Source organism: Saccopteryx bilineata, chromosome 4 (genome assembly GCF_036850765.1).
Source record: "Saccopteryx bilineata isolate mSacBil1 chromosome 4, mSacBil1_pri_phased_curated, whole genome shotgun sequence".
NCBI lineage: Eukaryota > Metazoa > Chordata > Mammalia > Chiroptera > Emballonuridae > Saccopteryx > Saccopteryx bilineata.
In genome coordinates, this window is record NC_089493.1 from 146,706,025 (window position 1) to 146,827,920 (window position 121,896).

General features: G+C 37.9%; 1 protein-coding gene across 4 annotated transcripts; it reads left to right on the forward strand.

Moving 5' to 3' along the window:
* The first annotated feature begins 59,429 nt into the window (after nt 1-59,429).
* PNPLA8 (patatin like phospholipase domain containing 8) lies at nt 59,430-121,303 on the forward strand. 4 transcript variants are annotated; one of them, XM_066272158.1, is made up of 10 exons: nt 59,433-60,092; nt 69,292-70,437; nt 70,577-70,726; nt 78,866-79,017; nt 83,121-83,215; nt 86,791-86,962; nt 93,245-93,302; nt 95,313-95,507; nt 114,953-115,148; nt 119,312-121,303. In XM_066272158.1, exons 2-10 carry the CDS (start codon nt 69,382-69,384, stop codon nt 119,584-119,586), a joined length of 2,349 nt encoding a protein of 782 aa, XP_066128255.1. In that variant the 5' UTR covers nt 59,433-60,092; nt 69,292-69,381; the 3' UTR covers nt 119,587-121,303. The 4 variants fall into 4 exon arrangements, with proteins under 4 accessions (XP_066128259.1, XP_066128255.1, XP_066128258.1 ...); XM_066272161.1 differs by having other exon boundaries at nt 59,434-60,092; nt 69,426-70,437; XM_066272159.1 differs by lacking the exon at nt 59,433-60,092 and adding an exon at nt 60,107-60,371.
* Nucleotides 121,304-121,896: the final 593 nt, after the last annotated feature.

Here is a 121,896-nt window from a genome sequence, read left to right on the forward strand (position 1 = left end):
GTTGTTGCAATAGTGAAGGAGATTGTTTCCTTAATTTCTCTTTCAGACGGTTTATTGTTGGTGAATAAAAATGCCACTGATTTCTGAACATTAATTTTATATCCTGCTGAATTCATTTAACAGGTCTAATAGTTTTTTGACTGGAACTTTATGGTTTTCTATGTAGAGTATCATGTCATCAACAAATAATGATAGTTTTACTTCTTTTCCAATTTGTATGCCTTTTATTTCTTCTTCTTATCTGATTGCTGTAGCTAAGACTTCCAGACTATGTTGAATAAGAGTGGTGAAAGGGGGTACCCCTGCCTTGTTCCTGATCTCAAGGGGATTATTTTTAATTTTTGCCTATTGACTATGATGTTGGCTGTTGGTTTGGCATAGATGGCCTTTATTATAATCTTGTTTACCTTTTTAAGAACTAGCTCTTGGTTTCATTGATATATGTATTGTTTTTAACCTCTATGTTATTTATTTCCACTCTGATCTTTAGTATTTTCTTCCTTCTACTTCCTCTGAGCTTTATTTGTTGCATATTTTCAGGTTCTTTTAGATTCAAGATTAAGTTGTTTATTTGAGCTTTTTTTTTTTTTTGCTTCTTAAGTTATGCCTTTAATGCTATGAACTTCCCTCTCGGGACTGCTCTTGCTGTGTCCCATCAATTTTGAGGTGTATGTTTATTTTCATTTGTCTCAGAAATTTTTTTTAATTTAATTTTTTTTTAGTTTATTCATTTTTAGAGAGAAGAGAGAGAGGAGAGAGACAGGGGGGAGGAGCTGGAAGCATCAACTCCCATATGTACCGTGACCAGGCAAGCCCAGGGTTTCAAACCGGCGACCTCAGCATTTCCAGGTCGACGCTTTATCCACTGCGCCACCACAGGTCAGGCCCAGAAAAATTTTTATTTATTTCTTCATCTCATTGTTAACTTATTTGTTATTTAATAATGTGCTATTTAGCCTTCATTTGTTTGAATGTTTTTCAGTTTTTTCTATTGTAGCTGATTTCTACTTTCATGCCATCGTAATCCAAGAAGATCCATGATATAATTTCAATCTTCTTAAATTTATTGAGACTTAATTTGTGTCCTAACATGTGGTCTATCCTAGAGAATGTACCATGAGCACTTGAAAACAATGTATATTCTGCTGCTTTGGGTGAAAGGTTCTGACTTTATCAATTAAATCAAGTTGCTCTAGTGTGTCCCTTAATCTTGCTGTTTCTTTGTTAATTTTCTGTCAGGAGAATCTATCCTTGATGTTAGTGGGGTATTAAAACCCCCTACTATTATAGTCTTGCTGTTGATCTCACCCTTTATGTCCATCAAAACATGCTTTATATATTTAGGTGCTCGTATTAGGCACATAAATATTTACAATGGTTACATCCTCTTGTTGGATTGCTCTCTTTATCATTTGGTAGTGACCTTCTTATCCCTTACTCTAGCCTTTGTTTTTTGGGGGTTTTTTTGTTTGTTTGTTTGTTTTCTGAAGTTGGAAATGGGGAGGCAGTCAGACAGACTCCCTCATGTGCCCAACCAGGATCCACGTGGCATGCCCACCAGGGGGCAATGCTCTGCCCATCTGGGCCATTGCTCCATTGCAACCAGAGCCATTCTAGTGCCTGAGGCAGAGGCCATGGAGCCATCCTCAGCGCCCAGGCCAACTTTACTCCAATGGAGCCTTGGCTGCGGGAGAGGAAGAGAGAGATAGAGAGGAAGGAGAGGAGGAAGGGTGGAGAAGCAGATGGGTGCTTCTCCTGTGTGCCCTGGCCAGGAATCAAACCCGGGACTCCTGCACACCAGGCCAGTGCTCTACCACTGAGCCAACTGACCAGGGCAGCTTAGTCTTTGTTTTAAAGTCTATTTTGTCAGATATAAGTATTGCTACTGCAGCTTTTTTTTTTTCATTTTCATTTGCATGAAATACTTTTTTCCATCTCTTCATTTATAGTGTATGTGTATCCTTTGTTCTGAGGTGGGTCTATGATAGGTAATATATGTATGGTTCTTGTTTTCTTATTCATGCAGCTACCTTATGTTTTTTTATTGGAGCATTGAATTCATTTTCATTTAAGGTTATTATTGATATGTATTTATTTATTGCCATCTTATTGTTTAAATCTGCAATCCTCTCAATCTTCTTTTCCTAGATTTTTTTTCCTTTGCTCTTCTTACAGTAGGGCCCTTAACATTTCTTTTTTATTTTATTTTATTTTTTTTTATTTTTCTGAAATTGGAAACGGAAAGGCAGTCAGACAGACTCCCGCATGCACCCAACTGGGATCCACCCAACATGCCCACCAGGGGGCGTTGCTCTGTTGCAACCAGAGCCATTCTAGCACCTGAGGCAGAGGCCATGGAGTGATTCTCAGTGCCCGGGCCAACTTTGCTCCAATGGAGCCTTGGCTGTGGGAAAGGAAGAGAGAGACAGAGAGAAAGGAGAGGGGGAGGAGTGGAGAAGCAGATGGACACTTCTCCTGTGTGTCCTGGCTGGGAATCGAACCCAGGACTCCTGCACGCCAGGTCGACGCTCTACCACTGACCAGGGCCTTAACATTTCTTGCAGTATGTGTTTGGTTGTAATGAATTCCTTGATTTTTTTTTTTTTTTTTTTTTTTTTTTTTTTTTGCTCTGGCAAACTTTTTATTTTTCCTTCAATTTTAAATGCTAGCCTTGCTGGATAAAAAAGTCTTGGTCGTAGGTTCTTGTTTTGCATCACTTTGAATATTTCCCTCCAATCCCTTCTGTCCTCAATTGTTTCTGTTGAGAAGCAAGTTGTCATCTTTATGGGGGCTCCTCTGTAGGTAATTAACTGCTTTTCTCTTATGACCTTTAGTATGCTTTCTTTGTTTCTTAATTTTGGCACTTTAATTATGATGTGTCTTGCTGTAGGCTTCCTTGGGTTCCTCTTTAATGGTACTCTCTGTGCTTCTTGAACTTGTGTTACTTTTTTCTTCATCAATTTAGGAAAGTTTTCATCTATGATTTCTTCAAACAGGTTTTTTATCCTTTGTTCTCTTCAAGAACCCCTATGATTCAGATGTTGTTTCTCTTAATGTTGTCACAGAGCTCTCTTAAAGTTTCCTCAGTCTTTTTGAGTCTCTTTTTGTTTTGCTGCTCTGCTTCCATTTTTTTGTTTATCTTATCTTCTAAATTGCTGATTCAATCCTCTGCTTCATCCAGCCTGCTGTTGATTCCTTCTAATGCAGTCTTCATTTCTGTTATTGTATTTGTCATTTCTGATTGGTTCTTTTTTATAATTTCAATGTCTTTTTTTTATGTTTACTACCTCTTTATTTAGGTGCTTCTTATATCCATCCATTGTTGCTCTAAGATCCTTGAGCATCCTAAAAATCATTTAAAACTCTGCATCTGGTAGTTTGGTTATTCCATCTCATTCAGTTCTTTTTCTGGGGATTTCTCTTGTTGATTCATTTGAGTCACATTTCTCTGTCTGCCCATTTTGTCTGTGTATTAGGTAGCACTGTTTGACTTTGAAATTTTTGTAGTGTTTTTATGAAGAAGAGAGGCTCAGTGGTACTAACTTCCAAGCCACCTGTTTTCCTTGTTCTAGGAATGCTTCTTGAGTGTACTATTTTCCCTCTTGTATGTGAGTATTAAGTGCAGTTGGTTCTTTTGTAGGTACAGTTGTCCCTTCAGGCTGGTTGGCTCTAAGGGTCAACCTTGATCATGTGTATTACACTGTGCATCGTCTGTCCTGTTGGGTATATTTATTCTCCAAAGTGTCTGGTGTCTGCTAGACTTTACTTTTGGGTGTGCTGTTTGTATAGGTAGCTGAGTCTAGGGTTGGTGCTGTCTGCCACCCACTACCTGAAGTATTGGCTTTAGATCTTCTTGGGTTGGTATCAGTTGTTGTTTTAACCCACTGTGGGCTACCTGTTTGTAGCTACTGAACTTTTTTCTATTTGTGTCTGTGTATTCTGTGCCTGGGTAGTGTAGGAGGGGTTGATCTTTGTATAAGGATCAACTTCCTTCCAGTTAGAGATGACAGCAGCTCTGTCAAAGCCCCAAGCTTTTACAGAGGCCCAGGACCCTCCCTTCTTTGCTAAACTCACCTCCGGCTGCACAAGTCCCTCTGGGCTGCCATTTGCTCCCAGGAGCTGGGCAGCCCTCTCTGCATTTCCACTTTTCCTGCCAGTCTCGGTGTGGCTTCTTCTGTGATCCTTGGTTATAGACTCCTCATTCTTTAGTCCAAACTTGCTTTTTCAAGATTATAGTTCTTAAATTAGATTGTAATCCAATTTGGTCCTGGAAGGAGTCAGTTGGAATGTCCACCTACTCCATTGCCCTCTTGAAATCAAAATTTTTTTCAATTAATTAAAGTTTTAATGCATTCTTGTGCAGTAGTTCATGAATGACAAATTCGGGGGGGGGGGACAAACTTCCTTTCTTGGGATTGTAGCAAATGAATCCATCCTCTTGTTCCACAGGCAAAGTCAGTCTGATGCCTGCAACTCTCACTTGGAGAAGATCACAGAGCTCTGGCAAGGGAGTCTTTCTGCTCCTAATCCCCACTTGAACGTGATGACCTCTTTATTTCTCTTTTAGTTTCCCTTGCCTGATAATATATATCAGAAAAAATGTAGCTAAGACAAATGTTGAAGATTTCACTGTATGTTTTCTTCTAGGATTTTTATGGTTTCAAGTCTAACATTTAAGTCCTTAATTCATTTTAAGTTTATTTTTGTGTATGGTGTAAGAAGGTAGTCTAGTTTAATTTACTTATTTATTTTTGCTTATATTTATCCAATTTTCCCAATACCATTTATTAAATGAACTATATTTACCCCATTGTGTATTTTTATCTCCTTTGTCAAAAATTAATTGACTATAAATATGTGGGTTTATTTCTGGGCTCTCTAGTCCTCTAACCTGTTCCATTGATCTGTATGTCTTTATTCATGCCAGTAGCATGCTACTTTAATTACTATGGCTTTGCATGCGGACTTTTCCTGGATGTGGACTTTTCCTGGACTCCTGCTCCCTGTGACAGATCCTACAGACTGAACTGTGGCTGGGTTGCATTTTTCAGGGATTTGACAAGGTGATGGGGCCAACTTGGACTTGGTGAACATGTTAAGGACACTACTCTTTTATGGATTCTTGCTGTATTGGCCAAGAGTTTGCTTAAAGGCTTTTAATCACTGTAAAAAAAATAGAAGGCTGGATAAAGAAAATGGGGCACATATACACCATGGTATACTAGTCAGCTAGAAAAAATGATGACATCGGATCACTTACAGCAGAATGATGGAATCTTGATAACATTATGTGGAGCGAAATAAGCGAATCAGAAAAAAACAAGAACTGCAGGATTCCATACATTGGTGGGACATAAAAGTGAGACTAAAAGACATAGACAGGAGTGTGGTGGTTACGGGGGGTGGGGGGAGGGAAGGAGGGAGGGGGGAGGGGGAGGAGTACAAAGAAAACTGGATAGAGGGTGACGGAGGACGATCTCTCTTTGGGTGATGGGTATGCAACAGAACTAAATGACAAAATAACCTGAAAATGTTTTCTTTGAATATATGTACCCTGATTTATTGATGTCACCCCATTTAAATAAAAATTTATTTATAAAAATTACTATGGCTTTGTAGTGTAGTTTGATATCACGTAGCATAATATCCAACATTATTCTTTTTTCTCAAGATCACTGTTGCTATTCAGGATCTTTTGTGGGTCCACATAAATTTTAGCATTATTTGTTCCAGTTCAGTGAAAAATGCCATTGGTGTCTTGATGTAAATTGTGTTGAATCTGTAGATTGCTTTGTGTAATATGTATATTTTAATGATGTTAAGTCTTTCTATTCATGAATACAGTATATGTTTTCATTTATTTGTATTTTCTTATATTTCTTTCTTCAGTGTCTTATAATTTTCTGAGTACAGGTCTTTTACATCCTTGGTTAAATTTATTTCTACATATTTTATTCTCTTTTAAGCAATTGTAAATGGAATTGGGGTGTTTGTTTGTTTGTTTGTTTCCCTTTCTGATAGTTCATTATTGGTGTATAAAAATACAACTGATTTCTGGATATTTATTTTGTATCTTGCTACTTTGATGAATTCATTTATTCTTTCCAGTAGTTTTTTGGTGAAATTTTTAGGGTTCTCTATATACAGTATCATGTCATCTGCAAATAATTACAGTTTTACTTCTTCCTTTCCAATTTGGATGCCATCTTTTTCTTTTTCTCATCTGATTTCTATAGCTAGGACTTCCAGTATAATGTTGAATAAGAATGGTGAAAGCAGACATCCCTGTTTTGTTCTTGATCTTAAGGGAATAATTTTAGGTTTTACTCACTGAGTATGATGTTAGCTGTGAGTTTGTCATATATGGACTTCATTGTGTTGTATGTTCCTCTGTTTCCACTTTGCTGAAAGTTTTTCTTTGTATCTTCTTTGTTTTTCTTTGTCTCTTGCTATAGCCATTGTTTTAAAATCTGTTTTGTCATATATAAATATTACTACCTCAGCTTTTCTTTCAATTTTATTTGCATGAAATAGCTTTTTCTATTTCTGTACTTGTAGTCTGTGTGTATCTTTTGTTCTTAGGTGAGTTTCTTGTAGAGAGCATGGGTCTTGTTTTCTTATCCATCCAGCCATTTACACTTAAAATGATTATTAATAAGTATGTATTTATTGACATTTTATTCTTTTAACCCTTAAGTAGTGAGTTTTTTTGTTTTTTTATAAATAAATTTTTATTAATTTTAATGGGGTGACATCAATAAATCAGAGTACACATATTCAAAGAAAACATGTCCAGGTTATCTTGTCATTCAATTCTGTTGCATACCCATCACCCAAAGTCAGATTGTCTTCTGTCACCTTCTATCTAGTTTTTTTGTGCCCCTTCCCTTCCCCCTCCCCCTCTCCCTCCTTCCCCCCCCCCCCCCCGCCCCTCATAACCACTACTCTCTTGCCCATGTCTCTTAGTCTCGTTTTTATGTCCTGCCAATGTATGGAATCCTGCAGTTCTTGTTTTTTTCTGATTTACTTATTTCACTCCGTATAATGTTATCAAGATCCCATCATTTTGTTGTAAGTGATCCAATGTCATCATTTCATATACACCGTGGTGTATATGTGCCACATCTTCTTTATCCAGTCTTCTATTTTTTTTACAGTGATTAAAGCCTTTAAGCAAACCCTTGGCCAATACTTGAGTAGTGAGTTTTTTTATGCTTGCTGGCCCCTGAGAATGAGGTTTTATAAAAAATAAAATAAAATTAGTTCCAGTTACAGTTTTATTAACTTAAAATCATGTTTGTTTGAAAATCAATTTATGGAAACAAAAAGAACATACATTTGCCTTTTTTAATGTTGCCTTACACATTTTTAAAATAAAAATTTTTATACAATCATACTCTGGATGGGCAGGAAGCATGAGGATGTACATGATCATTTGTACTAGTATTCAAAGGGTTAATTATATTCTTCTCTTTTTACTTTTTCTTCTTCATCTTCTGAGAGCAGACCCTTTAACATTTTTTGTGATACTTGTTTGGTGACAACAAAGTCTTCTAGCTCTTGTTTGGGCTGCTCATTATTTAAATTTTACTTCAATTTTAAATGATAGCCTACTGGTTGGATGCTCTTGGTTGTAGGACCTTGCTTTTCATCACTTTAAATATTTCATGCCAATCTTTTTTTGCCTGTAATGTTTCTGTTGACATTATTATAGGAGTATTATGACAGTATTATAGGAGCTTCCTTGCAGACAACTCATTATATTTCTTTTGTGGCTTTTAAGATTCTATTGTTGTCTTTAAACTTTTATTATTATGTGTCTTGGTGGGGTCCAAATTGTTTGAGACTCTCTGCACTTCCTGGACTTATGTGTCTTTTTCCTTCACCAATCATTATTTCTTCAAATATGCTTCAATTCCTTGCTCTTTTTCTCCCCCTTCTGATACCCCTAAGATGTGGGTGTTTGTTATGCTTTATCTTGTCAAGTTGTCCTAAAAGTCCCTTAAATAATTCTCATATTCTTAAATTCTTTTTTCTTTTTGCTGCTCTGATTGTGTATTTTCTACTACCTTGTCTTTCAAATTGCTGATTTAATTCTCTGCTGCATTCAACCTACAATTTATTCCTTAGGAGTATCTTCATTTAAGATATTGTAGTCTTTATTTCTGACTGATTTTTTTTACGGCTTCTATGTCCTTTTTCATGCTGTTTAGTATGTTATAACCATTACTTGGAACTCCATCTCTAATGAATTACTTGCCTCCATCTTATTTTGCACTTTTTCTAGAGAGTTCCTCTATTCTGTACTTGGGGCCTGTTCTTTTGACTCCCCATTTTGGCTGCCTCTTTGTGTTTTTGTATGTGTTGTGGGGTGACCTTATGACTAGGTGTTCGGTTAGGTCCAGTGATGCAGTCTTCTTGATCACTTGAGCTGGATGTCCCACTAATCTTTTTTGTGTGGGTTATGTAAGCCCTCTTGTGGTAATTGAGTTTTGATTGCTATTGGCCTATTTGTGCATGAAATCAGCCCTCAAGTTGGCTGACTGTGAGACTCAACCTCAACCATAGCATATGAGCTACTGTGCAAGTGCTGACCACATGAAATGAAATTGGCCTCAGCAGATTTTGAAGCCTAAATAGGTCACCTGTTAGAGATGCTGCTTGTATAGCTTATTAGATCCTGCTCTGATATTGTAGCAGGCCACTGGGTGTGTAGGTTCTGGGCCTCTTGTGAGGGTATTTGGTACAGAGAAGTGTAGGACACTGCTTCTGACTGTCTCTTGGCAACCTGTTTGGAGCTATAAGCAATCCACATTTTGTGGCTGCCTCTGGTAGGCCTCGGTGTGTGTACAGAGGAAAGACTAAACTATGCACCAAGCCAGCTTTTAACAGTAACTCACCAGGAGTACCTCAGCAAAAGTTCCAAGGCACCTTTATGAGATCTTTTTCAGCTTGCTTCTGCCTGCTCACTGCCTATTAGGCTCAATCACTGAATGAACCTCTGGTTCTACTCTTTAGCAGGACACAAGCTCTACAGGGTGGGGCAGGAGGGAAACCAAAGGTTGTGGCTACTGCTTTCCTTCAAGCAAATGTTGCTCAGATGGTAGTGCTCCATCCCAGAAAGATGGGGTCTGTAATATAAAAGAGCACTCAGCACAGAATTTCTGGCAGCTGTTCCCCCTGCTCCATCCCCAGAGCCACCAACCCCAGACTCTTCTCATGCTACTCTAATTCACTTTGCCCTCTGTTACAGGAGCTTAGTGTGAGTGGATGTGAATGAGATTTTGTGCATTTGTCCTTTAAGAAGATTCTTGTGTCTCTAGCAGACTCCCATGTCTTCCTGGTTTACAGAAACTCTGCTGCTTACAGAGTCAGGTGTTCTGTGGGCACTTCTTCCTGGAACTGGTGCTCTGAGCAGAAAATCCCAGCTTGAGGTTGAGACCTTACCTTCTCAGGGAAATCCCTCATGGCTTAGAAACCCCTCTGGAAACTCAGTTGCTGCCTATGATTGCAGGTCCAGTCATTTTAACATTTTCAACCTTCTTACCAGTCTCTATGTGGCTTCTGTGTAAATCCTTGGTTATAAGACTTCTCTTCAGTTAGTGTTCAGTTGGTTATCCTGGGTGAAATAAATCTTTCAAATTTATTTCTAATTTTAGTTTAGTCCTAGGAGGAAGTGAGTGTACTGGTAACTTCCATCTACTCTGCTGCCATCTTGGATCCCCTTCTACTGATTTTTGTCTTCCTCAATTTCTTTCATCAATATCTTAGAGTTTTCAGTGTACAGATCTTTTACATTGTTGATAAATCTATTCTTATGTACATTTTTATATGACTATCAACCATGACTTGCTCACATCACATTGTAGGGACAATTTTACCTCAGTTTAGAAAGTTTGTTCTGCATTTTGATTACCTCAAACCATTTGTCTGGGTGATAATGATTGGCTTACTAGCTACCAAAACACCTCCTTCCCACATGGTAACAAACTTTTGGCATTGTGAGTCTTTGACTGAGAATATAAGAAAGCTTTTTGAAAGCTTTGGTACATTATACTATGGAATACTACTCAGCCATAAGAAATGATGACATTGGATCATTTACAACAACATGGATGGACCTTGATAACATTATACTGAGCAAAATAAGTAAATCAGAAAAAACTAAGAACTATGATTCCATACATAGGTGGAACATAAAAATGAGACTCAGAGACATGGACAAGAGTGTGGGGATTACAGGGTGGGGGGAGGAGAGGGAGGGGATTGGGAAAGGGGAGGGCACAAAGAAAACCAATTAGAAGATGACAGAAGACAATTGAACTTTGGGTGATGGGAATGCAGCATAATCAAATGTCAAAATAATCTAGAGATGTTTTCTCTGAACATATGTACCCTGATTTACCAATGTCACCCCATTAAAATTAATTTTAAAAAAACAGAAGATTTTTCATTTATGCTTTCTTGATGAGATAACATGCTCGCTTGACTCACACATTGTAAATTTTTTGAATTGTGTCACCTCCTGCTATTTGGGAATTTATAAGGTGTATCATAGTTTCTAAATATTTCAATTGCATACAGTCTGCTTTGTCTTCTCTAATGTCTGTGACTCACATATCTAAGCATCAACTAATTTTCCTAGGAAGAACTAATTTTCCTTTCTTTGAGACACATTTTTTCTGCTTTTTTTCCAGGTACTTAAGGTGTTTTTGATTGTTTATTTGTTTATTTAGAATAAATTAACTAAAATTTTGTTTGTTTAATTAATCTGAAGTTAGCTTTCTCCAAGGTTCCATTATTATTATTATCACTATTATTATTATTTTAGTGAGGGCTAGAGAATGAAAGAGAGTCAGGAAGGGAGAGAGATGAGAAGAATCAACTCATAGTTGCAACACTTTAGTTGTTTATTGATTGTTTTCTTATATGTGACTTGATTGGGAGGCTCCAGTGAGTGATAGGATTCAAATAATTTAACAACTGGTTCTCTGCCCTAATAATCTGTTTAAGTGTAAAGAAATGATAAAAATAAAAGCTTGTTTATTATTTCATGAATTTAATACTTAAATAAGAACAGTAAAAGAGGTACACAAAACTAGATTATAAGAAAGAATTTTAAAACAGTAATGAAAAAATATTGAATAATACTTGAAAAAAATAATAAAAACTTTTATTTAAGATATTTTTGGATCAGAGACAAGATGGCACTGGAGTAGGCAGACGTACCAACATCTACCTCCCAGAACCAAAGTGAAATACAAACTAATTTTTGGAACTATCATCTGGAAAAACCAACTTTGGACTAAACTAAGAGGACTCTTCAACGAAGGAACACTGAAGAAGCCACACCGAGACTGGTAGGAAAAGCAGAAACGTGAAGAGGGCTGCTCAGCTCCCTGGAGCGAACAGCAGCAGGGAGAGACTAGCGTGGCGGGAAGTGAGTTTAGCAGAGGGGGAAGGGTCCTGAGCCCCAGGAACAAAGCCCCAGCCTGCAGCCCCAGAGCCCAGAAGAGGCGTAAGGACAGTATTCAGCTGGAAATAAGTTAGGATACTGTTTGTGAGAAAGAGTCTGATTTCTCAGACCCAGGATCCTTCTTAAAGAAACCGCGGCCCTGGCTGGTTAGCTCAGCGGTAGAGCGTCGGCCTAGCGTGCAGAGGACCCAGGTTCGATTCCCAGCCAGGGCACACAGGAGAAGCATCCATTTGCTTCTCCACCCCTCTGCCGCGCTTTCCTCTCTGTCTCTCTCTTCCCCTCCCGCAGCCAAGGCTCCATTGGAGCAAAGATGGCCCGGGCGCTGGGGATGGCTCTGTGGCCTCTGCCCCAGGCGCTAGAGTGGCTCTGGTCGCAACATGGCGACACCCAGGATGGGCAGAGCATCGCCCCCTGGTGGGCAGAGCGTCGCCCCTGGTGGGCGTGCCGGGTGGATCCCGGTCGGGCGCATGCAGGAGTCTGTCTGACTGTCTCTCCCTGTTTCCAGCGTCAGAAAAATGAAAAAAAAAAAAAAAAAGAAACCGCGCAGAACGTCTCTCTCACAAACACTCACCCGGGGCTCCTAGGGATGGAGGGAGAGGGGAGAGGACCAGAGTGACAGGAAGAGAGTATAATCTGGGAGGCACAGGGAGAAACATTTTGGGAGATAGCCACCCTAACCCCTGGGATGAGTCACTCCCCAAAGCTGAAGTGAATATTTATCCCGGAAACAGCAATACCAGCAAAGGGAAGCAGGAGAGCAGCCAAACAAGCTCCCCCGCAGCACTCAGAGCAGAGTTGCATAAAAGGAGGGAGCTTTTGGGTCTACAGCAGTGAGTCATAGGGTCCGAGCTGCAACGCCCCCACCCACGCAGCTGAAGGATCGCCGGAGGGCCAGCGGCAGCGGGAGACAAAAGCGCGGTTCTGCTGGCAGGGGCGGAAGCCGGCTGGCCACCACTGGACTCAGGTGTGAGATCAATCTTGCCCGGCTGGGGGAAGGGGGCAAGCAAAAGCGGTCAAACTCAGCTGCCGGCAGCCAGTAATCCAGCCTGCGGGAGAAGGGCGGGAACCCCGGAAAGGGTGGAGACAAGCCCCGGGACAAGGGCAGAGGAGCACAGCCTTGCTCTGCCCGTGCAACCCAGGCTTGCAGTCTGACTTGGTGGCCGGCTCCTCCCACAGGGGTGGAGCCAAAAGCCCAGGAGAGGTAGAGTTCCACTACTGAGCTGAGCTTGGGCACGCATTCCTTCCCGGTGGTAGAGCCAAGACTAGCAGCCGTTCCTCGAGGGGGCTCCTCCTGCAAGGGCAGGGCAAAAGCCCGGAAATAGGCAGAGACCCTCAGCTGAGCAAAGGTGCTGGCCAGTGCCCTCAGGAAGGAGCATAACTTCACACACGGGGGTGGGGACAAGGCCACCAATGCTTGTAAACTGGAGCGTGTGATCACAGCCACTCCCGTGAAGACAAAATGAGGAGGCAGAGAAATACAACACAAACCAAGAGAAATCCCCAGAAAAGGACCTAAGTGAATCAGATATAACCAAATTACCAGATGCAGAGTTTAAAATAACAATTGTTAGGATGCTCAAAGATATTAGAACAACCAATGATGGCCATTATAAAAACCTAAATAAAGAGATAAAAAATATAAAAAAGGACATTGATATAATAAAAGAGAATCAGTCAGAAATGACAAATACAATATCTGAAATAAAGAATACAATGGAAGGAATTAAAAGCAGGATGGATGAAGCAGAGAATCGAATCAGCAAGTTAGAGGACACGATAAATAAAGGCACGGAAGCAGAGCAGAAAAAAAAAAGAGACTCAAAAAGTCTGAGGAAACTCTAAGAGAGTTCTGTGACAACATGAAGAGAAACAACATCCGCATCATAGGGGTTCCTGAAGAAGAAGAGAAAGAACAAGGGATAGAGACTTTGTTCAAACAAATCATAGCAGAAAACTTCCCCCAATTAAGTCAGGAAAACATTGCACATGTTCAGGAAGCACAGAGAACTCCATTAAGGAGAAACCCAAAGAAACCAACACCAAGACACATCATAATTAAAATACCAAAGCTAAGTATTATGAGAAAATATTAAAAGCTGCTAGAGAAAAAAAGACTATCACCTACAAGGAGCCCCCATAAGGATGACTTCTGACTTCTCAACAGAAACACTTGAGGCCAGAAGGGAATGGCAAAAAATATTCAAAGTAATGCAGAACAAGAACCTACAACCAAGACTATTTTATCCAGCAAGGCTATCATTTAAAATTGAAGGAGAAATAAAAAGCTTTACAGACAAAAAAAAAAAAAAAACTCAAGGAATTCACTGCAACCAAACCAAGGCTGCAAGAAATGCTAAGGGACCTGTTGTAAACAGATCAAAGGAAAAAAAAGAATACAAGAAAAGAGGACTACAGTTTTAAAGAAAAAAAAAAAGGTCAATAAACAATTACATATCAGTAATAACCTTAAATGTTAATGGATTAAATGATCCGATCAAGAGACATACGGTAGCTGCGTGGATAAGAAAACAGGACCCATACATATGCTGTCTACAAGAGACACACCTTAAATCAAAAGATGAACACAGACTGAAGATAAAAGGATGGAAAAAATATTTCATGCAAATGGAAATGAAAAAAAAGCTGGGGTAGCAATACTTATATCAGACAAAATGGACTTTAAAACAAAGACCATAGTTAGAGATAAAGAAGATCACTATATAATGATAAAGGGAGCAATCCAAAAGGAAGATATAACCATTAGAAATATCTACGCACCTAATATAGGAGCACCTAAATGTATAAAGCAGACTTTGATGGACTTAAAGGGTGAGATCAACAGCAATACTATAATAGTAGGGGATTTCAATACCCCATTAACATCATTAGATAGATCCTCAAGAAAGAAAATTAACAAAGAAACAGCAGACTTATTGGAAACACTAGATCAACTCGATTTAATAGATATCTTCAGAACCTTTCACCCTAAAACAGCAGCATATACATTCTTTTCAAGTGCTCATGGTACATCCTCTAGAATAGACAACATGTTAGGCACAAAAGTGGTCTCAACAAATTTAAAAAGATTGAAATCATATCGAGCACTTTCTCTCATCACAATGGCATTAAACTAGAAATCAATCACAATAGAAAAAATGAAAAACATTTAAACACTTGGAAACTAAATAGCATGTTATTAAATAATGAATGGGTTAACATTGAGATCCAAGAAGAAATTAAAGAATTCCTAGAAACAAATGATAATGAGCAAACACCAACTCAAAATGTATGGGACACAGCAAAAGCAGCCCTAAGAGGGAAGTTCATAGCATTACAGGCATACCTCAAGAAGCTAGAAAAAGCTCAAATAAACAACTTAACCCTGCATCTAAAAGAACTAGAAAAAGAACAGCAAGTAAAGCCCAGAGCTAGTAGAAGGAAGAAAATAATAAAGATCAGAGCAGAAATAAATGACATAGAGGCTAAAGAAACAATACAGAGGATCAATGAAACCAGAGCTGGTTCTTTGAAAAGGTAAACAAGATCAATGAACCTTTAACAAGATTCATCAAGAAAAAAAGAGAGAGGACTCAAATAAATAAAATTAAAAACAAGAGTGGAGAAATAACAACTGACACAACAGAAATACAAAATATTATAAGTAAATACTATGAAGAACTGTACGCCAAAAAACTAGACAACCTAGATGAAATGGACAAATTCCTTGAAACATATAGTCTTCCAAAAATTAATCTGGAAGAATCAAAAAACCTAAACAGTCCAATTACAACAAATGAGATTGAAACAGCTATCAAAAAACTCCCAAAAAAAGAAAAGTCCTGGGCCTGATGGCTTCACAAGTGAATTCTAACAAATATTCAAAGAAGAACTAACTCCTATCCTTCTCAAGCTATTTCAAAAAATTCAAGAGGAAGGAAGACTTCCAAACTCCTTTTATGAGGTGAGCATAATTCTGATTCCAAATCCAGGCAAAGACAACACAAAAAAAGAAAATTATAGGCCAATATCCCTGATGAACTTAGATGCAAAAATCCTCAACAAAATATTAGCAAACCGGATCCAGCAATATATGGAAAAAATCATACACCATGCTCAAGTAGGATTTATTCTTGGGAGGCAAGGCTGGTACAATATTCGCAAATCAATCAATGTGATTCATCACATAAACAAAAGAAAGGAGAAAAACCACATGATAATTTCAATAGATGCAAAAAAAAAGCATTTGATAAAGTCCAGCACCCATTCATGATCAAAACTCTCAGCAAAGTAGAAATACAGGGAACATACCTCAACATGATAAAGGCCATCTATGAGAAACCCACAGCCAATATCATACTCAATGGGCAAAAATTAAAAGCAATCCCCTTAAGATCAGGAACAAGGCAGGGGTGCCCCCTTTCACCACTCTTATTCAACCTAGTTATGGAAGTCCTAGCCACAGCAATCAGACAAGAAAAAGAAATAAAAGGCATCCAAATTGGAAAAGAAGAAGTAATACTATCATTATTTGCAGATGATAGGATATTGTACATAGAAAACCCTAAAGTCTCAGTCAAAAAATTACTAGACCTGATAAATGAGTCAGGATATAAAATCAATGCTCAGAAATCAGAGGCATTTTTATACACTAATAATGAACTGTCAGAAAGAGAAATCAAGGAATCAATCCCCTTTACCATTGCACCAAAAAAATAAAGTACCTAGGAATAAATCTAACCAAGGAGATTAAAGACTTGTACTCAAAAAATTATAAAACATTGATAAAAAGAAATCAGGGAAGATACGAATAAGTGGAAGCATATACCGTGCTCATGGTTAGGAAGAATAAACATCATTAAAATGTCTATATTACCCAAAGCAATTTATAAATTCAATGCAATACCGATTAAAATACCAATGACTTACTTCAAAGATATAGAACACATATTCCAAAAATTTATATGGAACCAAAAGAGAACATGAATAGCCTCAGCAATCTTGAAAAGGAAGAATAAAGCAGGAGAGATCACACTTCTGGATATCAAGTTATATTATAAGGCCATTGTACTCAAAACAGCATGGTACTGGCATAAGAACAGGCATATAGATCAATGGAACAGAACAGAGAACCCAGAAATAAACCCACAGCTCTATGGACAACTGATATTTGACAAAGGAGGTAAGGAAATACAATGGAGTAAAGACAGCCTCTTCAACAAATGGTGTTGGGAAAATTGGAGTTACCTGCAAAAAAATGAAACTAGACTACCAACTTACACCACTCACAAAAATAAACTCAAAATGGATAAAAGATTTAAATGTAAGCCATAAAACCATAAGCATCTTAGAAGAAAACATAGGCAATAAGCTCTCTGACATCTCTCAGAGCAATTTATTTGCTGATTTGTCTCCACAAGCAAGTGAAATAAAAGACAGGATAAACAAATGGGACTTTATCAAACTAAAAAGCTTTTGCACAGCTAAAGACAATAAGAACAGAATAAAAAGACAAACTACACAATGGGAAAATATATTTGACATTGCGTCTGATAAGGGGTTAATAACCAAAATTTATAAAGAACTTGTAAAACTTAATACCAGAAAGACAAACAATCCAATCTAAAAATGGGCAAAAGAAATGAATAGACACTTCTCCAAAGAGGACACACAGATGGCCAAAAGACATATGAAAAAATGTTCAACATCACTAATAATTAGAGAAATGCAAATTAAAACCACAATGAGATATCATCTCACACCAGTCAGAATGGCGCTCATCAACAAAACAACACAGAATAAGTGCTGGCGAGGCTGTGGAGAAAAGGGAACCCTCCTGCACTGCTGGTGGGAATGCAGACTAGTTCAGCCACTGTGAAAAACAGTATGGAGATTCCTCAAGAAATTAAAAATCGAACTACCTTTTGACCCAGCTATACCGCGGTTAGGAATATACCCCAAGAACACCATAGCACTGTTTGAAAAGAAGAAATGCACCCCCATGTTTATGGCAGCATTGTTCACAATAGCAAAGATCTGGAAATAGCCCAAGTGTCCGTCAGAGAATGAGTGGATTAAAAAGCTTTGGTATATATATACTATGGAATACTACTCAGCCATAAGAAATGATGACATAGGATCTTTTACAACAACATGGATGGGCCTTGATAACATTATACTGAGCAAAAGAAGTAAATCAGAAAAAACTAAGAACTATATGATTCCATACATAGGTGGGACATAAAGATGAGACTCAAAGACATGGACTACAGGGTTGGGGTTACAGGGTGGGGGCAGGAGAGGGGGATGGTTGGGGGAGGGGAGGGGCACAAAGATCATGGCTTTTCAGCATTTTCTATATTCCCCCTTTAATCTATAGACAGCAAATATTTACTTATGGTGTTTCCACTATAAAGACTGCTGTCTTAGGGACAAATGCTGATGAACTAAATATTTCAGCAGTTCCTCCTTCTTCAAAGACTTATATGTCAACATAGAGCTCCATGTTTCATAGGACATACTCAAGCTCACTCCGTGCTCCCTGGTGCTTTAACACAAAGGAATGCCTTTTTTTTTTTTACTCTTTTCTTTTGTTTTTTGTTTGTTTGTTTTTTGTTGTGTTTTTCTTTTATTTATTTTTTTGTATTTTTCTGAAGATGGAAATGGGGTGGCAGTCAGACAGACTCCCGCATGCACCTGACCGGGATCCACCTGGCATGCCTACTAGGGGGGAATGCTCTGCCCATCTGGGGTGTTGCTCTGTTGCAACAAGAGCCATTCTAACAACTGAGGCAGAGGCCATGGGGCCATCCTTAGTGCCCGGGGTGGCTTTGCTCTGGTGGAGCCCTGGCTGTGGGTGGGGAGGAGAGAAATGGATAGGAGGGAGAGGGGGAGGGGTGGAGAAGTAGATGGGCGCTTCTCCTGTGTGCTCTGGCCCAGGAATCCTGCACACCAGGCCAATGCTCTATGACTGAACCAACCGGCCAGGGCCTAGGAATGCCCTTGTTGATCAAGCTACCCCAAAGAAAATTATATGGAGCAACCATGACAGACTGAGCAAGTCAGTCTCATACTATTCATCACCAGAATGCTGCAGCCCGGTGTAAACAGTTTCAACTTTCTCGGGAAGCAGCACGGCAGATTGGGAAATCCTGTTCAAGGGGTCCTATACTGTCCCCTCATTTGGAGTTAACCCTCAAGGACCCCTATCAGGACAACTTTGGCAGATGGATGTTACTCATATACCTTCATTTGGCAAACAATCGTATGTCCACATTACAGTGGCTTCATATTCCGGATCTATAGTAACCTCTGTCAGAACAGGATAGGCTGCTAAGCATGTTATAGCTCATGGTCTGTATGCATTGTTCTATTATTGAATTTCTTAAACTGGCTTAACTGAAAATGCTCCTGCATATGAAGCAAAAGTATTTACTCTATTTTGTCATGCTTACAATCTTTAAAGTTAAGGTATTATTAAAGTGTACTCAGCAAACATTTTAAAGTCAATTAAAAAAAATAAATTTAAAAGGGGGGAGTCATATTCAGGAACTCCTACGGGTCTACCATATCATGCTTTTTACTTAAAAAAAATTTTTTTTTTACATTTCTTTTGAAGGCTGATGAACAGGAGACACCAAATCTTTTTTGCCTACAAACTACTACCTTCTTTATTAGATCCAGCTAATAACACTGTTTTGTCTTTTTCCAAATAGCTCCAGATATATGGAAAAGATTTATATAGGCAGATGGGGATCCTCAAACCCCTCAGCGAGATCTTCTGAGCATGGCTTTTAAGATACCTAGAGGCAGAAAAAGTCCATTAGAGATCAGGGGAACTACCAGCTTTGAGGATATGCCCTTAAAGGCTCCAACGCCCCAAAGGGGTCTCGAAGGATGCCATCTGGGTCCTGCTTCAATATTGGAAAGGAAGGTCATTGAGCTAAAGCCTGCCAGGCTTACATGCCTCCACTGTGAGGAAACAGGGACACTGGAAGGTAGGCTTCCCCCTCACTCCTCTAAGGGAGGGTTCAGTCTCTTCCAGCCCTGCTCCAGCCACTTATGACCTAACCTTGCCTAGAAAGCTGGGGTTTGCCACTGAAGGCTGAAGGTGCCCAGGGCCATCGGCCCCATCTACGACACTGTGGACGAGCCTAGGGCATTTCTTCCAAGAAGCAGGTAAACTGATCTCATTTGCACAAGGGCCACTAAACTATGTTTTGCCTGAATAGTCAGGTTTTTTATTCTTCCCTCGAAGATCTCTGTTGTGGGTGTTGATAGCCCTATGTTCTGCTGCTTTGCTTAATATATAGTGTTTCCTGTATCCCTCCTACCTCAATGCCCCACTCATATTTCAGGCTGGGACCTACTCCTAATTTAGAGCTCTCTTTTGCTAACTTCTATTATGAATCTACCTTTGCCACCCAGCATAGTGTATCCCAAGGTTCTCTTTATCATGCCACAGTTGCAGAGCTCCAGGGAAAAGCTACCTGGTCTCATCTCTCCAGGCAGAGGAGAACAGAAGCTCCATATCCACGCATGTTGCAAATGGCTTCTCCAGTCTACCTGAATCATTACCAGCTAGAAGCAGTGGTCACTGAGACTTGGACATGAGCTGCAAAGTATAGAATGGTGACAACAATTCCAGTGCCATGCGGACTATTCCTGGATGTGGACTTTTCCTGGACTCCTGCTCCCTGTGACAGATCCTACAGACTGAACTGTGGTTGGGTTGCATTTTTCAGGGATTTGACATGGTGATGGGGCCAACTTGGACTTGGTGAACATGTTAAGGACACTACTCTTTTATGGATTCTTGCTGTATTGGCCAAGAGTTTGCTTAAAGGCTTTTAATCACTGTAAAAAAAAAATAGAGGGCTGGATAAAGAAGATGGGGCACATATATACCATGGTATACTGGTCAGCTAGAAGAGATGATGACATCGGATCACTTGCGGCAGATTGGTGGAATCTTGATAACATTATGCGGAGTGAAATAAGCGAATCAGAAAAAAACAAGAACTGCAGGATTCCATACATTGGTGGGACATAAAAGTGAGACTAAGAGACATGGACAGGAGTGTGGTGGTTACGGGGGGTGGGGGGAGGTAAGTTCAGAAAAATACGGAGGGAAGGGGGAGGTGGAGGGGTACAAAGAAAACTGGATAGAGGGTGACAGAGGATGATCTCTCTTTGGGTGATGGGTATGCAACAGAACTAATGACAAAATAACCTGGAAATGTTTTCTTTGAATATATGTACCCTGATTTATTGATGTCACCCCATTTAAATAAAAATTTATTTATTAAAAAATAAAAAATAGAAAAAATAAATTAAAAAATTTTTTTTAAAAAGATATTTTCAATGACAGCTTGACACCCTGGTTCTTTGGCACTTTTTCTCTTTACGTTATACCATATGTTTGTTTACTGAAGTAACAAATGTGAGGGAATTAAAATGTAGTATTTCCTCAAAGATTTAATGAATTTAATGAAATGAATAAATAAATATTACCAGCATAGTTTTATCAATTTGTTTGGTTGGAAAGAACATTACTACAGGCACTTAGAATATCCTGTTGCTCAGATAAACGTTAAAAAAGAATAAGGAAGATGGCAAGATGGTGATGGAGTAGGCAGACGTACAAACTTCCACCTTTCAGAACCAAAGTAGATTACAACTTAATCTTATGAACAATCATCTAGAGATGAAGACAAGATGGCGCTGGAGTAGGTGGACGTACCAACATCCACCTCCCAGAACCAAAGTGGATTACAGAATAATTTTAAGAACTATCATCTGGAAAAACCAACTTTGGACTAAACTAAGAGGACTCTTCAACCAAGGAACACTGAAGAAGTCACACCGAGACTGGTAGGAAAAGCGGAAATGCGGAGAAGGCTGCCCAGCTCCCCAGAGCAAATGGCAGCCAAAGAGACTCACGTGGCGGGAAGTGAGTTTAGCAGAGAGGGGAGGATCCTGAGCCCCAGGAACACACTCCAGCCTGCAGCCCCAGAGCCCAGAAGAGGCGTAAGGACAGTATTTAGCTGGAAACAAGTCAGGATACTGTTTGTGAGAAAGAGATTGATTTCTCAGACCCAGGATCCTTCTTTTTTTTTATTTTTTTTATTTTTCTGAACTTGAAAATGGGGAGAGACAGTCAGACAGACTCCCACATGCACCCGAACGGGATCCACCTGGCACGCCCACCAGGGGCGACGCTCTGCCCACGAGGAGGTGATGCTCTGCCCATCCGGGGTGTTGCTATGTCGCAACCAGAGCCACTCTAGCACCTGAGGCAGAGGCCACAGAGCCATACCGAGCACCCGGGCCATCTTTGTTCCAATGGAGCCTTGGCTGCAGGAGGGGAAGAGAGACAGAGAGGAAACAGAGGGGGAAGAGTGGAGAAGCAGATGGGCACTTCTTCTGTGTGCCCTGGCCGGGAATTGAACCCAGGACTTCTGTACGCCAGGCTGATGCTCTACTACTGAGCCAACCGGCCGGGGCTTCCAGGATCCTTCTTAAAGGGGCCATGCAAAACACCTCTCTCACAACATCTCACCTGGGGCTCCGGGGGACGGGGAGAAAGGAGAGGACCAGAGTAGCAGGAGGAGAGTGTAATCTAGGAGGCACAGGGAGAAACATTTTGGGAGACAGCCACCCTAACCCCTGGGACGAGTCACTCCCCAAATCTGAAATGAATATTTCTTCCGGAAACAGCAATACCAGTAAGAGAAAGCAGGACATCAGCCAAACAAGCTCTCCTGCAGCACTCAGAGCAGAGTTGCTTAGAAGGAGGGAGCTTTCGGGGCTACATTAGTGAGTGTTAGGGTCTGAGCTGCAGCGCTCGCACCCCACACGGCTGAGGGCTTGCCGGAGGGCAGGCAGCTGCGGGACATGGAGGAGCCATTCTGTCTGCAGGGGCAGAAGCCTGCTAGCTGCCACTGGGCTCACATGTGAGCTCAATCTTGCCCGGCTGGGGAGGAGTTGGTGGGCAAAAGTGGTCAAGCCCAGCTGCTGGCAGCCTGTAATCCAGCCTGCAGGAGAAGGGTGGGAACCCCAGAAGGGGTGGTGACCAGCCCTTGAGCAAGGGCACAGGAGCACAGCCTTGCCCCACCTGCAGAACCTAGGATTGTGACCTGACTTGGGAGCCAGCTTCTCTCATGGGAGTGGAGCTTAAAGCCCAGAACAGGCAGAGTCCCCCTACTGAGCATGGGCACACAGTCCAGCCTGGCCTGTGGAGCCAGAGTTTTCAGCCATCCCATGAGTGGGCTCCTCCTGCAAGGGCAGGGCAAAAGCCCAGAAACAGGCAGAGACCCGCAGCTGAGCAAGGGTGCTGCCACTGAACTCAGGGCTGAGCATAATGCCACCCACGGGGGCAGGGCAAAGGCCAAGGCCACGAAGGCTTGTGCACCCAAGCACGTGATATCAGCCACTCCCGTGATGGACAGGTGGGAACCACAGTAACAGCCCCAGTGGGCAGACACTGGCAACGCCCAAACCCAAAACCTAGGCAGCAACAGAAGAGGGGGTGGCGGGCCTGCAGACAGACCATACCTAAGGAACAGAGGCCATATCCAGTGGACTCCAGTCGCCAAAACCTTCTTAACACAGAGAAAATGCAAAGGCAAGAAAGTGCAACACAAATGAACCAAGAAAAATCCCCAGAAAAGGATCTAAATGAATCAGATATAACCACATTACCAGATGCAGAGTTTAAAATAACGATTGTTAGGATGCTCAAAGATATTAGAACAGCAGATGGTCATTACAAACACCTAAATAAAGAGATGGCAAATATAAAAAAGGACATTAAAATAATAAAAAAGAATCAGTCAGAAATGACAAATACAATATCTGAAATAAAGAATACAATGGAAGGAATTAAAAGCAGGATGGATGAAGCAGAGAATCGAATCAGCGAGTTAGAGAACACGATAAGGGAGCAATCCAAAAGGAAGATATAACCGTTATAAATATCTCACAACTAATATAGGAGCACCTAAATATATAAAGCAAACATTGATGGATTTAAAGGCGAGATCAACAGCAATACTATAATAGTAGAAGATTTCAATACCTGATTAACATCATTAGATAGATCCTCAAAAAAGAAAATTAACAAAGAAACAGCAGATTTAAAGGACATATTAGATCAACTCAATTTAATAGATATCTTTAGAATTTTTCACCCTAAAACAGCAGAATATACATTCTTTACAAGCACTCATGGTATATTCTCTAGAATAAATCACATGTTAGGGCACAAAAGCGGTCTCAAAAAATATAAGAAGATTGAAATCATATTGAGGACTTTCTCTGATCACAATAGCATGAAACTAGAAATCAACCACAATAGAAAAACTGAAAAATACTCAAACACTTGGAAACTAAATAGCATGTTATTAAATAATGAATGGGTAAACAATGAGATCAAAGAAGAAATTAAAAATTTCCTAGAAACAAATGATAATGAGCAAACATCAACTCAAAATGTATGGGACACAGCAATAGCAGCCCTAAGAGGGAAGTTCATATCATTACAGGCATACCTCAAGAAGCTAGAAAAAGCTCAAATAAACAACTTGACCCTACATCTAAAAAACTAGAAAAAGAACAGCAAGTAAAGTCCAGAGCTAGTAGAAGGAAGGAAATAATAAAGATCAGAGCAGAAATAAATGACATAGAGGCTAAAAAAAAATACAGAGGCTCAATGAAACCAGGAGCTGGTTCTTTAAAAAGGTAAACAAGATCGATGAACCTTTAACCAGACTCACCAAAAAAAAAAGAGAAAGGACTCAAATAAATAAAATTAGAAATGAGAGTGGAGAAATCACAACTGACACAACAGAAATACAAAACATGGTAAGAAAATACTATGAAGAACTATATGCCAAAAAACTAGACAACCTAGATGAAATGGACAAATTCCTTGTAACATATAGTCTTCCAAAAATTAATCTGGAAGAATCAGAAAACCTAAACAGACCAATTACAACAAATGAGATTGAAACAGTTATCAAAAAACTCCCAAAAAACAAAAGTCCTGGGCCTGATGGCTTCACAAGTGTATTCTACCAAATATTCAAAGAAGAACTAACTCCTATCCTTCCCAAGCTATTTCAAAAAATTCAAGAGTAGGGAAGACTTCCAAGATCCTCTTATGAGGCAAACATAATTCTGATTCCAAAACCAGGCAAAGACAACACAAAGAAAAAAAATTATAGGCCAATATCCCTGATGAATTTAGATGCAAAAACCCTCCAAAATAGTAGCAAACCGGATCCAGCAATATATGAAAAAAATCATACACCATGATCATGTGGGGTTTATTCTTGGGAGGCAAGGCTGGTACAATATTTGCCAATCAATCAATGTGATTCATCACATAAAAAAAAAGGAAGGAGAAAAACCACATGATAATTTCAATAGGTACAGAAAAAGCATTTGATAAAATCCAGCACCGATTCATGATCAAAACTCTCAGCAAAGTGAGAACACAGGGAACATACCTCAACATGATAAAGGCCATCTATGACACACCCTCAGCCAACATCAGACTCAATGGGCAAAAATCAAAAGCAATCCCCTTAAGATCAGGAACAAGGCAGGGGTGCCCCCTTTCACCACTCTTATTCAACCTAGTTATGGAAGTCCTAGCCACAGCAATCAGACAAGAAAAAGAAATAAAAGGCATCCAAATTGGAAAAGAAGAAGTAAAACTATCATTATTTGCAGATGATATGATATTGTATATAGAAAACCCTAAAGTCACAGTCAAAAAACTACTAGACCTGATAAATGAATTCGGCAATGTGTCAGGATATAAAATCAATGCTCAGAAATCAGAGGCATTTTTATACACTAACAATGAACTGTCAGAAAGAGAAATTAAGGAATCAATCCCCTTTACCATTGCAACCAAAAAAATAAAGTACCTAGGAATAAATTTAACCAGGGAGATTAAAGACTTGTACTCAAAAAATTATAAAACATTGATAAAAGAAATCAGGGAAGATACAAACAAATGGAGGCATATACCGTTCTCATGGTTAGAAAGAATAAAAATCATTAAAATGTCAATATTACCCAAAGCAATTTTAAATTCATTGCAATACCGATTAAAATACCAATGTCTTACTTCAAACATAGAGAACACATATTCCAAAAATTTATATGGAACCAAAAGAGAACACGAATAGCCTCAGCAATCTTGAAAAGAAAGAATAAAGTGGGAGGTATCACACTTCCGGATATCAAGTTATACTACAAGGCCATTGTACTCAAAACAGCATGGTACTGGCATAAGAACAGGCATATAGATCAATGGAACAGAACTGAGAACCCAGAAATTAACCCACACTTTTATGAACTACTGATATTTGACAAAGGAGGTAAGAGCATACATTGGAGTAAAGACAGCCTCTTCAACAAATGGTGTTGGGAAAATTGGACAGCTACCTGCAAAAAAAATGAATCTAGACCACCAATTTACACCATTCACAAAAATAAACTCAAAATGGATAAAAGACTTAAATGTAAGCCATAAAACCATAAGCATCTTAGAAGAAAACATAGGCAGTAAACTCTCTGACATCTCTCACAGCAATATATTTGCTGATTTGTCTCCACAGGCAAGTGAAATAAAAGACAGGATAAAAAAATGGGACTTTATCAAACTAAAAAGCTTCTGCACAGCTAAGGACAATAAGAACAGAATAAAAAGACAAACTACACAATGGGAGAATATATTTGACAATGTGTCCGATAAGGGCTTAATAACCAAAATTTATAAAGAACTTGTAAAACTCAACAGTAGGAAGACAAACAATCTAATTCAAAAATGGGCAAAAGAAATGAATAGACACTTCTCCAAAGAGGACATACAGATGGCCAACAGGTGTATGAAAAAATGCTCAACATCACTAATGATTAGAGAAATGCAAATTAAAACCACAATGAGATATCATCTCACACCAGTCAGAATGGCGCTCATCAACAAAACAACACAGAATAAGTGCTGGCGAGGATGTGGAGAAAAGGGAACCCTCCTGCACTGCTGGTGGGAATGCAGACGGGTCAGCCACTGTGGGAAACAGTATGGAGATTCCTCAAGAAATTAAAAATCGAACTGCCTTTTGACCCAGCTATCCCACTGTTAGGAACATACCCCAAGAACACCATAGCACTGTTGGAAATGAAAAAATGCACCCCCATATTTATGGCAGCATTGTTCACAATAGCAAAGATCTGGAAACAGCCCAAGTGTCCATCAGAGGATGAGTGGATTAAAAAGCTTTGGTACATATATACTATGGAATACTACTCAGCCGTAAGAAATTATGACATCGGATCATTTACAACAACATGAATTAACCTTGATAACATTATACTTAGCAAAATAAATAAATCAGAAAAAACTAAGAACTACAGGATTCCATACATAGGTGGGACATAAAAATGAGACTCAGAGACATGGACAACAGTGTTGGGGTTACAGGGTGGGGGGAGGAGAGGGAGGGTGTTGGGGGCAGGGAGGGGCACAAAGAAAACCAGCAGGAAGGTGACGGAAGACAATTTTATGAATGTCACACCATCAAAATTAATAAAAAAAAAAAAAGAAGGTGTTTCATGGCTAATTCAGGCAGTTAGAAGAATAGTATAAGGATGCTAATTCTGCTTCTCAGGCCACATCCTGCAAAAGGGGCCCCAAGCAAATTGGTGATTTGGCTCCTCTGATTTTGCCCTTTGGATTTAAAAAAAATAGGTCAGGAACGCCCTGAAATGGAACTAACAATACATGAGCATAAATTTAAAGGACTTTTAGATACTTCGAGGTGATGTATCTGTTATTACTAAGCCACACTGGCCTCCTTCCTGGTCCACTCATGCAGCAGCCACAGAATTACAAGGTATAGAGCAGAGTAAATCCCCTCGACAAAGTTCTAGTTCTCTACATTGGGAAGATTAAGAAGGTCATTCTGGAATTTTTAAGCCTTATGTGCTCCCTGGATGGCCAATTAATATGTGAGGTAGAGATGTTTTGAAAAATATGGGAGTGTTGCTTGTCAGTCCTAATGGTTTAGTCAGTACTCACATGCTTGATAGGAGATTTGTGCCCACCAAGGGACTAGGGAAAGAACAGCGAGGAATTATCACCCCCATAGAAGTGGCACCCAATACCAGAAGGTATGGATTAGGATATCAAAATTTAGCATAGTGGCCGTGGTAGCTCCTGCTACCTCAATAATGCATTGTGAAGACCCAATTACTTGGAAATCAGATAATCCTGTATGGGTAGACCAGTGGCCTCTTTCTCAGGAGAAACTTAGGGCAGCTGCTCAATCAGTACAAGAGCAGCTACAGCTTGGGCACATTGTACCATCTAATAGCCCATGGAATACACTTCCATATTTTTATCTTGTTGCCTCCTGGATTATCAAGGGGCAAAGGCGACCCTTACAGTTTATAGGTTTTGAGTCTCAAAATTATTGTTTTTCCTTTTTTCAAAAGATCAACAACAATTGCTCTGGGAAACTTCCACTAAATGGCAAATTGATTCTTACAAATCAATGGACAACTTTTAACTGAAACTGTCAATTTAAAATCAGCTCAAAGTCTAGAATTATATGCCATGATCATGGCTTTTAAGCATTTGCCATATTCCCCCTTTAATCTATATACAGACAGCAAATATTTACTTATGGTGTTTCCACTATAAAGACTGCTGTCTTAGGGACAAATGCTGCTGAACTATTTCAGCAGTTCCTCCTTCTTCAAAGACTTGTATGTCGACATAGAGCTCCATGTTTTATAGGACATACTCGAGCTCACTCCATGCTCCCTGGAGCTTTAGCACAAGGGAATGCCCTTTTTTCTTTTATTTCTTTTTTTATTTTGTTTTATTTTTTATTTTTATTTATTTTTATTTATTTATTATTCTGAAGTTGGAAATGGGGAGGCAGTCAGACAGACTCCCACATGCGCCCGACTTGGATCCACCCGACATGCTTACCAAGGGGGGGATGCTGTGCCCATCTGGGGTGTTGCTCTGTTGCAACCAGAGCCATTCTAGCACCTGAGGCAGAGGCCACAGAGCCATCTTCAGCACCCGGGCCAACTTTGCTCTGATGGAGCCTTGGCTGCGGGAGGGGAAGAGAGAGACAGAGAGGAAGGAGAAGGGGAGGGGTGGAGAAGCAGATGGGCGCTTCTCCTGTGTGCCCTGGCTGGGAATCGAACCCAGGACCCCTGCATGCCAGACCAATGCTCTACCACTGAGCAAACTGGCCAGGGCCTAGGAATGCCCTTGTTGATCAAGCTACCCAAAAGGAAATTATTTGGAGCAACCATGACAGATCGAGCAATTCAGTCTCATACTATTCATCACCAGAACGCTGCAGCCCTGTGTAAACAGTTTCAACTTTCTCAGGAAGCAGCACGGCAGATTGGAAAATCCTGTCCAAAGGGTCCTATGCTACAATCTGCCCCTTCATTTGGAGTTAACCCTCAAGGACCCCTACCAGGACAATTTTGGCAAATGGATGTTACTCATATACCTTCATTTGGCAAACAGTCCTATGTCCACTTTACAGTGGATACATATTTTGGATATATAGTAACCTCTGTCAGAACAGGATAGGCTGCTAAGCATGTTATAGCTCATGGTCTGTATGCATTGTTCTATTATTGGATTTCCTAAACTGGTTAACTGACAATGCTCCTGCATATGGAGCAAAAGCATTTACTGTATTTTGTCAAGCCTTTCGAATTATGTGTATTTCTTACAATCTTTAAAGTCAAGGTATTATTAACGTGTACCCAGCAAATATTTTAAGGTCAATTTAAAAAAATTTAAAAGGGGTGAGTCATATCCTGGAACTCTTACGGGTCTACCATATCATGCTTTTTACTTAAAAAAAATTTTTAAATTCCTTTTGAATGCTGATGAACAAATCTTTTCTCCTGAAAACTACTACCTTCTTTATTAGATCCAGCTAATAACACTGTTTTGTCTTTTTCCAAATAGCTCCAGATATATGAAAAATATTTATATAGGCGGATGGGGATCCTCAAACCCCTCAGTGAGATCTTCTGAGCATGGCTTTTAAGATACCAAGAGGCATAAAAAGCCCAATAGAGATCAGGGGAACTACCAGCTTTTAGAATATGCCCTTAAAGGCTCTGATGCCCCAAAGGGGTCTCATACGATGCCATCTAGGTCCTGCTTCAATATTGGAATGGAAGGTCATTGAGCTAAAGCCTGCCAGGCTTACATGCCTCTGCTAGGAGGAAACAGGGACACTGGAAGATAGGCTTCCCCCTCACTCCTCTAAGGGATGGTTCAGTCTCTTCCAGTCCTGCTCTAGCCACCTATGACCTAACCTTGCCCAGAATGATGGGGTTTGCCACTGAAGGCTGAAGGGGCCCAGGGCAGTTGGCCCCATCTATGACACTGTGGACGAGCCTAGGGTATTTCTTCCAAGAAGCAAGTAACTGATCTCATTTGCACAAGGGCCACTTAACTATGTCTTGCCTGAATAGTCAGGTTTTTTATTCTTCCCGCAAAGATCTCTGTTGTGGGTGTTGATAGTCCTATTTTCTGCTTTGTTTAATATATAGTGTTTCCTTTATTCCCCCTACCTCAATGCCCCACTCATATTTCAGGCTGGGACCTACTCATAATCTAGAGCTCTCTTTCCCCCTTTTGTCAACTTCTATTATGAATCTACCTTTGCCACCCAGCTTAGTGTATCCCAAGGTTCTCTTTACCATGCCACATTCGCAGAGCTCCAGGGAAAAGCAACCTGGTCTCATCTCTCCAGGCAGAGAGGAACAGAAGCTCCATCTCTACACATGCTGCAGATGACTTTTCTAGTCTACCTGAATCATTACCAGCTAGAAGCAGCGGTCATTGGGACTTGGACATGAGCTGCAAAGTATATAATTGAGACAATACCAGTGCCATGCAGACTTTTCCTGGAGATGGACTTGTCCTGGAATCCTGCTCCTAGTGACAGCACCTAACAGACTGAACTGTGGTTGGGTTGCATTTTTCAGGGATTTGGCATGGTGTTGGGGCCAACTTGGAATTGGTGAACATGTTAAGGTCACTACTGTTTTATGGATTCTTGCTGTATTGGACAAGAGTTTGCTTAAAGGCTTTAATCACTGTAAAAAAAAAATAGGAGACTGGATAAAGAAGATGGGGCACATATACTATTCAGCCATAAGAAATGATGACATCGGATCACTTACAACAAAATGGTGGGATCTTGATAACATTATACAGAGTGAAATAAGTAAATCAGAAAAAAACAAGAACTGCAGGATTCCATACATTGGTGGGACATAAAAACGAGACTAAGAGACATGGATAAGAGAGTGTTGGTTACGGGGGGCGGGGAGAGGGAAGAAGGGAGAGGGAGAGGAGGAAGGGGAGGAGCACAAAAGAAACTAGATAGAAGGTGACAGAGGACAATCTGACTTTGGGTGATGGGTATGCAACAGAATTGAATGACAAGATAACCTGGACTTGTTTTCTTTGAATATATGTACCCTGATTTATTGATGTCACCTATTAAAATTAATAAAAATTTATTTATTAAAAAAAAGGAACAATCATCTGTAAAAACCAACTTTGAACAAAACTAAGAGGACTCTTTAACTAGGGATCACTGAAAAGCCACCCTGAGACTGGAAGAAAAAGTGGAAACGTGGAGAGGGCTGCCCAGCTCTAGGGAACAAACTGCAGCCTGGAGGGACTCGTGTGGCGGGAGGTGAGTTTAGCAGAGAGGGGAGGGTCTTGAGCCCCAGCAACAAAGACCTAGCCTGCATAACCAGAGCCTAGAAGAAGCATACAGACAGTATTTAGCTGCAAAACAAGTCAGGATACTGTTTGCGAGAAAAATATATCTCAGACCCATATTCTTCTTAAGGGAACCACACAGAAAACTTCTTTCACAACCACTCACCTGGGGCTCCAGGGGATGGGGAGAGATGAGAGGACTGGAGTAGCAGAAAGAGAATATAATCACAGAGGCACAGGGAGAAACACTTTGAGGGACAGCCACCTTAGCCCCTGGGCTGAGTTACTACCCAAATCTAAAGTGAATATTTTTCCTGGAACCAACAATACCAGCAAAGACAAGCAGGTTACCAGCCAAACAGAAGCTCTCCTGCTTCACTCAGAACAGAGTCACATAGAAGCATGGAGCCATCAGGGATACAGTATTGAGTGCTAAGGTCTAAGTTACATCACCCACACACACACACAGCTGAGTGTTTGCCAGAGGGTGGGTGGCGATGGGACACAGAAGCATCATCTTGTTGGCATGGCTGAAAGCCAGGAGCTGGCTGCGGCTGTGGCCTCGGCGCAAGCACAGACCTGCCCATGGGGGGTGGAAGCTGTGGCTAGCCGCTACTGAGGTCCAACGTGAGCACAGTCCCAATCATGGGGCAGAGCAAAGGTGAGGTTGGCCAAGGTTTGTAGCCCAGGAGCAGGGAACGGTCCAGCCTTCAGTGGCGGGGTGGAGGCAGAAGGCCAGCCAGGGCTTGCAACCCAAACATGTGAATGCATCCCCACCAGTGGGGAGAGGTGCAGACCAGCGCTGGCCAGGGCTTGAAGCCCAGGTGGGTGAACACAGTCCTGCCTGCAGAGGCAAGGCAGAAAATGCAACAGTGGCCCAGCACCAGCAAAGCATGTGCCCAAACGCCCAAGGTGGTGGCAGAGGGGGTGGCAGGTCGCCAGACAGATCACACCTAGGGAACACAGAGGCCACAACCATCAGACTGCTGTGGACACACCCTTTTTATACACAGACAAAATGGGAAGGCAGAGAAATGCAACTGGAATGAACAAGAGAAATCACCAGAAAAAGACTTGAATGAGTCAGAAATAACCAAATTACTAGATGCAGAGTTTAAAATAATGATTGTTAGGATGCTCCAAGATCTTAGAGCAACAATGGATGGACATAACAAGCACCTATATAAAGAGATAGCAAGTATAAAAAAGGGCATTGAAATAATAAGAAACAATTAGTCAGAAATGACAAATACAATATCAGAAATGAAGACCACACTGGAAGGAATTAAAAGCAGGATAGGCCTGACCTGTGGTGGCGCAGTGGATAAAGCATCGACCTGGAATGCTGAGGTTGCCAGTTCGAAACCCTGGGCTTGCCTGGTCAAGGCACATATGGGAGTTGATGCTTCCAGCTCCTCCCCCTTCTCTCTCTCTCTCTCCCTCTCTCTCTCCTCACTAAAATGAATAAATAAATAAATAAATAAATAAATAATAAAATAAAAGCAGAATGGTTGAAGCTGAGGACCGAATCAGCGAATTAGAGGACAAGATAAAGAAAAGGACTGAAGCAGAGCAGCAAAAAGAAAAGAAGCTCAAACAGTCTGAGGAAACTCTAAGAGAGCTCTGTGACAACATGAAGAGAGATAATATTCCCCTCATAGGGGTTCCTGAAGGAGAAGAGAAAGAACAAGGAATAAAGAATCTGATTCAAGAAATCATAGCTAAAAAATTCCCTAAATTGAGGAAGAAAAAAGTCACATAAATTCAAAAAGCACATAGAGTTTCATTAAGGATGAACCCAAAAAGGCCAACACCAAGACACATCATAATTAAAATACAAAAATTAAGTGATGAAGAAAGAATACAAAAAGCTGTAAGAGAAAAGCAGTCTATTACCTACAGAGGAGCCTCCATAAGGATGACACCTGACTTCTCAACACAAACATTAGAGGCCTGAAGGGAATGGCAAGAAATGTTCAAAATAATACAAAACAAGAACCTAAAACCAAGACTTATCTATCCAGCAATGCTATCTTTTAAAATTGAAGGGAAATAAAAAGCTTCCCAGACAAAAATACTCAAGGAATTCATTACAAACAAACCAATGCTGCAAGAAATGTTAAGGGGCCTGTTGTAAACAGAACAAAGGGGGAAATATAGTAAAAGAGAATGTAGATTAAAAGAATAAAATGTCAATAAACAAGAACATATCAATAATAACCTTAAATATAAATGGATTAAATGCTCCAATCAAAAGACATAAGGTAACTGCATGGATAAGAAAACAGGACCCATACATATGCTGTCTACAAGAGACACCCTCAAAAGATGCACATAGACTGAAAGTAAAGGGATGGGAAAAATATTTTATGCAAATGGAAATGAAAATAAAGCTAAGGAAGCAATACTTATATCAGACAAAATAAACTTTAAAAACAAGGTTATATTAAAAGATAAAGAAGGTCACTACATAATGATAAAGGGAGAAATCCAACAGGAAGATATAACCATTATAAATATCTATGCACCTAATATAGGAGCAGCTAAATATATAAAGAACATTTTGATTGGCATAAGGGGCAAGATCAACAGTACTACTATAATAGTAGGGAATTTTAATACCCCACTAACATTACTGGATAGATCCTTAAGAAAGAAAATTAACAAAGAAACAGCAGACATAATGAACAACTAGATAAACTGAATTTAATAGATATCTTCAAAACCTTTTACCCTAAAAGAGCAGAATATTCATTCTTTTAAAGTGTTCATGGTACATTCTCTAGGATAGACCATATGCTAGGACACAAAATGAGTCTTAACAAATTTAAGAAGATTGAAATCATACCAAGTATTTTCTTAGATCACAACAACATGAAACTAGAAATCAACTACAATATAAAAACTGAAAAACACTAAAAGACTTGAAAACTAAATAGCATGGTATTAAATAATGAATAGGTTAACAATGAGTTCAAGGAAGAAATAAAATATTTTTTTAAAACAAATGAAAACAAACATACAACATCTCAAAATTTAAAGGACACAGCAAAAGCACTACAGGCAGACCTTAAGAAGCTAGAGAAAGCTCAAATAAACAATTTAACCCTGTATCTAAAAGAACTAGAAGAAGAACAGCAAGGAAACCCAGAGGAAGTAAAAGGAAGGAAATAATAGAGATCAGAGCAGAAATAAATGATATAGAAGCTACAAAAAAAATAGAGGCACAATAAAACCAAGAGCTGGTTCTTTGAAAAGGTAAACAAAATTGATGAACCTTTAACCAGACTAACCAAGAAAAAAAGAGAAAAAAACAAATAAATAAAATTAGAAATTAAGGAGAAGTAACAACTGACACAGCAGAAATACAAAGGATTGTAAAAAAAAAAATACTATAAAGAACTGTATGCTATAAAATTAGACAACCTAGGTAAAATGGACAAATTTCTCAAAACGTATAATCTTTCAAAAATAAATATAGAAGAATCAGAAAATCTAAACAGACCAATTTCATCAAATGAGATTGAAACAGTTATCAAAAAAAAAAATCTCCCCCCAAAAAAGTCTTGGGTCAGATGGCTTCATCAGCAAATTTTACCAAATATTCAAAGAAAAACTAATTCCTATACTTCTCAGCCTATTTCAAAAAATTCAAGAGGAAGCATAATACTAATTCCAAAACCAGGTAAAGACAATACAAAAAAAAAATCTATATTCTAATATCCCTGATGAACTTAGATGCTAAAATTCTCAACAAAATATTAGCAAACAGGATCCAGTAATACATGAAAAAAATCATACATCATTGTCAGGTGGGATTTATTCTAGGAAGACAAGGCTGGTACAATATCTGCAAATCAATCAAGGTGATTCAACACATAAACAAAAGAAAGGATAAAAATCACATGATAATATCTTAGATGCAGAAAAACATTTGGTAAATTTCAACACCCATTTATGATTAAAACTCTCTGCAAAGTGGGGATACAAGGATCATATTTCAACATGATGAAGGCCGTCTATGACAAACCCAAAGCCAACATCATAATCAATGGGCAAAAATTAAAAGCAATCCTCTTAAGATCAGGAACAAGGCAGAGGTGCCCCCTTTCAGCAAACTTATTCAACATCGTTCTGAAAGTCCTAGCCACAGTTATCAGACAAGAAGAAGGGATAAAAGTCATCCAAATTGGAAAAGAAGAAGTAAAAATATCATTATTAACTGATGACTTAATACTGTACATAGAAAATCCTAAAGTCTCAGTCAAAAATCTACTGAACCTGATAAATGAATTCAGCAAGGTGGCAGGATATAAAAATCAATATTCAGAAATCAGTGTCATTTTTATATACCAACAATGAACTGTCAAAAATAGAAATTAAGAAAACAATTCCCTTCACTATTGCAACAAAACAAATAAAGTACTTAGGAGTAAATTTAACCAAAGAAGTTAAAGACTTATACTCGGAAAATTATAAAACATTCTTAAAGGAAATAAAGGAAGATACAAACAAATGGAAGTATATACTGTGTTCATAGATAGAAAAAGTAAATATCATTGAAATGTTTATATTACCCAAAGCAATCTATAAATTCAATGCGGTTCCTATTAAAATACCAATGACATACTTCAAAGATATAGAACAAATATTTTAAAACTTTATATAAAACCAAAAAAAAAAAAAACCACGAATAGCCTTAGCAATCCTAAAAAAGAAAAATAAAGTGGGAGGTATCACACTTCCTGATATCAAGTTATACTACAGAGCCATCTTACTCAAAACAGCTTGGTACTGGCATTAGAACAGGCATACTGATCAATGGAACAGAATAGAGAACCCAGAAATAAACCCACACCTATTTGGACAATTGATATTTTATAAAGGAGGTAGGAGCATACAATGGTGTAAAGACAGCCTCTTTAACAAATGGTGTGGAAAAACTGGACAGGTACTTGCAAATAAATGAAACTGGGTCACCAACTTACACCATTTACAAAAGTAAGCTCAAAATGTATAAAAGACTTAAATGTAAGTTGTGAAACCATAAACCTTTTGGAAAAAACATAGGCAGTAAAATCTCTGATATCTCTCGTAGCAATATTTTTTGCTGATTTATCTCCACAAGCAAGTGAAATAAAGGACAGGATAAACAAATAGGACTATATTAAATTAAAAGTGTTTTGCACAGCAAAAAGCACCATTAACAAAATAAAAAAACAACTCATACATTGGGAGAATATATTCACCAGTACTTCGTATAAGGGGTTAATAACCAAAATTTATAAAGAACTTATCAAACTGAACACCAGGAAGATAAACAATCCAATCAAAATTGGGCCAAAGAAATGAATGGACACATCTCCAATGAGGACATACAGATGGCCAAAGGGCATATGAAAAAAATGTTAAACATTACTAATTATTAGTGAAATGCAAATTAGAACCACAATGAGATATCAACTCACACCTGTCAGAATGGCGCTTATTAACTAAACAACACATAATAAGTGCTGGAGAGGGTGCGAAAAAAGGGGAACCCTCCTGCACTGCTGATGGGAATAAAAAGTGGTGCAGCCACTATGGAAAAAAGTATGAAAATTTCTCAAAAAATTAAAAATGGAACTGCCTTTTGACCCAGCTATTCCACTTTTAGGAATATATTCTATGAATACCAAATCACCAATTCAAATGAAAAAATGCACCCCCATGTTTATGGCAGCATTGTTTACAATAGCCATGATCTGGAAACAGCCCAAGTGTCTGTCAGTGAATGAGTGGATTAAAAAGCAGTGGTACATATACACAATGGAGTACTACACAGCCATGAGGAAGAAGAAAATCTTACCTTTCGTGACAACGTAGATGGACCTGGAAACTATTATGCTAAGTGAAAGAAGCCAGGCAAAGAAAGAATAATACCATATTCTTCTTCACTCATTTGAGGAATCCAATGAACAATGTGAACTGAGAAATGGGATAGAGGCAGAGGCAGGATCAAAGGGACCAGAGGGAAAGTGGTCAGAGGGAAAGTAGAAGAGAAGATGGGATCAGAGAAGGGAAAGAGATTAATAAAATTACATACACATAACACAGCATTATAGAGAACAGGACAGCAAATCCTGGAGGAAAGGGGGAAAGGCATTGAAAGGAGAGGGTATGGCGGGCCGATGGGGAATAAGGCAGTGGGGGGAGATATATTCAATGGGACACTTGAATCTATGTAAACACAAGTTAAAATCATAAAATTTAAAAAAAGGGTAAGGAGCTCTTAGGGCCTTTTGCTCTGCAAGCAGTGGCTGGGGCAACTTCCCGTCAGCCAATACAGGTTACAAAGTGGATTCCCATGGAGCAAAACCTCAGAGAGCACAATGGAAGTTGTGGGGGCTGGGCTGTGGGCTTGTAAACTGGGCACAAGGAAGAAAAGCCTGTGAATATTAGACCTGCAGAGCACTGAGGCATACTAGACATGCCCAAGGGCCCTTAGAAAGGCACCTGAAAAGCAATCAGCTCCCTGCCCTGCCTGCTTACACTGGCAGCTCTGGTTGAGACAGCCTTACATAGAACTGTGCTGTGAGTGGGGATGGAAGGGGTACTTGGCAGCTCTTAGAGCCTCTTGCTCTGCAAGCAATTGTTGGGGCAACTTCACAGCTGGGTTGCCGGGCTGCTGTCTCAGGAAGGAGAGACATGGAGAGAGGCAATGGGGAAACTGACTCTTCCATTCTCAGAGTCTGCAATCCCTAACAAGCTCCGCCTACCAACAAGACTGAGGCCTAGCTTATATCATTGCCATAGCGACACATCAATTGCAAATCTCTACTCAAGAGTGCCACAGGGGCAAAACCTGTAGTACAGTACCACCTGCTGAAAAGAAAAAGAAAAAAAAAAGAAGATACCTCTCAAAACAAGAAAAAGATTACATTTTCTATAACTTTTTTAAATTTTTTTTGTATTTTTTATATTTTTTTATTTCACTTTGATCATTTATACTTCTTCCATCTTATTCTTTCCTTTTCATTTTGAACTTCATTATCCACAGAAATTACATTTTTTAATCGTATTTTTTTAAAGGATTACATTCCAAAAACCTTAACACTTTTTGATTTTCTTCTTTCTTCTTTTCTCTATGATTTTTTTCTCTCATTTGATCATAATATACAAACAAATTATTTTATTCTGGATTTAAATTTTTTCTTTGTGGCATGTTGTGTGTTTTTTACTTTGTTTTTTATCTCTTTGTCATTCCCTCCCAACTCTAGCTGTCCATTCTATGTAGTTTTTGTTCCACATAACACAATAGAATTCTAACTTTTTCACTGTATTTTTTAAATTTTTAAAAATCATCTCTCATTAGTGTTATTAAAAATACCACTCTCAAATGTCGCTAAGGAAAAAGAAATCAAATATCATGAATACAAAAGATAGGTATGTAGCTGAGATAGATAAGAAAAAACTTTTGGAAAAAATATTTTAATTGCTTGGAAAACTTGGAGTTAAACGACAGAGAATTAAAAATTGAAGCCCTAAAAATACTCAGGGAAATACACAAAAAGGATGGAAAGGCAGTTTAGGGAGCTCAAAAAACAATTCAATGAACAAAAAATATATATCACCAAGGAAATTGAAACTATGAAAATGAATCAGAGATGAAAAACTCAATTCATGAACTTAAAAAAATGAGGGAACAATCTTAGCTAATAGAACAGACCAGACAGAGGAGAGAATTACTGACATAGAAGACGGGCAACTAGAGACACTGCAGAGAGAAGAGAAGAGAGACTCAGAAATTTTTAAAAAATGAGAAAGCCCTACAGAAATTGTCTGATTCCATCAGAAAGAGTAACATAAGAATAATGGTTATATCAGAAGGAGAGAGAAAATGAAATGGAGAACATATTCAAACAAATAATAAATGAGAGGCCCTGGCCGGTTGGCTCAGCGGTAGAGCGTTGGCCTGGCGTGCGGGGGAACCAGGTTCGATTCCCAGCCGGGGCACATAGGAGAGGCGCCCATTTGCTTCTCCACCCCCCTCCTTCCTCTCTGTCTCTCCCTTCCCCTCCTGCAGCCAAGGCTCCATTAGAGCAAAGATGGCCCGAGCGCTGGGGATGGCTCCTTGGCCTCTGCCCCAGGCGCTAGAGTGGCTCTGGTCACAGCAGAGTGACGCCCTGGAGGGGCAGAGCATCGCCCCCTGGTGGGCAGAGCGTCGCCCCCGGTGGGCGTGCCGGGTGGATCCCGGTCGGGTGCATGCGGGAGTCTGTCTGTCTCTCCCCGTTTTCAGCTTCAGAAAAATGCAAAAAAAGTAAAATAAAAAAATAATAATAAATGAGAACTTCCCAAGCCTGTGAAAAGAATTAGGGCCTTGAGTTCAAGAAGCAAACAGAAGACCAAGTTATCTTAACCTAAACAAAACCACTCCAAGGCACATCGTAATGAAATTATCACAAACCAATGACAAAGAAAAAGTCCTCAGGGCAGCCAGGGAAAAGAAGAATACAAAATATAAAGGAAGGCCCATTAGGTTATCATCAGATTTCTCAGCAGAAACTCTACAAGCCAGAAGAGAGTGAACCCCAATATTTAAAGTTCTAAAAAAGAGAAACTTCCAGCCAAGAATACTATATCCATCAAAGCTATCCATCAAATATGAAGGAGAAATAAAAACATTCACAGATACAGAAAAGATGAGGGAATTTATCACCAGAAAACCCCCACTTCAGGAAATACTAAAGTGGGTTATCCAACCAGATACAAAGAACAAAACAAAACAAAACTACAATAAAACCTCCATCAAGATCACAATAAAAATAAGATTAATCTGTGACAACAAAAACAAAAAAAGAGACCAGAGATTAACAGTAGTAAAGGAGGATGGAGTACAGAAGCACTCATGATGTAATGTACTACAATGAATATGATATATATTCTTTCTATTAGTGGTAACCACCCCTGAAAAAAATCACCACAGAAACACATGGCTTAAAAATAGAAGAAAAAGAGAAAAGAGGTATGGAATACAACCAAACAAAAACAAATGATAGAAAAACAAAAGAGAAGAACCAAACAAGGTACAGAGCTATCAGAGAGCAATATATAAAATGGCACTTGAAAACCTTCAAGTGTCAATAATTACACTAAATGTAAATAAATTAAACTCACCAATAAAAAGACACAGAGTAGAAGAACAGATTAAATAAGAAAATCCAACTGTATGCTGCTTCAAGAAATACATCAAAGCTAAAAATGATAAAAATAAATTCAGAGTGAAAGGTTGGAAAACAATTCTACAAGCAAATAATATCCAAAGAAAATCAGGTGTAGCCATACTCATATCTAACAATGCTGACTATAAGACAGCAAAGGTAATCAGAGACAAAGATGGTAATTTCATAATGATAAAGGGGACATTGAATCAAGAAGACATGACACTTCTTAATATATATGTACCAAACCAAGGAGCACCAAAATATGTAAGACATCTACTAACTGACCTAAACATAAAAACCGAGAAAAATACAATCATACTTGGAGACCTCAATACACCGCTGATGGCTCTAGATCATTCATCCAAACAAAAAGTCAATAAAGCAATATCAGCCTTAAACAAAACCCTAGAACAATAGGATATGATAGACATCTACAGGACATTTTATTCCAGAGCACCATAGTATACATTTTTCTCCTGTGTACATGGAAAATTCTCAAGAATTGACCATATATTGGGCCACAAAACTAACATCAACAAATTCAGAAAGATTGAAATTATACCAAGCATATTTTTTTACCACAAAGCCTTGAAACTAGAATTCAACTGCAAAAATGAAGTAAATACACCCACAAAAATGTGGAAATTAAACAACATACTTCTAAAAATGAGTGGGTCAAAGAAATAATAAAAGTAGAGATCAAAAGATATATACACACAAATGAAAATGACAATATGACATACCAGAATCTCTGGGATGCAGCAAAAGCAGTAATAAGAGGGAAGTTCATATCACTACAAGATTATATAAACAAACAAGAGAGCCCAAGTAAACAATTTAACTTCACATCTTAAGGAACTAGAAAAAAAGGAACAATGGCAACCCAAAACCAGCTGAAGAAAGGAAATAATAAAAATTAAAGCAGAAATTAATGAAACAGAACAGAAAAACTATAGAAAAAGTCAATAAAACAAGGAGCTGGTTCTTTGAAAAAATCAACAGAATTGAAAAACACTTGGCAAGACTCACTAAGGAAGAAAGAGAAAAAACTCATATAAACAAAATCCACAATGAAAGAGGAGAAATCACCACAGATATCACAGACATACAAAGAATTATTGTAGAATACTATGAAAAACTATATGCCACCAAATTTAACAATCTAGAAGAAATGAATCAATTCCTAGAACAATACAACCTTCCTAGACTGAGTCAGGAAGAAGTAGATAGCCTAAACCAGTGGTTCTCAACCTGTGGGTCGTGACCCAGGCGGGGGTCGAATGACCAAAACACGGGTTGCCTAAAGCCATTGAAAATACATATTTTATTTAAAAATGTATTGTATAATAAATATGTATTTTCCGATGGCTTTTGGCAACCCCTGTGTTTTGGTCGTTTGACCCCCGCCAGGGTCGCGACCCACAGGTTGAGAACCACTGGCCTAAACAGACCCATAAGCAGGGAGGAAATAGAAACATCTATCAAAAACCTCCCTCCCCCCAGAAAAAGTCTAGGGCCAGATGGCTATACTAGTGAATTCTATCAAACATTCAAAGAAGACTTAGTTCGTATTCTACTCAACATTTTCCAAAAAAATAAGAAAAAGCAATACTTCCAAATAAATTTTATGAGGCCAACATAACCCTCATACCAAAACCTGGTACAAACAACACAAAGAAAGAAAACTACAGACTAATATCTCTAATGAATGCAAATGCTAAAATACTAGCAAATCGAATATAATACATTAAAAAATAGCTCATCATGATCAAGTGAGATTCATTTCACAATCACAAGGATGGTTCAACATACGCAAAACAGTTAACATAATACACCATATCAACAAAACAAAGAACAGAATTCATATGATCCTATCAATAGATGCAGAAAAGGCATTCAATAAAATACAACACAATTTTATGTTTAAAACACTCAACAAAATGGGTATAGAAGGAAAATATCTCAACATAATAAAGGCCTTTTACGACAAACCATCAGCTAACATCATATTAAATGGCATAAAACTGAATGTATAGGACCTATATAATGAAAACTACAAAGCATTGTTAAGGGAAATCGAAAAAGATACAATGAAATGAAAAAAAAATTGTTCTTGGATAGGAAGAATAAATATAGTCAAAATGACTATATTAACCAAAGCGATATACAAATTTAATGCAATTTCCATCAAAATTCCAATGTCATTTTTAAAAGAAATGAGGACTTTCCTCTAAAATCAGGAACAAGATAAGGTTACCCATTCTCTCCACTCTTATTCAACGTAGTGCTGGAATTTCTAGCCAGAGCAATAAAACAAGAGAAAGAAAAAAGAGGCATTCATATTGGGAAAAAAGAAGTAACGGTTTTACTTTTTGCAGATGATATGATCCTGTACATCAAAAACCCCAAAGACTCCTCAAAAAGACTACTAAAAACAATAAACCAATACAGTAAGGTTGCAGGATACAAGATTGATATACAGAAGTCTATTGCCTTCCTATATGCCAACAATAAAACATCAGAAAACGAACTAAAAAAAATAATCCCTTTATTGGTTGTAACAAAAAAATAAAATACCTAGGAAGAAACATAAGAAAGAATGTATAGGACCTATATAATGAAAACTACAAAGCATTTTTAAGGGAAATCGAAAAAGATACAATGAAATGAAAAAAAAAATTGTTCTTGGATAGGAAGAATAAATATAGTCAAAATGACTATATTAACCAAAGCGATATACAAATTTAATGCAATTTCCATCAAAATTCCAATGTCATTTTTAAAAGAAATGGAACAAAAAATCATCAGGTTTATATGGAACTATAAAAACCCCCAAATAGCCAAAGTAATCCTAAGGGGAAAAAAAATGAAGCTGGGGCATTACAATACCTGACTTCAAATAATATTATAAAGCCACGATAATCAAAACAGCATGGTATTGGCAGAAAAATAGACACTCAGACCAATAGAACAGAGTAGAGAGCCAAGAAATAAAACCACATATATATGGTCAAATCATCTCTGATAAAGGGGCCAACAACACACAATGTAGAAAAGAAAACCTCTTCAATAAATGGTGCTCGGAAAACTGGAGAGCCACGTGCAAAAGAATGAAACTTGACCACAGTTTGTACCCTTGTGCTAAAATTAATTCAAAATTGATCAAAGACCTAAATATAATATGTGAAACAATAAATTAAATAGAAGAAAATATATGTACTAAACTCATGGACCTTGGTCATAAGGAGCACTTTATGAATTTGAATCTAAAGGCAGCGAAGTGAAGGCAAAGATAAATGAATGAAACTACATCAGACTAAGAAGCTTTTGCACAGCAAGAGAAACTGACAACAGAACAGACAGCCAACTAAATGGAAGATGATATTTTCAAACAACAGCTCAGATAAAGGCCTAATATCCAAAATATATGAAGAATTCATAAAACTCAAGAACAAACAAGCAAACAATCCAACAAAAAAAAATGGGAAGAGGACATGAACAGACACTTCTCCCAGGAAGAATTACAAATGGCCAACAGATATATAAAAAGATGTTCATCTTCTTTAGCTATTAGAGAAATGCAAATCAAAACTACAATGAGATACCACCTCACATCTGTTAGATTAGCTATTATCAACAAGACAGGTAACAACAAGTGCTGGAGAGGCTGTGGAGAAAAAGGAACCCCCATTCACTATTGGTGGGAATGTAAAGTAGTACAACTATTATGGAAGAAAGTATGGTGGTTCCTCAAAAAACTAAGAATAGAACTGCCATATGACCCAGCAATCCCTCTCCTGGGTATATACCTCCCAAAATCAAAAACATTGGTACGTAAAGATACATGCAGCCCCTTGTTCACTGCAGTATTGTTCACAGTGGCCAAGACATGGAAACAACCAAAAAGCCCTTCAATAGATGACTGGATAAAGAAGATGTGATACATATATACTATGGAATACTACTCAGCCATAAGAAATAATGACATTGGATCATCTACAACAACATGGATGGACCTTGATAACATTATACTGACTGAAATAAGTAAATCAGAAAAAACTGAGAACTGTATGATTTCATACATAGGTGGGACACAAAAATGAGATTCAAGGATATAGACAAGAGTGTGGTGGTTACCAGGGGGAGGGGAGGGCACAAAGAAAACCAAATAGAAGGTGACAGAAGACAATTTGACTTTGGGTGATGGGTATACAACATAATCAAATGTCAAAATAACCTGGAATTGTTTTCTCTGAATCTATGTACCCTAATTAATCAATGTTACCCCGTTAAAATGAATTGTCTAAATAATAATAATAATAAAAACTGTGACCTAATTGTAGATCTTTAGACTGCTTTCTCCCAACAAATTGCTACATACTAAAGGTCTGTTTAGTAAAGTTCCTTTTACATTATATTCCCTTTCACAAAAAACTACCAGACAACTAAAAGGCAAAAAAATAAAAATAAAGAGAAGAAGAAGAAGCAGAAGAAGAAGAAGAAGAAAAAGAAGAGGAGAAATAAAAAGGAGAAGGAGGACGAGGCACAGCTTGAAGAGACAAAGCAAGCACCAGCACCAGACTCAGTTATGGCAGGGATTTTGAAATTATCAGACCACAAATTTAAGTCAACTGTGGCTAATATGCTAAGGACTCTAATGGAAAAGCAGGCAACATGCCAAAACAGATAGGTAATGCAGGAAGAGAGATGGAAATTCTAAGACTACAAAATAAATAATGAAAATCAAAAAACATTTTAACAGAAATAAAGAATGCCTTTGATGGGCTCATTAGTAGAATAAAGATGACTAACCAAAGAATCTCTGGACTTGATGATATGTCAATAGACCCTTCAAAAACTAGAAAGGAAAGAGAAAAAAAGACAGAAAAAAAGAGAACACAATTTCCAAGAACTGTGGGAAAACTATAACTGGTATAACATAAACATAATTGGAATACCAGAGAAGATATATGAATCACAAATAATCATAGAAAAGGGGCTCAAAATCAAATGTCAATAGGGAACTGTAAACTAAAACAATAATGAAACCACTACACACCTATCGGAATGGCCAATATTTGTAACTGACAAGAGCAAATGCTAGTGAGGATGTGGAGAAACAGGAACTCTCACATTGCTGGTGGGAATGCAAATAGTACAGCTACTTCGAAGACAATTTAGCAGTTCCTTAGAAAATTAAACATACTTTCACATATGATCCAGCAACCACACTACTTATTATTTACGCAAAGGAGGGGAAAACTTGTTTCCATACAAAACTTGCACATAAATAGCAGTTTTGTTCATAATTGCCAAAACTTAGAAGCAACCAAGAGATCCTTCATTGGGTGAATGGATAAACAGTGGTACAGCCAGACAATGGAATATTATTTAGCACTAAAAAGAAATGAGCCAGTAAAAAAATCGGTGGAATGCCTGACCAGGCGGTGGCGCAGTGGATAGAGCATCGGACTGGGATGCACAGGACCCAGGTTTGAGACCCCAAGGTCGCGAGCTTGAGCGCAGGCTTATCTGGTTTGAACAAAAGCCCACCAGCTTGAACCCAACCAAGGTCACTGGCTCCAGCAAGGGGTTACTTGGTCTGCTGAAGACCCACGGTCAAGGCACATATGAGAAAGCAATCAATGAACAACTAAGGTGTTGCAACGTGCAATGGAAAACTAATGATTGATGCTTCTCATCTCTCTCCATTCCTGTCTGTCTGTCCCTGTCTATCCCTCTCTCTGACTCACTCCCTGTCTCTGTAAAAAAAAAAAAAAATCAGTGGTTTACCAAGGACTGGGGAGAGAGAGAAATGAATCAGCAGAACATAGATAATTTTTTGGGCAGTGTAAGTATTATGTATACTACTATAATGTTGAATACATGTCATTATACATTTGTCCGAATTTATAGAATGTATAACAGCAAGAGTGAATCCAATGTAAATTATGAACTTGGGGTTTTGGGATCATAATGATGAGTCCAAATGTAGGAGGTTCCTAGATTGTAACCAGTGTATTTGTGGTGGGAGGGTTAATAACTGGGAGAGGTTGTAACGTATTTCCCCATGTATAAGACACACCTTCATTTGGGGGCCCAAAATTTTTTTTTAAAGTATCACATATAGTTAATGAACTCAAGTTTTAATCATCATAAAATTCATACAGCTCCTCATCACTGTCAAAACTCCCATCCTTTAGCTTGTCTACATCTGTGTCTGATGAAGAATCACTGTCTTCATATATTGCCTCGTCCCCAGTTCTATCTATGGCCTTTGAAATGCCACAACCACTGTATAAGACACACCCAGCTTTTAGATCCCAATTTTTTTTAAAAGGGCATGTCCTGCACATGGGGAAATACGGTATATGGGGGGTGAAGTTACGTGAGAACTCTGTACTTTCCATTCAATTTTGTTGTGAACCTAAAATTACTCTAAAAAACAGTCTTCTAAAAAGGGAAAGAAAGAAGAAAAGCATGCTCATTCCTGTCTTATTATAAAGAGGTCAGGAAAATGACAACTAAAAAAAAGCTGTTACCATAGAATATGTACAGTACTTCAATCAGGCAGGGAGCTTAGAAAGAGAAGAGAGGACATCTCAGCAGCTTCTCCCCAATAACAGATAACACATCTCTAGGGAAGAGTAGCCCCCAGTTCTCATCTAATAATGCTTGTTTAAATCCACACAACTCTTATTTCCCTAACAAATTCCTTCCCTGCTGGCTTTGACCTTTCCACCCATATCCATCACCTCAGCTAGCTCCCGGTGCACCTGCTGAAGCTGGGGCAGGCCTTGCAGTGCAGTGTTACTGCAGGAGCCGACCTAACAGACTAACAAGAATTGTGCCAGTTGTCTGATTACTCCACAATTTTGTCTGGAGAAGACTGGACATTTTTCATTTGGGAGAAACAACTACATTTTTTAAAAATTCACTTTGGTCAAAATAACTGATAGGCTTATATACAAACAGAGCAAGTAAATGCCTCAGTCAATTAAAATACTATTTATATAACAACAATTGATGAATTAGACTAGTGTTCTGAAAGCACGATCCACAGATCAGCAGCATCAATACCCAAGGAACTTGTTAGAACTGCAAATTCTTGGCCCCATCCTAAGCCTATTGAAGGGTGGAGCCCAACAACATGCTTTACTAAACCTTTACCAAATTTTTCTTTATTTGTCATTTATTCAATAATTAATACCAAGCAGAAATTACTTTGGCAAGATTTGTTGAATGAATTGATAAGTGAATGAATCAGAACCCATTTTTCCCAGGCCCCTAGGGAGAAAGAAAAACAAAACACAGCTCCTACTTTCCAGAATCTGATCAAGAATTTGATTTGTGCTTTCTCTATTAAGTACACAAAGCACACCATGGTCCTTTTTCTGGGTGCAACAACTGGACTTTTTATTGTTTCTGATAGCAATCCAATCTCTAGACAGTTTCACAAGTAACAGGCTAAGACATATTGATGCCCAATCTCTTGCTTTAGTAATGTTTAGACATTTCTCATTTGTCTGAGCCCAATACTCTTTTAAAACAAAACAAAAGCAAACTGTTTACATTTTTCCAATAGTTTTAATATTTTGACCCCAAAATCACATTGGCAGTAATTCCCATGCCAGGAAAGAAAATTATTTTAAAATAATTATCTAAGTACATATATAAGTGCTCCTTGACTTGGAGTTATAGTTCAGAAATGGCTCTAACCATATGTTGACTTTCCAGCATTGGTTCCTTTCTGTTCCACCATTTCCCATTCTTATAAGCCTTTGTTTTATCTGTTATACTATAACCCTTCCTAAAATCTCTCTTTTTTTCCTATAATAAATTACTTTGTATGGAAGAAAGTATGGTGGTTCTTTAAAATATTAAGAATAGATCTACCAAAAAAAAAGAATAGATCTACCATATGACCCAGCAATCCTTCTACTAGGTATCTACCAAAAAAACTTGCAAATATCGGTAGTCATAGATCGAGGTACCCCTCCCATGTTCATTGCAGCATTATTCACAGTGGCCAAAACATGAAAACAGCCTGACCAGGCAGTGGCGCAGTGGATAGAGTGTCGGACTGGGATGCAGAGGACCCAGGTTTGAGACCCCGAGGTTGCCAGCTTGAGCGTGGGCTCATCTGGTTTGAGCAAAGCTCATCAGCTTGGACCCAAGGTCACTGGCTTGAGCAAGGGGTTACTCCGTCTGCTGAAGGCCCACAGTCAAGGCACATATGAGAAAAGTAATCAATGAACAACTAAGATGTTGCAACAAAAAACTAATGATTGATGCTTCTTATCTCTCTTTGTTCCTGTCTGTCCCTATCTATCCCTCTCACTGACTCTGTTTCTGTAAAAAAAAAAAAAAAAAAAAAAACAACATGAAAACAACCAAGGTGTCCTTCAATGGAGGATTGTATAAAGAAGAAGTGGTACATACATATAATGGAATACTACTCAGCCATAAGAAATGATGACATGTTGACATTTATGACAACATGGATGGACCTTGAGAACATTAGTAAAATAAGTAAATTAGAAAAAGCTAAGAACTGTGTGATTTCACACATAGGTGGGATATAAAACTGAGACTCATGGACATAGATAAAAGTGAAGTGGTTATGGGGGGAGGGGAGTAAAGAAGGACAGATATAAGGTGATGGAAAATTATTTGACTTTGAATGATGGGCACACAATGCAATCAACAGTTCAAATGCTATAAAAATATTTACCTGAAACTTATGTACTCTTATTGATCAATGTCACCCCATTAAATTTAATTTTGTAAATAAAATTTAAAAAAATAAATTATTTTTTATCCCCCCTCAAAAAGAGTAAGGAATATAATATAAAGAGTAAGGAAATTTGTGATTTCCACTTCGGGCAGCTGTCCAGGCACCCACCTTAGAGAGAACCCTAATTACAAGTGCCATTTTAACAAACAGTTGGCCAAACTTAACAAAAAATTAGGTATTGGTTTTGCTGAACCAGTGTGAACCAGCTAAATCCCACCACTGGCTCCAGCTGAGCCGATGACTTCTTGCTCAAGCCAGCAGCCTTGAACTTCAAGCCAGCAATCTTTTGGCTCAAGCCAGTGACCATGGGGTCATATTTATGATTCCATTCTCAAGCCAGTGACCCCATGCTCAAGTTGGACGAGCCTGTGTTCAAGCCAGCAACACTAGGGTTTCAAACCTGGGTCCTCAGTGTCCCAGGTCAATGCTTCATTTACTGTGCCACCACCTGGTCAGACTATTCTTTAATAATAACTTAGGATCTCCATCTAGAAAAGTCCTCCTATCTGGCCCTCTCTATGGTATTTTCTACTATGATAGCCACAATACATTTGTAACTTCAATATTACAAAATGAAATTAAAAGATTTAATTTCTATTTCATCTGAATTATACCCCACTAAATGCCTTTTCTTTTTTTACCTATTACATCTTGTACATCCTTTCATTTGGAAATATTTAAATTCTGTGGCTTGTCAGCAGCTCTCCTTAATAGTTTAGCCAAATAAAATACAAGATGTCCAGTTAAATTTGAGCTTCAGATAAACAACAAAAAATATTTTAGTACAAGTATATCCAACACAATATTTCTTTGTTAATTCTGACAATTTTATCTCTAACTCCTTTTTGGAATCAACCAGTGTCTCCTCTGAATTCTCAAATCATTGTGTATTGGGTTTTTTTTTTTTGTAATATAACATATTTTGTCCATCGTTGTTTTATACTAAATTTAGACATTTGCCTTTTCTATAAGAATATAAACACTTTTGTGATGAATGAAAATGGGTTCTCTGAAAAGCAAGCTCACAGGTCAATCTGATTATAAATTCTTTTTTTTTTTTTTGTATTAATATTTTTCTGAAGCTGGAAATGGGGAGAGACAGTCAGACAGACTCCCGCATGTACCCGACTGGGATCCACCCGGCACGCCCACCAGGGGCGCTGCTCTGCCCACCAGGGGGCAATGCTCTGCCCCTCTGGGGCATCGCTCTGCCTTGACCAGAGCAACTCTAGCACCTGGGGCAGAGGCCAAGGAGCCATCCCCAGCGCCTGGGCCATCTTTGCTCCAATGGAGCCTTGGCTGTGGGAGGAGAAGAGAGAGACAGAGAGGAAGGAGGGGGGGTGGAGAAGCAAATGGGCGCTTCTCCTATGTGCCCTGGCCGGGAATCGAACCCGGGTCCCCCACACGCCAGGCCGACGCTCTACCGCGCTCTACCTCTGAGCCAACCGGCCAGGGCCAATTATAAATTCTTAACTGGGCAGGTCATGGTGGTAGTCATGTGCCAGGTACATAACTTTTTAGTAAAAGGTTTATCTTTGTTTTAAGCAAGCCCTGTCCACAGTTTCTGTAGATTAACACAGCATAGAAATAAGATGAACCACCCACAAGAGAGCACATAATCTTGTTATCTATTCTGTAATCCAATCCCTGCCTTGCTTTTCTCACCTGCATGTCATCTTCCTTATAGTCTTTCCTTAATTTCAAAGACATAAAAGAAGCTGAAAAACTTATTCTCCAGAGCATTTGAGATATTGCTCACTGACATATGTCATTGTTTTGTTTCAAATAAATTCTTATAAAAATATTCCAGAAGTTTGGACTTTTCTTTCCTTGACACTTTGAAGGTAGGAACTGCATCTAGCTTACTGTTTTGCATATAATCAATGCTCATAACTCTACTGAATAGAATTTAGCATCCTACTGTAAAGGGTTAAATTACAATAATTTCAGTCACAGAATTTCCTGCAAGGAATTAAGAAACTGTAGATAGGTAAGAGCTTAGTTCAAAAACCTTAACATTTATTTTGTTGTCTAAGAAACACAAGGAGTTCCATTGCAGAAGTTTCCAGAGGCATCACAACCCCAGTCATTCCTGGGAGACACCTGTCCCCACTACCTTGAAGATTTACCAAGGACATCAGGTAGGACCATACTAATTAGGTTTATGCTACATCAGAAGAACTTGCATAGGATATGTTACTACAAACCAGACTCCCATCTCCTGCACAATACTACATGACTAACTGCATGGACTTTATTTATTTATTTATTTATTTGCCCCTTACACCATTACTAACAGCCCCTGAATTATATAAAAACCACCAGCACCAGGGAAGTATAAAGGCAGTTCTTTTGGACAGGAGTCACCTGCCTTCTCAAGTTGCAACAATTTGAAATTAAAGACAAACTTTATACCTACTCAGTCCTCATCTCTCTTTATTGGCATAGGGGATGACAGGTAACCCTGAGACTGGCTTTGTTTTTCCAGTTTCATTATCACACTGATTCAGACTAGCCTCTTGAAATAATATCTCTAGAATCCTATGAACTTCTTTTCATCTCTGTTGAATTGGTATTGGTATGCTAATATTAACAAATTTACTGAGTATATTCTGTGTTCTCATTGCTAAGTTATACAGATCACCAGAGCTGGAACCATATCTCTTTTATAGACCAAAATATATTTAAAAACTATCACAATGTATTTTAAGTGATAGAAGAGGAGATAGTGAGACCTGTTTTCTTGGATGAGAAAAATAAGACTCAAGGTTACTGTACTTGCTCACTATCATTTTAAAACAAGAAATATTGGAATTTGTGTTGCTTGTCTCACCAATTCAACCAAAAAAGTAGAGATAGGGATTGAATCTTTAGGGTTCTCTATTCAGATGGCCAAACATATGGGGAAATGTGGATTACATTAACAAATTGTCTCAATCCCTTATTCCCAGCCAATTTTTTTTTTGTATTTTTCCGAAGCTAGAAATGGGGAGAGATAGTCAGACAGACTCCCGCATGTGCCCGACTGGGATCCACCCGGCACGCCCACCAGGGGGTGACGCTCTGCCCACCAGGAGGCGATGCTCTGCCCCTCTGGGGCGTCACTCTGTCTTGACCAGAGCCACTCTAGCGCCTGGGGCAGAGGCCAAGGAGCCATCCCCAGCACCCGGGCCATGTTTGCTCCAATGGACCCTTGGCTGCGGGAGGGGAAGAGAGAGACAGAGAGGAAGGAGAGGGGGAGGGGTGGAGAAGCAGATGGGCGCTTCTCCTGTGTGCCCTGGCCGGGAATCGAACCTGGGACTCCTGCACGCCAGGCCGACGCTCTACCACTGAGCCAACCGGCCAGGGCCAGCCAATTTTTTATAAGGAGAAGAAAAGGGTAGATAAGGGTTTTGGAATTTCAAAAGAGAGTTAGATCAAGTTAATAGGATCATAGTCAGCAAGCATTTCAGTTCCATCCTTGCAGCACGAAGACTTCACTTGCAGTCTCCTGGGGCACAAAGGTGAATCTCTTTCAGATCAAATTAAGTCGTGTAGGTCTGTTCAGGTATCCCAATTCCTGGACAAAGCTTTTACTTGTGATAACCATGCTTCCCACTGACCATAACCAAAGCCAGCATTATTCAAGCCAAAATTTTAACTCTTGAGTTTCACCAATGAATTTTAGTAGATGCAAAGTAACTGTTTTATATGGTTCTGAAGATTTTACAGATTTTATGGTATGATACAAACATGTATTGCTGCCTTTCAAAATTTGACATTCTGTCTCAGACTGGATCAAAATGTACTAGACACAGTCTTTATAAACAGAAGAATATATTTTTTCAAGTGCTGGCACTGAGACTTTAAAGATAGGTAATTTGTTCAAGTGACAAAACTAAACCAGGAGGAGTTTAAGTTTGCCCAAATTCAAAGCTCATGCTTTTCATAAGTGCTGTACTTCCCAAACAGTGTTAGATCCTGTGTAAAGCCAGTAGCCATGGTCACCATCACAGCCGCCTGGCCCATGCAGGTTTTCATTTGATTTGGAGAGACAGTAATGAAACAATGGAACCAAGAACTGGTGGGCCATCATCTTTAATCCTAGCTTGCACCTGGCGGGCAAGTAAAAACACACACTGGGCTCCAAAACCCACTCATTCAGTTCTCACAAATCTATTGACTTATCCAAGTTCTCCTGGAATCAAAGGTTTCTAGCTCACTAGCCTTATTCACCTCTGTTCCCTATCTCCTTCTCTCTGCACAAACTGGCTTCTTCTTCAGCATTCCTCCATCTTGGTTGCTTCTCCTCTCCTCCATGTGGCCTTACTCTGTTCTCCTCCCTGCTCTCTGCCTCCTCCTAGAATGCAATCACTCTTCCCCCAGAACAACATCATCTCTCTTCCTTTTAAAACCTTTTGGCATAAAAGCCCTCCCCCAACACATATTAACATAATCACACCCATCCCAAGCAAGAAGGGCAACTAATATTATTACCTGGGTGACGGACTTCCACGTGGGCAGTGCCATCTTTAACAAAGTGAGCATAGTATATTTTATCTGCCCAACAATCCACCCCTATGCTCACTTTACTACCCACAATCTATACCACCGGCATCCCTGTGCAAGGAAATTAGGCACATTACACAAACCACAACAACATGACAAATCATACAATTTCAACAATTACAAAGGTACATTTCACCAGTCTCTAAGCATTTTGCCAAAAGTGCAAAATGTCCCTGGCCTTCTTTCTAGCCATGGGAAAAACTTTCTGGGGCTGGGGGGGGTGCTTCCAGCAAAGCTGCCCCCCCACCCCCATCAGGGTATTTCACATTGTCCAAAATCCATAAGTCCATCCAACAAAGGAGCCAGTGCTCACTCGGATCATAGTCAAGGAAATCAGTCCACGCACATGGGGCCTCAGCCACCCCCTCATCCCTACCATCCTGGCAGGTCTTACACTGTCCCTAGGAGGGGCACATGGCAATGGCAGTCAGCATTTCCATCTCTGCTCTGGAGAGCATGATGGCACCCACCCCTATGTTCCAAAATCACAGACATACCAGGGACGTAGCAGGTACTCCTTGCTGCTGGGCTCTCACCGTCTGGAAACTGCGGATCGCAACTCCAGCCTGATTCTCCTCATCCCCCAAAGAGGAACTGAAAACACCAGCTCACACTGCTGGTCTTGAGCCCTGAGCCACCACCACCTTCTGCTCTGTGGGTCTTGCAGCCCCGGCCTTCCACCACTGCTGGCTCTCCACAACGTCCAGGGCAATCTGCAATTCATGAACCTGTGATTCCTTCTCCAGCAGCTGCTCCATTTCCAGGCAAATCTCACGAACCAGGTCGACTTCCTCTGGTGTTTGCTCCAGCTCCAGGCTTGACATCTCTTTCTTCCACGTTTGCTCCAGCTCCTTCCACTGCTCGGTTTGCAGGTCCCAGGCAGCTTCTTCCACAGAGCTCTCGGTTTCCTCACGCATGGCTGTAAAAGTCAGCCAGCCTATGGTCCCCAAACAGACAGCCATGGGGAACCATAACAGCAGCCAGTCCTGTACTTCACTGCTCAAAGGTGGTGGTGGCTCCATATCAAACTGTTTTGAATCCTACCACAGAGTATGCCAAATATAAAGCCAGTAGCCACGGCCACCATCACAGCTGCCTGTCCCAGGGAGGTTCACATTAGATTCAGACAGACAGTAATGAAACAATAGAGCCAAGAACTGGTGGGCCATCATCTTTAATCCTAGCTTGCACGCGGCAGGCAAGTAAAAACACACAGTGGTCTCCAAAACCCACTCATTCAGTGCTCACAAAACCACTGACTTATCCGAGTGTCCTAGAATCAAAGGTTTCTAGCTCACTAGCCTTATTTACCTCTATTCCCTATCTCCTTCTCTCTGCACAAATTGTGCACAAACTGGCTTCCTCAGCATTCCTCCATCTTGGCTGCTTCTCCTCTCCTCCATGTGGCCTTCTTCTCTCCTCCCTGCTCTCTGCCATCCTTCTAGAATGCAATCACTCTTCCCCCGGAATGTGATTTCTCTTCCTTTTAAAACCTTTCGGCGCAAAAGCCCTCCCCCAACACACATTAATATAATTACGCCCATCCCAAGCAAGAAGGGCAACTAATATTATCACGTCCTGGGCGATGGGCTTCCACTTGGTCAGCACCATCTTTAACAAAGCGAGCATAATATATTTTATCTGCCCAACATCCTGACAAATCTCTAAACTCCCAGGGATTGTAAAAAACACTAAAGGAAAAAGGGCTGTGGGCTCTCTTGCATGTGTCTCATTCATAGTTTATTCATCTGCTTGTGTGTTGCCAGCCTTTTTTGTTTTTCTGCCCTGCAATCCTTTTCTTCTGGGAAAAACCTTCCTCCCAACACAAATTCTGTGGTTCTGTGGGAGCTGCTGCCTTCTTAAATGACATAACATCCTATGACATTATAGAGGAGTTTGATGTAGTCTTACCATGCTATCCAAGCACAGTACCTCATCCCCTGAATGTAGTGTATAATAATCTTAGGTGATTGTAAAGCCAGTAGTTGCAGCCACCATCACAGCCACCTGGCTTTTGCAGGTTCACATTTAATTTGGGCAGATGGTAATAAAACTGTGGAGCCAAGAACTGGTGAGCCATTACCTTTATTTCTAGCATGCACTCAGTAAGTGAGTAAACACAAACATACTGGGCTCCAAAACCCAATCATTCATCTCTCACAAAGCTACGGACACATCTGAGTTTTCCTAGAATCAAAGGCCCCCACCAGTCTTATCCCCTCTAGCTATATTCCTCTTTTACTATATTCTTTTCCCCCTTTGTTCTGTTTACAACAGGCCCCTTAACATTTCTTGCAGTGCTGGTTTGGTTGTAATGAATTCCTTGAGTTTTGTTTTTATTTTTTTGTCTAGGTAGCTTTTTATTTCTCCTCAATTTTAAACGGTGGCCTTGCTGGATAAAGAAGTCGTGGTTGTAGGCTCTTGTTCTGCATTACTTTGAATATTTCTTGCCATTCCCTTCAGGCCTCAAGTGTTTCTGTTGAGACGTCGGATGTCATCCTTATGGGGGCTTCTTTTTAGGTGATCATTTTGTAATATATACAAATATCATACCATTGTACTGTATACCTGAAACTAATATAATGTTTGACAATTATACTTCAATTTAAAAAAGTACAATTCAAATTTAACATTAAGAAAAGATTGGGTAATGAGGATGACATGACAATGCAAATCATGGAGAGATTTTGAAGAATTGTCACACTTCATGACTGTTAACGTTATGGCTATGGACAAGGGAGGAAAGGGAAAGGGCAAGGGGGGGAAATGAATAGCAAAGAAGGAGGAGAGTTCGAAGTTATCAAAAAATTTCTGACATGGTAAGAAAATTGAGATATTTAATAAAGGGTGACTAAATTAGGTAGTAAAGGAAGACAAGAGGAGAATGGATGGTGACAGACACTTTCCTTAATCAAACTTTTATTAAGTTTCTCTGAGCAATCTTCTTGTCTAGGTTTCTTTGTCATTTTTTTCCTTCATTTAGAAATTAAATTTAATGGGTGACATTGATCAATACAAGTACATAGGTTTCAGGTATACATGTCTATAGCATTTGAACTGCTGACTGTGTTGTGTGCCTTGTTTGGGTTTCTTGTCTGGGCCCTGTCTATGGCCTGCCAAGTCCACTTTTAGAAAGAATCCTGCTAAGTCAGTTTAGAGAGAACCTTCTGCTTTTGATATCTTACCATTCTTTTAAAATTGAATTTATTAGGGTGACCCTAGTTAATATAATTATATAGATGCCCAATTCTATAGGACATCTCTGTACACCATTCTTGATATCTGATCAAATTCCTCCACTTACCCTTAATATCTGATCACACTGGTCTACCTTTAGCAAGAATCCTGTAAAATCCGTTTAGCAAGAATCACCCCTACTCTCTTAGTAACTTTCTAGCACTTAACTTCTCTCACTCTGCTCATTGCCTAAACATCTCCAGCTGTCTTTGTTGTATTCATGATTGAGGCCCAATCTGTCTCCCCTATTACAGCAGTCTTGACACCTTTAGCAATAGTCCTAAGTAAAGTCTTCCTTATCATTTTAACAAGAGAATATTTTTTTCTTTAACAATAAAGAGAAACATCTCTCCAAAACTTTTTTCCCCTTTCTTTTTTTTTTTTTAAATTAAGTGAGAGGAGGGAAGGCAGAGACAGACTCCCACATGCGCCCAGACCAGGATCCACCCAGCAAGCTCCTTGCAAGGTGATACTCTGCCCATCTGGGGTGTTGCTCCATTGCTCAGCAACAGAGCTATTCTTAGTGCCTGAGATAAGTTAGCTCCCAGGACCAACTTGCTCCAATTGAGCCATGGCTGCAGGAGAAGAGAGAGAATGAGCATGAGAGGAGCAAGGGGGGGAGTGGAGAAGCAGATGATTGCTTCTCCTGTGTGTTCTGACCAGGAGTCAAACCCAGGACATCCACACACCAGGCTGATGCTCTACTACTGAGCCAACCAGTCAGGGCTTTCTCCAAAACTTAAGATACTTCCATATGCCTCTAAAGTTTAAATAGTGCATATATCTTTTAAATATTGTATAGCTAAATAACATGTCTGGATTATGTTTTGTCTTTTTAAAAAATTTTTTTCTTACATGCCTGGGTTATGTACAGCAGGGGTTTGCCAGGTATTATGATATACACAACCCTTCCATTTGTGCCCCAAGAACCTAGTAAGCTAGCTTTCTTACCTTAAAAAAATAATTATAATAATTAATAATTATGTCAGTCTAACATCCACAATGTTTGGCAGCTAATACTGAAGTGTGAAAAAGAAAGGTTCTTAACATGAATAATTTTTTGGAAAAAAAAATTACTTTCTCTAAAAGAAAGAGATTTTTAGCAGAACTATTTTTTTCTGAAAGTAAGTTACATCTTATTTTCCTTATTTTTGGCCTTGAGGCTGGTTTCCCAGACTATGACCTTGGACTAGTAGCAGGTGTTCTCAGAATGTTTCTCCCTGAATTAACCATAGATAAACATTGTAAGAAAGCTTGTTTCACTGCTTTGATTTACTGCTATGCTTTCACCCCTCCCCATTTCTGTATGTAATTTTCTCTATAAAAGTCAACCCCAAATTGTATTCACTGCCCCATTGATTTGAATGACTTAGGTTTCCATGTGGTCCACATAGCTGGCTAATTAAAGATTCCTAATTTCTTAATTTGTCTAATTGATTGATTGTGTGGCAAGATGTCTTATCTCTCTGATATACAATTCCTTCCTAAAGGACTTGACAGTAATCTTACAGGAAACTAAAGCATAACACCCATGATGAGAGTGGTGGTGAGCCCTGGGGGAAAGAGTGACAGACTTGGTAACATTTTGAGTTTGAGGTTTAGTAATGACACTGTTCTGTTTCCTAACCTCAACTTATTTGCAAGGTCAACTCAAGAGAGTAAAGCAGGCTGTTGACTAACCAGTCACACAGCTGTAGCATGAGAGCCGCTTGACATATAAAAGAACGGGCATGGCTCATTATCATTTTTAAATGGACACTGGAATTTGAATTTCTTGTCATGTGTCCCAAAACATTTTCATTTTTTTAACCACTGAAAATATATAAAAACCACTCTTAGCTCAAGGATGTTCAGAAGCAGGGGTGTGCCATATTTGTTCTAAGGGCTATTTATAGTGTGCTGATCTGGTATGCATAAAAATAAGGTGACCAATCACCCTCCTTTAGGGAGGACAGTCCTTTTGCAAGTTTCCTCCTCCATCAAAAAGTGTCCTCCTTTTTAATGGGGTGACATCAATAAATCAGGGTACATACATTCAAAGAAAACATTTCCAGGTTATCTTGTCATTTAGTTCTGTTGCATACCCATCACCCGAAAAGAGATCATCCTCCGCCACCCTCCATCCAGTTCTCTCTGTACCCCTTCCCCTCCCCCTCTCCCTCCTTCCCTCCCCCCACCCCCATAGCCACCACACTCCTGTAAGAGTCCTCCTTTTGATATTGGAAGACTAATCTGTAAATGTCCATATTAGATGGATGCAGAGTTGATTCATTGCATATGATGTGACGTATTTGTATCTAAGCATAATTACAATACAAAATATGACAAATGTTTTTATTATGCATTTATATTAGTGTATTATTGTGGCAATGAATAAAATGTTTCTTTTATTTAAGATATTGTTTTCTTCAATTTAATTTTGTCCTTTTCATTGTAAAAAAGTTGGTCATCTTAATAAAAATGTCAGAATTTAAAAGGGAAGTGTGAAGCATGGGGCCTTCTATGGGGTAGTATATGTTAACTTCACAGGCTAACTTCCAATAAGACAAGATATGTCACAGTGCCAAGCCTGGAAACGCTGGGCTCATGCTGCTCGCCTCACTCCGAGTGGTTATTAACTGTGTCCAGCTCCAAAGCCCAGACAGCATGGAAAGGGCCTCCAGAAACGTGGGGATGGAGCCTGAGTTCAGCGGACAAGGATGAAAGGCCACAAACAAGAGAACAGAAGAAAACAAACTTCTTTGCCCGCCCCCAAGCCGCGCAGTTCCAAGCGCAGACAGTCGTGTGCCCACAGGCAAAGTTACCCCCTCCGGCGCAGCCATCCTCCACGGCGCAGGTCTCAGGGCAGAGGAACAGCTGAGACTAAGAGGGCGGTAGAGGCCCGAGCAATGCGGAAAGCTCCTCCCAGTGGGCGGGAAGACGTGGGGCGCGTGTGCGTCACTACCCTGATACGTGCCGGCTGGCGTGGACGTTGGTGCCGGCAGGAGGCACGTCGCTTCTACCACCGAGGTCGTTGCGGCCTGCGTCCGGGTAAGTGGCTGCTGGGAGACAGAGGCGGAACGTTAGGATTGGGAAGCTGGAATCCTCGTAAGCCCGGGCGCTCGGCCGGCTCTCCTGGTCTGTCTGCTCTCTTCTCGAGGGCGTATCCAGGGAGAGGATAGACTCCCGGCTTGCAGGAGGCCGCAGGACCTCGGCTCCAGCAGGGGCCGGACACCAGGACCGGACACCTGAAGGAGCTGGTACTCCTTCTAGGGCTGTCTGGTGCGCGGTGGCCCCCGCTCCCCCATCGCGGGTTTTACAGGCTCAGACGTAAGAATTGTTTTTGTTTCTCTGGTCCCGCCCCGCGCTTCCTGTCCCACCCCCACGACTCCCAGCCGCTGTACCGGAGTCTGGGTGGCTTCCCCGGACTGGAGGAGTTTCCAGCAGTTCGCTGGTAGCTATCAAAATAGTTTCCCTCTTCTACATCATTCTCGAATGGCAGTGCCCTGGGTGCTTGACTTTTTATTTATCAACGACTTCTTCCTAACCCCAGCCACATTTAACAATATCCCGACTGTTGCTTAAGAGGATTCAGGAATGTGTTTTATAAAAGGTGAAACTGCGAATCGTGCTGCAGTGCTTCCCGTCATTGTCATTTCTGTCAACCTGCTAGTTTCTGTGCCTAATACAGCGATAACGTTAAAGAAAAGTGGTGACTACTAGAAAAAAATGGAAGATTCGGCATTAGGGATTGTCGTATAATCCTATTTAGTGTTTTTACTTCCAGTAACAGTTACATTCTGGTTTTAGAATCCTAATTGTTGAGATTTCAAAAGTAACGAAACCGTTTCAGTGTATTGCAAAATGCTGGTAAAACAGAGAGATGTTAATTTAATATCTTGGAAGTTTAAAAACTATATTAAACTGAACTGAGAGCTTATGCCTCTTATGAGGCAGTTGTTTCAAGCCCATTGTATTTTAAGTCATTTGTGCGAATTAGTTGTACTCTCAATATAAGAACATGTTTTAAGAATTCTCAATATAAGAATTATGTTTTAATTTCATAATTTTTATTAATCTTTTTCTCAATGTGGATTTTATTTTTTTATTTCTGTATGAGATTTAAATTAAAACCTTGAAAGCAATATCCTTTTAACAATGAGGTTTAATAAAAGGATCGGTTTCACTAGTTTAGGTATTTAGTTCGCATGCAAAGTTAAAAGTACAGCTTGTACTTTGACTTGTTTTGGCTCAGTAATGACAGGAATTGTGCTGAAGGTACATATTGCTTCATTTGTGGAACATATATTTATGAAAACGTCAGAGTTAGAGCTATTAGCCCCAGACACCTTCCTGTCCCCTCACGTCTTCCCATCTTTCACCCCCATTTCGTATATTTTACTTTATTATCATGCTGCCTGTTCTCCTGTGCTTTTTTGTTTCCTTGGAAGATTTTCTCTTTCTAACTCTGGATGGCAGTCAAGGTTGTACCCTTGTACTTCTCTCTAAACCAGAGTTTTTAAAATTTAAAATCCAAGGAATCATTAGTAGGTCAGTAAATGTCCTGAAATGTCACAAAGTAAGCATTCTTCAAGGAAGAGTAACGTTTTTTAGGTTCTAGGATCTCCAAATTCTCAAGAATTAATACTATAAACCTTTCTTTAGTAGATCCAGCCTTATGGTTTCAGCTGTCACTGTGCTGAGTAGCAAACATAATTCCATAGCCTATGTTCCTTATAGTACATCTCCATTTCAGTGTCTCACTGTAAATACAAGAGACCTTCTTTTCTTATTTAATTGCCTCCCTTCCCAGTTCTCTCATGTTTACAAATGACATTCTCCTGTGTCTCTGATTAAAACCCCTTAAGTTGTTTTGACACCTTTCTGTCCTCATCCCATTCTTCCCTGTCACCAAATCCTGTTTTGTCGTTTCTCCTTTTTCACCGTGCAGAGTAACCCTCTTCTTCATTATAGTACTATGACCTTAATTTAAATCCTTGTCACCTTAGGCCTACGTTATGGCAATAACTAAGTGAAGTCCCATATAAATTAATTCTTTCCATCCTCAGCTGTGTCTCCACCTAGAAATGCCCACTTTTCCTCTCTATTCTATTTATACCTCCTTTGTATTTATACCACCCTATAAATCTGATCTTTCCTGCTCTTTTCTGGGTTTGGCGCGCGCGTGTTAGCTTGAATTGCCCAGGTTTTTCCACGGCTTGGATCTCCGTGCCACAGCCTGGTTTAGCTGTTTGTACCGCAGCCTGGAACTATCCACTCCCTATGCCCGCCTTAGTTTCTATATTCTCAGTTCTCAGTGAAAGCCATCCTGTTTGGATTAGAGAGGAAGGCGGTGCATTTCTTACTCCTTATTTCCCCCGGAGTTTGACCATATATTTAGCCAATCTTTCGCTCGATCCTACCTTCGGGTGTGTTGTGAAGCATCTGAAGACTCCAAGGATAGGTTTTTCTGTTTCTGGTTGAAGAACTTGTTGAGTTTATGGGGAGATTTTCGGTATCGCTTCCTACCGCGCCATCACTGTGACGTCTCTCTCCCTGCTCTTTTCTCAGTTGATGGCACCTCTCACTTTACATTCTTTTCTGTGTAGTTTTGCAGTCGAACAACTTTTCCTGTTGAATTTACTCTCAAAACTCTTACCTGCACTTACTAGTGTTGTGATTTGGGAAGTTAAATTAAGCCTGTTGATTTTGTCAGTAGCTTTTTACGTTTAGTAATTTTTTGCTTGTCATTTTTAGAGAGATATATTAAAATATGACCATAAAATTGTCTAGGCTTTCTGTAATTGTCCCCTCCCTTTTACTTTATATACTATATTTCAGTGCCAGGTTGAAAGGTATACTTAAAATTGGTCATGAGGATTATATCCTACAGCAGGGGTAGGGAACCTATGGCTCGCGAGCCAGATGTGACTCTTTTGATGGCTGCATCTGGCTCGCAGACAAATCTTTAATAATAATAAAAAAAAAACGTTAAAAATATAAAACATTCTCATGTATTACAATCCATTCATTTCCTACCACTCACGTTCATGGTTGCGGGTGGCTGGAGCCAATCACAGCTGTCCTCCGGGACAACACCAATTTTTATTGGATAATGCATAACATACACAGGTGGTTGTATGGCTCTCACGGAATTACATTTTAAAATATATGGCGTTTATGGCTCTCTCAGCCAAAAAGGTTCCTGACCCCTGTCCTATAGGAAAGAAACAATTCAGACCCCTTACTATAGTCTGAGTTTACATAGCTTGACTCGTGGATCCTTCTCTACCATTTTTTCTGCTTCATAATTCCCTTCAACTACCTTGTTGTTCTTACTATCCTGAGTAGACAAAGCCCATTCCTGTCTCCAAAGGTTGATTGCTTATTTCTCTGCCTTGAATGCTTTTTCTCCCAGCAACTTTTAATAATTTGCTTCCTCTGTATATTTTGGTCTCCAGTGAAATGTCAACTCAATTTTTCTCCTGACCATCTCAATTAAAATAGCACTCTCTGTGCCCTTCCTTTATGTCACTTCTCCAACTGACATTATGCATTATATTAGTTCGTTGTTATTTGTTTATAGATTAATTATATTATTCTCCAAGGCCTACAAGACTACTTGAGATTTAATAAATAAATGGGTTAATTATTTTCCTATTATATAGTATCCCTTTTTTAAAAATCCTTATTTAATAATTTTATCTTAAATTTTCCTTAAAATACTTTTTTTATTTTCTTTTGGTTATTCTGTACCTACTGTATATATATCATTTTCCACATTCCATTATTTTCAGTCTTTGTCATTATGGACAGGTATATCTAGTAACTAGCATATAACTGAAATTTTTATTTTAGAATTTGTTCACTCTTTGTACAGTTCTCTTTTTTGCCTTCTTATATTTGTTGCCTGTGTTGCATTGTTGACATTGTAAATCTACTTAATTTTTTTATTACTGGTTACTCATTATCCTGTTGCTAGTATTCTCTTTAAGTTATTTATTTCCTTGTATGTTGTGTAATTGTTGTGAGTTAAACTTCAGTGATGGTGGCTTGGGGTGGGAATCCCATTTGCCTTGAGCTTTGGGAGTGTCCTTAAGTGTTAGTTTTGGTTGACTTTGCTGAGGCCCTTTGGAGTTCACCAGCTCTGGCTAGTTTTCATTTGCTTAGGGCAGTGGTTCTCAAACTTTTTGAAGTTGGGGCGCATTTAAAATCCTACAAATAATTGTAGGCACACTAGATACAAATTTCTGAGAAATATGTTATAATAATTAAGTCAAATATTAAAGAAAAAATATAAAGTCCAAGTGTGCTTTTATGGTAATTAAATGAAATAAATACAACAAAATTAAATTTATCTGACATTAAAAAACATTTTTATGTTAAATTTTTTGAGTTATGCTTTTTAGAATTTGTTAAAAAGGGGTTAAAAATTTAAAAATGACAAGAAAGTTATCTTTTTATATACTGTATATAGATACATTCTTAGTAAGATTTAGTAAATTCGGCAGGTCCTGGTGCAAATGTGTTAAGTTTTTTTATTCTTGTGTTTATGAGAAACATGAGCCTGATGTATCCTGGCAGTTTCTTCAATGTTTGGGCATATATTTGAAAGGCAAACTCTCATTTCCTCGTCAATACATTGAAGAATTCCCCTCTTTTTACTCTTAATTGTGTTGAGGGTAGAAAATCCTAATTCACATAAATAGGATGTTGAAAATTATAGTAAAATGTTCAAAGCTTTTTTAGATATTGCCACATATTCTTCTTTTATAGACATCCAAAAGGCTTCAAGAGACAATTCCTTATGCTTAATCATCAATCCAAATCCCCCACCATACATATCATCTTAACTTGACACCAAACAGAGGATAGAAGAAAATTGTCTCCAGTCTTTCTGGGGAACATGGGGGGGAGGGTGTAAACAATCCAGCACCACAGCTTAACAGCCTTTTGCAACCTAATCAGGCAAGTGAGGTGGAGGGTTGGGCAGACTGTCAGCTTACAGCCAATTCCCCACACCTCTGTCCCCCAAAAATCTAAACTCTAAAAACCCGTTGGTTTTTTTGGTCCCCAACAGGCACTATTTTTCTCTGGAATACCATAGGGCGCACCTGGAAATCTTCTAGTGCCCTAGTGCGCACTTTGAGAAGCACTGGGTTAGGGTCTCTGTACCATCAAGGTAATGTGACTGCAGATTCAGGTCGGTGATTCCTCTTCAACTGTGGTTTTCCCGCTATTTTTATTTTTATTATTTTTTATGGTAAAAAACACATACAAAACTTACCATCTGAACCATTTCTAAGTATATAGTTCAGTGGCATTAAGTTCATTCACACTGTTGTTAAACAGATCTCCCGTACCTTTTCATATTGCAGAACTAAAGCTCTCTATACCTATGAAATAACAATAGCCCTTTGCCCTATTCCTCGACCCCTTGTAACCATCACTTACTGCCTGTATTTTTGAATTTACTACTCTAGATACCTCAAAAAAGTGGAACCAATATTTGCCCTTTTGTGGCTAGCTTATTTCACTTAAAATAATGTCCTAAAGTTTCATCCATGTTGGAGCATGTGATGGGATTTCCTTTCTTTTTTTTAAGGCTGGATACTATTGTATTTTTGTTTATCTAGTCGTCTGTCCATGGCCATGGTTGTTTCCACTTCTGTCTGAGTAGTACTGCCGTGATCATAGGTGTAAAAATATCTCTTTGAGACCCTGCTTTCCATTCCTTTTATATACCCGGAAGGAGGATTCCTGGATCATATGGCAACTCTATTTTTGATATTTCGAGGAACCACTATACTGTTTTCCATAGCACCATTTTAGTCCCACCAACAGTGCCCAAGGGTTCCAACTTTTCCACATCTCTGCAAACACTTATTAATTATTTATTTGTTTATTTTATTGATTTGAGAGAGAACAGGGAGAGAGAGGGAGAGAGATATAACTTTTGGTTGTTACCCCCATTTATGCATTAATTGGTTGATTCTTATATATGCCCTGACCAGGGATCAAACCCTCAAACTTGATATATCAGGATGGTGCTCTAACTGAGATACCCAGCCAGGGCTGTTTATTTCTCTTGATAGTAGCCATCCTAATGAGTATAAGGTAATGTGTGATTTGGTTTCGATTTCCATTTTCTGATGATCAGTGATGTTGAGCATCTTTTTATATGCCAGTTGGTCATTTGTTTGTATCATCTTTGGAGGAAAGTCTGTTCAAGTCCTTGGTCTGTTTTTTAATCAGGTTGTTTTTTGTTGTTGAATTTTGTACAAGTCCATTATTGGTTTTGATAAGCATGATTTTATATCAACAAATACTCTAATTTTATCATATTTCTATGTTGGAAATTGTAGAGCTTTTATGTTGTCAGCTTATTCATTGACTGCAAGTTCTAAGGAGTTCAGGAGAGCCAGGAATGCAGATAGGTTTGCTTATTTTCTCTGCCCACCCCTGAAAATTGGGTGTTTTAAAATAATATGCTCACAGGAAATTTAGAAGGATTTTAGTTCAGACTACCTACCATCTTCTGAACAGTCACAGTAAGACCTTGGTTTCTGTTTTTCTCAGTCTTGTCCCATTACTCCATTCTGTCAGAGATCTGCTGGCATCATCTTTTAATATGATTCCTTTGCTGAAAATACTTTATTGACAGTTTGATTTTTAATCTCTGTGGCAATATAAGAGCCTTCATTATCTGGTCCAAACTGCCTTTGCAGTATCATCTTCTGCCTTTCCCTCATTATTCTCTGTAGGTCCCGGGATCAAACTAGACTACTTGCAGTTTTTGCTCATATTGTGTATGCTTTTTTAAATGCTTTTGTGTGTGTATTTTTTCCCATTAATTAGAATTCTCTTGTACCCCTCTTATCTTTACCGTGTGATGAATTTATTTTTAACTTTGCCTAGTTTTTAGCATCTTTTTCTCAGCCTTTCCTGGACATTTACTCTCACTTTGTGTCTTCCATTCACAAGGCACCGTCTGTTACAGTGCTTTAAACTATTTAATTTTTCTGATTACAAAAGTAAAACCTGCTTGTTGTAAAATATTCAGACATTACAAAAATAAGAGATAAAGTCCTAATTCTCTTTTGGTTCCCAAGAATAAATAAACTGGTGCTTATCTTTTTAAAATCTGTGTATTTGTGTTCACAGATTTAAACTAGATATATAGGTTTTTGTTTTCTCTTATTCATAATATCTATATATCTACATCTGTATCTTCATATAGGACATATGGTATTGCAGCTTACCTTTTTCACTCTACTCTGTAAGAAGGATATGTCAGTATACCCAGATCACCTGGTTCTCTTTAACCAGCATGGTAACTCATTCCAGTGCATGTATGCACCATAATTTATTGTGCCATCTTTTGCCAGAAGACATTGAGAGTTGTTTTTCAATGTTTTGTTATTTCAAGCAGTGTAGCAAGGATATTTTGTGTATACCTTTATACTCATTTGTGTGTGTGTGTGTGTGTGTGTGTGACAGAGGCAGAGAGGGACAGACAGAAAGGGCAAGCGATGAGAAGAAGCATCAATTCTTCATTGCAGCACCTTAATTGTTCATTGATTGCTTTCTCATTGTACCATGAGGGGGTGGCCACAGCAGACTGAGTGACCCTTTGCTCAAGCCAGCAACCTTGGGCTCAAGCTAGTGAGCCTTGCTCAAACCAGATGAGCCTGTGCTCAAGCTGGCAACCTCGGGGTTTCAAACCTGGATCCTCCACGTCCCAGTGTGACACTATCCACTGCGCCACCGACTGGTCAGGCTATACCTTTATACTCTTATGCAAGCAGTTCTTAATAGAAGAATTCTGATAAAAAAGAATGTGTGCTTTTAGTTTTTTTAATTTATTTATTGATTTTTAAAGAGAGGAAGAGAGAAAGACAGAAGCATCGATCTGTTCCCTGTATGCACCCTGACCAAGAATCAAACCTGCAACCTTTCCGTATGGGGATGACACTCTAACCAGCTTAGAATATGTGCCTTTAAAATTTGATAAATAGCATTTAATATTTTATTATATTAAATAGCCCTCTGTGTTCCATTTCTCCAGCCCATTATTAATTATTTACATTTTTACCAATTGAAAGAAAATACCTGTTTTAATTGGCATTTTTCTTCAATGCAAAGGATATTTTCATGATTTTACTGTTTTTATTTATTCTTCTGTGACTGGCCAGTTTGTTTTCTTTTTTTCATTTTTTATTAGGTTCTTTCCTTTCTTATTTATATGTGTTCTTTTTACATAGTGCTTATGAACCCCTTGACTGTTAGAAGTTGCACTTTGCTTCTTCAATTCTGACTTAATTCTTTATTTATTTATTCATTTTTTTGTATTTTTCTGAAGTGTGAAGCAGGGAGGCAGAGAGACAGATGCCCGCATGCACCTGACCGGGATCCACCCAGCATGCCCACCAGGGGGTGATGCTCTGCCCATCTGGGGCGTTGCTCTGTTGCAACTGGAGCTATTCTAGAGCCTGAGGTGGAGGCCATGGAACCATCCTCAGTGCCCGGCCAACTTTGCTCCAGTGGAGCCTTGCTGTGGGAGGGGAAGAGAGAGATAGAGAGAAAAGGGTGGGGAAGGGTGGAAAAGCAGACGGGCACTTCTCCTGTGTGCCCTGGCTGGGAATCGAACCCAGGACTTCCACACGCCGGGTTGATGCTCTACCACTGAGCCAACTGGCCAGGGCCCTAACTTCTTTAATTTAATTAGTACTTACTACTAGGTGGTGAAATCTTCTTTACAGAACTATCTTTAGCTCTAAACTAAAAGTTCCTTAGTATTCTGTTTGTGATCTCAGCATCTAGCAACATGTAGTGTAAATGAAATACTGTATAAATGATTTGCAATGAATGAAGTAACTCTTGTCTTCAAAGAACATAAAGTCTGGTATCATATAAACTTGTCAAAACTTGAACAATAAGGAAGAAAAAGCACAGTATCTAAATTATATATTCAATTAAGTGTTGTCGAAAAACTTATCTATTGGGTAGCTTCTCTAAATTAGTGTTGTGAAATGGCCTGCTACTCACTTTCTTTTTTCATTGACTTCTATAATGAAAGGTGAATTATTTATTAGTTTAAAAGTGAAATCTATATCAACCACAACAGAAATATATAACTCTATCTTTTATTGACCCAAGTTGTTGAGTTTAGGTCATGTAGTAATATATTTTTCTTATACTCAATTTCAGTTTTATCTTGAATCCTAATTTTTTTTTCTTGCCATTTCAGGTAAGACCATGAATTATGGCATATCTTAAATGAAGCATTCAGAAATGAAGTAAAAGTCATAACATATAGAAAATAAGTGATTTTTAAGTTATGTCTATTAATTTGACTGTAGATATATATATTTACCTCCTTAGTAATGCACGAAGTCTTTGTGGGAAGCAGAAAAGCAAGCAGCTGCATTTCTTGTGCTCACCTAAATATTACTGGAGGATAAGCCACATCAGTCTGCAAAGAGGTTTTTATGCAAGCAAAGTAAGATGTAAATGGACCAAAAGTGAAGCCTATTCTTGCAGTAAGCACTGTTACTCTCCAAGCAACAATGGTTTACATATTGGAATTTTGAAACTTAGCACCTCTGCTCCCAAGGGACTTACAAAAGTGAGCATTCGTATGTCCCGTATCAAAAGTACTTTGAACTCTGTTTCAAAGGCTGTTATTGGATATCAGAATGAAATGATCTCACGTTTAGCTCAATTTAAACTAAGTTCTAAAATATTAAGAAAAGTATCAGATGATGGCTGGTTAAGACAGAAAACCATTAAACAAACCATCAAGTCTTTGAAAAACTATACTGACAAATCAGCAGAAAAGAGTTCTGTTTCAGAAAAGCAAAGTCACATAGATAAAGACGAAGATATTGGTAAACAAAGCCTTTTTCGTTACACAAATATTATAACAACAAAATTTGGAGAGTCTTTCTACTTTTTATCCAGTCATATTAACTCTTACTTCAAACGTGAGGGGAAAATGTCTCAAAAAAGAGAAAACAAACATTTCCAGAACAAATCAAAACTTGAAGATGAAAAGGTCGAAGAAGAGAAACCCAGTGCTCCAGATTCTGGCATTCTGACTGATGAGAAGCTAGGCTCAGAATCTTTTTCCTGTACTGTGGACAGGTCTGGAAGTCCTAGTGGAACACCTGAGGTCCTTCCAGTTTCTACTAAACAGAGTATTGCTAACTTTCTTTCTCGTCCCACTGAAGGTGTACAAGCTTTAGTAGGTGGTTATATTGGTGGACTTGTCCCCAAATTAAAGTATGAGTCAAAGAGTCAGCCAGAAGAACAAGAAGAAGCCACCAAAGCTGAACAGGTCAGCAAAGACAAAAATGCAGAGGAGAAAAAGCGTTTATCTCTTCAGCGAGAAAAGGCAAGTTGTTATTCGTGGTGGTTTTAAGTTTTGTGAAATTTATATTTTATTTCTTAGTGAGACCTTAGAAACTTTATCTCTTAGTGTTACTAGAGCAGTTTCATATTGTAATTATACATATTTTAATATGTCTTTGTAGATTATTGCAAGAGTGAGTATTGATAACAGAACCCGGGCATTAGTTCAGGCATTAAGAAGAACAACAGACCCAAAACTCTGCATTAATAGGGTTGAAGAACTGACTTTTCATCTTCTAGAATTTCCTGAAGGAAAAGGTGTGGCTGTCAAGGTAATTTTAATTTTATTTAATCTGGTTTTATCTTGGAATAAAAATACTAATAAACCTAAACTAGAGAAAGCAGTACCTTTCTTGTTTTTTATTAAATTTTCTACTACATTACTTCCAACTTTTTAATTTCTTCCCTTTTCTTTCCCTTTCATTTTTTTATTTAAATATTTTTGTGGTTTTTATCATACATGTGATGTGCAACAGTCAATAATTGCCCCATTTATTCTATGATATACATTCTACTAAATTCTCCCTTTTATTCTGTGATATAAATTGTACTATAGATACTGATATCTATACTTTAAACATTTTAAAATGGAAGATAAATATTAGTAGATTAGCTTTTCTTTGCCTTAGTTTTTTCAAATATAAAATAGTCAAGATAATTCACAATCATTTAAATAGACTATTTTCATAGAAATACTATAAAATATGAATGATGTGGTTGAGTTTCTGTACGTATGTGCTACTAGGAGTCTTTGTACTATAATATTTAATGAACAATTTCAAAATATAATGAATACATGATGTTGACATTTTATTAGAGATCTGTAGTGCTTATTTTCAACTTTCCATTCAGAAAATTAAAGTTAATGTAGTTCATGTTTATTTAATTTATTGACAATTTCTTTCTGAAAAATTAAGTCTTGGAATAATTTACCCTTCTGTAGTTTTATAGTATATAATACATATCTTATAATAGCTAAATTTGGGATTATCTTTCATATAGATGTCATCTCTTACCTAAAAGGTAAATTTTCTAAATATAAATATGTATTTCAGTGATACGCTGAGAACAGACCTAAAATAGAATGCTGTATTTTAAAAAATTCTTTAAAAACATTTTACTGCATTAAATTGTGAGTATAAAGTTCATTAAATTTTCACAAATTATACATCCATATAGCCAGCACCTGATTGAAAAATAGATTTTACTTGTGCCCCAAATCACAGTTTTCCCCCAAATTAGTCACAGGTTATTTTTACTTGATCTTGTATATTCTATGAAATATTGTGATTGGCTTCTTTCATTCAGCACATTGGTAGAAGTCATTCATATTGTTGTGGGTAGTTTATATCATTCATTCTTGTTGCCGTTATGTAGTATTTAATGGTGTGAATGTATCACTATTTATTTATTTTACTGGGGGCTGCTGCTCAAACCAGTCAAGCCACTGGCAGCGAGAGGGGAACAGGGAGAGAAGGGGGAGAGGAAGGGGAAGAGAAGCAGGTAGTTACTTCTCATATGTGCCTGAACCCAGTACATCACAGGCCAGGCGGACACTCAACTGCTGAGCCAACTAGCCAGGGCCTTTATTTAATTTCTAAATAAAAATGAAAAAGAAATTGTTCTACACACACACACACACACACACACACACCAAAATAAAGCCATTGTATATGCACTGTTTTTGTTTTGTTTTGTTGTATTTGTTTTATTTTTGTTTTGTTTTTTGAGAGAGAGGCAGGGAGAGAGACAGGATAATCGAGCTACTCCTTCCTGACCAGGCAGTGGCGCAGTGAATACAGTGTCGTAATGAGATGCAGAGGACCCAGGTTCGAAACCCCAAGGTCACCGGCTTGAGTGTGGGCTCATCCAGCTTGAGAATGGGCTCACCAGCTTGAGTGCGGGGTCACTGGCTTGAGCGTGAGATCATACACATGACCCCATGGTGGCTGGCTTAAGCCCAAAGGTCACTGGCTTGAGCAAGGCGTCACTTACTCTGCTATAGCCCCCCCCCCCCCCCATCAAGGCACATATGAGAAAGCAATCAGTGAACAACTAAGGAGCCACAATGAAGAATTGATGCTTCTCATCTCTCTCCCTTCCTGCCTATTTGTACCTATCTCTCCCTCTCTCTGACACACACACACACACACACACACACACACACACACACACAATATTGAGCTGCTCTTGTATGTTCCCTGACCGAGGGATCAAACTGGCAACCTCCATGATCTGGGATTGACTCTAGGACAATGCTCCAACTAACCAAGCTATCTAGCCAAGGCTTAATTTTTTTTTTTTAATTTATTTATTGATTTCTAGAGAGACAAAGAGAGGAAAGGAGAGAGGGGGGAACAGGAAGGGAAGCACTCATTTGTTCCAATCAGTCGTATATTCATTGGTTGGTTCCCGTGTGTGCCCTGACCGGGGATCAAACCTGCCACCTTGTCATTTTGGGACGACGCTCTTAACTGACTGAGCTAACCAGCCAGGGCTTGTGCACTGTTTTATAACCGTTTTTTTCAGTTTGTATTGTACACCTTTCTGTATCAGGAAATTTTCATTTCATTCTACACCCAGTTTGATAATGTTCTTTATATAACTGATTGGGTCTAAATGAGGTTCTAGTTCAGACCATGCATTTTATCTTGTTATCCCTAAATCACTTAAAATATACCAAAGTCCTTTCTTATCTACACCATCAGGAATGATAATTGGAGAGACCAAGCTGTTGTCTTGTAGAATGGCTCAGCTTTATGGATTTACCTGGCTTCCTCCTCATTGGTGTCATTTACTGTATTCCTATTTCCTTTTTTAATTTCTTGGATGCAGGAATTTAACTGTGAAGGCTTGATTGAGTTAAATATTTTCTTATTAGTAGTAGTCGTAGATGACGCCATGTGCTTGAAATTGCATCCTATTAGGACATATAATGGGTTGAATAGCCATTAGTAATGCTAAGGTTGACCACTGGATTCGGGAGATGACAGTCTGTTCTTTTCATTGGACATTCATTGGCTAGAACCATTATTCTGACAACCGTTTACCTAATTGGTTTCAGAACTAGTCATTTCATTAGGATTGCAGAATAAATTTCCAGTTGTGTCATTCCTCTGCATTTTAATTTATATTCTGTAAAAGTAGAGTTTTCCTTCACCAACTAAAACTATTTGGTTATTTTCAAAGACCAGTTTTCCAGAAAGAGCAAGAGGAATGATTGATTTCTTTCTAGTTACCAATTTTCAAAGTAAAGAGTTGCTTTAAAAGCTGCTTCAATGATGACAGGAATTTTTGGCATTTTCTTCTTTGCTATCATTGCGAACTCACAGTTTTTAATAAATTCAGTTTCTGTAATCATTTTTCTTCCCCTCTCTTTTTTAAAATGCTGAATTTGTCTCAACTTTGACTAGTAGGGACTCCCTCGAGCTTATTTATGTATCTTTTTAAAAAGTTATTATAAAAATATATGTAGAAAAAAACGTAAGTACACAGCTCCATGAATTTTCAAAAATTGAACACATGTATTAAACCACCACCCAGTGTAAGAAAAAAAAATGTTACCAGTATTCCAAAAACTCCTTTATACCCCCTTATAATCACTATCTCCAAAAAGATTGACCAATTTTTCTGATTTTTAGCAGTGTAGATTAGTTGTGCCTTTTTCTACATATTACATCAATGGAATGGTACAGCATGTGCTTTTTTCTGTTTCTTTTTTTTTCCACTCAACATATGTATTTGCTAGAGCATTCTATATTGTGAGTGTTGCTATAGAACTTTCATTTATTGTAGTCTATTCTGTGGTATAAATATAAAACAGTATATTTATTTATTTTACTGTTGATGGACATTTGGATAGTTTCCAGTTTAGGAATATTTAGGAATAGTCTTCTGGAATGTATCTTTTGGAAAACATGACTTCACTTCTTTGGGGTATATACCCAAGAGTAGTATTCCTGGTCACAGAGTATGCCCATTTTCCTTTTCATTAGATAACTGCCAAGTGGTTTTGCAAAGTGCTCATACCAATTTATACTTTAACTAGAATTTATGAGCCTTCTGGTTGTTCTACTTCCTCCAACACTTTATATTGTTGTTTTTTTTTATTTTAGCAATTCCGTTGGGTGTTTAGTGATATTGTAGCTTTTGTTTGTATTTCTCTGGTAACAGTAAAGTGCAGCACTTTCTGCAGTGTTTATTGGCTGTTTGTATACTTTGTGAAGTTCATACTCTAGTTCTTGTGTAATTTTCTACTGGGTTGACCGGCTTTTTCTTACTAATTAGGAAAATCTCTCTCTATATTATATGCATATACAATATACATATATATTATAAATATATTTTTCCACTCTGGCTTACCTTTTTATTCTTTCTAATGGTCTTTGACATATAGATATTTTTAATTTTAATATTGTCCAATTTATAAATATTTTTCTTTATGGTTAATATTTGTGTCGTGTTTAAGACACTCCAAATATTTTCCTCTGTTTTATTCTAAAACTCTGTTGTGTGACCTTTCACACATATCTACTATTCATCTAGAATAAATTAGGTTATATTATATGAGGTAGGAGTCATGATTTTTTATTTTTAATACACATATACAGTTGACTAAGCACATAATTGAAAGGACTTTTGTCATAAATCAGGTGATTATATATGAGTTTGTGTCTGGATACCATATTCTGTACCATTGGTATACTTATCCTTGCTCCAATACTATACTGCAAAAATTATTGTAACTTTGTAATAAATTTGCTGTCTGATAGTACAAATCTTTCAACTTTGTTCTTCTTCTTAATATTGGCCTAGGTACATTGTATTTTCATATAAATTTTAGAATCAATTTATATATAAACTTTTTTTAAAAATGAAGAAGCAGCCCACTGAGGGGGCAGTGGCACAGTAGATAGAGCGTTGAACTGGGATTCAAAGGATCCAGGTTCAAGACCTCGAGGTCACCAGTTTGAGGGTGGGCTCATCTGGTTTGAGCAAAGCTCACAGCTTGGACCCAAGGTCGCTGGCTTGAGCAAGGGGTCACTCATTCTGCTGAAGGCCCACAGTCAAGGCACATATGAAAAAGCAATTAATGAACAACTAAGCTGTCACAACAAAAAACTGATGATTGATGCTTCTCATCTCTCTTTGTTTCTGCCTGTCTGTTCTTATCTATCCATCTCTCTGACCCTCTGTCTCTGTAAAAAAAAAAAAAAAAAAAAAAATGAAGAAGAAGAAGAGCTCTGGTCAGGTTGCTCAGTGGATGGATTGTCATCCCAGCACACTGAGGTCATGGGTTCAATCCCTGATCAAGGCACATAGGAAAAACAACCAATAAGTGCCCAACTAAGTGGAACGACGAGTCAGTTCTTCTCTCTCCCTTCCCCTCTCTCTCAAATCAATGGGGGAGGGCGGGATTCATAGTAGGATTTCAGTAACTATAGAGTAATTTGAGGTGAACTGAATCTTTTTAATATTGAACCTTCTAGGCCTTGAATATGGTATATTCTTCCACTTATTTGAAGTGTCCTTATTTTCACTGTGTGAAAATGTGTTAGTATTATACATTTGGACTGCTATAGCAAAATACCAAATAGGTAACTTATAAACAACAGAAATGCATTTCCAGAATTCTAGAAGCCAGAAGTTCAAGATCAAGGTGCCAGCATGATCACCTTCTGTTGAGGATCCTGTTCCTGGTTCAAAGCTGGTGCCTTCTCACTGTGTCCTCACATGTTAGAAGGGGCAAGGGGTCTCTAATTCTATTCGTGGGAGCTCTGTTCTCATGACCTGAGCATCTTCCAAAGGCTTTACCTCCTAATACTATTATTTTCAGGGGTTTCAACATGGGAATTTTGAGAGGACACAAATACTTAGACCAGAGCAATCAATGTTTAAAATTTTTCAGTGTCAGTATCTTACACATCTTCCATTAGATTAAAAAAAAAATAATTCCTAGGTATATGAAGTTTGGGGATGGTAATTTTATTTTTGTTATTTTAATATATTTTACTGGTGCTTGTCATATCAGTGTCACCTGTTCGTCTTTGAGCATTTGGTACTGGTTTCACACAACGTATAATTTTTCTGGATGCTGAACATTATGAGTTAAAATTGTTTAGGATCTAAATTATACCTAATAATTTTGTTTTCCAAATATAGAGTTTATTTGTTCTCTGCTTGAAACATAGAGTGGGGGTATTGATGACCTTAATTCAGTATGGATCAGAACTGGGTGAAGGCTGGTTTATGATTTGGTGAGACCTCTAGTTGCCTGTTTTTAGGGCATATTTTTTTAGGACTTGCAGTTGAGAGCCAGGTGTGTCCTCTACCACCACTACCACTACCCTCTTGAGCCATAAAATCTCAAGAGCACAAAAAATTACTTTCATTTCCAAAGTTTTTCAGCTTTAACTTCTCACAGCACATAGTTAAAGAATCCACCAAATATCTTGAGGTAAACCAGCCTGTGATTGAGGCCCTTCAGGTTAATTTTTATGGCTCCAAACCGCTGAGACTGAATGATTGTGGCTCCAAACCCATTTTGAATGATTGACTGGTTTCCCTGTCTTCCATTTATGTTCCTCTGTCTGAACCAAACCCAGTTTTTCAATATTTAGTTTCTTCTCCAACTCTGCAAATGCTTCAAGGGAATAAAAGCTGTAGTTTATAAACTTCCCAACTGTTGTCCTCTTTCCAGAATCTTAGCCTCTCCTGCCTTGTTTTGCTTTAGCAGCACTCCTATGCTTTAAAACAGATGGCACATTTTAAAAAATCAAGTCTTGCCTGACCAGGCAGTGGCACAGTGGATAGAGCTTCAGACTGGGACGCAGAGGACCCAGGTTCAAAACCTCGAGGTTGCTGGCTTGAGCACGGACTCACCAGCTTGAGCCCAAGGTCGCTGGTTTGAGCAATGGATCACTTGGTCTGCTGTAGCTCCCCGGTCAAAGCACATATGAGAAAGCAATCAATGAACAACTAAGGTGCTGCAAGGAAGAATTGATACTTCTCATCTCTCTCCCTTTCTGTCTGTCACTATCTGCCCCTCTCTCTGTCTCTGTCACAAAAGAAAAAGAAAAGAAATCAAGCCTTTCTAGCCTGACCAAGCAGCAGCACAGTGGATAGAGCATTGACCTGGGACATGGCGGACCCAGGTTCAAAACCCCGAGGTCACCATTTGAATGCAAGGTCACCGGCTTGAGCATGGGATCATAGACATGACCCCATGGTCACTGTCTTGAGCCCAAAGATTGCTGGCTTGAGCCCAAGGTTGCTGGTTTGAGCAAGGGGTCACTGGCTCAGCTGGAGCCCTGTGGTCAAGGCACATATGAGAAAGCAATCAGTGAACAACTAAGGTGCCACAGCAACTTAAAGTGCAACAGTCTCTGTCTGTCCCTGTCTGTCTCTTGCTTAAAAAAAAAAAAGACTTAAAAAAAATCAAGACTTTCTAGTTCTTACAGAGACTATTCTGTCCTAACCAGAGTGGAAATTAATATTTTCATGTTCCACCATTGCTCAGGTTCCTCTAGTGGGGCTTTGGAGCTCAACAATAAACCAGGGCAAACAAAACAAAAAAAAAATTGAAAAAATTTAGAATAGTATTATACATTTGATTTATTTTAAAAAAAGAAACAAAATGAGTGATACATTAGGATGTTACTTGATTTACTGGAGGTCATACAGTACAATTGTAGCTGTTTCTCAATTATTCCCTTAAACCTTAAGTCTGGGCTACTTACTGACCAGATGTGATGCTCTGTGCACAGAACCTAGACTTCTAGTCTTTGGTAAACTCAACAGAGAACCTTAGAATTTAAGCTCTTGCCTCTGATCAACAATATGAAGTTGAATGCTTAAAATCTTAAAGTCCCAGGTTTGTTTAAACTAGTTTTTAATTGTAATGGTCAGCCTTTGCCTTTTGATTTAATTTATTCACTTCTGTTCATATTTCACTCTGAGCTGCCCTTGTATCTCATGTACATTATACACAAGATGCTTCTTTTTTGTTTTAATAGCAAATTTAATTTCCAATAATTACTGTGAAGGAGGTTCATCTTAACTTTGGACAAAATATTGTATAAAATGTATAGTGTTAACCTTTTGTTGTAACATTAATAGTTTGTAAATTTATGTTAAGCAAATTACATTTTCTCTAATTGCTAAGCATTGCACCATTAAAAGGAAATATTTGGATAGAGGTTAATTTTTTTACCAAAATATTAGGACAAATATATTCTAGATATTAATTGACATTAATATGTCAGACACTATTGCCTCATTTAAGGTTACTGAGAGAGTGATAAACCATGGCAGCTTGGTTTCATGTGATGGTTTACACCTGTTGCTTAAAAATAATCATACATTTTCACTCTTGATTTGACAAAAGCAGCAAAAAATCTTTTTTCTAATAGGAGAAAATTCTCCCTTTTTTATTACGAATGAGACAAATGAAGGATGAAACTCTTCAGGCTTCAGTTAGAGAAATTTTGGCTTTAATTGGCTATGTGGATCCAGTGAAAGGAAGAGGAATCCGAATTCTCACAATTGATGGTGGAGGAACAAGGTAAGACTAGAATTGTGATTTTTAAAAACTGTAGCTCCAATTCAGCCTTAGCAGTTATTTTAACTAATTCAGTGTAATTATATTATTATAAAATCAAATTTTTAAAAGAAAACATGAAATATTTTTTCTTACTTGATCAATTTCAAAGTTTCTTTAACATACTTGAATTTTCTTTTATTTTAATTTGACCTAGTAGTTATATTTTAGTTTGTTTTTTGGTAGTGTAGGATAGCTTATCAACCAAGATTCTTTTAAAATCTTGGCAATGTTTTATAATGTTCGCTTTTCTATATTTATCTTGCCTGTATGTCAGCTCATCATTGGTAAAGCGATGGTTATAAAAGGAGCCTCTTTCAGTAACTTCCGACTCCCTGTACCTTCCCCTGCAGATGCCAGTTCTGGTGCTATGCCAGAACTATTAAACGCATTCTTAGTTCAGAAAGATCATTTTTGCCGTCAAGCTCCATTCTTACTACTGGCAGTCCAGCCGTGCTGCTTATTCTGTCTTAGTTTGTCTAGTTTCTTTCCACTTGTTGGTTAGAATCTTTGGCCTGGTTTTATGAACCTTCCCCCCAGATTTTCTAGGCTGGGTTCCAATTCCCTCTCATCTCTCCTCTTAGATTCATAGTACATACCCTGTGTATTGTTCTCAGATTTAATTTACCTCTGTGCCTTCATTCTACCTACTGTGCCCATTACTCTTCTGTATGCTCAAGTACTACCCTTATCTTCTTGTCTGTAGTCCTCTATGATAGCCATGTCCTTTAATATGAAGGGAGGAGTGAGTGATGAGATAAGGAAGCTGTTTAATGATCTAGGTAGAGGACAGTAAAATACCAGTCTTGGATGGTGGCAAGTGGGAAGCAGGAGAAAGGAATAATACGTAAAAACTTTTTAAACAGAAGCAGGAATGGATATAATATAAAATAGGCTGAGATCACTCTTAAGTATAAACCATGGGATGACTGGGACAGAATTGCAGGGATACGGGAGGAGATGACTGGTATTGAGAAAGAATTCTGTTTTGGATATGTCAAATGTAAGGTGTCACACATCCATATAGAAGTATTTAGTTGGCAAATGAAGATAGAATTGATTGAGTGAAAAATCTTAGAAGATCTTTTGAATCTTTCTTAGTGAAGTGAAATAACTCAGAAAGGTGGACATCATTCATGTGATAAAGTGGTAATGAATTGGACAGAATCATTCTAATTCATAGAGTTGGTTCCAAGTGAGGAGAAATAGAGAGTGGCAGTTAAGTGAGTAAGAAATTTCACTAAGGAGTGGGAAGAGGCAGTCCTTTCTGCCATTAAGTTCAGGGGAGTTAGAAGGGGTGGTGTCATTCATTGAGTCAACTAACAAGTATTGATTGAGTACCTACCATGTTCTAAATACTGGTTTAGATCCTGAAGTCACTGAGTAAACAAAACAGACAAAGTAAGTCCCCTTGGTCCTACTATTCTAAAGAAAGAGCCTGACCAGGCGGTGGTGCAGTGGATAGAGCATCGGACTGGGATGTGGAGGACCCAGGTTCAAGACCCCGAGGTCACCAGCTTGAGTGTGGGCTCATCTAGTTTGACCAAAGCTCGCCAGCTTGGACCCAAGGTTGCTGGCTTGAGCAAGGGGTCACTCAGTCTGCTGTAGCCCCCTGGTCAAGGCACATATGAGAAAGCAATCAATGAACAACTAAAGTGCCACAACAAAAAACTGATGATTAATGTTTCTCATCTCTCTGCGTTCCTGTCTGTCTGTCCCTATCTATCCCTCTCTCTGACTCTCGCTCTGTCTCTGTAAAAAAAATAAGTAAATAAAAAATAAAGGAGACAACAAATAGAAAAACAAAAAAAATATTGAATAATAGACGCTATGAAGAAAATAAAAACAAGTTAAAGTGTTAGAGAGTAACAGTGCTATTAGTGCTATTTCAAAGAGTGAACATAACTGTGGCTTCTTTTTGAAATAACATTTGAGTAGAGATCTGAAAGGACGTTAAAGAACAGTCGAATATCTGCTTAGAGTGAGGGAGATATGGTGAAAAGAGGTTTGTGACCAATAAGTATTTGACTTTCTAGAATGAGGGTTTTGATAGTCGTAGGAAATTGGAGTGAAGATATATGTGAAAACCTAGAGGTGGATTAGTATGAAGGTAGATTTAGATCAGGGATTGCCTACTGGAGGCACTTTTCCCCCTAGAAGACAGTTGTGTCTGCAGACATTTTGGTTATCACAAGTGGGGTACTGCCACTTGCATCCAGTGAGAAGAAAACAGTTGCTGCTAAGTATCTATAATGCATAGGATAGCCCCTACAACAAAGAATTATCCATCTCAAAATGTCAACACTGCTGCTGTTGAGAAACCTTGTTTTGGGGAATGTGAGAAAGCAGCCAGAATGAGAAATTTATGTTGAAAGGAATAACATGAAGGCCTGTAAGAAAAATAATTCTTATTTTTTATTTTCTGTGTTGTGTAAAAAAAAGCCTGGTACAGTGTTAGGTATGATATATAGAACCAAGCTGGCAAATATATTTATTTTAAAATTTATCCTGAGTTAATTTATACACAGAGCATTTAAAAATAGTTTTCTTCCTCATTATATGAGTAAAACTTGGGAGAAAAAAAAAAGGAAAAATATGAAGTCAAACATCATAGCTCAGAATTTCAGGATTATTTTTAATATTTTTATTCAAATCTTTTTATGTGTGTGAATACCACATGTGCATGTTTTGTTTCTGTTTTATAAGTAATGGTGGTCACATTATTAAATATATTTTATCCAGCATTATCTTTAAATCTTCATGTCTCACCTTGAATTCATATGTTTCTTTTATAAGCCATTTTAAATTCTCTTACCACTCTTCAAATCCACATTACTTCTTGCAATTAAAAAAAAAACCCACAAAAAACAGCATTTTTGGTTTTCTACTTGTGTATTACAGTATTTTCTGATGACTGCCTGTTAGCAGTAGCGAAGCACAGTTTGGCATTCTAAATGTTATTTTGTGGTATCTGACTACCATTGTGTTCCAGGACTTCTCTGCCCCACACCTTGTATTGGGATTATGTTTCATTATTTTTGTATATGCTCTTAGCGTTAAGAATTATCCACATTATGCTAAGTGAAATAAGTCAGACAAAGACAGATACCACATGGTTTCACTTATAGATGGAATCTAAAAAACAGTAAATGAACACACAAAACAAACTTACAGATACAGATAACAGACTGATGGTTGCCACATGGAGGGGGTTGGGGAACTGGGTGAAAAATATAAAAGGACTTAAAAGTACAAATTGGTAGTTACAAACTAGTCATGAGGATATGCAGAACAACATAGAAATTATAGTCAATAATACTGTAATAACTTTATGGTGTGAGATAACATTACTAGGCTTATCGGGGTGATCACTTTTTAAGTTAAATAAGTGTCTAATTGCTATGTTGTACACCTGAAACTAATATAATATTGTATGTCAACTACAATTAAATAAATTTTAACAAATTTAAAAAAGAATTGTGAACCTGTTATACACACCCTGAATTGGCAAGGATCCAGAAATGAATAAAGTCAGCAGCATAAATTAGCACATACTTAAAGTACAGCATTTCCTAAGATTGTTGAGAATTAAAAAAAAATTAATAAAAGCTTAAAAACATGACTAGTTAAATATATAAAACAAAACTATATAGAAGCAGAGGTGACCAACAACGTTATTGAGAGAAGGAACCAATATATAGCATCCCCAAACTAGTGAGTAGAGGCTGTAAGTATTTTCCACAGTTGGAGTATTTGTATTTTATTTTACTTTTTTCCCCCCACAGTTGGAGAATTTTTTTTTTTAAATCTTACATTGGTGTATTTTTGTAGTATAGATACTAGTATAAATTTTAAAATATGCAACTGTGGTACAGGGTTTGTACCATTATTTAAATGTTGGATATTCCAAGGTGACCTTAAAAACTTAAACTTTTACTGATGCTAAATTATATTACTGGTTTTCATGCTACCATATAAGCTAGAAAAGCAATTTTTAGGATTGTCTTATTCAGTAACTTAACTGTTCTTGAAACAGGAATTCTCATTTTGCCTTATCTTTTCTTTAGGGGTTTGGTTGCTCTTCAGACACTGCGAAAATTGGTTGAACTTACTCAGAAGCCAGTTCACCAACTGTTTGATTATATTTGTGGCGTAAGCACAGGTGATTATTACTATGGAGATGGTACATCCCAGCATTGCATTAAGAAAAAAAGAACATTAAGCACTTATGTTCAAAATCATTCTTTGAAATGATGGGTATTAATTTCATGTTTTGATGATGAATAATCTTTTGTTTTGCTTAACGAACTTTTAAAAATATTTATTGAGAATAAGTTAACATTCAGAAAAAAAGTTTTTAATGAATTTTCTAATATTTCTTAAATAAGTCACATTGACAAGTTATGAATTATGAGTTACTGCTTTATGGTATAGTCACCTTATGGAAAGTGATGAAATGGAAGGAAGGTAGATACTCAGAAATTGTGCTTGAACCAACAGAATATTGAAAAATGAACAAAATTGCACTTATTTGTGAGAGGTGTCCCTCTGCGAAGTAATTGATGCTTCTGTCATTTTTCACTAATCTAGTTGTTTGAAGCCAGAATTTAAACTGATAAATGTGAGAATCCATGTTTATTAATGGCAATTTTTAGTATTAATAGTTGATACACATTTAAAATTACAGTTTCATATTTTTATAGAAGAAATTGGCAACCTAGAATACAGTTATACAGAATAATTTCTTAGTTTTTATTGACTCACCATCAGATGAATTTTTGTTCTATTCTGTTTATTTGTCTATTTTCTTATGCCAGCTCTCTCACCTATTATTCCTCACCACCACCTCTCCTACCCCCCCCCCCAGCACCTCAAGTCTCTCAGGATACCCAATGCTATTGCTTACCTCCCAGGTAACCCAGAGGACCATTAAGACTGTAGATCAGGGGTCCCCAAACTACGGCCCGCGGTCCGCATATGACCCCTGAGGCCATTTATCCGGCCCCCACTGCACTTCCAGAAGGGGCACCTCTTTCATTGGTGGTCAGTGAGAGGAGCATAGTTCCCATTGAAATACTGGTCAGTTTGTTGATTTAAATTTACTCGTTCTTTATTTTAAATATTGTATTTGTTCTCGTTTTGTTTTTTTTACTTTAAAATAAGGTATGTGCAATGTGCACAGGGATTTGTTCATATTTTTTTTATAGTCTGACCCTCCAACAGTCTGAGGGACAGTGAACTGGCCCCCTGTGTAAAAAGTTTGGGGACCCCTGCTGTAGATCCTGGCTATATATTTTATTGTTTGATCTAATCGTTTCTCACTTTACAATTAATCTTAATTTCTTCACAGGTTTTAAATTCTATTTTTCTTATTTTTTGAATTATGGTAGTAGTTCTAAAGACTACTAGCAACAAAAATCATATGATTTGTCTATATTACCTGTGTCAAGCATAACAAAAATTCCCAAAGGACATGCCAATTGATGCTTGTTATGAAAACGAAATGAGAGCACAGGGATGACTCAAGAACATAAGGAATCAGTGACTCCTGTGATGTTCCACTGAACACTGATTCCTCAAGGTGTTAGCAAATTTGGGAAGTACTGGGTTAAAGGAAGTTAAACAGTTTTTTTTTAAAGAGATATGTCCGAGATCTTTTGGTATGTTAAAAATGTATTGTGACTTTTCTGAATTGGAAAATGTTATGTATATCCCAAATTGATATAACTATGGGAACTTCGTAAATAGACATTTCACAGGGTGAGTGTTCTTTGGTACTTGTTTTGGAACTATTACCCTATTTCTTTTACATTTTAGACTCACCCTAGCAATTCTAACATTTATGCATGTCTACAAGGTAACTTCTGCTTTGGCACTATTCTTATGGGTGGGTGCTCAAAGAGAATTTTAAATCAGAGATTTACTCATGGAGTAGAATATTTGTTCATATAATATGTCTATTTTTATATTAATCACAATATATTATTTCCATTGCTTTCTAGCTTACATTAAACTTAATTTATAATACAGTATTTATAATTTTTTTCTATATTTTGTATTCTAATGTAGAAATTTTTTTCACTTATAATTATTATAAAGTTAATAAATATACTTAATTCAAGGGTAATGTCATTACTAGTTCAGTGAAATTTAGATTAATACCTTCTCATTTTTATATTAGCTCTACTTAAAAGGAAAGAACCTAATATTTTGGCAAGTTACTTCTTGTGTTAATTACAACTTTTTTACAAATTGAAAAATAACTTTCTATTATATAGTTATGCCATACAGTGTATTTTAAAATATAAGCTCTTATCCTTTACTAGAATAAAACTAAGTATAATAAAATACTTACAGTAATTATGAAAGTGATTTTCTGTGTTTTTTCTCTGCAATCTGAAGTAAGCAGTGATGCTATATACCTCTTTGCCTTGTCCCACCCTTTTCGCAACCCCAAACCTTTCTCCAGTTTCTCCTGTTAGTGCAGTGTTAGGCCAGTTAAGTAGGTACACTAGATGGCAGTGTGTCCTACTAGTTGCAGCTAGGATGTGGAATAGCTATTTAAAAGGACATTCCAGAGACCTAATTTCTTTGATTACATTAGTTCTCAGGACCAACCTGAAAGAGTAATTATTTTAATGAATTGGTTGTCAAATACACTGTATTCTGTGACCAAAACTAAGGAACTTATTAAGGTTAGAAATGACATTCTCTTCCCCAGTATCTTTTTTTTGTTTGTTTATTCAGTAAGCTTGCCCCTCATTGGGATTCACCTGGCCTGTCCACTAGGGGGAGATGCTCTGCCCATCTGGGGCATTGCTCCGTTGCTCAGCAACTGAACTCTTCTTAGAAACACCTGAGGCGGAGGCCATGGGGCCATCCTCAGTGCCTGGGGCCAACTTGCTCTACTTGAGCCATGGCTGCAGGAGGGGAAGAGAGAGAGAGAAGTGAGAGGGGAAGGGGTGGAGACAGATGGGTGCTTCTCCTGAGTGTCCTTACTGGGAATCGAACCCAGGATATCCACACACCTGGTTGATGCTCTATCACTGAGCTAACCAGCCAGGGCCCACAATATCTTAATTATATATTATTTAATGCAGTGTTAAAATGACAGATTTTTATATTTTTTTAAATTGTCATAATCCTCATTGATTACCATTTATGTATCCTTAGTGAAGCCCAGTAAATAAAGCTCTTTGTATAAAGACTAGTAAATAAAGCTGATATAAGAACTTTATAAATGCCTGGCCAGGCAGTGGCACAGTGGATGGAGTGTCAGACTGGGATGTGGAGGACCCAGGTTCGAGACCCCCAGGTCGCCAGCTTGAGCACGGGCTCATCTGGCTTGAGCAAAGCTCACCAGCTTGGACCCAAGGTCGCTGGCTTGAGCAAGGGGTTACTCGGCCTGCTGATGGCCCACGGTCAAGGCACATATGAGAAAGCAATCAATGAACAACTAAGGTGTCGCAACAAAAAACTGATGATTGGTGCTTCTCATCTCTCTTCGTTCCTGTCTGTCTCTGTAAAAAAAAAAAAACACTTTATAACTTTTAGTTGTTGTAATTACCTTTATTTTATAGATGAAAAGATTGGGGCTCTAAGAGGTTGAGTAGTCTGTCCCAGGTGACACAGTTTGAAAGTGTCAAAGGTCGAGTTTTAACCAGGTCTGTGACTCAGGTGATCTTATAAATGCTGTAACATCAACACTGAGAGAAACTAAAGATTTTTTTTTTTCAGGTGCTATATTAGCATTCATGTTGGGATTATTTCATATGCCCCTGGATGAATGTGAGGAACTTTATCGAAAATTAGGAACAGATGTGTTTTCACAAAATGTCATTGTTGGAACAGTCAAAATGAGCTGGAGCCATGCATTTTATGACAGCCAGATATGGGAAAATATTCTTAAGTAAGTGATATAATTATTTTTTTGAAAAATGTTTTGATTATCTAGGTAATATGTGCATAGTGTAATTTGAAAATGCTGAATAATATAAGTATAATATTAAATTATTGATCCCACTAGTTAAAGATAATCACTATAAATATTTTAGTGAATCTGTTTTAGTCACTTATCTTTATGTGAAATTTACATGTAAAAGTTGCAATTGACTTTAAAAACTGAAACTGTATTCTATATAAATTATTTTGCATCCTATTGTTTTTACTTACCATATTAGTCTTTCTCAGAAGTCATCAACAAATATTTCTCTAAAACACTAAGTTTTAAACATTTTTTTTTCAAAACACAACAAAGCCATTGTTTCCACTTTCCAGAAATAGAAGCATAATTTAGAAATATAAAATCATGCACAATCTCATTATTCAGAGCTCTAGAGTTTTCAGTATGGGTCAGTTTATAAGAAGCACAATTATTGGACCAATGCTAATGTATTTTTAAAATTATCATATATGAAATAGAGAACATATAAAGAAAATGGTGAAAATAACTTATAATCCTACTTGGTGATGTATTTTTTTCTATAGTTTCTTAGAGATAAATAAGTGTGTGTATGTATGGGGTTCTGAATATCCATGTGTATTTATCCCCTTCACAAAATTGTAATGGTATTGCGCTTGTAATTTTGTATCCTGCGTTTTTATTTAGCACTTTATCATGACGGATTTCCTATGTCATTAAGTGTTTCCTGAGGCATGTTTTAAAGGCTAGCTGTCCTATTTTATGGACGTACTATTTTTTGTTTAAGAAATTCCCTATTGGAAAATGTCTACTTTTTAAATATTTTTACAGTTTAAAATGAAGTTTTAACTGGACATTCTACATCTCTACTTAAATCTCTAATTATATCTTTAAGGTAAATTTCTAGAGTGAAATTTTAGGTCAGAAAGTATACGTGTTTTAAAAATTCTTCAAAACAGATATCCCAATTTATTCACCCATCAGCATCAATTTGTATTTCCATTTCATGAAATATTTATGAACACCAAACATTTTAATTTTAAAGCTGTGTCAGTTTGAGGGATTTTTAAACTGGTGTTTTAAATTTGCATCATTTTGACTTGATGAGTTGGAACATTTATGCTTGGATTTTACGTGTGTGTGTGTGTGTGTGTGTGTGAATTTCAAAGACATAGTATTTCCTCATTTCCTTTTAGAATATTTCTCACTATACTGTAAATATATTAAAAATATTTTTATGTTGAAAATATGTTTTTTAATTAATGAGATTTTTAGTGTTACCTGACAGGGTGGACCCTGTGACCTCTGGCACACTGGGATGTGGCTTTATCCACTGAAGCACCCAGCCAGCAACTTTCTTTTATTAACTTTGCTTTTATGTTTGAGAAGTATTTTTTTTTGTGTGTGTGTGTGTTTTTCTGAAGCTGGAAACCGGGAGAGACAGTCAGACAGACTCTCGCATGCGCCCGACGGGGATCCACCCGGCACGCCCACCAGGGGCGACGCTCTGCCCACGAGGGGGCGATGCTCTGCCCCTCCGGGGCGTCGCTCTGCCGCGACCAGAGCCACTCTAGCGCCCGGGGCAGAGGCCAAGGAGCCATCCCCAGCGCCCGGGCCATCTTTGCTCCAGTGGAGCCTTGGCTGCGGGAGGGGAAGAGAGAGACAGAGAGGAAGGAGGGGGGTGGGGGTAGAGAAGCAAATGGGCGCTTCTCCTGTGTGCCCTGGCCGGGAATCGAACCCGGGTCCCCCGCACGCCAGGCCGACGCTCTACCACTGAGCCAACCGGCCAGGGCTGAGAAGTATTTTCTACATTGAAATCAAGTACAACTTTTTAGTCTTAGGATTTAATTATTTTATTTTTAATTCTTGTCATCTGAAATTTATTTTAGTATGTATCATAAGGGGATCAGACTTATTTTTTTACTCCAGTATTACTGCAAATATCCCTGTACCTTTTACCAAGTACTTTTTCCTTTTTTTTCCACCGATTTGAAACACCAACTTTATCATATTTTAAATTAATCTACATTAGAATTTATGTCCAAGTTTCTTTTTTTCTCTATTGATTTAAAAATTTTTTGCCCAAATTGTTTATTGATTCTTTTAGTCTTTTTATTTGTTTTTTTGTTTTTGTTTTTTTTTTTTTTTGCATTTTTCTGAAGCTAGAAACAGGGAGAGACAGTCAGACAGACTCCCGCATGCGCCCGACCAGGATCCACCCGGCACGCCCACCAGGGGCCATGCTCTGTCCACCAGGGGGCGATGCTCTGCCCATCCTGGGCGTTGCCATGTTGCAACCAGAGCCACTCTAGCGCCTGGGGCAGAGGCCACAGAGCCATCCCCAGCGCCCGGGCCATCTTTGCTCCAATGGAGCCCTGGCTGCGGGAGGGGAAGAGAGAGACAGAGAGGAAGGCGCGGTGGAGGGGTGGAGAAGCAAATGGGCGCTTCTCCTATGTGCCCTGGCCGGGAATCGAACCCGGGTCCTCCGCATGCTAGGCCGACGCTCTACCGCTGAGCCAACCGGCCAGGGCCTTTTTATTGATTTTCAAAAATCTGTTCTCTATTTTCATTTTATCTCAAGTGAATTTTAGATTATTTTAATTACATTAAAAACATAATCCCACTGGTATTTTGATTGAAATTACATGAAATATAGCAGTTATTTTTGCAATAATGGTATCTTTTCAATTGAGTGATCTTCCCATTCATTAAAATTATTCATTGCTTATTTGGGGGTCTTCCTTTGTGTGTATTTAAAAAATATGTCTCAGTTTTCATGAAGTCGTAAAGTCATAGTACTGGTAAACAGTGGTGGGAGTCAGCCAGTTTGCACCAGTTTAGCAGAACCAATAGCTAATTTTTTGTTGAGTCCTGTGAACCGGTTGTTAAAATGGCACTTGTAATCATGGTTCTTTCTAAGGTAGGCACCTGGGCAACCACCCAATGTGGAAATCACAAATTTACGTTCCTTACTCTTTCTTAACGTTTGTCTGCTCAACAGCGTATTCTAAGCACCTGTGGTAAGGTTCATTTTGTCCATAGGTGAAAAAAATTACAAGTGAGGACGCCAATCAAAAAGCAATATGGAAACATCTTAAATGACAATCTTACTGTTTTTTTGTCAGGTATTATTTAATATTTTCATTAATATTTTAAACTTTCTTATAATCTAGTTTTGTGTACCTCCTATTGTTCTTAAGTGTTAAGTACATGAAATAATAAACTACCTTTAGGTATGTCTTTTTTTATATTTTAAATGGTCGTTAGGGTAGAGAATCAGTTTTTAAATTATTTGAATCCCATCACTGCTGGTAAGGTTTTTTAAATGAAGATTTAAAATTTATTATAAAACCAGCCTGTGTACTATAAAATGTTTTTTCCTTTTGTTGCTCATCAGAATCCTCATGTGTTTGCATATTTCTATTTCACTTTGCTCCTTCAAGGGATTCTTTATTTTTAATCACAACATTGATAAATTTTCTAATATGGTCAATTGTTTTCTCTTTTCCTTACCTTTTCATTCAACCTTTGCTGCAAAACCAGCCATTCCAAAACTCAAGTGTTTTAAAATGACAATGACTTAGTATCATGATTCTGTGGTTTGATTGGGTGTTTCTTCTGTTCTTGTCTAAACTCACTCACATGGCTGTTGGCAGTTACCAGCTCATTAGAGATGGCTAGGATGGTTGGTCTCTCCACATGGTCAGTCTTATTGTGGACTTCATCTTGTAATGGTGGTCTCAGAGTTTCAAAAAGGGAAGCCCCAGTACAAAAGTCCTTACCAAGCCTCAGTTTATTTTATTTACATTTATCTATGTATTTGTTTATTTTTACTACTATGTACATATAAATTCAAAATAAATTGATTGTAATACACCATAACTTCTTATTGACACTCACCCAAAATAATCACCTGGAAAACCCGCTAAAATTTTGTGAAAAAGTACAGAAGTCTTGGTCACATTTAAATCACTGAGACCTAGAGAGAAATACTATTATAACAAACTAATAGACGTTCCAAAAGTTTTCTTGTTCTTCATTGTAATGTTTTACAAAGCACAATGCAGTTGCTACATGGCAAAGTAGTGTAGCAGAGAAATAAAAGCCAAAACAAACAAACCAAAGAAAGCAAGCCACAAGTCTAAAATTGTTAAACAATAGTTCAAACTTTGTAATGAAATCTATCATTAGGTTAATTCAAACAAATCCTCCTGTTGACTTAAATGTCAGATTTATCCAAAATCACCCTCACAGAGATATCCAAAATGATGTAATATTTGACCAAATATCTGAGTACCCCATGTCCCAGTCAAGTTGACATAGGAAACACCATGCACGTGTTTTCTAGTTTGGGCTGGTATGAATATGCTGCTCTGAACCTTCTTGAATAGGTTTTTGGGTGAATATATGTGTGCATTTTTGCTGAGTACATATCTAGGAGTGAAATCATTCTGTCATATAGTGTAAGCATATGTATATTCAGTTTTCAAAATGGATGTGTAAGTTTACATTCCTGTCAGCAGCGTATGGAAGTTCTGGTTGCTCCACATACTTATGAAGCTATAACACTTGGCATTTGTTGTATTTTTTTATTTTAGTCATTCTAATGAGTGTGCATAGACATTGTGCTGTAACATCGATTTGCACTTCTTGATAAAGAAGCTGAACTCAAAAAATAAATCTTCCTATACCTTGCAGTGTATGGTTTAACTTTATTTAACACAAACCAAGTTTAAAATTAATACCTGAGATGTTTAAAATGAAAAGACTTTGCTAGGGCAAATTGTTTGCTCTACTATACTTACTCTCTAGCTTTTTTGGTCATTTTTTTTCTCTCCCATTGGTTATTGAGATCATTTTTATAGGTATTGGTTTATTTACTGTGATAATAATTTTGTGTTATTTTAGAGACACTTTTTAATTACAGCTTCAGCAGAGTCTAGGAATATTGACGTTATTTTTCATATTTTGACATGTCTCTGAAATAAACAGTGTTTTCTTTTTGAATTTATATTTATAACTTAATTCACTAATGCATTTTCGTTCTGTTAGTACAGTCAAGATTTGAACAAAATGGGAATGAATGTAAACTTTGCTTAAAATATGAAAGCAGCATGCTCCAGGATCTCTCTCCCACTTTTACAGCAAGATTCTATGGCAGAATCAAGTGAAAGACCTGTAGAAAGATAACATTTTATTGTTCTTCACTCAGAAGGAGCATATAGGTCAGGTTGGGAAAAAGAAAGACCTTGTCCATGTGAGAAAATATTTTACATTGATAATTTTAACAGGTTGTGAAGGGCAGATCACTACTTAATTTGTACATTCTACAAATTAGCATGAATTCATTCTAGTTGAGAAACATGAGTATTATTTGAAAAAAAATGCCATTAGAAAAATGTTTTTCTTATTGAGGCAGGATGATTTAAAAATAAAAAACATAGTCTTTATATTTACTATAAGGGAAAAACATAATTTTTAAGTCAGAAAGAAATCTATACTGAAGTAAAATTCTTCTATAATGGAAAAATTGCTACCCAAGGACATTTCTATAATGTTGCAATAATTCAACTGCTAACTTAGATAGCCTAATAAACATTTCGTGGGGGTGACATTGGCTTTGTATTGCTAAAATAAGTTTAAAGTCTAAATGTCCTGATCTGGTTTTTGTATTACTCTGTAACTAGCCTACCCATTCTGCAGTCCTATCTTGACACAGCTCCTTTATTCTGTCAGAAGGACCCTGGAAACTGTTATCAGATTTTTTCTGTTTATGTGATAACTTTCTCCTGTTTGTGTCCTAACTTTGAAGTGGTACTTTGCCATGTTTTGGTGTCCTTTTCAAGCTGCACCTCCATACATATTTCCCAGATATTGCAGCCTTTAATAATTGCCCTCCGTTAGAACTGTAGTTACTTGCAGTTTTAATCAGACATTAGTAAATAATCACAGCCCCAGCCCGAGAGCTCGATTGTGTTAGAGCATTGTTCAGAAGTGCAGAGATTGCTGTTTCGATCCTTCGTCAGGGCACATGCAGGAACAGATTACTGTCTCCCTCCCTCCCTCTCTCCTTCCTTCCCTCCCTTCTTCTTCCTAAAATCAATAAAATGAACATTTAAAATAAATGAATAAATAACCACATTGTTTCATGTACATTGATTGGATGCTGAACATCCAAGAGACTCTTGTGCTTTTTTTTTTAATTTTATTTTGTTCCCTGATGTTAAGAGATAATATTTTGATATAATTTATTCCTTCTCCTTTATTAAGGGATAGAATGGGATCTTCACTAATGATTGAAACGGCAAGAAACTCCGCATGCCCTAAGGTAAGTTTAGAGTATATAACAGCTAGTTGGAATGAAGGTCAGGTGAAAACATTTACTCTGAAGGCCCTTTATTAAACAGAAAATTTCTTAGGAACCTCATTAATAGATCATATCGATTTCTTATATAAACTATCCTATGAAGATATAGGCTGTGACTCTTCAACCTTTTTTACATATAGTAAAAGTACAGTAGTTTAATAACATGAAAGACAAGACTAAAGATAAGGAAGAATTATGAGGGTAATCAAATTCAGTGATTTAAGAAAAATTGTGGCATTTTCCTCTAGATTTTTTAAAAGAAATTATATATGCCTCTTAGATATATATTAGATTAATATACAAAAGGAATCCCAAGTTTAAAAATGTTATTGTTAACTAAAAAAAGTCTTAGCATGACTTCTCTTTATTTTGTCTGAAACACGTCTGAGTATTGTATTCTGTGTTCTTTGATAATATTTGTTACTTGATTAAGGAATAGGATTTCTGCACCTATAATTCTGTACAGCTTTTATTTATTTTTGGATAACAAGCTAAAACCATGAAAAATCAAAAACAGCTCCCTCTATTGCTCCTTCACTCTTGCCTTTTCCTATTTTTATCTCTACTTTAGGTATTCTGCACCAAATGTGCCATAATTGTGCTAGGCAATTTGGATACATTAGTGAGTAAATGCAGACATGGAGTTGATAGTCCAGTAGGGAAAAGTAGGCGTTAATCAATAGTCCCACAAGTGAGATACAGCATCCTGAAGTAAGTGCTATGGAGCATAAGAACAGTTCTCTGAAAGCATGTATTTATACGGACATGAGCGAAGCCTACTCCAGGAAATAAGATTTGAGATCTCAGTGTGAAGGCTGATGAGTAGGAGTGTTCCTGGCCAAGGGAATGACCGGTTCAGAAGGAATTTTGGAGAAATGCAGGACCAAGAAGAGTTACGGAAGACTAGAGCCTGAGGATCCAAGTGCAGTGTGCATTGGGGTTGGAGTGGTATGTGGACCTGACCATGCAGGCCTTAGAAGCTGTGAGAGTCAGAGGCGCATAGTTCTTGTGGAGAGGAACCTAGGATGCACTCGGTACCTCTTATGTGCTCCCCTGTACCTGCAGGACTTCTTGTTCATTCTTAAATTCTGAGAATTGCCAACTTGAAGTAATAAAGAATAGGGTGGGTGTGAGGGAACTTTAGCCACCTTATAAAGTAATTCACTCATAAAGGGAATAGCCACCCATATGTTTCTTAAGTCAGCCATCTATATATGAATTAATTAAAAAGACCTTCAGTATTATAGTATATGGCCAACTCTTAATCACAGTAGCCTAGAGACATAGTTGAATCACTCATAGGAACTTGGGATATGGCCTTTGGTTTATATAATAGCAAAGTAAACAGGCCCCTGGTAGGGCTTTGGCCATCTCTGTACCTTTTACTTAAGTTTATATTTCAGACCATTTATAAATATAGCACATAATTCAGGTGACATTGATAAAATCTGAGACCTAGGGTGATGCACGTTAGTTTTTTTAGTAAAAAAAAAAAAAATTACTTGGCTGCTAATTATTAACTATGATCAGAAAGCCTTGAGAGTTTCTATAGTCTTAATAAAGTCATATTTCAAAGAGCATAGAAACAAAGACTAGTTATTAGTAAATTATATTGTGAAAATAGTGTATTTTAGGTGGTTTTTATTCATGGCTACTATTACAGTATCAATTATTTTATAAGATATATAAATTTATGCCTTCTTTAATGTCTTTAAATACTTTCAAATCATGCAGTCAAAAATATCTTATATTCTCTTATATTTCTTGAAATTATTTCAGTCCTTATATCTACTTCTTCATAAAGAAATACCTATTTAAAAAGATCCAGTTCCTGTTGCTTAACATTATAGTTATTTTTACATGTACCTTGATGGGTAGAGTTGTAGGATTTTTGTAGAAATAATATTTAATTTTTACAAATCCCAAATATTGCTGCTTACAATGAATATTGTTCACTTTGTAATTTACTAGGTAGCTGCAGTAAGTACCATAGTAAACAGAGGAATAACACCAAAAGCTTTTGTGTTCAGAAACTATGGTCATTTTCCTGGAGTCAACTCTCACTATTTGGGAGGCTGTCAGTACAAGTTGTGGCAGGCCATCAGAGCCTCGTCTGCTGCTCCCGGCTACTTCGCCGAATATGCAATGGGAAATGATCTTCATCAGGTGAGTTGTGTCTCTGGCCTGCTTTTAAAACTTCACATGATTAAAAAGAATCACCACTTACTAAATGTCACTGAACTGAACAGAAAACCAACCAAGGATATGTTCTTCTTCATGTCTCCGTGTGGCAGGTGTGCAGTACAAGGTATTTTCATTTATTGCTTGTTTTTCTTTAGCAAGCCTTCTGGCTTAAAGAACATATTTTAGAAAATATATTTTTGTATTTTATATAATGTGATTCATAGCCAATTGTGAACATTTGACTGATAGAAAAAATGAAGTAGTAGACTTTCCAAATGTGATAAAAATTAAGAATGAAACACAGTCCCTAAAATTGCAGAACCTAAACTGTTTAACAGTTTTGGTGGTCATTTAAAAAAGATTTTTTTCAGTTATTATTGACATACACTATTATATTAGTTTCATATGTACAACAGTGTAAATTAAAAGTGATCCCCCAAAAAAACTCTTGTACCCATATGATACCATACATAGTTACTATAATATGACTATATTTCCTCTGCTATACTTTACACTTGGTGTTCACATTTTGAAAAAGAGAATATAATAAAATGATAATGTAAACACTTAAGTTAGCTATGTGCCAGACACTTATGTAGTCCTTTGCTTGCATTATTTCATTTCATCATCACTGCTTATGAGGTAGATAAGAGTTGTTTCCATTTGATAAATAAAAAATTTCAAATCTTAAGAAAGGCGAAGTAACTGAACTAGGATTGCAGATGTTAAGTGACAGATGCTTTCTGTAATTATACTGTTTTAAAATTTGTGACTAAATGACATATAAAGTTGAATATTATTTGTAGTGATTTATTCTTTTTCTGTTACATAGACTCATTGACTTACCCATTTTTTCCTTCTCTCAAGTTTTTCTTTTTTTTTTTTTTTTCTTTTTTTTTTTTTCATTTTTTCTAAAGCTAGAAACTGGGAGAGACAGTCAGACAGACTCCCGCATGCGCCCGACCGGGATCCACCCGGCACGCCCACCAGGGGCGATGCTCTGCCCACCAGGGGGCGATGCTCGGCCCATCCTGGGCGTCGCCATGTTGTGACCAGAGCCACTCTAGCGCCTGAGGCAGAGGCCACAGAGCCATCCCCAGCGCCCGGGCCATCTTTGCTCCAATGGAGCCTTGGCTGCGGGAGGGGAAGAGAGAGACAGAGAGGAAAGCGCGGCGGAGGGGTGGAGAAGCAAATGGGCGCTTCTCCTTTGTGCCCTGGCTGGGAATCGAACCCGGGTCCTCCGCACGCTATGCCGACGCTCTACCGCTGAGCCAACCGGCCAGGGCCAAGTTTTTCTTTTTTATTTATGGAAATCTTAACTCATACTAAGTGATAAGGGCAACAGATGTTTTGAGCTGATATTTCTAAAATATCTATTTTATATGTGTTTTAATTTTTTATATGATATCCCACTTAAAATTAGTCTCATTTGATGCAATCAGTAGCCTTAGCTTTCTTCTTTAGTCACTGAAGTATGGTATGCTCTCTTTCTTTCTTTGGTATTCAGATATATGTTGAGGAAAAAAGCTAATATTTTCACAGGATTTTCAGATGTTATTCAAAACTTAATATGTAGATCTTTTGTATAAACTACATATCAACTATATAATTTTAATTTTTGCGTGTCAATGTTATAACATTTTTGTCTATTTTATTTTTTTCTTTATTTTTATATAGTAGCTTAAATATATATTTTAAAATGTTAGTCAGCTATCTCATTTTATTTCTGTCCTTGTAGTTAGGATTTCTTTTGTCTTTGGAGTCAATTCAGACCATTTCTTTGTCAAATCAGTTATTGTTGAATTATGCAAGACACTTCCCCTTCTCAACTTTCTCTTCTTCCAACCTCTTAGGACAGAAGGTGCTAACTATAGAGTTTTTCTCACATTGATTTCGGGCATTTTGGTTAAAATAAAATTTTTATTTTAATGTTGCTTGCTATTTTTAACAACTATTTCTCCATATGTTTATCATGTCAAAGTGGTGAAGTAACTTATACAGTATAGTCAAAATATAATTCAATAGTTAACTTTTCTAACCTTAAGATGATTGTCATGCTATAAAGTTGGAGTTACAACAAATATTAGAGAGTCTCAAATGATAAATCACCGAATTTCAGGACCATATGTTCTTAGACTTCAAAAGAAGTTACCTAATTTACTTTTTGGTTTTTTATCTAAGAAGAAGTAGTTTAAAGTTTAATTCATCCCTGTAGAATACTTACAACAAACCAAGTTATTTCATTTCAGATAGATCAGTAATACTTCTTTTCATGCTTAGCCTCTTTTGTATTGATGATCATATCTTTGAGCTTAGGTTGGAACAAGTTCTATAAATTTTACATAAAGTATAAACTACTTATACAGAGAATATGTTTTCATGTAAATCAGTGACTTGACTCCAGAAAGATTGGCACATCAACTTCAATAAGAATGTTCAAATGGAATCTGGAGTCTAAACAAACCTTTAGTAAATATTTTCTTTTTTGCATATTCTCCTCCAATATTTGAACAAGAAATGAGGTATTTTTCTTTTCAAAAGATACTGTGAAAGATTGATTAGCATACCCTAAGGTGTGAATGATCTTGATTGCTTTAACAAAAAAAGCATTCAAGCAGAGTTTCTTGCCAATCCTTCAGAAGTTGCCAAGAAGTTTAAAACTAAAATGTGGTACTTATTATAGTCCTCTTATCCAATAAGTTCTTGGAATATTCAGTTATTTCCAGTCTCATTTCTGAAACCCTTTTTTTTTTTTTCTTCTTTTTCTTTTTCTTTTTCTGGAAACGGGGAGAGACAGCCAGACAGACTCCCGCATACACCCGACCGGGAACCACCCGGCACGCCCACCAGGGGGCGACGCTCTGCCCACCAGGGGCCGATGCTCTGCCCCTCCGGGGCATCGCTCTGTTGCGACCAGAGCCACTCTAGTGCCTGGGGCAGAGACCAAGGAGCCATCCCCATTGCCCGGGCCATCTTTTGCTCCAATGGAGCCTCGCTGCGGGAGAGGAAGAGAGAGACAGAGAGGAAGGAGAGGGGGAGGGGTGGAGAAGCAAATGGGCGCTTCTCCTGTGTGCCCTGGCCGGGAATCGAACCCGGGACTTCTGCACGCCAGGCCGACGCTCTACCATTGAGCCAACTGGCCAGGGCCTGAAACCCTTTTTAACTGTCATGTCTGCTGAGACCAGCTCGGCAATGGGTGTGCACAAGGGGAAGGCACTGCAGGACTTAAGAAAAAACACACAAGTCACAACATAAAGAAACGATGAGTCCTGGGGACTCCCAGCCTCTAGGACGAGCCAGATATCTGCAGCCTCATCGTATTTATTGGTTTCTTTGCTCATCAAATTAGCAGAGCCTACGTCAAATTAACCTAGAATGGATTCAGGTGCAGAGAAGGATGATTAATACCTTTCCAACATGTAGGGAAAAGGCCATAAAGATCAGCTGTTTCCTTTAAACAGTCTTATCAGTGCTTGCCTGGCAGTGTTCTGCCCCCACAGGACTTGGCGTTCCAAGGGCAGCATCTTATCCGGCCATTTTCCTAAAATGTCTGACATGTTTTAATGTAAGTTACTTTATATCTTTTTTGGAATCAGAAGAGTATAAATTATAAATTAATATTCTATTTGAGCAGTTTTTGAAAGTAGTGCTATAATTAAGAGGTATGAGTAGGTATGTTTTGGAAGATGGCTCTAAATGCAAAAATGGTCCCCAAATGCTGAAGGAGCCAAGAGACCAAAGAGTGAGGCAGACAAGTCCAGGTTGTAGGTGAAAGAGTTTAATAGTGGGGTTATGTACAGAAACACAGTACTGAGCAGTCACAAGACAAAATAGAGCCCTGTAACTTCCACCCCTCATACTGTGTGCTTGTATCTTTGAAGCAATAAGACTGTGCAGATGATCAAAGGTGTCAGGTGCTGGGAAGCTCTGGTACCAGAGATAAACAACAAGTTAAGAGTTAGACAACATTGAGGGTTTCTCACCCTGGGGAAAAATAATGGAAATCCTGTGATCACCTCAGAGCTCTATGTACATGATCCAGCATTCATCCAGGGGAAGCCAAGAGGCTCAAGAATCTCTGTTTAACCTGATGTCAAGATGAGTGATTGGTTTTAAGGTGGAGTCACTTATTTTCCCTACAGGTAGATTGACAGATTTCATTTGCCTTTGAATATCAAGAGAATATTATAACGTTTATTACATGCCCTAGGAAATGAGTGTCAACCAGTGGTTATTGGAATCAATTCAACATCAACAGGATTCCCCCAATTATGGGGGGCAGTGTAGAAGGACATCTTATTCAGTACAAACAGCTCAGTTGATACAGCATGGCTATGAGAACAGCACAGCCATGGAACAGCTCAACAGTGTTACAGCTCATTTATGAAGCAGTATAGATGTGAAACAACATGGCTCTGAGGTCCTAGGGTCAGGCCCCTCATTGGCTAGACAGCTCTGTCTGCTCTAGTTCAGTCTGGTCAGGTCTGTTCTGCTGTGTTCTGCCCTGTCTGTCCTTCTTTGCTCTGCCCCAATGAAATGTCTTACATGTTTCAACTACATTGTGAGAAACACAGTCTTCTGTCTTTGGTGGAAAGAGAAAGTGCTCCCCAAGCTAGAGAGGAGCTGACTTATATAGACAGAAGTCCCTGCCCCTGGTCCCTAATTGGTCTGTCCTCATGCAAATGAGGGCCCCAAATCCTCATAGTTTGATTGGTCAGAATAGAGCTGGTCGGATTGGCTGATGAACATACTGATGACTATATAGGTACATAGCTCCAATTGAATGGGGAAAGCCTCAGTCTTATTGGTTGAAATACTATTAATATTTCAGGAACTCCTTCATAAGGGCTGGCTGAGTGCAGGCAGGCAGGTTAGTGCAGGATGCTCTTTGAAGTAGGGTTTGTATAAGAGGCCTCCTATGTTGAAATGGCTTGCTTGGCTCTGTTTTTAAAGTTTGAACCCAGTTAAGCCACAGAGAATTCTTCTTAGTAGGTATTTCCTTTCTCATGGTTCACATTATAATGTGGAAGAATTATTTTTGAGTAGCTTCCAATGTGTTACTTCTCACCCCCTGGCCAAGTAGTGTAGTGTCTTACACTGCTCACAAAAATGAGGGGATATTTCAAAATGAATATTAAATGATAAAAAAAGCATTTGATTTTTTTTATTAGACAAGAACATCAGAAAAGCAAACGACAAGTCAAAGAAAGTTGTTCAATTATGCAAATGAGACACAAAACCAACTTTTATTTTGTTGGTGAGAATGCACGATACAAAAGGCAGAAAGTACTGGAGTATCTGCACATTCCCTGATCCCCTAATGTTTGTGAGCACTATGTTTATCTTGAAATAGTACTTTTTTATACAAAATTATACCTCCCTTCCCCTTCCTAATCCTCCCTTTTTCTCTCCTTTTTTTCTCTTTCTCTCTTCTCTCTCTAGCTTTTTTGAGATATAATTGATATATAAAAAAACTTCAAGATTTGATGTATAAAACTGAATGAATTCTAGGCATCCCCAAACTACAGCCTGCGGGCCACATGCGGCCCCCTGAGGCCATTTATCTGGCCCCCCGCCGCACTTCAGGAAGGGGCACCTCTTTTATTGATGGTTAGTGAGAGTGAATGATCTGAGGGACAGTGAACTGGCCCCCTGTGTAAAAAGTTTGGGGACCCCTGATTTAGGCATATGCATATCTATTTTGTCTTTTTCTTTTTCTATCTCAATCTTCAAAATTAAATCAACTCATTTTCTGTCTTTAGAGAAAAAACCTGATAAATTAGTCTGCATTAAAGGTTTTTATGACAGATTCTAATATAGTATTTCTCTTAGGCCTTATTTCTATTTTAAAAGGTTATGTTTAGAACTCAGAATACATCAACCTAAAGGGAAGTATGTTATTTCATATAAGTGTTCCAGGTAAAGTGTTCTTGGAGAGCCTACCTAGCACCTTCTAGACTGCCTGAGCCAGGACACAACTATTTCCCTTATGACTGGACAGAAATGTAGTGAGAGCTCAGTCAGTGCCAGACACTGTTTGTCTTGAGAAATAGAAAGGTTTGTAATTATCACTAGCATATGGTTTGTATTTCCTGGGTCCTATCCTCAAACCAGAAGTTATATTTATATTATAGTTATATTACACAGTTGTAGAATAAGATGATAAATTTAATAATGAAAATTAGTACAGGGGTAAGAAGTAGTAAAGAAGATGTGATTTATTCTGTCAGGGTTGGCTTTACAAAGATGTTTTTATCTTAGTTGATATATAAATAATGAATAATTGATTAGGATAGAAACCAGATGGGGAGGGGAGAAATTGTTTAATGTTTACAGAGTTTCTGTTTCGAGTAGATAAAAACTTATTGGAAATACAGAGTGATGATGGTTGTAAAACAATCTGAATGTAATTAATGCCAGTGAATCATATAACCTTATACCGGCAAATTGTTAAAAAGACCAATTTTATGTTATATATATATAACAGACTTTAAAAAGAAACTTTAAAAAAATAAGACGATTTGGAGGCATTTACATTGTCCGGTAGTTATTTTCTGATAGATGCTCTGAATTATGATGTGGAAAAATTATGCATTAAAAGTAATAAAAAGTACTTAAAACTTTGGCTAAGTACATGTACAATTGTACTGCAATTAAAATGTAATCCTGCATATACCTTTGATAAGTAGCAAATTGTTCAATCAGTTCGTTTTTCAAGTCTTTTTTTACCTCAGCACTTAGCAGTGTGCCTGGCAAGTAGCAAGTACACAATAAATAAATAAATGTGAATGTGACTACTTAAAAGAATGGAAAGGCTATAGGAAGTACCATAGACACATAACATTGCCTAATGACTTACTGATAGAAGAGGCATCTGACAAGACTGGGCTGACTGTAAGCAGAGCTTACTGGGTGATCTGTCTTACCACTAGAGTAGCAGGAATACCAGACAGAATCTTACCTTCTGTGCATTTTTGGTGAAAAGCAGGTAAAATTTAAACAGAATTTACTTTGAAGCATGGCTATTGAATATATTGGGAATCTGGCAACTTTTTGATTTGGAATTGATCTTACTGTTATCATTTCTCGCTAAACCTTGTTTGTCTCTTATTTTTCCTCTTTTTTTTTTTTAATAATTTTATTTTTTTAATGGGGTGACATCAATAAATCAGGATCCATATATTCAAAGATAACAAGTCCAGGTTATCTTGTCGTTCAATTATGTTGCATACCCATCACCCAAAGTCAGATTGTCCTCTGTCACCTTCTATCTTGTTTTCTTTGTGCCCCTCCCCCTCCCCCTTTCCCTCTCCCATTTCCCCCTCCCCCCCGTAACCACCACACTCTTATCAATGTCTCTTAGTTTCATTTTTATGTCCCACCTACATATGGAATAATGCAATTCCTGGTTTTTTCTGATTTACTTATTTCGCTTCGTATCATGTTATCAAGATCCCACCATTTTGCTGTAAATGTTCCAATGTCATCATTTCTTATGGCTGAGTAGTATTCCATAGTGTATATGTGCCCCATCTTCTTTATCCAGTCATCTGTTGATGGGCTTTTTGGTTGTTTCCATGTCCTGGCCACTGTGAACAATGCTGCAATAAACATGGGCTGCATGTGTCTTTACGTATCAATGTTTCTGAGTTTTGGGGATATATACCCAGTAGAGGGATTGCTGGGTCATAAGGTAGTTCTATTTTCAGTTTTTTGAGGAACCACCATACTTTCTTCCATAATGGTTGTACTACTTTACATTCCCACCAACAGTGTATGAGGGTTCCTTTTTCTCCACAGCCTCTCCAACATTTGTTATTACCTGTCTTGCTAATAATAGCTAATCGAACAGGTGTGAGGTGGTATCTCATTGCAGTTTTGATTTGCATTTCTCTAATAGCTAAAGAAGATGAGCATTTTTTCATATATCTGTTGGCCATTTGTATTTCTTCCTGGGAGAAGTGTCTGTTCATATCCTCTTCCCATTTTTTTATTGGATTGTTCGTTTGTTTGTCGTTGAGTTTTATGAGTTCTTTGTATATTTTGGATATTAGGCCCTTATCTGAGCTGTTGTTTGAAAATATCATTTCCCATTTAGTTGGCTTTCTGTTTATTTTGTTATCAGTTTCTCTTGCTGAGCAAAAACTTCTTAGTCTGATGTAGTCCCATTCATTAATTTTTGCCTTCACTTCTCTTGCCTTTGGAGTCAAATTCATAAAATGCTCTTTAAAACCCAGGTCCATGAGTTGAGTACCTATGTCTTCTTCTATGTACTTAATTGTTTCAGGTCTTATGTTTAGATCTTTGATCCATTTTGAGTTAATTTTTGTACAGGGGGACAAACTGTAGTCCAATTTCATTCTTTTGCATGTGGCTTTCCAGTTTTCCCAGCACCATTTATTGAAGAGGCTTTCTTTTCTCCATTGTGTGTTGTTGGCCCCTCTCTTTTTTTTCTTTTCTCATCCTTCATAATAGGAATTTATAATAATGAATAAGTGTTTCATCTAAAATACCCAGATGATTATACATTCCATATAACTATAGAATTTAAGAGTATAACTATAGAATTTAAGATAAAAATAGCTGAATAAAAGATATAACTTTTGCTGAATTAGAAATGAAATGTTAGACATCAGAGAAATGGTGGTGTGAGAGATACTTCTCATCTCTCCCCTTGAAATTTCAACAAATGCTATAACTATATGCAAAGAAAAAAAGCCAGATGAACCTGAAATATACACACATCAGATAGACAAAGGTATGATCACACAAGAAAGTGAGCCAAAGCACAGAAGAAAAAAATAATACCAGAGGACTGTTTCTCTGTCCTCACTGACCCGGGGGAGGGAGGCACTGTTGGCGCAGGTTCTCTCTCAGACCTGGAGCCGGGAGAAGAGAGTCTGGGGGGAAGGAGCTGAGATAGGGGCAACGACCAAGAACAGGGAGCAGAGCTGTTTCCCGACGTCTGCCACAACTGTGATTGCAGGGCTGGGCTCTTACAGTCCCAGGGCACACACAAAGCCAGAGGCAAGCTCCCAAGAATTGCAGGTGAATAGCTTGTGGAGATCAGCCCACAGGACACTGGGGTGCACTTGATCTGCCTGCCTGACGGGCATAATTTAGCCTTGTGGCGCCAGACACCCTTGATCTGGGATCTGCATGCCACCGGCTTGGCATGCCGCTGCTGCAGCTACTCCCGAATCCCGGGGATACCGGCTTGTGGTGCACAGCCCCTGTCTTGCCCAGGGCTGTGCTTGGAATGTTTAGAGTGGTATCGCAGGAGGGACTGGACTCTATCACCCTAGCCTCCTGGTTCATCATTACTCCCCTTGCTGTGAAAACCGGTTGTGGCGGACGCCCCTACACTAGGTATCCAGGCTACTCTCTCCTGTGAGAGGTGGGGGCACCCGGATAATAGATCTTCTGCTCTGTTGGGACATGGGGGAGGACCCTGGTCAGTCATTGCTGGTACCATAAAGTTGCAAAGCCCTAGCAACAAGCTCGTCCTACCAACGTGATGACCCTGCCTGTATCATTACAAAAGAGATAGCTAAGTCTTAGCAGAACACCCAAGAATCTCGGAGAAGCAAATCTTGTAGTGCAGCACCTTCTGCCAGAAAAAGAAATAATTATCCCTTATTGGGGTTATTAGGAATTACACTCTCAAATGCCATTAAGGAAAAAGAAATCAAGTATGGATATACAAGACAGAGGCATAGCTCAGATAAATGATGAAAAATCTCCAGGAAAAAATCTCAATTACATGGTAACCTTGGAGCTTAATGACAGAATTCAAAATTGAAGCTCTAAAAATAATAAGATACAAGAAAACACTGAAAGGCAATTTAGTGAGCTCAAAAAACAACTTAATGAACAAAAAGAGTGCTTCACCAAGGAAATTGAAACTATAATAAAAGAACCAAACAGATGGAAAACTCAATACATGAACTGAAAAATGAGGTAACAAGTTTGGCCAATAGAATAAGCCAGATAGAGGAGAGAATCAGTGACAATGGAGACAGGCAACTAGAGACACTACAGAGAGAAGAAGAGAGAGACTCACATTTAAAAAAATGAGAAAGCCATACAAGAATTGTCTGACTTCATCAGGAACAACAATATAAGAATAATGGATGTATTAGAAGAGGAAGAGAGGGAAAAGGGAATGGAGAACATATTGAAACAAATAATTGATGAGAACTCCCCAAGCTTGTGGAAAGAGTTAGAACCTCGAATCCAAGAAGCAAACAACAGTGAGTTACTTCAACCAAAACAGACCTGCTCCAAGGTACATCATAATGAAATTATCACAAATCAGTGACAAAGAATCCTCAAGGCAGCTAGAGAGAAGAGGGATATAACATATAAAGGAAGGCCCATTAGGCTATCATCAGATTTCTCATCAGCAACTTTACAAGCCAGAAGAGAGTGGACCCCAACATTTAAAGTATTGAAAGAGAGGAGCTACCAACCAAGAATTCTATATCCATCAAAGCTGTCCTTCAAATATGAAGGGGAAATGAAAACATTTACAGACATACAGAAGCTGAGGGAATTTATCACCAGAAAACCCCCACTACAGGAAATACTAAAGGAGGTTATCCAACCAAGTACAAAGAACAATACAAGACAAAATTACAAGAAAAAAATTTTAACAAAACCATAATAAAAAACAAGGATAATCTGTGACAACAGTAACCTAAAAGGGGAGAGGATCAAGATCAGCAGAAACAAAGGAGGATGGAGTGCAGAAGCACTCATGAGATAATGGACTCTAACAAATATGATAATTTTTCTTCTAACAACCTAATGGTAACCACCCCTGAAAATGCCACTGCTGAAACACATAGTTTTAAAAAAGAAGAAACACAAGATAGAAGTATGGAATACCACCAAACAAAAACGAATGACAGAAAAACAAAAAAGAGGAACCAAACGACCTAAAGCTATCAGAAAGCAGTATATAAAGTGGCAGTAGGAAGTACTCAAGTGTCAATAATTACACTAAATGTAAATGGATTGAACTCACCAATAAAGAGGCAAAGAGTAGCAGACTGGATCAAGAAGCAAAACCCAACAGTATGCTGCTTTCAAGAGACACATCTAAGCTACAAGGATAAAAATAGATTTGAAGAGAAAGGTTGGAAAACAATTCTCCAAGCAAATAATCTCCAAAGAAAAGCAGGAGTAGCTATACTCATATCTGACAATGCTGACTACAAGACATCAAAGGTAACCAGAGACAAGGATAGACATTATCGGCCTTAAATGAAACACTAGAACAAATGGACATAATAGACATCTACAGGATATTTTATCCCAAAATGTAAGACTATACATTTTTCTCCAGTGTACGTGGAACGTTCTCAAGAACAGACCATATGCTGGACCACAAAACTAACACCAACAAATTTATAAAGATTGAAATTATACCAAGCATATTCAGACCATAAGGCTTTGAAACTAGAATTGAACTGCAAAAAAGATGTAAACATACCCACAAAAATGTAGAAATTAAACAAATTTGTAAAAAATGAATGGGTCAAAGAAGAAATAAAAGATAAAAAGATATATACAGAAAAATGAAAATGACAACATATCAGAATCTCTGGGATGCAGCAAAAGCAGTAATATGAGGGAAGTTCATGCCACTACAGGCTTATATGAAAAAGCAAGAAAGACCTCAAGTAAACAACCTAACATCACATCTTATTAAGGAACTAGAAAAAGAAGAACAAAGGCAACTCAAAACCAGCAGAAGAAAGGAAATAATAAAAATTATAGCAGAAATAACTGAAATAGAGAACAGAAAAACTATAAAAAAATTAATACAACAAAGCTGGTTTTTTGAAAAGATCTATAAAATTGACAAACCCTGGCAAGACTCACTAAGGAAAAAAAGAGAAAAGATTCATATAAACAAAATCGAAAATGAAAGAGGAGAAATCACCACAGATATCATAGATATACAAAGGATTTTCGCAGAATACTATGAAAAATTATATGCCACCAAATTCAACACTCTAAACTCCTAGAACAAGACAATCTTCCTAGACTGAATCACGAAGAAGTAGAAAGCCTTAATAGACTGGTAAGCAGGGAGGAAATAGAAACAACTATCAAAATCCTCCCCCCAAATAAAAGTCCAGGTCCAGATGGATATACTAGTAAATTCTACCAAACATTTAAAGAAGAATTGGTTCATATTCTTCTCAAAGTCTTCTAAAAAATTGAAGAAGAAGCAATACTTCCAAACATATTTTATGAGGCCATCATAACCCTCATACCAAAACCTGGTATGGACAACACTAAAAAAGAAAACTACAGACCAACATCTGTAATGAATACAGATGCTAAAATCCTAAACAAAATACTAACAAATCAAATACAACAACACATTAAAAAAAAATTCATCATAATCAAGTGGGACTCGTCCCAGAAACACAAGGATGGTTCAACATACGTAAAACGGTTAACATAATAGGCCATATCAACAAAACAAAGAACAGAAACCTTATGATCCTATCAAAAGATACAAAAAAGGCATTCGAAAAAATACAACATCCTTTTATGTTTAAAACACTCAACAGAATGGGTATAGAAGGAAAATACCTCAACATAATAAAGGCCTTTTACAACAAACCATCAGCTAACATCATACTAAATGATAAAAAACTTGAAAACTTTTCCTCTAAAATCAGGAACATGACAAGGTTGCCCACTCTCTTCACTCCTATTCAACATAGTGCTGGAAGGTTTAGCCAGAGCAGTTCAGACAAGAGAAAGAAATAAAAGGCATCAATATTGGGAAAGAAGTAGTAAAGGTTTCACTTTTTGCAGATGACATGATCCTGTACATAGAAAACTCCAAAGACTCCACAGGAAAGCTATTAGAAACAATAAACCAATACAGTAAGATTGCAGGATACAAAATTAATATACAGACATCTATTGCTTTTTTATATGCCAACAATGAAACCTGAGAAAAAGAATTCAAAAAAATTAATCTTTTTTACAGTAGCAACAAATAAAAATAAAATACCTAGGAATAAACATAACAAAGAATGTAAAGGACCTATATACTGAAAACTACAAAACATTAATCAAAATTGAAAAAGACACAATGAAATTGAAAAATATTTCTTGTTCATGAATAGGAAAAATAAATATACTTAAAATGGCCATAAAACCTAAAGCAATATACAAATTTAATGCAATTTCTATCAAAATTCTAATGTAATTTTTTAAGAACTGGAAAAAAAAATCATCAGGTTTATATGGAACCAAAGAAAAAAAAACACAAATAACCAAAGTAATCCTAAGAAAAACAAATGAACCTGGAGGCATTACAATACCTGACTTCAAACTATACTACAGAGCCATGATAAAACAGCATGGTACTGGCAGAAAAATAGACACATTGACCAATGGAACAGAATAGAGAGTCCAGAAATAAAACCACATATATATGGTCAAATCATCTTTGATAAAGGAGCCTAAAACACACAATGGGGAAAAGCCTCTTCAGTAAATGGTGCTGGGAAAACTGGAAAGCCACATGCTTTCCAATGAAAATTACACCTTGTCTCCATGCACAAAAATTAATTCAAAATGGATCAAAGACCAAAATATAAGATCTAAAACAATAAATTACAAGAAGAAAACATAGATACTAAACTCATGGACCTCGGCCATAAAAAACATTTTGAATTTTACTCCAAAGGCAACAGAAGTAATGCCAAAGATAAATGAATGGGACTACAGCAGACTAAGAAGCTTCTGCACAGCAAAAGAAACTGTCAACAAAACAGACAACCAACTAAATGGGAGATATTTTCAAACAACAGCTCAGATAAGGGCCTAATATCCAAAATATACAAAGAACTCATAAAACTCAACAACAAACAAACAATCCAATAAAAAAAAATGGGAAGAGGACATGAACAGACACTTCTCCCAGGAAGAAATACAAATGGCCAACAGATTATTGAAAAGATGCTCATCTTCATTAGTTATTAGAGAAATGCAAATCAAAACTACAATGAGATACACCTCACACCTGTTAGATTAGCTGTTATCAACAAGACAGGTAATAACAAGTGTTGGAGAGGCTGTGGAGAAAAAGGAACCCTCATTCAATGTTGGTGGGAATATAAATCAGTCCAACCATTATGGAAGAAAGTATGGTGGTTCCTCAAAAAATTAAGGATAGAATTACCATATTACCCAGCAATCCCTCTACTGAGTATATACCCATAAAACTTGAAAAAATGGGTATGTAAAGACATGCACTTCCCTGTTCATTGCAGCATTGTTCATGGTGGCCAAGACATGGAAACAGTCAAAATGCCTTTCATTAGAGGATTGGATAAAGAAGTGATACATATATACAATGGAATACTACTCAGCCATAAGAAATGATGACATAGGATCATTTATGACAACATGAATGGACCTTGATAACATATACTGAGTGAAATCAATAATTCAGAAAAAGCTAAGAACTGTATGATTCTATATATAGGTAGGACACAAAATTGAGACTCATGGATAGAGAAAAGTGCAGTGGTTACCAGGGGGAAGGACAGGGGGAAGAAAAAGGGTAGGGGAAGGGGAGAGGCTTAAAGAGAAACAAAATATAGGGTGACAAGATGATTTGACTTTGGGTGATGGGTATACAGCATAATCAACTGTCCAAATAATGTGGAGATGTTTTCTCTAAATCTATGTATTCTGGTTGACCAATGTCACCCTGTTAAATTTAATTGTCTAAATAAAAAAAATGAAATGTTATGTCTGTTATAGGATGGGTATCATTCTAATGTACTATTAATTGAAAACAAAGGAAAAAGTTGAAAAGATTAAATTAAAATTCGTACTTAAAAAACCCTTTAGGAAATAATTATTTCTACCTGCTTTTAAGGAAACTGAGTAGTTTTGTACAAAGTTCAACATAAAAGTACCTAGCCAATTTATGACTTGCAAAAGATATATAAAGATAGCTAAATTTAAAAATAGTTCCTTTCAGCTGGTGAGTGGATAAATAAACTGGTACATCTGAATAATTATTACTCAACCGCAAAAACAAATGAACTGGCATATACCTGGATGGATGTCAGAAGCATTTCTCGGTGAAAGAAACAGACTCAAAAGACTATGTACTTAATGTGTGATTCCATTTGTTTTGATAACAAAAGCTAATGTGTGACCCTGAAGAGTAGGGAAAAGAGTTCTTGTTGATAAGAGGATTCAGGAACTGAGAGTCCAGGTCTTATAAAAATGTGAAGTCATGTGGGGTGATATAAAGAATTTCTGCCCTTTTCTACATGAGGCACAAAGGAAGTCTCTGAGCCATGTGCTGACTGATTTGTTGAATGAGAAGTGACTGGGGGTTGATAGGTAACAACAGTGATGGGGAAATGGGGTAGCTGAATAGCAGAACTTGAAGGAAATGGCCTTAGTAGGTCTAAGCACTTGTCCCACTCTCCCAAGTGATCAGTTCCAGCAGCTATGGTCTCACTTCATCTGCTTCAAACTTAGCACACACAAGGATAGCAGTCCCCAAAACTAGTCACTACATGCTTTTTGCCTGGTATAGAGTAGGTGACTAAGTTTTTAATGAATTAACTGAAACAATCTACTTGGTACCAGAGAAGACTGACTTCTTACAGTCTTAACTTACACTTTGATGAGTTTAGTTTAGAATTCTGGTGATTTGAATGTATTTTCTGCTACATTATTTTGAGTTTAGGAATGAGTTAATTATATCACTATAGCATTTAACCATATTACTAAGATTTACACTAAAAATTTGGCCTGCATCAAATCCATAATAAAGATAAGTCCAATGCTAGGTGATGTGTTGCTATGTCATCATTGTGCCGCTGGTACAAACCTCCTTCCTGAGTCTGGACAAAGGGGAAAGGTTTCACTTTTCTTAGGACACCTACTTGGATGGCAAATAAGGTGAGCCCAACCCTCCCCCTTCCCACCTTTTTCTATCCCAGACCTGGGGTTAGTCACAGACCAGCTTTCTGTAACTTTTAGGTTTCAGAGGCACTCTCTATTGGAGCACATCTCAGCCACAAAGGAACACTTATGAAAAGAGCTAAAGACCTGAAATATGGTGGGCCTGTGAATAAATGTGCCCCTGATGACAGGAGCTGTGTTTTAAAAGGACAGATTTTTCTTGGGAAAATCACAAATGTGGAAACAAGACATTCTTTTGAAGAGATGTAGTTAGAGAATGGTTGGCAACATTAGATTGGAAATGGCAGCTAACAACCCATCCTAAAGTGGAGAACAGAGCAAGCAATGAAAATGTGATAAAACAGCTATTTGAGAGTCCACACAGCCTTGTGTCCTTGTTATCCCAAAAGTGTCAAAGCTACATTTTGGGGATATGCCATAATAAAGGACCATTAACTACTAATCCATACCTAAAGTGCCAATTAACTTTCTCTGGGAAATGTAGGTAGCATTTTGGAACATTTCTATATTGCTGCCTTCTAATATAATCTCACTAATTGAAGCAGAAAATTATTTTGAGATACCTGTTTTTGAGAAAGTTGTTTTGGTAATGTTTAAAATGATTTATTATTACCTACAATTTGGGAAATAAATTTGACCCCTCATAAAGTACTGAACATAAATTCACAAAAAGGTAAGGAATGTTTCTCCTTTACAGTCCATGAGGAATTTTAATAACAATAGTATCCTTCGTTAGTAGAGCAAAATCCTGCATAATATTTCTAATGAGGCCTACAAGCCAGAAAACACTAATATTGACAGTGGTGGAGGTGCTCGGTAGATGACTGTCCACAAGAAAAGGAAACCACTGTGAAAAGCTTCTTTGATCCTTTGAAAACTAATTTTATAAGGAGACCGTCCTATGATCACCTTAGTAGAGGTTGAGTTGCTGCATCTTCTTTTCACCTTTATCAGAAATTTGCAAATATTTGAAAGGAAGATGTAAAAGTTCTAGAGCCATTACTGAAATAAGTTGCCATTGATCCCATTTGAAATTATACTATTATAATATTGAGTATCTATACTGAATATTATACCTAATCATAAAATTTTGGAACTGGACTGGACTTTGGAAACTACCTAGTCAAATTTTATTTTAAAAGTCGTGATGCCTCAACCTATAAGCTAATAGTACAAGAGCTAAGATTAGAATTATAAATATCAATATTCCTAATGTGTTTCCATGCAATCCTGAATCCTCAAGAAAAAATTTAAGTGCCATTATTATATTCTTTTTTTAAAAGTATACAACTTATTGCAGAAAAAAGTTTTGTTCTTAAATACAAACACAGACACATATACACACACACTCAGCTCTAAGGAAAACCCTGCTCTGCAAAGCAGTTTATTTGCTAAAGATTCTAGATCAGAGGTCCCCAAACTTTTTACACAGGGGGCCAGTTCACTGTCCTTCAGACCGTTGGAGGGCCGGACTATAAAAAAACCTATGAACAGGCCCTGGCCGGTTGGATCAGTGGTAGAGCATCAGCCTTGTGTGCAGGAGTCCCAGGTTCGATTCCCGGCCAGGACACACAGGAGAAGCGCCCATCTGCTTCTCCACCCCTCCCCCTCTCCTTTCTCTCTGTCTCTCTCTTCCCCTCCTGCAGCCAAGGCTCCATTGGAGCACAGTTGGCCCGGGCACTGAGGCTGGCTCTATGGCCTCTGCCTCAGGCGCTAGAATGGCTCTGGTTGCAACGGAGTGATGCCCCAGATGGGCAGAGCATCGCCCCCTGGTGGGCATGCTGGGTGTATCCTGGTTGGGTGCATGTGGGAGTCTGTCTGACTGCCTCCCTGTTTCCAACTTCAGAAAAATACAAAAAAAAACTATGAACAAATCCCTATGCACACTGCACATATCTTATTTTAAAGTAAAAAACAAAATGGAACAAATACAATATTTAAAATAAAGAACAAGTAAATTTAAATCACCAAACTGACCAGTATTTCAATGGGAACTATGGGCCTGCTTTTGGCTAATGAGATGGTCGATGTGCTCCTCTCACTCTGACCACCAATGAAAGTGGTGCCCCTTCCGGAAGTGCAGCGAGGGCTGGATAAATGGCCTCGGGGTCGCAGTTTGGGGACCCCTGTTCTGGATTACCATAATTTTACCATACTAATACATTAAAAAATAGTCTTGAAAAAATATATTTTACAAGAAAAAAATTTAGTTTATTACAGTGTATATCTTTGCCTGGAATGTTTGAATTACTGTAATGGATTTTATTAAAATATGTATCACATTATTGCATGACAATTTAAGGTTGTATTTCTCTTCCTATCATTGTGGAAGACATTATTTCAAAATTGTTTTAATGAACTAGTTATAGAATGCAGTAATGTCTTATGTTCCAGTAGAAATGGAGTGTTTTCTACTCGATGTATTAGTATTATTTCAGCCATGTCCTTACTAGAATGAATGACTCTTGGACTATATTTTCAGGAATCAGTGGGGGTTAATTGAGCAAAGAAGGGAAAGCGTCTTTTGAGATAACGAGCTAAGGCATGAAGGCAAAAAATGTGGCTCATTCAGAAAACTGCAAATAATTCATGAATGGCTACATTGTACGATTAGAAGATTACCAATTCTTTGTAACTTCAAATGCAAAGTCTAGACTTCACAGTAAAAGTTAGAGGGAGAGATTTGGTCTTATTAGAAGGAAAAATTTTTTAACAGTTTATAGCTTTTCAAAATTGAATGGATACACTAATACCAAGTGAGGTTAATCTCAGGAATGCTAGGCTGGTTTTGTACTTTCGTTCTGCTACATTTTTATAGTACTCTATCATCATATTTTAACTTTCTTTCCTTTTGGATTTTTCAGAATAATATTGATTATTGATAAATGCTTAGAAATTTGCTCTGTTTAAGTTATATCTGTATTATAGTGAATGTGATACTTTGAAATTATACTGTTAATAAAATTTCAACTTAAATTATATAGTTTAATTAATTTGGTTATATTTGACTTGGGAAAGAACTAGTTTTGTTTAGTAAAACCACAGTTCTTTTCTTAGGTTTTGTACAGAATATATACCAAGTACTAAACAAGGGTAATATATCTCTTAAAAAATAGTTCAGTTCATTTCAGTAGTTTTAAGCAAAATGTGCAAAGCAGTCCAAAACGTCCAAAGAACTTTCATAATAAGAAAAGAAAGCTTAATAAGGCCAATGAGACCAGTGAGTTTTTGCATGACTTTTTTGTAGCTGTAATATTTAAATGAATTCACCTTAAAGGAACCTTTCATTTTTAATATGTTGTTGAATTTATTATATAGTGCAGCTTTCCCTGTGAGTAAATGTCAAACTGTTTAAAATATTTTAGTCCTTGTATTTGTAAAATAGAATTTCACTTTTAAGAGTTCTACATTATATTTTTTTTACTTATATTTTGCAGGATGGGGGTTTGCTACTGAATAACCCTTCCGCATTAGCAATTCATGAGTGTAAATGTCTTTGGCCAGATGTTCCATTAGAATGTATCGTGTCCCTAGGCACTGGGCGCTATGAGAGTGATGTGAGAAACACCATGACATATACAAGCTTGAGGACTAAACTGTCTAATGTTATCAACAGTGCTACCGACACAGAAGGTTAGTTGTTTGCTACCTTACAGCACTAAACCTCTGGAATCAGCTTTTGGTAGAATATGCTCATGCCTACTGCAAAAGAGTGTGATGTGTCTGTACTGTGGGCTTAGGAAGCACCGGGGAGCAAGCCTTCTGTTTTTATTTCTCCTCACCCAGTTCTAACTGACCCTGGAATTGAGACTGTTCTCCACGGGGAGTTTGTGCTGCCTTTGCCTGCCTTCAGTTGGAGAAGTATCTAAAGCTGAGTTAGCACAAGGGCTTGGTTGGAGACTCTTTAAGGTAGTTAAGAAATGGAAAAGAAAAGGAGTCAGGTGGATTCAAATATACATGTAACAGTAAGAGAATTAGAATGCTTACAGAATTAGATTATTTAGTAATGTAGAGGAATTAGAATAATTTCTTGCACTCTTGCTGCCTCTGTAATCTAGTCTTCATATAAAAGTTGAAGTGATTTTTTAAAAAATAAATCATTTACCCTGCTCTAAAGCCTGTAGGCTTCCCATCACACCTACAACCAAATCCAAAGTCTCTTTTACTGACATTTACCAGGCCCTATAAAACCTAGCTTTTGAATAATACATCTCTTTCCCCCCTTGCCCCCTCAAAATTTTTTCCTTTTCTAAAGTATGTTCAGCTACATTTAATCTTTGCTGTCCCTCAGACTTGCTACAAAATCTGCCTCAGGGTCACTGTACTTGCTGTACTCTCTCCCTATAAGGCAGTGGTCCCCAACCCCCGGGCCGTGGACCAGTACCGATCCATGGGCCATTTGGTACCAGTCCGCAGAGAAAGAATAAATAACTTACATTATTTCCATTTTATTTATATTTAAGTCTGAACGATGTTTTATTTTTTTAAAATGACCAGATTCCCTCTGTTACATACGTCTAAGACTCACTCTTGACACTTATCTCGGTCACGTGATACATTTATCCGTCCCACCCTAAAGGCCAGTCCGTGAAAATATTTTCTAACATTAAACCGAAAAAGGCCCAAAAAAGGCTGGGGACCACTGCTGTAATGTCTTTCCAAGATGCATGCTGATTTGTTCCCTTATTTCATTCAGGCCTCTGCTCAGACCTTTCCTGACCACTTTCCAACCCCTTCTTGTCCTGCTTTCTTTTTTAAAAAAATAACTCTTAGAAATATTTTTTATGTCCTTTGATACCTAGTACATATTTGCCTATCTAATTGTTTATTATGTATCCTACACAAATGTAAGTCAGGACTGTATCCAGTTTACTATGTTGACTTCAGTATCTGACACATAGTAGGCAGTCAGTCAGTGTTTGTTGAATTTCTAGTTTTAGCCTAATGATCTAAATCTCCTTATTTTACTATTTTAAGTCCTATCTGAAATCAGTTATTAAATTAAAAAAAAAGAATTGTTACCACTTACCTCCTTGCTTCTGAATCTCACATTTTTTATATTATCATATTATTATCTAGGTCGTTAGAGGGTCTTGAAAGACCCATTAAGGACTTTATCTATTAAATAATAACTCAAGAAAGGCTGATGTCCTAGATTTTTCATTATGTGAAATTTTGTTACCGATTTAGTAATATTGTGTGTGTGTGTGTGTGTGTGAGAGAGACAGAGACAGAGACAGAGAGAGGAACAGACAGACAGGAGGGAGAGAGATGAGAAGCATCAATTCTTCGTTGCAGCACCTTAATTGTTCATTGATTGCTTTCTCATATGTGCCTTGACCGCGGGCCTTCAGCAGATCGAGTAACCCCTTGCTGGAGCCAGCAATCTTGGATTCAAGCTGGTGAGCTTTTGCTCAAACCAGATGAGCCCGCGCTCAAGCTGGCAACCTCGGGGTCTCGAACCTGGGTCCTCATTCTAGTCTGACGCTTCATCCACTGCGCCACTGCCTGGTCAGGCTCAATAAAATATTCTTATTGTAAGAAGTTTATTGAGAAAAAGATAACTTTAATCATTCAGTTTCATAATATTTACACACATATTTTGTGCAGACCCTGTGATGGGCTCATTTGAAATTCTCAAGAAATATGTAATGCTGCTTTTATGTATTTACACTCTAGTTAATGAAGAATTTGTATGGCTGTGCAAAGGACCTAAAATAGCTGGAAGAATTTTGAAAAGGAGCAAAGTTGAAGCCCCTTTGATTTCAGTACTATAAGACTACAGTAAGCAAGGGAATATGTTATTTGCATAAAGATAGACTTATAGATCAATAGTATGTAATAGAGATTACAGAAGTTGATCTATACATATAAGCTCACAAGATTTTTGGCAAAGGTAAGTCAACAAGAGAAGGATATTCTTTTCAACAAATGGTATTGGGACAACTAGATAACTGTATTCAAAAAATTGAATCTTGACCCTTTATTCCATATACAAAAATTAACTTGAATGAATCATGGACCAAACTGTAACAGCTAAAACTGTAAAACTTCTAGAAGAATACCCTGGAGAAAATCTTAATGGTCTTGAGCTAGGTGAAGACTTTTTAGATAGAACACAAAATCATGAGCCAAAAAAGAAAAAATAAATTAGATTTTCTCTAATTCCACATTTTGCTCTCTCAAAGACACTTTTCTAATGAAAAGACAAGCTACAGACTGAAATAAAGTATTAGTAAAACATGTATCTGATCCATTATCAGAAATATATAATTATATCCAAAATATATAGACAGTTCTTACATTATAGATAAAGAATATATAAAGAAGAAAACAAATTCAGTTCAAAAAATGAACAAAATATTTGAACCAACCCTCCATGAAAGATATACAGATAACTAATAAGCATTTAAAAGATTTCTCAACATCATTAGTCATTAGGGAAATGAAAACTAAAGCCACAAGATAACACCACACATCCTCTAGAATGACTGATATTAAGAATGGTAATACCAAGTTTTGGCAAAGATGTGATGAAGCAGTGGGAACTCTGATGTATTAATGGTTGGAATGCAAAATGGTACCACTGTTTAGAAAACAGTTGTGTTGCAGTTCTTAAAAAGATGAACATACTTTTACCATATGACCCAGCAATTTTATCACCAGGTGTTTACCTGAGAGAAACGGAATCATTTATGTACAAAAATACTTAGGTGTAAATGTTTATAGGAAGATTATTTCTAATAGCTAAACACTGATGAGAACCAGACTGGAGAGAACAGATGCTATGTTAAACAATGGAATATTACTCAGCAATAAAAAAGAAGGAACTATTCATACTTGCTATAACATAGGTGAATTTAAAGAGTTTTGCTAAATATAAGAAGCTAGACATAGAAGGGCTATGTCCTTACGATTCTGTTTATATGAAATTCTAGAAAAGACAGGTAAGGAGGGCCCAACTATAGCGGTGGAAAGGAACTTTTTTGGGTGATAGTTCTGTGTCATGATTTCTGCAGTGGTTATATAAATGTATATGTCAAAACTTGTCAAATTATATAATTAAAATTAGTGAATTTGTCCTGGCCGGTTGGCTCAGTGGTAGAGCGTCAGCCTGGCGTGCAGGAGTCCCAGGTTTGATTCCCGGCCAGGGCACACAGGAGAAGCGCCCATCTGCTTCTCCACCCCTCCCCCTCTCCTTCCTCTCTGTCTCTCTCTTCCCCTCCCGCAGCCGAGGCTCCATTGGAGCAAAGATGGCCCGGGCGCTGAGGATGGCTCTGTGGCCTCTCTGCCTCAGGCGCTAGAATGGCTCTGGATGCAACAGAGCAACGCCCCCTGGTGGGCATGCCGGGTGGATCCCGGTCAGGCACACGTGAAGTCTGTCTGACTGCTTCCCCGTTTCCAGCTTTGGAAAAATGAAAAAAAAAAAAAATTAGTGAATTTTATTTTATGTAAATTATGCCCCAATAAAGATGATCCCAGAAAAATGAAAAAAAAAAAAAAAAAAAAGATGGTTGGAAATGCATTTCTATAGTGGAACAGCATCACCAAAAAGAGAGAAGAGTACTGGAGCAGGCATCGTAATGTAACAGAGGTATATGAAATATTCTGGGAGCTGAACTTTATTTAATAGGTATATTATTATGATGGATTTCTTTTCTGCTCTTAATTAACTGAAATGATGAAAAAAGCAAGGCTTTATAATTTTCCCTAAAAGAAGGTAATTTTAAAAACTGACATTGGATCACTGCAGAATACTGTTTTCTTATCCACCTTTTTCTCTCTCTGTTTAACAGAAGTCCATATAATGCTGGATGGTCTGTTACCTCCTGACACATATTTTAGATTCAACCCTGTAATGTGTGAAAACATACCTCTAGATGAAAGTCGAAATGAAAAGCTGGATCAGCTGCAGTTGGAAGGGCTGAAATACATAGAAAGAAATGAAGAAAAAATGAAAAAGCTTGCAAAAATATTAAGTCAAGAAAAAACAACTCTGCAGAAAATTAATGATTGGATAAAACTAAAAACTGACATGTATGAAGGCCTTCCATTCTTTTCAAAATTGTGATGAGTGTTTGTACATTCTCTTCAGTGAAGGCCTGTTCAGGAGATCCACCAAATTCAGTGAGGGGTCGACGGGTTCACCGTGAATTAACTTTTAAGTGCTTATGAATTCTGGAGGATCCTGAAAAAGATGGTGCTTGAGCCAGCTTGCACAGCACAGAGAATATACTTGGTTACAGAATTTATAAGGGAATTAGGTTTTTATGATGTTAATAATTAACTGCTTTAGGAATCTTTTGTTCTAGTTGATTTTAGTAGTTATTGATGTTACATTGTTTGATGTTGGAAAATTCATTAATATATATGCTAAACAAGAATTGAAAAAAATATAATAGATATTTTTACTTCAGTCACCATAATCATGTTGAATTTATTTGATCATTGATTTTCTTCCATTTGGAAAAACTAATTTCTTCTTAAATTTACATTACATGTTTTCACGAGCTACATTCTGCAGTCCAAATGTTGCCTTTACTGTGATATCATTTAAACACATACAGAAATGTAGAATTTTCTCTCAAAGGACTTTTACATTTGAAATATGAAAAAACAGATACAGTTTTCTATTCAAACTTGTTTATTTCAACACTGTTTGATTCAAAATCACAGGTGAGATTCCAGTCAATCACTTTCTGCCCTTGAATTTCAAGATAATGCTGTATGTTAACTTTTCTAGCTGTAGCTTATTATTCACTGTTATAAAATTAATTATTTGAATTTAATAAAGTATTCCTATCATTAAAAAACTATTGAAATAATTATTGTTAAAAGGCTAATGTCATTTTAAAATTATTTATTGTTTGTAATGTAAGTCCCATCTCTTTGTAGCATTTGAATATACTTGTCAACAGTATGCTTAAAAAAATAAGTTAAGCTTGTTTTATCATATTAACTCCTTTAACTGAATTTCATAGACATTAATAGCATAAAACCAACTCAAATTGTTTATGCCAACCAAATTCATCTTAGTTGTATTATCCATCTGCCTTGTTAATCTTTACATCATATTTAGATTTGTCAAGAAAATGAAAAAAGGTGAGTGCCCTTTGTTTTATATGTATAAACTAAAGCTAACAAGGCCTGCTGCCAAGACGGACATACTGCTGCTCTGCAGTGTGATTCCTAGAGCTTAGTGGTTCCCTGTAAGCTGAGAGGCCGAGTCTGTATGCTAATCCCAGCGCTTATGCAGAGTCCTGTTTGTGACCTGGAGATGGGCAGATGAGCTCTCAGGGTTTCAGACATTTCATTTGGAAAATGAAGCAATATAACTCTAAAATTTTATTTACTTTTCTTGATAACAACCTAAAAAGTAAATTCTGCAATGTACAAGCAAAAGATAGGAAGAGATGTGAAAGTGAGTTTTCAGTCCTACCCAGCTAAAATAGCTGTTCTTTTTATTTATTTATTTATTTTTATTTGTTGATTTTAGTGAGAGAGGAAGGGGTGGAGAGAGAGCGACAGGAACATTGATCTGTTCCTATATGTACCCTGACCAGGGATCGAACTGTCAACCTCTGTGCTTCAGGACAGTGCTCTAACCAACCAAGCTGTCTGGCCAGGAAGCAAAGAGGAAGAGTCTGTTTTAGAAATAAAATGTAATAACTTCTCCAACTGATCAATTATATACAGAATACAGAATAAAAATTGTTTTGATGCTCAGGCCTTCTTGGATGTCTCAAAATTCTTATCTATGTAATAAATGGCATGCTGGTAATATTTCAGTTCTGCTCTTGCTGCAGTATTATTCTTTATTCAGAATGCCACCTCCGGTAGAGTTGTCCTGACAAGCACATGGGCTGGGTGGGATTTCCCCTAGCGGGCGGAGAGAGACTGCCTGGCCTGTGGTTACACCACGCGCTGCTTCCCCTCCCAACCTCATTTTAGTCGGGAGAAGGTAGATAGCAACAGAATCTCCTGAGTGGAGAGGGAAGCCACAGAAAGGCAGTCAGTGGTCTGAGGGCTAGAAGAGGATCTGACAACTGGCACAGTGGCCAGGACCAAGGGCTCCCTCTTAGTTTCCTTCCCCCCAGCCGCTACTGACAGCTGCCTCCCCTCTGCCTGTTTAGAGCTGCTATTGACTCAAATAGCTAGGGCCCCTAGAGGTCAAAGTTTGAAATTTGCCTAACCTATGTTCTAGAAATAATTCTAGTCAGTTTTGAAAATTTCACAAGTATTAGTGCTACTAAAATGACTAAAAACTGATTTTTTTAACATCTAAATTACAGTTTTTAGACTCAGTGTAAGTAAATATGAAGGTACCAATGATTTCTAAAGATAATATAAAATAATCTTTTCAGGTAACAAATATTGCATA

Bases quoted from the DNA above. Each gene is read 5' to 3' on its own strand.
- PNPLA8 (XM_066272158.1), top strand. From the start codon at position 69,382: ATGTCTATTAATTTGACTGTAGATATATATATTTACCTCCTTAGTAAT. The intron at 86,963-93,244 runs GTAAGTGATATA...TCCTTTATTAAG, and splicing joins ATATGGGAAAATATTCTTAA to GGATAGAATGGGATCTTCAC. The intron at 93,303-95,312 runs GTAAGTTTAGAG...GTAATTTACTAG, and splicing joins GAAACTCCGCATGCCCTAAG to GTAGCTGCAGTAAGTACCAT.